The 144179-nt window shown below is 43.3% G+C and overlaps 1 protein-coding gene across 3 annotated transcripts; it reads left to right on the plus strand.

Annotated features, from left to right (window-relative positions):
* Window positions 1–32871: 32871 nt before the first annotated feature.
* Window positions 32872–119192, plus strand: LOC124720233 (poly [ADP-ribose] polymerase tankyrase-1-like). 3 transcript variants are annotated; one of them, XM_047245554.1, is made up of 5 exons: window positions 32872–32989; window positions 78644–79220; window positions 86779–86871; window positions 96768–96980; window positions 118617–119192. In XM_047245554.1, the coding sequence occupies exons 2-5, from the start codon at window positions 78655–78657 to the stop codon at window positions 119116–119118; spliced, it is 1374 nt and encodes a 457-aa protein (XP_047101510.1). In that variant the 5' UTR covers window positions 32872–32989; window positions 78644–78654; the 3' UTR covers window positions 119119–119192. The 3 variants fall into 3 exon arrangements, with proteins under 3 accessions (XP_047101510.1, XP_047101509.1, XP_047101511.1); XM_047245553.1 differs by lacking the exon at window positions 32872–32989 and adding an exon at window positions 61326–61407; XM_047245555.1 differs by lacking the exon at window positions 32872–32989 and adding an exon at window positions 61326–61407 and having other exon boundaries at window positions 96855–96980.
* Window positions 119193–144179: the final 24987 nt, after the last annotated feature.

Raw genomic sequence — 144179 nt, forward strand, 5'->3', positions numbered from 1 at the left:
TTAGAACACATCGCAGATTGAAAGTTAATTTTAAACTTTTTTGTGAGTACCAGATGGAAACAGACGGAAATGTTATGGAATTTCAGTTCCAGGCAGAAAACTATGGGGTTACAAATGAAGGCGAGCTAGCTTAAAAATTTAGGCTCGCTAGACGAAATGTCTTGTCAAAAATGGATAATTTTCAAGCTCGCGGATCGGGATGGTCACTAAACAGAATTATTGGACTTCAGTTAGGAATTAATAGATGTGTTCCATTGGGAGGATCATCCTACATCGAGTTACCAGATAAAATAAAAAATAAAAAAGCTTGCATCAACGTATAAAATAATGATCACGGGTGTTTTCTGGGGGCTATAAAATTTACGCTGTATCCTGTAAATAAAAATTCAGAAAGGGTAACCAAATATGAAAGTGTTGAACTTGATCTGGATCAGAAGCTTGAGAATGTTCAGTTTCCTGTACTGGTTGGTCATATTCCGGAAATGGCGAGCAGAATCGATGTATCCGTCAAGGTCTATTCGTTTGATGACAACTATCAAGTGTACCCACAGAAAATTACGAAAAGTAAGAGAGAGAAACATGTAAATCTGCTGTATTTGAAGGAAGGAAATAATGCACACTATTCTTACATACAGAATCTATCTCGGCTTGTCTCGAATCAAATCAATAAACATGAAGAAACAAAATTTATTTATGACATGTGCTTGCTTCAATTCAACAGCACGCAGAAGTTGGATGAACACACATCAAATTGTTTAGTTAACAAGCCACTAAAAGTGGAAATGCCGAAGAAGGGGTCATATGTTAGTTTTGAAAATTATCGAAATACACAGAAAGTCCCATTCGTAATTTATGCCGATTTTGGAAGCTTACTGTTGAAGATGGATAGTTGCCAGCCAAATCTAGAAAGTTCGTCTACGGTGAAATATCAAAAACATGAACCATGTGGATTCTGCTGCAACACCAGATATGTAAATGGACACTATAAAGACCCCGTCGTGTACAGAGGGCCGAACTGCCATAAAAAGTTTACAAAATGCATGAAGCAAGAGGTCGAAGAGATTGGAAGAATTTACTCTGAAGCTGAAGAAATGAGTACATTGACTGCTGAAGAACGAAGAAGACACAGTCACGTCCATTAAATATTTGGGCATAACATTGCAGAGCGATATGAAGTGGGACAAGCATGTATTGGCAGTTGTGGGGAAGGCGGATAGTCGTCTTCGGTTCATTGGTAGAATTTTGGGAAGATGTAGTTCATCTGTAAAGGAGACCGCTTATAAAACACTAATACGACCTATTCTTGAGTACTGCTCGAGCGTTTGGGATCCCTATCAGGTCTGATTGAGGGAGGACATAGAAGCAATTCAGAGGCGGGCTGCTAGATTTGTTACTGGTAGGTTTGACCATCACGCGAATGTTACGGAAATGCTTCAGGAACTCGGGTGGGAGTCTCCAGAGGAAAGGAGGCGTTCTTTTCGTGAATCGCTACTGAGGAAATTTAGAGAACCAGCATTTGAGGCTGACTGCAGTACAATTTTACTGCCGCCCAACTGAGATTTCGCCGGAAGACCACAATGATAAGAGAGATTAGGGCTCGTACAGAGGCATATAGGCAGTCATTTTTCCCTCGTTCTGTTTGGGAGTGGAACAGGGAGAGAAGATGCTAGTCGTGGTACGAGGTACCCTCCGCCTAGCACGGTATGGTGGATTGCGGAGTATGTATATAGATGTAGATGTAGATGTAGAATCTACAGCTTGTACACCGTGCGCACGCCACTACACGAGAAAAAATAAAAAAGGTCCGTCATCATGATCATTTGACTGGAAAATACTTTGGTCCATTGTGCAACAGTCGCAATCTTCAGCTGACACATCCGAAGTTTGTACAGATTTATTTGGATAACTTGTCCGGGTACAATTCGCATCTGTGAAAGAACTTGGGTATGATAAGAAAAAGATAGATTTAATACCCAACAATGAGGACAGATACATCAGTTTTGGGAAGAGAACAGCTAATTTGAAGATGAGATTTACAGACACATTTAAATTTATGGCTTTGTCACTTCACAAACTTTCATCGAATTTGACTACACAACAGCTGAAAAACATCAGAAAATTCTTCCCAGAAGAACTGAGCGATCAGAAAAGGTGTATAGCCATACGATTATATGGACTCTTGGAAGAAATTTGAAGAGACAAAATTACCACCAAAAGAAGAGCTTTACAACAAATTGAACGACTGTGAAATATGTGATGAAGATTAAAAACATGCAAAAATGGTCTGGGAAAAATTTAGCATGAAAAAGCTTGGCGAATATCATCATGATCTGTATGTGAAAACTGATGTGCTGTTACTGGCTGATGTCTTGTAGAATTTAAGGAAAGCCTGTATGACAGCCTATGATTTGGATCCATCTTGGTATTTTACAGCTTCTGGTGTGTCGTGGGATACTATGTTGGAAACGACCCAGCAGCCGCTTGACTTGCTACTTGACTATGACATGATTTTGATGGCCGAAAAGGACATAAGAGGAGGAACATCACAGTGTTGCAAAAGTATATGAAGGACTTTGATGCTGACAAGACATCAAATTATCTGACATATTTGGATGCAAACAGTCTGTATGGTTGGGCTATGAGTCAATATCTGCCTTATGGGGAATTCGAATGGGATGATCCAGAAAGCTTTGATTCTGCAAAAGAAGCGAGATGTCAAACACTTCTCAAGAGGGAAACATATTCGAAGTAGATCTTGAATATCTGAAGGAGCTGCACGATTTACATAAAGATTTACCACTCGCTCCTGAAAATAAAATTTTTCGTGGAACTAAAGAAAGCAAATTGTTGACTACACTGAATGACAAACAGAAATATGTGGTTCACTATAAAAAACTCAAACAGTGGCTGTCTCTGGGAATGAAATTCACGAAAATGGACAGAGTATGAAAATTTGAGCAGTCTGACTAGTTAAAGTAATGTATAAATCTGAATACACAGATGAGGACCGAGGCTACAGACGACTTCGAGAAAGACTTCTGTAAGCTGATGAATAACTCGGTCTTTGACAAGACGATGGAAAACGTAAGAAACAGAGTAGACATAAAATTTGTATCAGATGGAGAAAAATGTGATAAACTTGTAGCAAAGCTAAACTTTAAAGGAAGAGCTATATTTAATGAAAATCTTGTTTCTATCACATTTAATAAGCCTATGTTGGAATGACCATACTCGATCTGTCTAAAGAACTCATATATGACTTTCATTACAGTACAATGAAGCCAAAGGGTGGAGAAAATATTGAGCTGTGCTACCAAGACATGGACAGCTACATATACAACATTCAGACTGAAGACTTCTACGAGGACATCAAATCGATGGTTGATTACTTTGATATGAGTGATTATCCGGCAGATAACATTTATGGTATTCCACAAGTAAGCAAGAAAGTTTTAGGAAAAATGAAGGATGAGTGCAATGAAAAAGTAATGGAAATGTTCTGTGGCCTAGGGGCGAAGATGTACGCTTATGATGATTATAAAATAGAGTAAAAGTCTAAACGAGTCAAGAAATGTGTAGTCAAAAATAGAATCAGCTTGGTAGAGAAGGATTAACATGATTCGAAGTGAAAGACACAAAATCTACTCAGTTGAAGTAAACAAGAAGGCGCTGAGCCCACATGGCAACAGAAGACATGTCCTGGAAAATGGAGCAGATACACTGACGTACGGACACTACGCAGTCAGACTGGACGCATTACTGTCAGCTTCTTCATAATCAGTATAGTCAACATATTCATTATCATCGAATACATCTTCTGATCAAAAAATGACCATAATTCAGATCTGTTGCATATCATTTCGGCTAGCTCTTCAACAGTAAAAGTATTGTCATCTTCATGATCGACCTCTTCTTCAGGTCTGTTTTCTAGCTCTTCAACAGTGTCGTTGTTGCTGTTGTTTTCTGAGTCCATTTATAACATACAAAAATATTCTATATTGAAAAATTTTCTGCGTAAAATGGAGACTCTCATCAAGAAGCTCAACAATGCAAGCAGCACGAAAGAGATTAAAAAACTAAGTGAGCTACAGGTAGGCGTTCTGCATAACGTTACTGGATGTGAACATTTTAAACACTAGGTACAGAGAACGAACTTGTGTAGAGCTTAATAATGACTTTAAAATTATTTTGCCAAATAGATATGCTAAATTAATTACTGATTGGGACGTTGAATTTTTTGAAGCTGGACAGATGAAAATGAGATATAAGGTGACGAAGAGGCTTAAAATTAAAGACAATGAATTTCATGATTGGGAATTCAATATGTGAAACTTTTTCCTACTTCCGCCTCTGCGGCGAACCTTTCTGGGCTCTTCGAAAGTCTTTCTTGAATTTTCACTTTGCGGGTGGCTTGGGGTTGCTCGCGGAATCATCAACAGAAATTGTCCAAGAGTGCGCTCAACCTACCCACTTACTACTATAAAAATAGCCGATTTTTTAATAGCGTCATATTTCATATTCTCTTAAGCATAATAAAAGCGAATGTTAACATATGTTTCCTTTTCCAGAACAGGAGGAGAGACAAAAAATGTACTTCTGGTTTTACACTTCACATTTCTCCTCCATTCTATATTTATAAATGTGTACATAAAGCTATCAGATGTCCTGTTTTCATTACTATATACAATGTCCTTCTTGGTTGTGTGGCAGAATGGTATCCAGTAGATGTATTATTCTTTTTTGAACTATTTAATCCTTTGTAACATGTTGCTGCTTTATCACTGCGTAACACTGTGTAACACTGCCATCTGTCGGCCAACGGCTACACTGCGTCCTCCGTAGCTCCTTCTGCAGTTAACGTCTTCTGCAACACTATAGTTCAGTTCTTTTATCTTGGTGGCTCGCACATGCCCGCCCAGACGCGGGAATATGAAGCAATTGGTATAAAGAATGCTTTTTCCGAACTTTCTTTTATAGAAAGTCTGCTATCAAGACATTGCTTTTTTTCAATTATTTTATTTATGACTGAACGTTTCTAAAACTGAAGACACTCGTCTTTGCTCTGCACTGCAGTCGAGCTCTGGCAACGTCGTTCTCTGTTCATTGGCTGACTGTGTTTTGTGACGTCAGATGCGCAGAACGAATCTAAACTCGGCCGCCATCGTAAATGACGCGCACTTTAGCCGCCAACCGAATACGTCTTTTCACATGGCTGATTCTGCCCGAAGTCGCAGAACACTCGTACATCGATGTCTGCTGCTGTGGGCGAGGACGGAAAGCCATAGCCTATTAGCATGAAAGAAGGTAAAATAAAATAACTGTTATGGACAAGACAGCCTGGTCAGAGAGACAGGCGGCTGGGATTTCAAGTCGGCCTCCAAGCAGACCCAGACAGTATCGTACAACGCAGTCAGACTGCCTTCATTCTCGAGCGGAGCGTTGGCAAGTGCTTTGAAAGAAATATGTACTGAAAACATAAAGTAAGTGTATCTTTTGATATGCTTTGGAAAACATTTGATCTGAGCTTGCAACACTCCACGGGACATTTTGGTCTCAGAAGAAAAATAAATGATTTAACTATTCTTGTTCAAGCCAACTCCCAACGAAGTGTAACTTTCAGCAGTTTAATACGTTGTGCTACTTATTTTTTAGTACTTCTGAAAAACTACCATTCGTGGCATGGGCTAACAAGAGGCATAAGCATTTAGGCGCGACGCTGGAAGAGGCGATATCTATCTGAACGGAGAGAGACGCGAGTTGACAGTCGGGGGCGAGCTGCAGAGAAAGCGGTCGCGAGTTACGGGCTGGGAGCGACCGCCTGTCTGGCGCATCTCGAAGCGGAAACTCCGAACCGCGGAGGGCGGGCGAGCTGTGTTACGTAGGAGGAGGAGGAGGAGGAGCAGGAGGAGCAGGCGGTAACCTGTGGGCGGCGACGCGGCGCTCTGTGGAAAGAACTAAAACGGCGTGACCGACCTGTGGCCGGGACACGGTACTGGGCAGCATGCGCCAGACTCTGCTGCAGGTGCAGTTTCGGAAATTAGTTCGCTGCCTCAAGTAGGGAGGGATTCCTTCCTTCCTCTTTAACAGAACCACGGACTGACGTCTGTCTTTCTCGTAGAAGATGACGTTTTGAGTGCAAATCATTAAGACATAATACTTCTAGAGATGTACCTGGTAAAAGCGGCCCAAGTTTCAGAGGTATACGTAGTTTGCTTGACGCTAAGTGACTGCAGAAAGAGGAAGTACGGTAACTAACGAATACGTACCCGATATAAATTTAAAGTAAAATTGTTTATAATCATGCCGCTCGTACAGAAGTATTATACAAAGCGTTTAGTTTGATTATATCGATACGAAGATAAGATACTGACGTTTCAAATGTAAAATGTGGCGAAATGATTAAATGCAACGAAATACGTCTCCTCTGTGTGTAAACGCGCCTCAGCCGCTGTGGTCACCGTTAAGATTTCGTGAACGACTTCGCAGTCACTACAGCTCTGTGATGGAAGACATCCACAGCAAGTCTTGGTGTTTTGTGCTTTATTGTCGTTGTTGTTGTTGTCGTCTTCAGTCCTGAGACTGGTTTGATGCAGCTCTCCATGCTACTCTATCCTGTGCAAGCTTCTTCATCTCCCAGTACCTACTGCAGCCTACATCCTTCTGAATCTGCTAGGTGTATTCACCTCTTGGTCTCCCTCTACGATTTTTACCCTCCACGCTGCCCTCCAGTACTAAATTGGCGATCCCTTGATGCCTCAGAACATGTCCTACCAAACGATCCCTTCTTCTAGTCAAGTTGTGCCACAAATTCCTCTTCTCCCCACTTCTGTTCAGTACCTCCTCATTAGTTATATGATCTACCCATCTTATCTTCAGAATTCTCCTGAAGCACCACCTTTCGAAAGTTTCTATTCTCTTCCTGTTTAAACTATTTATCGTTCATGTTTCACTTCCATACATGGCTACACTCCATACAAATACTTTCAGGAAAGACTTGCTGACACTTAAATCTATTGGCGCCAAAACTGCAACATCTATTCACACTATGCGGTACGTAATTCGGCTCGCCCTTGTACCAGGTATTCCGTTTATAAGGTTACATACAAATTCCACGTAGAGATAATTACAAAATCATTCCTGTGTGGAAACAGGAAATGCTCTGGCTGGAGACACCGTGTCCTGGATGATTACATGCTGGATGCAGACCGCAATCTCGTGTCAGCATTTTGCCCTTTCTTTACCTAAGCACGATACTAGAAAATGGCTCTGAGCACTATACGACTTAGCTTCTGAGGTCATCAGTCGCCTAGAACTTAGAACTAATTAAACCTAACTAACCTAAGGACATCACACACATCCATGCCCGATGCAGGATGCATGATACTAGAGTAGTAATAGTAATAGTCGACTTCGACAGGAATTATAGCCGTAGTTAAGTGTAGTTCATAATGAATAGTCCAAGTCAGTTGTGTGTAAAATTAAATTTGGCGTGGACGATAACTTTAGTGAGCTGGTATGTGGACGGCGCTAAGTTAAATTCCGGGTTTGTGTATAGTTGTTAATTCAGTCCCACTAGGTAATTTATCGTTTCAAATCGCATTAAAGTACCAGAAACGTGCAGTTTCACTGCTAGCTGTCATGTGTGTTACTTCTTTACTTTTTTATTCATTTAATAGAATCCCAGTTACTCCGGCGAAAGTCTCTGTTTTACTGCCACCATTCCGTGGCGCCAGCAGCAACAGTCGACCGCTGATGCAGCGACAGAGCTCTATGGTCTGCAGCAGACGGAGAATAACGGAAAGATGGACTCAGCTCCTGCAATACTGCGACTTGCATTTGCGATTAATGTCTAAATGTGCTCACTACCAGCATAGTGTCACTATGCGAATGTGATGTTGGTTTCGCAATTTTGTATATCGCGTGCTGGCTTTCCAGTGACGTGGCGGAATGTAGGCGGATGACCGGGCTGGGAGTCAGTGACGTGTGTGTGTAACGTTCGTAGAAAAGTAACAGTTTATAACAGCGCTGGTTGTGCGAAGCTTGCCATACAGCATCGTTATAAGGGTGTTTTAACTTATGGCAGTAATGTGAAGGACACAGCGGCAGAATTCCGAGACTGGTCGAAGGTATGAAACATGGTGTGTGTCCAAAACTGTACATAAGCCAACAGGGCAGCGTATAACGCAGTCGTCCACCGTAAACTAAATCTTTGGTGGCCTCCGCTCCCGCGACCGGCTCTGCCCAGCAACACGACAACACAATATGGACGTCACCAATTTTTGTTTTAATTTTCTACCGCCTTACCAGTGAACTACTGTTTGACTTGAATGTGGTCTTTGTTCTCACATGTGCAGTGTATGAAGGTCCTCGATACATCCTTTTTTGCCTGTTGCCAATTACAAATGCAATCTGTCGAAACAGAGAAATAACTGCTGGAGACATTGCCACGAAATGAAACAGATACCCACACTGCGTTTCAATCCTGCATCGGTACAAAACAGATGATACTGCCAACTTTTTTTATTACATCTTCACAACCGATGCCTGCTGACAAAACATACGCTAATAATGTGTATATGGTTAAGATTTCGCCTTCACTCAAGATGAATCTCTCTAGCCGTTACGAATCTTCGTAACCGTGGAGCGTAAATAGTTACACCTCTCGCCACGCAACGCGTGTCATCCAGGTGAGCCTAGTAAAACAGTCTCACACGCGTTAACTGGCGCGTATAAAAATGTTTTGACGGTATTTTTTGACAGTTTCTATACGCGTTTTCTGAAAGATTTTCTCACATAATCTCCTCCTCCTCAGAAAGAACTTGCCCCCCTTCTAACAGCCGTGTACCGCAAGTCTCTAGAGGAACGGAGGGTTCCAAATGATTGGAAAAGAGCACAGATAGTCCCAGTCTTCAAGAAGGGTCGTCGAGCAGATGCGCAAAACTATAGACCTATATCTCTGACGTCGATCTGTTGTAGAATTTTAGAACATGTTTTTTGCTCGAGTATCATGTCGTTTTTGGAAACCCAGACTCTACTATGTAGGAATCAACATGGATTCCGGAAACAGCGATCGTGTGAGACCCAACTCGGTTTATTTGTTCATGAGACCCAGAAAATATTAGATACAGGCTCCCAGGTAGATGCTATTTTTCTTGACTTCCGGAAGGCGTTCGATACAGTTCCGCACTGTCGCCTGATAAACAAAGTAAGAGCCTACGGAATATCAGACCGGCTGTGTGGCTGGATTGAAGAGTTTTTAGCAAACAGAACACAGCATGTTGTTCTCAATGGGGAGACGTCTACAGACGTTAAAGTAACCTCTGGCGTGCCACAGGGGAGTGTTATGGGACCATTGCTTTTCACAATATATATAAATGACCTAGTAGATAGTGTCGGAAGTTCCATGCGGCTTTTCGCGGATGATGCTGTAGTATACAGAGAAGTTGCAGCATTAGAAAATTGTAGCGAAATGCAGGAAGATCTGCAGCGGATAGGCACTTGGTGCAGGGAGTGGCAACTGACCCTTAACATAGACAAATGTAATGTATTGCGAATACATAGAAAGGAGGATCCTTTATTGTATGATTATATGATAGCGGAACAAACACTGGTAGCAGTTACTTCTGTAAAATATCTGGGAGTATGCGTGCGGAACGATTTGAAGTGGAATGATCATATAAAATTAATTGTTGGTAAGGCGGGTACCAGGTTGAGATTCATTGGCAGAGTGCTTAGAAAATGTAGTCCATCAACAAAGGAGGTGGCTTACAAAACACTCGTTCGACCTACACTCGAGTATTGCTCATCAGTGTGGGATCCGTACCAGATCGGTCTGCCGGAGGAGATAGAGAAGATCCAAAGAAGAGCGGCGCGTTTCGTCACAGGGTTATTTGGTAACCGTGATAGCGTTACGGAGATGTTTAATAAACTCAAGTGGCAGACTCTGCAAGAGAGGCGCTCTGCATCGCGGTGTAGATTGCTCGCCAGGTTTCGAGAGGGTGCGTTTCTGGATGAGGTATCGAATATATTGCTTCCCCCTACTTATACCTCCCGAGGAGATCACGAATGTAAAATTAGAGAGATTAGAGCGCGCACGGAGGCTTTCAGACAGTCGTTCTTCCCGCCAACCATACGCGACTGGAACAGGAAAGGGAGGTAATGACAGTGGCACGTAAAGTGCCCTCCACCACACACCGTTGGGTGGCTTGCGGAGTAACAATGTAGATGTAGAAGTTTAGGGTAGCATGAGCTGGAGCCGGCTGTGACAGAAGCCCACCCACGAATGTGTGGAGTGCCAAATAGTAGTGTTCGGATGCATTAAAATGGTACAACTGGCCAGCGACTAGCAGTGTGATTCACATGTGGGAATGGATACGCATCCCGTAATTAGCAGGCGACCCGTCGTTCTGCTGTGAGCAGATTTAAAAAAAAAAATCCGTTTTCATTTACGTCAGAAAGCCGCCATTACTCGCGGGAGAGTTAAGCCCGCTTCCCACTAGGGCCGCCGAGAGGCAGGGAATCGGTTGCCATGGAAACGCCGGCTGCACGTCGCGGTTTGCCCACGTGGAACAACTGCCGCGCTGCAGGTCCGCGCCGCCAATCACAGAACGCGCTGAGCGTGACGTCAGCTACAGGACCCCCGGCTGTACGAATACGAACTTTCGACGAAGCGCTGTCGCGGGCGAGGGGGCAGCTATGAAATGCTGGTAATTTCCATGAATGTTTGCCTGTCGAAGCCGATGGGTTCAAACGACAGGTACCGAACGTGCGATTCTAAATCGATCACGCGACTGCTGGCGGGCGTTATGAGGATGTTTCTAGGGGTCACTACAGCAACGACAAAAGAGCGTTACTACAATAGTTGTAATTACAAAGGAAACGACTGACCTCACTCGTCGTCGACGTTTTCGTCATGAGAAAGTCCATTTGATGTGTATGCTTCGGGAAGCATTCCCTTTTTGCCTCACCTGGGTAGAGTTGCCATGTCACGCCAAAATACGGGTAGAGTGTCACATTTCCGACAAAAATTCAAACAATTTTCTATATTGTATAAGCATGGAATTAAATTCTTCCGCGTGAGGCAATCGCCCGAAGAAACGTCTACAATGCCGGACATCCCACTCACTACCGTCATAAATCGTTTGGGTTTTCCCAACATCTCACAAACAATTTATCATAACGCCCGCCACCACAGTCGCGTGATCGATTTAGATTCGCACATTCGACACATATCGTTTGCACACTGCGGCTTCGATAGACAAACATTCGCGGAATAGCATGTGAAATGAAAATTATAATGAAATGGGACATGTTAATATTTACAGTATGCTATATGGACCTACAGAAGTTAAGCCGAAACTAATTTGATGGCATGTCATAAGATGTAATTCGCCAAGTGTCTACAGCTATTGATTATTATTTCCTTTGGCAAGTAACAAACGCTTTTTTTCTTGCTGCAGTATACTTTATTTGTTCCAGACGCGTTTCGTAATTTACTTCAAGGCATCTTCGGTGGAATTTAGAATGATTCGATTTCGGTTTTATATGTGATACTTGCAGATTATAAAACATTTCACACCTTTTTTTACGTGAATAAGTGATTATTTACAGTTAATCGAGTTGTTGGCAGACACCTGAGTTTGCTCTCACCTGGACGCCTCGCTTTGACGTTCGCTCGTTTTTCGTCTGTCACTAGCTGTAGACATTTCACCGAAAACTGTCATTTAAAATCGTAACTGTAGTGTGTTCACTTCATGTCTCTTCCTGTTTGGTTTGTTTACTACATGTTTCCAACCTAACGAATTACATGCTGGAAACTAATGTTTGTTTATTTCTGTTCTGTATCAGAGTTATAGAAAGTTGAAAGTGAATACAATCGTTGTCAGAGAGTGGTTGAAACATTTGGTGTTCAGCTGATCTCAGTTTTGGTTTAAATGTTTTGTGGAGGAGTTCATGTAAGAGTAAACTCCCTGCTTACATTAACAGATAAAATAGTAGAAAAAACATTTCAAAGGATGATTATTAGCAGAATATTAGCACCCAACCCCTCTGTCCTTATTCTTACATGAAACCCTCCACAAAATATTGAAACTACAACTCGAAACAGCTGAAAACGAAAACTCTCTTCTACACTCTGGCAGATATTACATTCACATTCAGCTTTCTACAACTTGTGGTGTTATTTTATATTTATATTTTGATTAAATTATTATTCTGTTCCGAAGGTTTACAAATCTGTTATGAGCTTTGCACCACTTTTTGGCGGAAAGAGCAAAGACTTTTCAAAAACTTAAGTACTGTATATGATAGTTTATATGTCATCTGAAATCGTTTGCAGAAGGCGTAGCGTTCTCAAGATTAACAACAGAGTTCGCATTGCCACTTAATTTATTTGTGTCGTGATTATGTCCGATCACGACCAGATACGAGACATAGCAACTACGAACGGAGAAACTTAAGGGACCAGACAGAGCTGGAAATTCTTTCCTATACTACCCCACACGTTAAAAGAAATTGGATTTAAATCACAAACAAGGTAAATGATAAACAAGGTAAATAGCAATGAGCCTTCTGCCTTAACTACGACGTTTTGCCGACATGCGGTCGGTCCCTGGTAGCTGTATGAAAACTATAAAAACACAGTTATTTCTGTTGCCATTAATAGCAGATGGATAGCTTAGAAATACTTTAAGTACTAAGCAGGCACTACAGCATTTGAGAGCACAATAAGCAATCTAATTAACGTAGTCAGTACTGCTAACAATAGGTTCCGTACATTTCAATTTTATATCTTCCTGGCTGTTTCTTTAACTAAAGTCCTTTAGCATTTTCGACATTTCATCTTAGCTGCACACATAAACTCTCACAATAGTAATATTTTATAATAACTAATTAGTGAGTGCGGACCATGCCATATACGCGTCCGCCGTCTTTAAAAAATTTGTCAGGACTGTGGTAACAGGAGAGGATTACAATTCTTCAGCTGTCCAAAAATAAGAAACACGAAAGATCTCTATCGATAAAATTTATGAACAATTCGTATTCTGCGCCGTGGCGCGTAAGATATTCTTTGAAATATCAGGTGGTCGCTGCTCAGCGGCGATCTAAGAAAATTTTACACAAATTGTATGGCTTTTAAGAGCCTGCATGGTTACATTCTCGAATGTAAGTTTATTTAAGCTGTCGAAACAGATACTAATATTACACCGCCTCCCATGAGGAGGAGAGGAATACAGGAGGTATTGCTTCCGTCCTCATGTCACTCGTAATATTAGTGGCATTAAATACATGTCCATTGCTGCAATTGAGTAGTTATGTAGTGGTATACACTTGACGTTTCCTCAAGTTACCATAACAGAGAAAATATTCATTGTTAAGATCATTAGTGAAAAATGTCTCTGTGCAGTTCATCTGTATCTGAGTTTTGGTCACAGGGTTTCTTAACGCCTACGTCAACATGGAAAGTATTACTATTCACAATAAAGAGCTATATACATTAAGTGGACATTACAGGTACTGCCGCAGAGAAAAAAATACATATACGTAGAAGTACCTATATAATCCTAAAATGCTTACAAACTATGAAACTGACATGACATTTGCATTATTCTTTCACACGTTTTCCAAATTTTCAATGTCTCTACAAGCTCGATAGGCTCGTGTTTATTTCACCGTAATATTCTTTCTTATTTTACACACATTGTACATTGATTCGTGGATCACGCTGTGCCGTCGAATTGTTTGTCAAGAACCGCTCACTATGGGAGTCCCTTTTGTACCACTTCACTGAATGGAATCTGCCATTCTCCGTCAAGTCATGGAATCTGGAACATAAATAGAGAATACTCTGCATTTGTATTACTTAAAATTATCGGTTTAATTACAATGGGTTCAGGATGGGTTAAGGACCATTTCTTCTTTCTTTCATTTCGCACTGACCTCTGCTCTTGTTTATGACAGCGGTTAAGGCAAATATCAACCTCGTTCTGACCGTGACCGAAGTTTATTCTAGTCGTGACCATTTTATTCTTTGCTTAATACAAATCGTTCTCTTTCAGTCTCTAAAATATTATGTTTTCTACGTACATAGAGAACAATGTCCTCCAAATAGTATGAAGTCTCAGTTATTGCCAGAGCGAGCCACGCGGACCCGGCCATTACATCCACATCTACATCTACATCTACATCTACATGGATACTCTGCAAATCACATTTAAGTGCCTGGCAGAGGGTTCATCCAACCACCTTCACAATTGTCTATTATTCCAATATCTTATAGCGCGCGGTAAGAATGAGCACCTATATCTTTCCGTACGAGCTCTGTAAAGTTTCAAGTATCCATTAGTTCGTCATACGCCGCCGCGCGGCAATGTTGACAGACCAACACCGGCCAGAATTGCGCGCGCAATCGTAGAGTGGGTGTGTGTTGTGTTGTCCGCCAATAACGTGCTGCGTTTAAAGCACGTTGTTAGAGGATCGCTGCTGTTGCTTCGCCGACGAAGCCTGGACGAAGTCATCTAGTCGTACCACTCGTCAGCTGTCCGTGAAGGACTCACAGGTGAGCGAGCAGAAGTTATTCTGCTGGCTTGCGAGGGCTGCATGGCGAACCATACTTATTCACTGGCCGTTGCACACGTTAAAAATAAAACTGATACACACAAGGTGTGGTATAAAGAGTCGTCACACAGACTCGCTTTTCGACGCACAAAGTTATACTTTCACTTTGAAAGGCGTTCGTGAACTAAACGTCGTCCTTCATCTCACTTTCTCTTTGCAAAAATAACACTATCACAGAAGGATAACAAGATACCTTGACTAATAATATTTAAATAGTTTGCTTATATATACATATATATATTCTTAACCTAATGACCACGTCCGTTACAGAACTGCAGTCGATCATTTTCTTATGGCTCTCTCTTGCTTACCAGTTAAAATTTACGTCTTCCACTTAAGACTATTCTTCAGTCTCCTCTTGTAAACTCAGTTGCCAGTTTCATTTATTCTTTACTGTCAAATTCTTATTACATTTTTAATTGTCTCAAAGACAAACTAATTGTCTTCCTCTTTGAGAACACTCTTCTTTTTTCTCTCTTTTCATTTACATCTCCATTTAATTGTGTTTACTGCGTTATTTAAATTGAGGACAGCCTCCAGACATAGAGACTGCCTCCTTTTCCATGCTGAAAGCTATTCGCTTCAAAATATACGGGCGATGACTAACTAACCGCGCGTTACAAAGACCACAAACTCAATTGCATGCCAAACAAGTGGCTCGACTCTAGGTCACTTCAACAAGCAAAAATTTAACTCATCTCGTCGCGAAGCTACACGCTTTTCATGTGAGTTGCTTTGCCCGGACAGTACAAGTAAATGTCTACGAGCTGATCCTTGGAATATGATGTCTGAAGGATTATCAGGGGTCGGTATTTTGGATAAGATTTTATAAAGGAACACACAAATCAGCGTTTAAATAATCTGAACATTATAAAAATTATCATGCTAAACAAGAAACATTTACATGCGAGCACTTATGCTGCTGCAATTGCTTTTTGCGTGTCATTCACTTAGAAAATATAATTGATTCATTTACACGCCTCTATGCATGTGCTCGTTTGACCAATTGTTTACTTGGTTACTTGAGCCTGTGGCCTGCGGACTCCTGTTATTAATCGCTACATTTAGTCTTGCGGCTGGCGTTTCCTAAGTATAATATTTCCATGCAACTTATAATATAGCGTTATCTCTACCCCTTCTTTTACTTGCTACACCTTCGAATTTGCGTCAGCATAACTTATCTGCCATAGACTTTAAAACTCAGTTCCTAATGAAGTTTTCCACATACATTACTTCTTCTAAGCATCGGATCTTACACATGTTCTTTAGTATATTATAATTTACTCTTCTGTTTTTAGGTAATGTGTCGCTCTCATTACGATATCCTCTGTTATTCTTTGATTCTAGTCACGAAAAGCTATGACCCTTTATTTTACACAGGAGTACAACTTGTCCTCCGAGAGGCTTTCGTTTCTCAACAAGAAATAAATCCTTTATTATAAAACCTGAGAGAACGGCACTGTCCAGTCCTTCGTCTTGATTTATACATATCGGGGGCTGATTACCACACCAGCATGCATCATATACTTACATACTAACTTAAAACTAGTACTAAGTTATCTCTTTGCCATGTTCCTTTACCTGTATTCAGTTAACAGATCGGTACAAACTTTCCTCACACAGTCAGCACTGCACGATGGCCTCCAGACGTACTAACTGCTGGCTTGTCGTTTTTCTTGAGTTATCATTCGACGTCAACGACTTACCTTGTTCTCTGATGGTGCTTTGAAATTGCCTCGTACTACAAACACCTGCAAATTTCTTTCTTGTGTTACCACTGTGGAATTTTCTTAGGTCACTATGGTGGAACAGACATTTAATGGTGTCGGCTAGCAAGTAACTTCCTGTGTGCGGCTTCCTGACAATAGCGTATGGGCCTTCGTAAACGCGCTGCCACTTACGATGGTTTAAAGTGAGTCCTTAGTAAGATTCTCTCACCTTCTGTGTATTCAGTAACCTTATTTACCTTTTTGTCAAATGCTTTCTTTCAGTTAAGTCAACGCCTGCCTGATTTTGTTGCCAGCTTCTTGTGGAGGTTAAAAAATGCTGTTTCTAGTTTTCCTGATTGTGGTGGTTCTCCCTATCGGATATCGCCCTTAACGTCTCCTCCGTTTCGTGTTGGCGTTGTGACTGTGGCACGAAGGGTGGGGGGCAAGGTTCTCGTCCCGTTTTCGATCCACTTTACGCATAATAGATTCGTGCAGTGTTTTGCCGTTTCGGCTCCGGATTTCTTGCATAATCACTTGAGAGATCGGAAAAAAATTATATTTGTCGGAGGTCGAAATGTATTCTGGCCTATATGGTGTATTGTGTTGTCATTACTAGCAAAATGTTGTTGTCCTGCACTTGTCCCGTGCCATTTATTTGATTTCCACCCGCGCGTCCTGTTAAAGACTGGTCCGCTCTGATAATTTCCTTGCTGTGGTGGTTTGTTTCCGTACTGATTTTGTGGATAATTGTGTGTCGAGTTTCCGTACTGTGGCCGTTGTGTGCTACCCACTGTTTATTATTATCCTCCGGTCGACACCTGTTGGTTTCTGCAGCCGCCGGACGGTCGGCAGTGAGCGTCGCTTCCGCGCGCTCTTCCCTCACTGCCATTGTTGGCCGCGCAACCTCCACTGTTCCGCCTGCCCACTCCATTCCGACCGCCACCAGCATTTGCTACCGCGTCTTCGCGAATCAAATCCAATGAGTCCAATATGGAAGGAAATGCTTCGGTATCGTCCTCGGAAACGTTAACTAATTTCTCCCTTATAGAGATGGGCAACATAGTTTTCAAAATCATGATCGCGTCTTTATTTGTAATTGGCGAGTCTCACAATTTAATTTTTGTTAAATATTTTTCGAAATATCTTCTCAGACTGCCGTGTTTCGAACTGAACATTTCCGCATTCAACACCTTTTCTTAAGCGCTGCTGAACACCATCACTCCAAAATTTGTTCAGAAACATCCGTTCGAAATCATTATAGGTCCTGCACTTGTTTGTCATTTCCGTTCCCCATAAGGCGGTATTTCCTGTTATATACCCGTCACAAACTATATTCTTTGTTTGTCTGTCCAACTGTTCAGAAATACTCCAGAGAAGTTTCGCAAAAATACGTGGTCGGATAACGCTTCGGCGTGAGCCTTTACCGTAATTTTTACCCGCTCCTCTATGTCAAGTGATTCTACTTGTTTCGTCAAACCATCTATCTCCTCTCCCATATTAGTGACAACCAGTTTCACGGCGCTGACCTCCTTTGACGTCGTATCACAATTACCGTTTAATGCTACAGTTTCGCTATGGTATGCTTCTATCGTGGCATTAATTTCAGCCTTGGCTGCACCCTAGTGCTGCATCAAATTTACTACATCTCAATCTCAACCTGTTTACGGATCTCAGTTTTTACTGCTTCGATTTGCCCACTTATTTCCGACTTGACGTCGCCCAATTGGGTATTCAGATCAGTTTTCAAGTCGGTAGTTATTTTAGTTTATACCACTTCAAATTTTTCATTTACCACATCAAATTGTTTATTTCAATCGGTGAAATCTCGCATTAGTTCTTTTTTGTTTTGCTCCTCTCTTTCAGCTCTCTCTCTATCTTGCTATTCGTTCCTTTTCTAACCGCAATTGTTCCTTTTCCCTATCATTATTTGTCATCCAATCGTGGATCTGAAGGAGCATTGCATTCGTATCCACAGTCGGGTTGCTACCCGCGGGAATCGTTCGAGTTGTTTGGTCTGTGTCATTCATGTCACCGGCGTTAGCCTCCGCCTCCACTCGCATGCTAATAGCACGTGAGCGCAGCGAATATTGAGTGCTGTTCATATCGTCACTGCCACCTGCTGTCGGGATTCATTTCTGTTTTCCCTCCTCCATGTCGCGGTGTCTGTTTGTCAACAGTACTACGTCAGCTACACGTGGTCTGCAACGCTGTCCGTCTGTCCTTTGCTTGTGACGTCAGGTCACGTGCTGTCTGTCAAGTATGGGAGTTGCACTCGCCTAACAAACGCCTGTCAACTGAAGCGGAGAACACAAGACGGAAGACGGGCACACTACACAACTGAATTAGCACACAGCGCTACCATTTTACATGTAACACGACGCCATATTTACGCATTGAAATCAAGACTCAACAATGAGATTTAGACTCTACGTTGCAAATCCTACTAAATTCTGACTAAAAAAGAATTTTAAGCTGATTTTTTAAATGTGCAGATGGAAATAAAAGGAAGAATGGTAATGTAGCTGGAAAGACAACTGCACTACTGAAGCGTCTCAATTGCATATGAAAATTTTTTCGTAACTTACGTCTGATGTCTTGAAAGTTGGCAACTGGGTGTGAAATTTCTCCGTTTTCCGCCATCGGCTCGTCTTTCCTCTCTGAAATTTTCCTCCACAATTTTTTTAGGTGCGTAGCGTGCACATGAAAAATAAATCTATTGTTAAATACATCTATCTGTATTAGCAGCAAACACAAAAGGACTGATTTTCGTGATTTCAGTAGAGTCCTTGTTCGGGTGCCAAGTGTAGTGGCTTTTTTTTAGTGTATTTATATTTTGATTAAATTATTATTGTCTCGTGAAGATTCAGAAATCTGTTGTGAGTTTTGCACCACTTCTTGGCGGGAAGAGCAAAGACTTTTCAAAAACTTATGTGATAGTTTATGTGTCACCTGAAATCGTTTGCAGAAGGCGTAGCGTTCTAAAGATTAACAACAGAGTTTGCATTGCCACTTAATTTATTTGTGTCGTGATCATGTCCGATCACGACCAGATACGAGACATAGCAACTACGAACGGAGAAACTTAAGGGACCAGACAGAGCTGGAAATTCTTTCCTATACTACACCACACGTTAAAAGAAATTGGATTTAAATCACAAACAAGGTAAATGACAATGAGCCTTCTGCCTTAACTACGCCGTTTTGCCGACATGCGGTCAGTCCCTGGTAGCTGTATGAAAACTATAGAAACAGTTATTTTTGTTGTCATTAATAGGAGATGGATACCATAGAAATACTTTAAGTACTAAGCAGGCACTACAGCATTTGAGAGCACAATAACCAATCTAATTAACTTAGTCAGTATTTCTAACAACAGGCTCCGTACATTTCAATTTTATATCTTGCTGGCTGTTTCTTTACATAAAGTCCTTTAGCATTTTCGACACTTCATCTTAGCTGCACACACAAATTCTTACATAGCACTGCACAATAGTAATATTTTATAACAACTAATTAGTGATTGTGGACCACGCCATATACGCGTCCTCCGTCTTTAAAAAATATATCAGGACTGTGGTAACAGGAGAGGATTACAATTCTTCAGCTGTTAAAAAATAAGAAACACAAAAGATCTCTATCGATACAATTTATGAACAATTCGTATTCTGCGCCGTGGCGCGTAAGATATTCTTTCAAATATCGGGTGGTCTCTGCTCAGCGACGATCTAAGAAATTTTTACACAAATTGTATGGTTTTCATGAGCCTGTATTGTTAGATTATCGAATGTGAGTTTATTTAAGCTATCGAAACAGATACTAGTAATAAAAACTCACCCTGACTAACTAGACACACACATAAACAGATCTAAAGGGAACAGACTTTACTCTTCGGTATATACTTCGTTAGGCTGGCAACGTGTTGATAAAAAATGGTTCAAATCGCTCTTAGCACTATGGGACTCAACATCTGAGGTCATCAGTCCCCTAGAACTTAGAACTACTTAAACAACCTAAGTACATCACACACATCCATGCCCGAGGCAGGATTCGAACCTGCGCCGTAGCGGCCGCGCGGTTCCAGACTGAAGCGCCTAGAACCGCTCGATCAAACAGGCTGGCAGATAATGTTGTGTCCCTGTGTTTTATCACTGATTCCTCCAGAGCTTCAAAGAGCGTCTTTCAGTTAATATTGTCGAAACCTTTCTCTGAATATGGAAATGCTATGAACACAGGTTTTCCTTTCTCCAGTCTGTCCCTTCTTAGCTGAGTGGTAGGAACTGTATTGTCTCTCGTGTTCAGACATTTCACAGGAATCTAACCTTGTGGTCATGTTAGTTTGTATAGCCCCTCCCCCTCTCCTCTGTATATATCCCATCCACCTTCTAGTCTTCTCTTATTTGCTTGGTTCTGGCTTGCCAAATGAGCACTTGGTAGTTGCTTCTCCTTTGAGCAAGATCTTTTTTTTTATCTTTCTTATTTAATGTCGTCTCTTATGTTTTCCAAGTGTGAAATCGCTGTTGCCATTGTGGACTCTGTCAACGGCATTCTTAGACATCTCTCTTCGGCGTGGCCTAATTAATTTGCTGCGTTTTTATATTTTCCCCTGTCAATTAAATTGAACATATCATTGCAAGGATTTCTACTGCACCTTTTTACGATTTACATCCTCTGCTGCATTCGTCACTTTTCCTCTCAAAGATATCCGTTCTTATTGTAATGGGTTCCTTCCTCTGTTTCAGTCAGTCGTTGCCTTATGGTGCCTTTAAGATTGTCGACAAACTCTGGGTCGTAACTTACCGTTTACTGCCACTTTAGTTGCAAAATGCAGTTCCTAAACAAAATATTCTGTCTGCGTCTGCACCGGGAAATGGCTTACAGTTTAAAATCTGGTTTCGAAAACTCTGTTGCAAATATGTATTATTCTGATTCTTGAGCGAAGCGTTGGCGATGATTATGTTATCGTCTGTGCAACATTCTATGAGGTGGCTTCGCCTTTATTCCCTTCCCCCAAGCCTACATTTTGTTACTATTCTCTCTTCCTATACCGGCTACCATATTACAGTCTCTCGTCACATTTTAAGTTTTTGTCTCGCTTAACTATCTGAGTGATGTCTTTTATCGTCCATTCTTTCAGTCTGTTCATCACCTGTGGTGTAGGTACGCACGGAAACTTGTGTGACTGTAGTGTTAGCTTTAACGTCGTCTCTCTCCTGGTAGTGATAATGTGAATGGCAGTTTAGTGATGGAGCTGAGTGATGTGACACTACTTCACTGGTAGTTTCAATAGCTGACACTCGCAGGGTGGTTAAAATACATGATCTCAACATAGCAAATATTGAGGATCAACTGTCAGGCATTTTTACTTACAAATAATGACTATCAGATAAACACGTAATGTACTATCACTATAGTAAACTGCGTTTAGGTATTGCAATTTCGAGTACTGACAGCTGTTATTAAAGCAACAATAAGTTTGTGTTGTGGGGTGACCGCTTTTCTAAATGAGACAGCGGACAATCACGGACGGTGGTCATGGTGTCTGTTTCTGGTGGAATAAGAAAACACGAATAATGAAATGTGTGGAAGGGAGCACCGTAGTGAGAATAAAAAATTGCCATGTCTTGACCGAAGTTCGTCTTTCCTTCGTGTAGGTTGGCGGCTCAGTTAACGAGAGGCGCCGGCCGCTTCCAGGTGGGAACGCCGGTCCCGGCAGCCGCGGAGAAGCCTGCCGCTGCCGCTGCCTCGAGCCGAGCTGTGGTGGCGACCGGCCTTTATAAGCTGCCGACGTTTCGTCGCGCCTGCGGCAACAGTCAGTCGCTGAGGCGGAGAATTCACGGAGAAATAAATCCGGCTTATCTAGTTATAGTATTTACACTTGTATTTCAGACATAATTATTTACAGCACTGTTATCAACGCAAAACGATAAAGATTTCTTTGTATCATAAAACGGCGCTACGTTTTCTGTCATCAGAGAGGCCGCACAGATCAGATTTGGCAACAGTAATTTCAAACTGGACAGCGGCTGCTCTACACAGCAGAGCGTGGAATCATTTACGCCCCGAAGTGTGGACGCGGCGTCGCAGACATCGACGTGTTCCCTGGCAGCACGACGACAGTGATACACGGTCCTCGGAAAAAAGAGGCGATGGCCATTTTCAAAATAATCTCGAACTGTTAGTAAAGCTTAACTCGGCGAGAACGCGGACAGCGTCTGCTGCAAGAATGCCGTCGCGAGCAACTCCGTTCCCAGATGTAACGGAGTTTTCTGCCCACGGCTGTTTTCGCAGCAACGCGTCATCGTAATTGTGCGTTTATATGATACTGATTAATTGCGTTTACGATGGTGTGATGCAGGCCTTTTTAAAGCTGTAGATTAATGAAAGAACGTCACATTTCTTATCGTGTTTTCTGTGGATTAAGGGAGACAACACAATGCAGTTTCAGTCTATTCTCCTAAGCAATCAAAGAAAGAAGCCGGAAGATTTACCCCGCGTTCGTCAAATCACTTCATCGCCTCGCTAGTAATGGTGACCTCATTTCACAGCGTCTTTGGTTTGGAAACGGAGATTCAGCTGTGGGCAAAAGTTTGCTACCGTCACTAACTACGTACTCACGTCCCAAAAGAAGCAGGTTTCTAATATGGACTTTTCAGACAAGGTCACCAAGGCAACTTTCATACTGATTTGATGTGTGGCTTGAAAGTGTAAGAAATCACAGCAATACTTCGCAGAGGAGGACGCAAACTACAACGAAAACTCTTTGACAACAAACGTACCTTCCCGGGTTCGATTCCCGGCGGGGTCAGGGATTTTCTCTGCCTCGTGATGGCTGGGTGTTGTGTGCTGTACTTAGGTTAGTTAGGTTTAAGTAGTTCTAAGTTCTAGGGGACTTATGACCACAGCAGTTGAGTCCCATAGTGCTCAGAGCCATTTGAAACATTTTTTGAACAAAGGTACCACGATTCGATTGTCGATGCAGAAAACAAAGCGATGGAAATTTGTGCGTTTCTCAAATTAAACGCGCAGTGTTCCTAACGGTCGATTGAATGTACGCTCTTTGTACGTTTTGAGTGTATATTAAAGCTGTAGCAGAACAAATAGTACACCACTTGAATGCTAAAGCTTAATGACAGAAGAAATCTTTTGGAATACTAAACGTATCGTCTTAGTAAGAAGACAGTAAGTCCAAGCTGTGTCGATGGTAGGGGCTGCATTGCATGTGTGGCGCTGCAGAGTCGGTCGTAATAAACAGGGCGAGGGTCTCCATGTAGCGATGACACGGTCGTGTGTGTCGGAACGAGTCCTGACGCTATGGGTACGGAATATGCGTAAATTTACAAAAGTACGCGTCTACATCTTGATACCTGTTTCCAGGGCTGGGTTGACGGAGGTGAATTGTCGGCACTGCTTAAGATGCAAGTGTTTGCCGACCACCACAAGCACACGAGAAACAAGAGTCTTTACAGTTAGCCAGTAACAGAACAGTGAGGAATGTTTGTACTCTTTCTTTCAAAAATGAGAATTTTCAGCCAAATGACTGCACAAGCTATGCAGCGGACCTGTTTCAAAATCCTTGGATGAGTTGTGGAAGCTGCCAGTTAAATGATCTCCAGTCCAACAAGAAGAGGAATTCATAGAATGAGTGTAAGTCTGTCGTTCGTGGAAGTACGGAAGTGTCGGGACAGTGTTTCAACGTTTGCTGTCGTTCCACGTGGCCAGACGTAACAAGGATACTTATCGCAAGAGCAGTGCGAGCTTTGGGGAGATTAGGTTTATCTGAATTATTACTACGTGTGTGACACTAATACAACAGGGAGACCAGTTGTTGAAACCAGAGCTTGGTTCCAGCTACAGATACTGTAACTGTCTAATCCACTCGGTTTCGAACCTTAACACGGCAAGGGTAGAGGCCTGTGGCGTCTATGTGTGTATCGTCATGGTGTAAGGCAAGTTTGACATACGCCAAAGAGCAGTGGATGCAGCGGTCGAGCACCGTAAAATAAAGCTTTGCTGGGCTTTGTTCTCGCGATCGGCCGTAGCCAGCTACACGACAAAAAATATGGCTGACTTTTTTTTTTTTTTTTTTGCTCTTATCGCCTTTTCATTAAATTAGTTGTTAGCTGAATGCGGTCCTCTTCCTCAAGTGTGCAGTGTGTGAAGGCCACCGACAGATGTTTTTCCTTATCCGCTGCCAGGTAGGAATGCCATCCGTAGGAGCCGAAGGACAACAGCTGCACACACTGCCACGAAGTAAAACAGTTTCTCACCCTGCGATGATATTCCGTGTCGATGCAAAACACACGATGCAGTCAGCTTTTTTGTTACATTTTAACAATCGGTGGATGGTGTCAGCAGATCTGGTCATTCCACGTACGTGATTAAGATATCGCCTCGAGTCGAGAGGAATTTTTCTAGCCATTATACGTCTTCAAAGCCACGGAGTGTAAATGCATTCCACCCCTTACCACTACGCATATTACGCGTAACGCGTGTCATCCAGGTGAACATAATTAAACAGTATCTCGTGCCTTAACTGCCTCGGACAAGAACGTTTTGACCGTATGTTTTGACGTGTCTTCCGGAAGATTTTCTCCCACGGCCTCCCCCTTGTGAGGAGTGCAGGATGACGCCTGCTGGAGGCTTGTGTGGCAGAAGGCCGTGCAGGGACGTGCCGAGTGCAGAACAGCTCTGTCCGGATGCACTAAAATGGCGGAACTGGGCAGCGGCTGGGAGTGTGATCCACACGTGGGGGGGAACACGCGGCTGGCATCTCGCGGGACACGCGGCCTTCTGCTGTGGGTGGATTATAAAAATTAAGCCGTCGCGTCAAGTGGGAATTCACTCTCATTGCGACGATTAACTGTGGGATGTAAATTTCATTCACCTCAGAAAACCGCCACGACTCGCAGGAGCTTCAAACTGCCAACGTTCCGCGGCGCTATACTCTGTTCGTCGTAATAATAAACCTGATGTAAAGATTACGCCATCTATTCTCCAGCGTTTGCTCGGATCTCATTGGATTTCGTCTCACGTGGAGCGGAAGCCAAGCTGTGACCATTACAGTCGAGTACGATCACAAGCACACGTTTTGTGCTGTGTTGCACACACACACACACACACACACACACAGACTGAGCTATGACGCCGTACAACAGCTTCACCGGCGCATTAAACTCTGACAGCAGTGGCCAGCTAGCGGTCCAACTAACCTGCACAGCTGAGACCAGCTGCAGTTGAGACGCAGAAAGAGACGGGCAAAGAAACCATATAGCTTCAAATGTCACTTAATTTTTAAAACGAATGAAATAATATCTGGCAAAAGTCCGGCACTGCTGCGCGCTTCTTAGGCGGCGAGACGCAAAGCATAAAATGCTCTCGTTCTTACCTTACATAAGATTCCGATTACAAACTAGTGTGATGAAAATTCCCAACTTATGCGCAGGGTAATTTTTCTGAGCGAGCTGTGTATGACACAAAAGCCTACCGCAGGGATTTCACCGTAATGTTGACTACTGAAGCTAATGAAGGTATTGATTGCAGTCAGTCGTCAGGTAGACTCTTGGCTCCTTCCCCACCCGTATCCGAGAAATTCACTACTCTGACGACGAGTCGATCAACAACAGAATCCACGAAGCCAACCAGGCGCCACATTTCTCCTCTTCTTTTCTGCCGTCCTGGATCCCTCCAGCGTTCGGCACTGACATGTGAAAAAGCTGCGTTTGTTAGTTCCAGTACGTCTGGCAGATTAACAGTGTTTTGTTATTTCTCCGGACAGATCCCTTAACTTGGCTCCAGACCAGTTCTGTTGGGTTCATACTGTAATGGCACAGTGGAAAATGTTAAAAGGCACCATTTGTATGGTGTGCTCGATGCTGAGAAAGTGATTGTTTTCCATGTTCCTACGATACTTATCTACATCTGTGGTATAAAACAATCCGGATAGTCCAAATAAAGAGTATTTGGCGTTTCATTTTTGCCTTAAATATTACATTGTTATCATTTATTAACATTTATTAACAATGCTTCATAGAATATCGATAATTAATAATTTGTATTTGAAATGAAAACAGGAATTTCGTGTGTAATAATGTAATTAGAAAGAATAAGGCGTGCATTATTCATAAAAAATGATGATGAATTTTACAATTACGAGATATAGCTATTTCAAATTGAACGAGAAAAAAAAGTGACTTGGAAGAGGCTTGAACCCGTGGACCATGATATACAGAGAATAATAATTACTAATCTGCTAGGTTACCGATATTTTTTATCTCATTTTGATTTTTGTATTCGTTCGTGGCGGACGTTCCACGGCTCTTGTTCAAGTTCATCGTTTGTCCACTGACTCAGTTAATTTTATTATAGACGGCAGATATGACGCTGACCGAACACACTTTTTTTTTAATCTCATTTTGTTCGTTTTTGTTCGTTGTATCTGCTCGGGGCGTACGTCGCAAGACACCCGTTTAAGTTCGTCGTTGATCCATTGACTCAGTGTTTTTATTACAGGGGGCAGCTAACCCTTTGACCGAACACGCAGAGTTACTGTGCCGGCAACACACTGAGCTACCATGCCGACATAGACGTCGACAAGGAGTGTGGCTTTGAAACTGAACTGTATGTGTCTAACAGAGTCCCTTGGAAAACTTGGAAGACGATTGTTTCTGTAAATTTACGAAGATCATTGAGAACAGCCTATTTCTCGGCACTTTTTAACTGTGTTCCACACGCGTGTTTCACCACGGAACAGGAAGCAGCCTCGGCCACTAACAGCGCGGCAACCAGGGCTCACCAGTACAGAGGCAGTGACTGTACACGGCTTGTGGAGTAAAACCTACGTAGCTAACACATTGATGGCCGGTTAATGCAATTGAATATCTTGAAAGTTTGATTTAACGTAACTTGGTAATAAGATACCTGATACATAAGTAGGAGCTACTTCCAAGAGCGTAACAACACCAGTGTATGGGTGCTGCGGCTTCTGAACAGTCATCCCGTTTGTGTTTGTTTACATCAGGTTTATTCTTATGATGGGGTACAGCAGCAACAAAGCTCTGTGGGCTGCAGGAGAAGGAGAATTAACTGAAAGGAATTCAGCTTCTACAACTATGTGCAAATGTGGTCAACGTCTAAATGTCCTCAAAATTAGTACAGTGTAATTATGCGGGTATGACGCTGGTTTCGTGATTCTGAGCGTCGCGTGCTGGCGTTCCTGTGACGTGGCAGAATATAGTCGGCCGACCGGGTTGGGAGCCTTTCACTGACATACAGGATGAGTCAGGAGCAAAGGTACCTGCTTTGAGGGGTCATAGTATTAGTGATTCTGAATACTACTCCGAATGGTTTCCGAGGTAGAACACACTTATTTATTTTCTGTAGTACCATACATTGTCACTGTTCACAATGTGCCACAGTAGTGTGGAGCAAGCTGAGACGAACCGTTTGGTACGGGACACTCGTGGCCTATCAAGTCGGGAAACGGCCTCAAATTCGTCAACAAAAACTACATAAACTACAGCGCATGCGCGTCGAGCGAGTTTTCCTACCTTCTGGCGCTCTCTTCGCACAAACCATTAGTTCTAGACAAAAAATGAATAGGACCTGTTTTGTAGGAAATTCAATATAGCTTAATTTTGTACTGCGACACGTTTTCGCTGGAGGGTGCGGTTTTCGCGATATTCAGGAAAAGCGTACAAAAGTGATATTAAACGTGTTCTATCTCGGAAACCATTCGGAAAAGAGAGAATTCAGAATCACTAATACTGTCACACCTCAAAGCATGAACCTTTCCTCCTGACTCACCCTGTCTGTGTAGCGTACGTAAAAAATGAGTAATTTAAGCCCCGCTGGTTGAGCGAGGTTTGCAATCCAGCTTCGTTATACAGGTTGCGGAGAAGCAATTTGACCAAAAGTGTAGGGTGAAAAGGCAGCGTGAAACATAGGAATTTGAGTACAGCAACTAGGGGGTCGCAACTGCGTATTTTTCGACGCTACGGGGACGTAATTCAAATCTTACACACGGACGTCTTTGCTGTAAATGATCGGTAATTTGCAGAAAATGTCTGCGTAAACAGGTTGTTAGGACTGACCAACCGTCACGATGACAACAATATAAACTTACGGCATTATTCACACGTGTATCGTACTAAGCTGACGTAACATGCAGCACTTCTTTACAGACGAGGAGAATCAAATGTCCACGTTTCATGTTTGAACATGTCTTTGAAAGGTCAAATTGAGTGAAAAACGAGCCAACACTTGATTAACATAGGTATGTGTAGCAAATGTTCAGTATGACCACCGTTTTGATGTTGGCATAGCGCCCTAAATATCCAGCTGCCACCTCAACTCGCAATGCCGAAACCCCTTCACTTGATGCTCTCTTTCTGGCCTCCACTTTTGGTCGAGTTCTTTTTCCTCTTCCTGTATCTACCAGACGTGACACGACAGACTAATTGTCGAATTCTCAGAGGTGTAATACACTTCGTCTATGGTAGAAAGTGTCAAAAACAGCAAAGTGACAGAATGTGTTGGTAGAGATTTATAACGTTAAAGTTCCGTAGACGGTAACTATATAAAAGGAAATGCGATACATTTAACCAAGCCGCCACGAAGTAAGACGTAAAATACGTTTCTTGGTTACAAAAAGTCCTCTAGTAAAGAAGTGAGTGCCGTGACAAGGGCGTCGGTCCCGCTACGATGCGGCGACATCTGAGAGCCTACAGCATCGGTGTTAATGAGAGGAAAGACTGCGCACCTTTGGTCAACTGTCTAAGCAGTGAAAATGAAGCGAAACTTTCATTGGGTTGATCACATCGCTCTATAATTTTATAGCGTCTGCGATGTGGAAGTGATGTCTGAGAGACTGACGGCTAGGCTGATATTAGCTGCTCTTTGTATCTCGTCATATACCTACGACACAGTAACCTATGGAACCAAGTAGCCCTCATTTCTTCTCTTGACCGGAAGCAAACCACTTATTTACCTTTTGGCTGTAATGAAATAGTGACGCAAATTCCGGGAACCGTTTTTCTTTAAGTGATCTTGTTACATTAGTCGATTCCACTAGGGTCAACAGACGTCCCGAAGTCCATGATGTTGGCTCGCATGGTCTCTGCAGTGCAGCTGTGCTTGACGAAGTGAACTCGCCAGTCTTTATGTAACACGGAGAGGAGACACAGACACATATTGCAGAGCACGAATTCCTTACGGACGCCAGAGAAATCGTGAGTTGGGGGAGTGTGGGGAGGAGGCTGGCCGCAGAGGGACGTTCAAAAGTCTCGCGCACGACCTTTGGGCGTTCATAGCCGCTTTATTAAGCGACCGAGATTACGCTGGTTGTGGAAAGACGTGCTGGAAGCATATTTCACAGAAAAACTTTAGGCGTTTAGGGGTGGCGACCAAACTTCTCATCGAGTAAAGACACATTCCCACCTGAGTGCAGAATTGCCACTGGCAGATCGGTTTGCAGAGACTGCCCCCAGTAGTCCCACTACTTGACCTTCACAGAAACTGACTGAGGACCAAATATGCTTCCCTACGTACGTATATCACTGTAATCGGAAATTCGAATACTAGAGAACAATTGTATCATAGCAAATGTCTCGCAGATGTCTTTCACTCACACTGAGGAATGATATTCAGACAGTATGTAAACATACTTATCGCGCCGAATTGTGCAACAACTTTGTGAAGTATAGCACACTTTATAAGACGAAATAAAAATGGTTACTATCGTTTTTCGTGGTCATCAAACAAATTTCGGGATTGTTTTATTATATAGCAAAATGGTTCAAATGGCTCTGAGCACTATGGGACTCAACTGCTGAGGTCATTAGTCCCCTAGAACTTAGAACTAGTTAAACCTAACTAACCTAAGGACATCACAAACATCCATGCCCGAGGCAGGATTCGAACCTGCGACCGTAGCGGTCTTGCGGTTCCAGACTGCAGCGCCTTTAACCGCACGGCCACTTCGGCCGGCTTATTATATAGCAAGAATGTGAAACACACTACTGTAGAACTTCGAGATGGAAGACGCCACAGAAATATTATTAGCATGTTGTGAAAAGATGACACGTGATCCGTTTATCGAGGAGAAAAAAAAAATATAAAAATTCCAGGTTTCTTGTCTGATGCCCGGAGAGCTACACACGATCGGACAGGTATCGGCCATTTACACGCTTTCAAAGTGGATGAATAACTATACTGGAAAAAATGAGACGTATTAAATGGGAAAAAACTCTTCTCTAAGAGAAGCACGGATCTTTTTAGGGTACTTATATTCTAGTAAGAAGAATGTAAGGCCAGGTTTTCTCGATTACAGGGGTAGCATTTGTGGCAGTGCAGAGCCGTTCGCAATGAATGAGATGAGAGTGTCGACGTTACGACGTAATCATAGTGTAGCAGCAAGAGACGCCTGCCGTGATCTTTAGTTAATCAGGCACTGTCGCAAAGAGACTGCAGAAATACTAAGGTCTTGATAATACGAGATAAAATAACAAGTCTCATTTCCATTGTCAGCAAGACAATTATAACAGCCTATTAATATGTGGACGGAACATGTAAAGGGCGACAGAACCACTTGGCAATGGAAGATGCCGTAATAAGGAAAACATGCCAAGCAGTCAGCTTGTAAAACACAAACAAGGCGAAAAAAATTATATGTAAGCCGCACAGTTGCTAACGGTTATATATACACCATTGAGGTGATGTTACCCTCTTTGGCAGCACGGCTGTAGACAGCTGGTCGAGAAAGAGACGGCTGAGAGTTTCGTCCGGATCTTGATTCGTTATTCACGTTTAACGCGGCAAGAACGCCGAAAGCGTGCGTCACAAGAATGTCGCTGCGAAATATTCCTTTTGCAGTGTAACGGAATTTTGCGGCACAGTGCTGTTTTCACGGCGTTTTATAAACTGCACGTCTTATTAATTGTCCGTTTATGCATTGCTAGAGAACTGAAAGCCCTTGAACTGAACAAAAATGTAATTACAATGAAGAGCTGAGGAAACATTTAACTTTGCAGAGAGAAAAATTATTGCCGCTTACATCAGTAAGTATCATTTTCTAGTGACGAATAAGGCAGGTAGTTTCTACTGGAATGACCGACGACTTTTGCGATACGCTTTCCACGTCTGCATACGAGCTCTAGCCGCTGTTTCACAATAGTAAATCATTATCACGGCATGTGAACAAACCGCTGGTCGACGCTCAAGTAACACGTTTGAATGCTGACGTGATAATTAAGAAGCCAGGAGATGACAAGTTTTTATATCCCGTCCATGGCTACTGCGAAAATAATGAACTGTTTTTATAGGCCGACAGATTGCGCAATAGAGCACACAACTCTTTGCTGTAGGAAGGTGGGAGTGTTATGCAAACATGACGACACAAGTGGTTAGTGGAACTCAGTGTCGTTTGTCAGTAAAGTATACAATACGTAACCTCATTTGCGAAGAAAGATAACTTTTGCGAATTTGTCTGTGGAGCCATACCTCTAAATGTGTCCTTATGCAGCCTAATCACAATTTTGTGTGCCCCACCGACGTAATTTATCGTTTACAAGTTTACATGCTTATTACCGTGCTATATGTAAAGTCTCAATGCTGTTTGTACATATATTAACATTTTTTCACGTCTTCATTTACTTCATAAAACGGCCATTGATCGCGAGGAAGTTAAACTGCCGACATTCCGGAGCGCTAGCAGCAACAGTCAGTCGCTTGAGGCAGCGACAAAGCTCTGTGGGCTGCAGGGCAAGGAGAATTCGCGCAAAAATAAATTCGTAATCTTCGTTACTACGATGTGCTAGTTCAGTTAAATGTGCTGGAAATCAAAACAATGTCATTACGTTTGTAAGTCATTCAGTGGCGTATCTGCAACTTATATAACTTGAGCAGTGCTGGTTGAGCGAGGTTTTGTCATCCAGCACCGTTACACATGCCAGACGTGACGGGACAAAGGTGCTGACTGTATTCTCAGGAGTTACGTACTTAATCTCTGATAAAATGAATGTGCTTAAGACGGTAAAATGATGGAATGCCGTTGTATTGTTTTTTTACCTTAAAAACACAGTAGGAAATTCGGCATCGGTAAATCGCATTTCCAGAACTGATTTGATACTGCGTACAGGACGAACCAGAAGGGGTCCTGGCAGATGGGTTTATGAAGAGTGTGTTTATTAGCCGTATGTAGGACTATTAAAAGTAGGTTTCAAATTTCCTTTGGAGCAGTTAAAGTGGATATTAACGTATCGTTCGTTTCCAAGAATGGGATGACAGACAAAAGCTATTTTTACACTTCACATTTCTTCTCTATTCTATATTTATGATTTTATACGAAAACCTATCAGAAGTCCTGTCGCCGTTATAATGTACTTCATTGTTGTGTGACAATGGAGACGTATTACTCTGTTTATTCTTTTTAACGTCTCATTGTTACAGAAATTCCAGAGCCAGTACTGCGTGAGCAGACCAGAGACCTGTGGGGGGCTGGCTGCAGTTGGTACGTGCCGCCCTCTCAGCGGTTGGCAGCACTGCAGCGTGGCAGTCCCTGCGCCTTCTGTTGTCTGACGCATTTGTAGCGAGCTGTTTCTAGTGCGAAGAAGTGTGTCGGCATTTTGTGCAGCAGCTTCCGAGTTGATATCTACTTCTCCGTTAATAAGGTAAAGGTGACCATTTCCATTCGTTGCCGCTATGTTGAACTATTCACTTATTTGTTTTTGAAAGGCCGTGGTAGTTGTGCGGTCTCACTGTGTTCTCCATCGAGGCTATTGCGTATAAAGCAAACTATGAAGGTTACTATGCTCTCAAAGTGCTAGCGAATTTCGTATTAAAAATCTTGGTATTTTAAAGCGCTATAGAAATTCGGGTTAAATCTGCTGTTTTACAGACTATAGGCATGAATGAAAAGCACAGTCACGGCCGAGGTTTTTATCTCGTTTTCACGCCATTTTGTTGAATTGTTTTCTCGAAATATTGCGTTGTACTCGTTACGTCTGATGTATAAAAGAACTACCCTGCTTTTAGGTGGGAATAACATAACGGAATGGAGCTTGTTTCTCCCTGTCCTGCATTTGCAAACAGCAAGTTGATATTTTTACTTTTGTGGAGTAATGTTTTCGGCGACAATTCCGCCTGTTGGGTAATCAGATAAGGTTGTGCTCCATTTCGTGTTTAGTGTATTTGTGTAAATGCAGCAATCAATGAATTCTTACGCTGACCTCAAAATGTTCGCCGTTATGGGTTTAGTACTGTAGTCACGTAGATTAATTATCGTGTATCTTCAGACTGACTGTGGCTTATACTTATCAAACAGCACTCCTTTTTCTAATAAAGTAAGTATTTAAATGAGGGAAAAAATACCGCACATTAAGCACCAATATTAAAACTTTTTTTTGCTAAAACCAGTCGTCCTCAATGTCTTTATCATTGTTCATAGGGATATAGAAAAACGTGGTGTGACAATTAACAGATATTACTACAGTACACTATTATCCATATTCGTGATCGGGCAGTGCAGAGATGAACTATTGGTTCACAGTATGTCCGTTGGACCCACGAACTGGCAGTTCGCTCGTGGACTGATCGACAACAAAAGGTTGTGAAGTCTCTTCGGGAGGAGTATATTTATTTATTTATATTCTTCTCATTTGTTCGGAGTCTTCAAATAGACACGCGAGTGTAATTGTGTGGTCCAAGATGCAAAAATTGTTGAATGCATTATTAGCCTCGGCGTATTTGTACTTTTAAGAGCATGGACTCAAGTATTGAAATCATTCTGGACCCACGCAACATGTTCAGGCTGTGGTAGTCTAATCCTGGCTCTCGGCGTAAGCTGGAAAGTAAAATCTCAAAACTAGTCTTGCTCTCGTCTGCAGCTCATTGCTGTGAAAAAATGTCTGTTACATGTTAAAGCGGGCGATCTGAGCTTCCGCTGTCATTTTGCATTAAAGGGCGACGCGTAATGGGGTGTATTGAAGCAGAGGCCGCTAAAATTGTGGAGCCGTAAACGTCTTAAGGCGCGTTTACAGTGAGTTCGCAGCATTGTTCGTGGCTAGTAATGCACTACCGATGTTCGCAACATGTTGGCAACACAAAACCAGTGTTCCACGGCTATGTCGGTAGAGATCAAAGAAACATTATTGTTCGTGGCCTGCTACTACCAAATTCCGCTACGCAGTGCTAGCTAGTGTTCGTGTTCTGAGTGAGTGTTTTGGTGTTTGTTTTGCTGGAATGTAGTGGTGCGTTTGTTTTATGTCCCTTCATTTTTATTTAAAATGGAGTGGTCACGAGACAAAATTTCCCAGCTGAGACATCAGCTCTGTGAGGCAGCGGAGTGCCTGTGGAATGTACGTTCCGCAGGTTACAAAAATACTGAAATCGAACATGATTCATTACAAAAAGTTGCCGCTGCGCTTGGCACCTGCAGCAGTGACGTGGACGAAAAAAGTACATCTCCCTTGTCTCAGTACCGACGAGAGAAAAGAAAATTGAGGAAAGTAAAAAATCTGGGCCGGCCGGTGCGGCCAAGCGGTTCTAGGCGCTTCAGTCTGGAACCGCGCGACCGCTACGGTCGCAGGTTCGAATCTCGCCTCAGACATGGATGTGTGTGATGCTCTTAGGTTAGTTAGGTTTAAGTAGTTCTAAGTTCTAGGGGACTGATGACCTCAGATTTTAAGTCCCATAGTGCTCAGAGCCATTTGAACTATTTTAAAAAATCTGATGTAGTACTGACACATTTTACGAAATGAAGTGGTTTGTATTGAAATATCTGCGTTTCATGGATGATACGGAAGTATTTGAGATATGGCTGGCTTTGATAGGAGTCTCCTGATGTCAGAAGACGAAGAGTAACAGCAAGTCTTTGGTTCACAGGGATTGCTTTTCTGAAATTTGTGACTTTCTTTGAAACAACTGGTCCTATAACATTCAACATCATTTCAAAATCTGACGGCGACATCCTAGTGAAGTTGCGAAAGCCAGAACCGTCTTCCAAATTTATCTCACAAAGCATGTCATTCCCGCCACGTCTTCTACAGTATGTTTTGGTCCACCGACTACGACTACGTCATTTTCTTCGTCTATTTATTTCATTAAGTATTATTAATGCAGCACCAAATGTCATCAATTCTTCCTCTTCACTTGACATAGCGTATCTCTTGATGTGAATACACAAAGTAACTCATCAGTTCGCCGCAGCAGACTGCGAATACGTAGGAATGTTGGTCGCTAGTGTAAACGGGAATGCGAACAACGAACAATGTTGCCAACATGTTGAGGGAACAAGTTGCATACAATGTTCCGAACAAAAACATGTTCTGAGCTCAATGTAAAGGCGCCTTTAAGAAAAATTAATTCAATACAAGGAACATGAGGGCTCAGTGTACATAGAAATAACGCACATTTAAACTTTAACGTACAATATTAGCAACATCTAACTTACGTGGTACAGTAGGTCTTCTACCTATTACAACAATAATCAAGGAGCTTTATTCTCCCATATTAATTGCATAGAAGGAGTTTACTCCTTGATACGAAGATTAAATTTAATATTTACTATAAAATTTTACGCCGTCTTTGCGGTCGGTGATAAACGAGGTTCGTGTACATTTACTTCGACGCGAGATACATTTCTCGTTCCAAGTTTTTTAAATGTCCTTACGACACAATTGTCTATTGATAGAAACCGAGGATTCACATATATATTCTTGTTAAAGCCACAGGAGTTGTTGAGTAACACTTTATTAGCTTAAATAAAGGATTAATCAACTGCTGCTGCGGTTTTAACGAGAATACATTCTTATAGCTGTAGTTGCTTACAATGTAAAGTGTATTGCTATTACGTAGAGCAAGCAGTACAGTTTATATCACAGCAAGCTAATCTCTTGATACTAATACGCAAAGAGTAATTTAAACGTTTTTTGTTGAAGTAAACGAAAAAATAGGAATGCGAACAGACAAACGTTCAGGATCAAGGACTGATATAACGTCCTCTCTACGTCCATGAATCGCTGGTTACGCTGATACACAGATCTGTAGCATAAGGAGTAGGTCTAGGTTAGGTTGGAATAAGACGGTATGGTTGGAGACGGGTAATCCATTGGATGTGAATGGGCAACGGATTGCTATGCAGCATCGCCTGACGTCCACATTTGCGCTGTAATTAAGGCACTTTGCCACATACAGGGCGAGTGAGGAGGAAAGGTACATACTTTCAGATGCGATAGTATAAGTGATACTGAACAAACAACTTCATGTGGACATTTGCCATATTGCGAATGGTTTCCGAGATAGAATGTTTAATATTACTTCTGTATGGTTTTCTTTAATAACTCAAAAAGCGCACATTCCAAGGAAAACGTGTGTCAGTACACAAACCAAATTTGCTGCTAAAAGGTCCTATTTATTTTTTGTCTAGGACTAACAGTTTGCGCAGACACATCGCGAGAATATTGAAAATCTCGCGCGTGCGCTGTAGCTTTTTGTAGGCCAGTTTGAGGCAGTTTTCCTACTTGATAGACCGAAAGCGTCCTGTACCGAAATGCTCGTCTCCACTTCATATATGTTGGTGTGGTACATTGTAAAAAGACAATAATACAGAACGTAAATGGAAATGTACATTAAGTGTTCTATCTCGGAAACCATTAGGAATAGGCCATATATCCACATCAAGTTTTTTGTTCAGAATCACTAACGCCATCACCCGTCAAAACACGTACCTTTCCTCCTGACTCACCCTGTGTATCGTACCTTCCAAATTAAAACCTAAAATGCAAGGTAACTTCAGCAAACGTTAGAACGACAAAAGAATTCTCCCATGAGTGCCCTGCCGATGCCAGATATTTACTTTGGCCTGCGTGCACAGACAGAACACATTTATTTTCCTCCTACATTGTTGCTTGAAAGGCACAGTGTGCTGAAACTTTTAAGTACCTTAGACTGAAAGGGGAGTTTTACTTGGCAAAGCATGTGAATGTCTTGTAAGGGGACTAAATTAGGTTTTGTTGCTATAAGTATTTCACGCATACTGCATTTCGGGAGTGGCTTATCCGGCATTTTGGTGATCGGTCAAACTAGATGGCTAGTGGTACTAACAGGTACCATATTTTTGAATTGCTAGTATCGACACACCTTGTAGAGTACTGCTGGTACATTTTATTTCACGAAATTTGTGCACTTATAATCATGTGCAGTTTAATGTGCTTTCTGTCCAAGCCAGAGAACAGGATATTTACTACTCGTTTTTTGGATGTTTCTGACCGTATGATCTTGCGTCTGCAAATGTGTAGTGTTATATGGAGCCCAGAATTTAGAGGAGAACGTTCACTGATCAGTTTGTAGATGAATAGATGAGTAATAAATTTGTCGTCGGGATGGAAATTTCATTATTAGCTACATAATGCATTCGAAGCTGTACGGGGAATTTTCCCGTCATTAACAAATAGTGACGTTAGTGCCTGTTCACATGGCATCAGTTGTCCTGTGCTGTGATTGGCTGAAAACAGCAGTCGGAACAAAAATGGTTCAAATGGCTCTGAGCACTATGCGACTTAACTTCTGAGGTCATCAGTCGCCTATAACTTAGAACTAATTAAACCTAACTAACCTAAGGACATCACACACACATCCATGCCCGAGGCAGGATTCGAACCTGCGACCGTAGCGGTCGCTCGGCTCCAGACTGTAGCGCCTAGAACCGCATGGCTAATCCGGCCGGCCAGTCGGAACAGAAGCCAGATTATATTCAATTTTAGCGGAGTTTAGGTGGCATGTTTCGGAGCCATTGCTTATTAAATTGTACTCTACGAAATTAAGTTCGTGGTACGTTTTAATGGACATAGATACTGGAAAAAGGTAACCACTTTCTCTTCCATGTACTCCAGGCACGCAGTAGGAGCATAAGAAAGGGTTTCCAGTACGTGGAGCTGGAACAACGGTTCTGCTCACGTGGTCCGCTGTGTTGTGAAGAAGAAAAAAATTTAAAAAATGAAACCGCGGAGGAGCAGACTTGATGTGGCGTCAAGGCTGTTTAATATAACCACTCGCTCACTGGCGTACCAACCATTTCTTTGGGAGGGGGCGGGGGGTTTTATGGAAACTCATTTGCTGATTTCGTCTTTCAGCAAAACTGTTAAGAACACATAAATACCGACCGTCTGTGAAGGTGTGTTAGTTACGCAGCGCTGTTCTACAGAAACAACTCGTTAATAATATGGACCCAATTTTAAGGTTCGTCCTCTGCAAAATTGTCTCGTTGCTTCAATTTTTACAAAGACATTGGTCCTACTTTCTTTTTAGACCATTTACGAAAAGGAATCCTATTTACTATAGATTGTGGATAACAATCGGGTAGAGAAACCTTTTATTATTGTTATTATTTTATAAACATTGTGCATCACATCATAATGGAAAAAGAAAAACGTATTTTGAAATAGACATTTATTTTGTTTTTATTTAGACTAAAAAATTTTAGGTAAAATTTGCAAATGTAGTTTTCCTTTCCACGGTTCGGGAAACAAATTTTTTATGAAATCGATAAGATTAATTTTTCCAGCCGTGTCTTGATGAATATGGAAAAGGAGTAAAGGGGTGACTGGATTGAGTCATCGTTCATCTGAGGCAAGTTTTAAATCGTATCAAAGCGCCGAATGACCTCTGAGGATGGTGACGGGCAGAACCAGAATGATGAGGCAAATAAATTCCTGGAGGAGTTCTTTAACCCTAACTGGTTCAGCAGTAAGTTTTCTTCCAATAGAGGGTACGTTACATTGTTGTATACCAGTCGCAATGGTTCGCTTCATTTCGAGCTGTGCAGAAAGCCCGTCCAGTTTGAAGTCTGTTGTATTTACTCAAAGAAATTCTCCCAAACGTCGTGTAGATTGGGGACATCTTTGGGAGAACTTAATAACTATCGCTTCAAGATGGGATAGTCTCTCTAAATCCTCTTGGTTGCCCCTCGATAATTTTTTCAGAATGAGATCAAGAATTTCGAACGAATACTTTCTAAAATTTCGCTCTGAATACAATTTTTTGGGGACAGATGGTGTTTCTGTGTGTTGCAATTTCGCTGGAATTTTTCTTGGCTGTGAGATATTTGTGTGTTTCATATTTAGGTATTTAGAATAATTTTTGGATTTCTCTAACAGCATGTCATAGGGTTCTGCAGTTGGACTTGCAGGAGCCAGTTTCAGAACCTCTACAAAATGTTTCACTCTGGCTGCATTAAAATTTGTATTCCGTGGGGATCTGACCAGTTCTCACACAATCCAGGCGCTTCAGTTGCTACTGTTACACAGTGTGATCAAAAGTCCTTTGACACCTGCCTGAAAAGGACTTAAGTTTGTGGGGTCCTCCATCGGTAATGTTGGAATTCAGTGTAGTGTTGGTCCACCCTTAACCTTGATGACAGCTTCCACTCCCGTAGGCATAAGTTCGGTCAGCTGCTAGAAGGTTTCTTGGGGAATGGTTGCCCATTCTTCCCCGAGTGCTGCAGTGAGGAGAGGTATCGATGTCGGTCGGTGAGGCCTGGCACGAAGTCTGCGTTACAAAACGTCCCGGAGGTGTTCTGTAGGATTCAGGTCAGGACTCTGTGCAGGCCAGTCCATTACAGGGATGTTGTTGTCGTGTAACCACTCCGCCACCGGCCGTGTTCGATCCTGTTGAAAGATGCAATCGCCATCCCCGAATTGCCCTTCAATAGTGGGAAGCAAGAAGGTGGCCGGGTACTTTTGACCATTGTGTATATGAAAATAGTTTCAAACTCTTCGGGCCGCTTCACATAGCCCCGCAGGACTGATCTTTTGTCTCTAAAGTGAGCTCGGTACGTTCAGTGTTTCGGTTATAGTTTCCCCTCAAATATGTCAATAATTTCACTCTTACAGCCCATCGGGTGGGACACATCGGAATCAGACGTTCACAACATCTGCATACACGTCTTTCGGTTTTGCTGATTCTAGAATTATATGTGAAGCGTCTTTCACAGTTACCAGTACATGACACAATGACTTCTTGAAACAATGAATGCTGCAGTGGATATAACAACTCTTTGGCCGGTCTTGAAGGTTTTTCTTCACCCCTTGTTCCGGCCAGACATTAGCTGCACAATCGTAGCAGTGGGCGCGTAAAATCTCTATTTTAGTGACAGCCCTAGAAGGATGTCTTTAATCGTAGTTACCAGCGTTTAGCCTTGGAGACCGACGGACTGCGTAACCTCAGAAAAAGTTTTTATTTGAAGCGTCTCAGGGTCAACACTATGTACACGAAGAGTGCCAGCCAAGTTCGTCGTTGAATCTCTTCTAATTCTGCAAAAAGGTGAATTTTTTATTTGCTGCACATTTCCTCGCTGGATCGTGTGAGCCATAATTTCCACTACTTCGTTTTGTATCGCTGGCGGCAACCAAGGGTTATGGCGTTTTCAGCCATATCTTCAGTTCTGGCCCATCTTGCTTCCTATCAGCTGGAAGTGCCGTGAAGTTCCCCAGAGACTGTTTCAAGACCTCTGTGTGTTTCCCATTCGACCCAGGAACCTGAGTATGCTGATAATTACTAGCAGAGCGGTTCTAGCTTCATCCTGATCGGTCAGCAGACATCTGACACGACCAGCAACAGGTGTCCTGTTTTCATGTTGCCGAGTAATTGCTCGAGACCCTCGGTGGAAAAGACTCTTTTCGTGTATCTTTAATTTTTCTCCGGTTTTTTTCCAGTTACAGAAGACTAAGAAGTTCTTTAACAAAAGCTGTCTCTTGGGTCTTGTATTGTTCACTAAGTGGATGGACCGAATGCAGTCATAGCAGGCCACTCTTTTCTTTGTAATGTAGCCACGGATAAGCCACAGACCATTCCGATTTACGATATCGTTTATTCCTTCGTGGAAACTTACGCTTGTTTGCTGGATGAAATTTTGTTTCAAGAACAGGTATACTTGAAATAGAACCCACTGTTTCCATGTGAGAATGCATGTTTGGCAGTCCTGCGCCACAACTTATGTCCATCGCCTCTACCTGGTATGTGTCACAAGTAAGAGGAATCATTGTAAACGTTATTGAACATCTTCACTGGTGTCCAAAATCAAAGCAAGGAACGGAAATTTTTCAAGGTTGCGTTTATTTTGCCACAAAGTTGTGAAAAAAAGATAGTAATAGTTCAAAGAACGCAGGACGTAATCAACTGCAACACGCATAATAGACAGAAATGATTTTCGTTTTTTCCAACTTGACGGATTTGCTCACATTCTGACAACTGGTTAACGTGCTCAGTAGGGCGTGTGACCTCCTGTGGCACAAATACGGGCCTGAAGACGACGGACCGCTGTGAATGACGTCACCAATCTCGTGTTGAGGCGACAACGCCCTTTCCGCCCGCAGAGCTGCTCCCAAGTCTCCCAGAGTGGCCAGTGGATGCAGCCTGTTTCCTTACTGCGTCCCAGACTCGAGTCGGGAGAGCGAACTGGCCGCGGCACGCGTGCAGTATCTTCAGTTTCCGTAAGAAACACCAGCCACGTGTGCTCCGAGAGGCCGGCCATCATCGCTCGTCGAGACAGTCCGGGCACACCGCAGCTCGCAGCAGCCTCGCCTGACATTCCGAGCTCTCCTCACAGCAGCTACGCCGTGCTGGTTCAGCCGTACGAGTTCCTGAAGAGGTGTTCGAATGGTCGACACAGTCCCTGCCCACACCACCAGGGATCTCTTTCCACAAGGTTTGGAGCCCAGCACCGTGTTCCACGTGCCCCCCACATGCGAATCCGCCGAGAATCTCTCTCCACCAAGTCGGGACTCGTGTGTGGAAAGAACATTGGCCCACTGTTCTACGTCTAGGTGGCGTGTTGACGGCTCCACTCTAGACGTTCCCTTCTGTGAAGACACGCAGGAGGAAACTCACGTGGTAAATAAAATGTTTTCTGTGTGTTCAATGAGGAACTGCCGAGTAAAGCACTGTCTTTGTGTGTTTGACATTCAGCTTTCAGTTGTTAAATCAATTCAAGATAAACTGGACAGTGTTCGTACCGTTAAATGTAACATTTGTCATGAAACGTGCATGAAATTACAGAGAACTCAAATCTCGTCTAATATGTACGAATGCTTCCCAATGGCTGTTTAACGTGCAAGAATGAAGCCGCTTCGCAGTATGTTAGGACTTCTTGCCGGAAGCGACTGTATATTAATTGCTTCTGTTTTTGCGGCAAGTTTTATTCTAAACATTCACTGTACTTTCCTTTCATAAGCTAACGATTGGCATTAATATACGGCGCGTATCAAAAAGAATCGTCCAATTTAAAAAATCATAGCCATTATGTTATTTGAGATGTGTGTGTGAACAACGTACTGTTGCAGAGAGAAAACAGTTTTACATGGTTCCCACCAGGTGGTAGTAGTGCGCGCCGAGTTCAGTTCAAATAAAAATGGTGTCCTGATAGCAGAAAGCGTTTCGTGTTCTGCGTTTTGCACAGTGCGGGTCAGTAATACGGGTTCAGCGTGTCTTCCGTACTAGCAATGTCGTGGATCCTCCTACAGCACAGAGCGTTAGACGATGGCGTGAACAATTCCGAGGAACAGGTTGTTTGTGTCGCAGCAAATCGCCGGATCGTCCCCGAATGTCTTTGACAAGGACGTCGAACGCATCCGCCATAGCTTCACAAAGAGTCCGCAGAAATCCGTTCGCCGTGCAGCTCGACAGCTAAACTTGGCCCCGATGTACGTCTGGCGTTTGTTGCGCCGACGTCTACGCATGAAACCGCACAAAAGTCGGCTGCTGCAAGCTCTTCGTGGAGGTGATTTCTAAATCTGAGGTTCACTGACCGATGGATTCGCTCCCACTGGACCACATGATTCAGCCTTGCTTCACTGGCCTCCAACGTCACCGGACCTGACCGTATGTGATAATTTCTTTTTTTTTGGGGGGGGGGGGGGAACTTACAAAAGACTTCTTTATGTGCCTCCGTTACCAATAACAATGAAAGAAGTGAGACATTGCATAACAGCAGCTGTGGAAGCGGCAACTCGAGACATTGTCGCTGCAGTGTGGGAACAATTTGAATAGCGCATTGATGTATGACGTGCATCTCAGGAAGGCACATTGAACACCTATGGAAAGGTATGAAAAAACTTTTCGAGTTTCCCGTTCACCAGGAAACTAAATTCGTTGTATGTGTCCAACAGTTTCAGAAATATAGACATGGCACATACGATGATTGTTTTCGGTACACCCTGTAAACTTCGAGCCTGTGTACTTCCACATTATGGTAGATAAAAACATCTCAGTATTTTTTGTACAGAGCACTACTCATCTCTTTGCGTGCAATTTGCTGAACGTTACCTATAATGCCTTAAGGGGACCACGCCCTGCCTATCTAACCCATGTTAATTTAGGCAAGTATTTGACTCATTTCTGAAAAAAAAATTATTTGATGCATCACCGTAATATTTTTACTGTATGTTACGTGATGCTAATAGAGCCAACTGTACTAAAATCTACTTGATCCATTTTACATTTTCTAAGAAATACTTTTTTAAATTTATTAACAAAAATATTACCTTTTTCTGCAGAAAATATTTTTGTGAACTTCCTAATGGAGTATTAATGAATGTAGTACCAGAGGTGGCCTTTTATGTTACGCAGAGTCTCTGGGAACGTCATTCATTTATCTACGATAGTTTGATATAATGGGGCATGTGTACTGAAAATTTTATTTTGAGGGAAATTGACTTTAAAGAAAAGCCCTTTGAAATTTGTTACTTACAGTCAATTAAAACTGTGCTGCTGCATATGATGGCCCTTCTTTGGCCTCTAGCAGGTCTTCCAGCTTCTCTTTCACCTTCCTGCATGTTTGTCTTGCTTTCTTGGCCATTTTGGATGCAGACCTGTCTGCATCGGCTATCCTCGCTTTATTGCAATGTTGCAGCCCAGTGATCATACTTTCACCAGGGTTAATTCCCAGCTTTTTCAGTACGCAAAACTTTCCAGTATTACCACAATTGAATGTAATAACAGCATCATGGTCTCCTAGTTTCATTGTGTGCATGCCTACAAATACAGTTTTAGGAAGGCGGTTCCAAATTATGCTGTTGAAACATTCATTTGGGTTCTGTGTCTGCCCACGCAGACATTTCCTCAGAAGTTCAGCATCAGCCAATTCTCTGAAAATAGGTTTAATTGCTGTAATAAGAGCAGCAGGAAGAGAATGCTGGCGAGAATAAGATTCTCCAGTTGCCTAAACCCTATTGTATTTGCGCCACGAATTTTCTCCTGATGGACACAATCCATGACATGGCTTATTGTCAGTAGAGGACATCTCTCTTCATTGCCTCCAGATTTCCTTTATTTGTCCTAATTGCCTGCCTTAGTATACCTGCAAGTTTTCTATTTCAGTTTTAGTTAATCGACCCTGTCCGGTCAACAGTTTTCCATCTTCTAATTTTTTCCACTCGTATCAACAGTTTTCTCAACCTTGTTCCCAAACGTTTTTGAACATGGCCTACACATTTTGCATCTCCAAATGACCTAGTTGACAGTGGGTGACAAAAGTGGGCGTGGCACATAAACACACGTGGTAGGAAAATGCTCTTTCAGGATGTATACAGCCCGGGACAACCGGGAGATCCGGGAATTTTTTAGAATTCCGGGAATTTTTCATTGTTCCAGTTTTCAGTTAAATTTTTGTAATTTTGACTGGTAAGAACCGATACTCTGACAAAGGATATTACTGGGGATATTACTGTATCCCGCTACTGCAGATTAATACTTCAACAATGAAACATAAACGAGAGAAGAAAGACGAAAATTCAGGTTAAGTTGCAAAGGACAAACCAGTGCTCATACAAGCGTCTGTCAACAGTAAAACGTGTCTAAGGCTTCAGGAAGACCGTGCAATGCTTCAGAACAACAAATTGCCTCCGATGAGCGTGAATCTCAACTATTTACATTACATTAGTTGCAGCAATTACGAGCGGGCTCATGCGCATGCGCAGTTCAGTCGGGTTTGAGTAGAGATTCTCCCGATTCTGGCTACAGGAATGTGGCTGTTGGCTGTGCAAGCACTCGCAGCAAGCAGCTGGATGCTACCGGAAAAAGGGGGCGCCATATTCATACTCTTGAGCCAGAAAAACTTTTCACAAAACGCCTATCTTCCAGCTCTCGTTGGTCTCTAGATTACTCATATGATTTTGAAACGCGTCCCTGCTGTCTTGAAACATTTTTGAACGCATTTTAAATTGATTTATGAATGAGTCACAAGTTGATTTTTGAATGTGTGCATAGTGTACGTGATGTCTCTGCCAGGAGAATCCTCGTCGCATCTAGAAATAAACTTTCCGCAGACAACAGGGGATGGGGCTATACGAGCTGAACGGAGTAAAGCGGAACGGATGAATGCCAATCGCTGTCTGATTATGTGGTTAATTGGGTTTGCGAAAGATCAGCGTTGTTACAATTACTAGCGAAATCCATAGATTCAGAGTACCAGAATGGAAATAAACGACTGACAGGAATAACAGATGAGAAATATTACGTATTATCTTCTCGGTGTATCCAAGAAAATGAAATTTGGACAAATTTTTTGGCCAGATCGCTATACCAGTAAGGACCGTTGTACAGTCCCCGGCTAGCAGCCCACTTAAGTTCTATTCTGGAAGTAACGCAGAAAACGTAAAACGCCTGACTGGAAAATAATCGCGGGATAACTAAACCTGTGATTCTGGCAGGGTTAGTGGAGTTAATCGGCGAACAAATTTTGACAGTGGCAGAAATAGCTACAGAATTGGTGACAGGATTGTTTGTTAGAACGTGGAAGGAGAAGAAACGGGGACACCACACAATTTTAGAAGAATAAGACAAATCCAAATTTATATAAGAACTTCGTAATACTACTTTTCGATCTCGTGCTTGAGAATCCGGTGCGTATAAATAAAATGTGAAACTGTTTCCTAACAAAGCTTTTTGCTTGTACTAGGCATAATAGGCATATGATATTGTTACTTATTGGATTATATTCTGTCGTGTTATAAAAATGGCCATTTGTGCCTAAAGTGCCTCCTATATTTGGTGCGTTACAAAATTGCTACCATATTAGAAAGGCTTGTTTTGTTTTATCCAGCAGACAGTGACAAACTAGATGTAATCAGATCGAGAAACCACACCAGTATTGGGTATTATTTGTGGTAAAAGCTTTTTCAGTATTAGCTAACGACATTCCAGTTTTTCATGTAGCAAAACGTTTGACGAACTTTGAGGTAAGAGATTCTTCCGCAGAAAGGAAAGCACGCCACGTAAAGCTATAGCAAGATTAGAGAGAAAAAATGCTACGAGCTAAGGATTGAAGAAATGTGTAATTTCTTGCTATCTCTTGTTTATTCGTTTTATGTATCCTACATTTAATTTTATGTCACACAAAACAGCAAGTTATTAGCTAATAGGCAATAAAGAGTGCAAATTTTCTGGAGAGTTCTTGTTCTCCCTATTACAAATAATCCCATCCTCTATTAATTACGAGATTTTTTTAAATAGGGGCAGGCTGTCAAACCGACCGACTGGGAGCAGAAGAGGCACCAGAGGTTTCAGCTTCCACTGTCCTGAATATAGTTTGGTGGCATCCATTACAAAATGTACACGTTTCAATTCCACAGAGCGAAATACAGTGACGAGTAGCATGGAGAGCTGCATCAAACCAGTCTCAGAACTGAAGACCACAACAACAACAGCGGTTGAAGAATGCTTTAGGAAGAGGCGTGGCACTGCACTCTGGCACACTTCACACCAAATAATATGTCTTACATTTCCTCGAACACATATGTTGTATGTTTCAGACTTTTCAGAAAGACGTGCGCTACAAGACGAACATATTTTTGGAAAATTGGATTTTTTTAGAATTATCGTAGATCCGGTGCTGATGCGCAGAGCAGTCTCAAGGTGGGCAGTCTCCACGTGACCCGTGTTTACATTTACTGATTTTGCTGTTTCCCCTGTGTTTACCCTCACGGAAAATGAAAACAAATCAGATGTCTATGGCCGGGAGCTCTCAAGTGAATTAAAATACATTCACATAATTACGGAAGGCAAAAATGTCATCAGTTTGAGATTTTATTTTATTTCCATCTTTCTGACAGTCAAGCATTATTCGCCTTGCGGAACAATGAAGTTATTTTAGAAGAAATAAGCCCTCGGTCACAAATATTAAGTCAAAATTGACCAGGTTTCGGCGCTACTATGAGCGTCGTCTTCAGAATTAAACTGTTCTAAAACATAACAGGTATATAAGACATTAATAAACTAAAGTTTGTACTGACTGGAAGGAGATGCAGTACTTACAAGTCACATTCTAAAATAATCTAAGCCGGAAAGGCGACGTCATGAAAAGTTGTAAATAAGACAAGATGGCGAGCCGCTAAGGGCTGCTCGTACCTGAGTGAGTGAACACGGGTTGCAACCAAACTGAGGAGCCCACGTTAGAAAGTGTGGGCAAGTAAACACGGGGTTGCTACGAGCGCCACCTAGTAGCCGCAGAAACTACGCTACTGTACATTCAAAATTAGACAAATGAAATTGTAACGAAGCTGATTCAGGCATAACGTAAGCTCTAATAATAATAAGATGAAGTTACATATTTATCTGCTTTAAACATACATTTTGTAACGTAAAAAAAACCGTCAGTTATGACATACAAGAAAACAGCAAAGACGTAACAGGAAAATAACATTTCGGCAAACTGCATGAGGAAATCTGAATCGAAGATCAAGCAACGGCTTTATACAGTGGAAAAAGTTTTTATTTTGTAGCTGCAGCTGTTCGCTGCAAATGACGCCATCATGACGAGATAGAAGTTTGAAAATCTCCAATTCCTCTGAAACATCTAACCTACGCCCCTTCTTTTCGGTATGCAAAATATTGTTATCGCCAATGGCTTTAGGCCCGTGTCCAGTAATTAAGAGATGATCGGCAAAGGATGAATTTAGGGGACTGGTGCCGTTTTTCTCAAAAGATGTTCTTTATATCTGATGGTGAAAGCACGTCCAGTTTGCCCTATATAATAGGAGGAGCACGTATCACAGATGATCTTATAAACGCCAGAACTTTCTGTAGGGGAGCGAATGGCTTTCAAATTATGAATGAAGTCTGTCGTCAGATTGTTATTAGTAGAGAAGGCAACATTGCAGTTCTATTTGTTGCGAAGCATGCGCCGAATCTGATAGGAAATGGGTCCTACGAAAGGAATAGAACAATGTTTAGTTGGGTTACATGTGTACATGTTAAGGTCTGAAGGGGATTTGCTATCGCAGTTACGCAGATACGATGATAGGAAAACAGCCGGTAGTTTCCGATTTACTCAGCACAGTCGCTATTTCTCTGCAGTTAGAGGAAGAGTAAACTACTTTTGTCTAATATTTCTGCTTGTCTTTCACTGTACAGAATGCCTCTCCGTCCATATTAGTCTAAAACTTTTAAAAACGAGTTCAAACCTGGCAGCCCAAGCATTTTTAAAACAGATTGCGTTTACGTGGGAGTGAAAATTGATTGCGCAGTTCGGAAAATGGGCAACTGGACGCGGATTTCCAGAACAGATTTACGTGACTACCCAGAAGCGGTATTCGGAAATGTGATTACGATATCTGGTGTTGGGAGTCCCGTGTAAACCATGACAGGGTTTGTTCAAATGGTTCAAATGGCTCTGAGCACTATGGGACTCAACTGCTGAGGTCATTAGTCCCCTAGAAGTTAGAACTAGTTAAACCCAACTAACATCCATGCCCGAGGCAGGATTCGAACCTGCGACCGTAGCGGTCTTGCGGTTCCAGACTGCAGCGCCTGTAACCGCACGGCCACTTCGGCCGGCCTGACGGGGTTCGTGTTGCCAGCTGTATACGGCAGTGCGAGACAAACCGGTGTGGGTGGAGGCAGGCGGTCCGGTCCGGTCCGGCAGTGCGGACACCGACGTAGACGCCTCGCCGGCTCTGCCGCAGCCGCTCCCTCGCCAGCCGAGGGCCGACCTGGCAACGCCGCAGTCGTGACGTCAGCCGCGCGGTTTGCGCGGGTCAGTCGTGGAGTGGGGGAGGGGCCAGGCGGCCAGTGTCAGCAGGTCCTCAGGGCATCTCTTCTGCGCGGGAGTACAGGGGGAGGCGGGCAGCTGGCCCCGACTGCAGTTTCCGGAAGCCGCGGCTGTTACGCCGTTCTGCACGATTTGTGTCGTCCGTCGCGTTAACTCACGAGAGAGCAACGTCAGAAAACTGCTCCTCTCTAATACATTGTCTTACTTTGAAAACAGAAAATAGCGTCGCTACGAATGGCGAATAGTCTGTTAAATTACAGTGCCCAGTGTTTAATAATTTTTTGCCCGTCACTTCCTGTCTTTCTAGTCATTTAATCGCTGTCAGTCTAGATTCCCTCAGAATTCTCGTACCACGCACACTTCAAGTGAAAACGACGCGTTAGTATGTCACAGTGCATCGAAATAAGACACGGTAGTAGGACAGAAGTTTGCGAAAACTATCAAGTGCAGCACTTAGGACTAAGAGTTAGTCCGGCACGGCGTCTTCTGCGTCAGATTCCTCCAGCCGTAGCCCTCCCTGTTACGGAACCTCCAGCAGAAATTTAGTTTTCAATGTTTCGTGTAAATTGACCGAATTTAAACATGTAAAATGCTGTCGTAATCTGGTCATTTAGAAGCATAAGCGTCTGTCTCGAGGAAACCTAACTCAAGGCGCTGAAATACCCGGACACGCGTCACCCAGTATTTGAGAATGACAGCTTAGCCGTTTGTGATAAACTCTGCAAACTTCCCCCCCTCGGCCCTACAAACAACACCCGACGCGAACTTCGACACTTTCCATCATTTTCATCTGCATCTCCTTGTATTGGCCGTGTTGGCAGTTAAAACTTTTTGGATGTGAGGTCCGCCAGTTAAGCAAAACATCGTTTTTCTCGGTACCCAAACATGTTTCGGCACCACTGTGCCATCATCAGTGGGTTTTGGTTTTTATTTATTCTGAAACGTGAACATTTTTGTTTAATGATTATAAAATTATGTGCATTTTTAGTCCAAACAACAGATCATTTATTTTTGTAGATACCTTTACATTTGGTGTGCACGAATTGTCTGTATCACATTTGTGTTAATTACTACATTACATCTGCAACCAAACGATGTTGACGAGAAAGGTTAACTCTCAGCAAAAAACTTTCTCATCAACTACTTTGCCTCTCGTTATATTGTTACATTCAATCCTGCTTTTTCCATTGTTTGACTGAATAAAACTGTGACTGTTTAAGGGGGGAGGGGGGGGGGACAGGACGTCAAACGGGCCGATTTGGAATACGAGAGGCACCGCAGGACATTTTAATTTCCACTGCCTTTACTTTTACAAATTTATGAAACTTTCTCAGCATCGTTCTAGGCGCGCAGTCCGGAACCGCGCGACTGCTACGGTCGCAGGTTCGAATCCTGCCTCGGGCATGGATGTGTGTGATGTACTTAGGTTAGTTAGGTTTAAGTAGTTCTAAGTTCTAGGGGACTGATGACCTCAGCTGTTAAGTCCCATAGTGCTCAGAGCGATCTGAACCATTTTCTCAGCATCACCAGGAAGGATTCAGGATTCACACTTATAGCAGTGGAAGTTCAAAAACATAACAAAACAATTTTTATATGTGAAATTTTATCGTTTTTTCACTTACTATTGGTTGCGTTTGTTGCTATAGGCAAACTCTGCTTCATAAGACACACTCTTTGATGAATTTTGCACAGCATACAAACCATACTCAATGGTGTATGAAACTATAGAATTTTCCAGATCTACCAAAAACTGTGGTAAAAATTGAGGTAATGAACTATACTGCAGCAATGTGTGAATGCTCACAATCTTGATAACCCACTGAATGTGCTATTCCAACTTTAGCCAAAGATTCAAATCCCGCTGGAAAAGTATACATCAACTCAGATGGTCTTTTTCCTCCTCTACTGTCATTGAAAACGATGACAACGAAATTAAGTACAGGAATCCAGCGAAACCCTCGAGTTCATGCTGCGGTGCTGTGCAAATGAAAAAATTAGTTTTCCACAATTATCAGATGCCAGATGGAGTTTGTCGGATTCCAGTAATTATGACTGGTTCACAGGCGCTTTTCTGATGCTTACTGTAACAATTTTTCCCGGCGGGGTCAGGGATTTTCTCTGCCTCGTGATGGCTGGGTGTTGTGTGCTGTGCTTAGGTTAGTTAAGTTTAAGTAGTTCTAAGTTCTAGGGGACTTATGACCACAGCAGTTGAGTCCCATAGTGCTCAGAGCCATTTTGTAACAATTTTTTGAATGTAAGCGCTGGAGGAATAGAAAAATCAGATTTTCGCCGTTCGGAATATTCGAATTCACCTCGAGTCTTCACGTTTGGAGCAACGGCAGAATATCCGTGTAAGGAGAGGCGGCGACATAGAAGCCACGTCGCGCCTGCCTTATGGCGGCTTCGGTAACAGTGTTGTACAGCGAAGACACGTTGCCAACTGAACCGCTGCAGAAGCTCCAAGGTTGTGAATCGCGTCTGGTGAACACGCGTTCAAGGTTTCGGTCCGATTAAGGCAGTAAAACACAAATAATTGTCGCAGTTATTAATCTAAGACGTTTCCTTCGCACTCGGTGCATCGATGTATTGCAAGTAATTACACTCCAGCTCCTAAACCTAGCTTGAGAAGTGCGAATAAGGCATCTAATGAGGATATTCCGGCCCTTGCCACCCACAACTTCGAGACGAAGCTGTAGTCACTTCACTCCCAGAACACGTCAGCTGGTATCCTTCCTGGAACTTGGCAACAACGCAGAATGGTTGGCAACTCTGTGACCGGCGAGTTACTTCCTTGACGCCACAGAACTATGCTGCCACATTCACTCCATGTATTCGTGTCGTGTTTCAGTTGAATAATGCGAGTGATTTTCTCTTGAGGTGTGATATAAGGATATCAGTTAATGCTTTGGAGTCCACGAGAGTCGTTCCACACGGGAGATAACGCCTACCCACCCACGCCTCTTAACGCAGCGATTTCCTGTCACAGCGGGCACTGGGCCGGTAAGTAAGGCACACACGCTGCATCCCTGAGGTAGCGTGCGCGCCTGCCAGGTGCAAAGCTGCATTCGTTAGCCACTCGAGAATCGCTGAAAGCCACATTTGTAATTCTTTTGTGGCGGAGCTGCAAGCAGGCAGTCGGAAACTCAATAAGGCAATCTTAAGACAACGCTCGACCAAAATTCGTTTCGCTACTTTCCGTACCCCACAGTGTCAGAGCGAAAACCTTAACGGTACTGAGCAATTCATAACGCCACTTTTCTGCCGACGTATTCTTTGTTGTGCATACATAATTTCGTCTATGAACTGCCACATCCTCGTAATACTTGAGTATGATACAGGACATGAAGTAAATACAGACTAATTCGCGTTAAAATAGGCGTAATCGTCTTACAGACACTTGATGCTTCATTAAAGGCCGGTTCCCACTAGGGCTGCCGCGCGTCAAAACGGCGCGTCAGCGGCGTGGTTGCCATGGAAATGGCGTCAGCGGCAAGGCGCGGCGGGCTCTGCGTCGCGGTTTGACCATGTCGAACCGCTTCCGCTGCCGCGTGCTGCGCTCCAGGTGCGCGCCGCCAATCACAGAACGCGCTGAGCGTGACGTCAGGTACGGACTCCCGGGCCACACGAACTTTCGCCGAACCGCTGGCGCGGACGCGGCGGCAGCTATGAAATACTTATCATCCGATTCCAAGGAAACTATTCGGTAGAATTCTTGGTCATGTTACAGCCTGATATATTCTCTCGATAAAGGACCGAATTTCTTTTCGTTATTCGTCGTGGTTACTTGCTGTATCGCATTTACGTAAACCTTTACACGAAATTTGAATGAGTGTGCAGAGGTAAAAACGCATTGCGTGGACTTTGCGTACAGTTCATTTTAGGTTATACATTATTGCGTATGAAATTTAGTCAACATATCGAAATTGTTTTTAAAGCTGAGAGCAGATCGATAGCTATCACCGTTCTCGAGATATTGACTGATATGTCGGCGGACGGGCTATGCCGTGACCGCGCGCGGGTTGCTCGGCGACGCGACCAGTACTTCGTCCTGCTCGTCGTAAACCATGTGGTTGTATCAACCGCAAATTTCGTAAACGGTTCAAGAAATCGAAATGTGTTTTTTTGCAAACGATAACTTGTGAAAAGTCATGTATTTCGTCGCATGATAAATATCCTAAATCTGTTTATCTACCGAGATATGAAAGTAACTACAGTTTTTCAGAAGGGATAGATGAATTTTTTTAAATGGCATTAATAGCATGTCGAATGAGAAGTTAAACCGAAACTAATTTGCAGGTATGTCATATGATGTAATTTACTAAATATGTAGAGCTATTGATTATTTCCTTTCTTTTTTCTTTATCCAGTGTACTTTACTGATTCAAGACGCGTTTCGCCTTTTACTTTAAGGCATCTTCAGTGGAATCTAGAATGAGTCAGTTTTGTTTTGATCTGTGATACTTGCAGATTATAAAACAGTTCACATCTTTTTTTACGTGAATGACTGATTACTTACAGTGAATTGAGTTTTTGGCGGACATATACGTTTCCCGTCACCTGGTCACAAGCTGGAGGTTGAACTAAAACTTGGATAATGGAACATAAGCACATTTTCATGTTCGCTCTTTTTTCTTCTGTCACTAGCAGTAGACGTTTTACCGAAAACTCTGATTTAAAGTCGTAACTACAGTGTGTACACCTCATGTCCCTTCCTGTCTGGTTTGTTTATGTACATGTTGCCAACCTGCAGAATTATATGCTGAAAACTAATGTTTGTTTATTTTTGTTCTCCTTATATCTGTATGTGTGTGTGGCTAGCCAGTGATAGTTATAGAAAGTTGAAAGTGAATCCAGTAGTTGCCAGACAGTGGTTGAAAGATTTGGTGTTCAGCTGATTTCAGTTTTGGTTTAAATGTTTTAAGGAGTGCATGGAAGAGTAAATTCACTGCTTACATTAATAGATAAAATAGTAGAATAGTATTTCAACAGATGATTATTATCAGAATACTATCACCCAACCCCTTTGTCCTCACTCTTTGACGCCCCACAATACGTCCTTTCAACTAACCCCTATTGTTGTCAAAGTTGTGCCGTAATTTCCTCTTCCTCCTCTATTTAATTCCGTACCTCTTCTTTAGTCACACGATCCTCGTATCTAATGTTCAGCATTCTTACGAATCACCACGTTTTGAAAGCGTCCATTGTCTTCTTGAGAGAACTGTTCATCGTCCACGTTTCACTTACATACAAGTCTGCACTCCACACAAATACCTTTGTAAAATAGTATCCAACCATTAGCATTTATATTCGGTGTGAACAAATTTTCTTTTTCAGAACGCTTTTCTTGCTATTGACAGGTTTGCGTCTGCACCAGGAAATGCCTTACAATTTAAAATCTGGTTTCGAAAACTGTTCCAAATATGTATTAATCTTTCGTGATTCTTAAGCAAGGTGCTGGCGATGATTACATTATGCTCTGTGGGAAATTCTATCAGGTGGCTTCCACTTTCATCCCTTCCACCTAGCCTTTGTGTTCTTACTGTTTTCGTGTACCTGCTACCGTACCACATTTTAAATTTTTGTCTCGCTTAACTATCTGAATAATCTCTCTTGTTGTACATTGTTTCACTGTGTTAGGAGATAGTGAACAATCGTGAACGGTAGTCATGAAATCTGTTTATGGTGAAATGAGAAAACATGAATAACGAAATATGTGAAAGAGCACATTGTACAGAAAATGAAAAATTGGTATGTCTTCACCCAACTTCGTCTTTCCCTCGTGTAGGTGTAAGATATAGTTAATCAAACGCACCGCGCGTTTCAGTGGGTCCTGCCCCGTACCTCAGTGGCTGTCCGTCATTGGCTACCGCTAACGTCTGCCGCTTCCAGATGGGAACGCCAATTCCGCGAGCCGCCGCGTCAACGCGGAAAATGCTTGCCGCTGCCGCACGCCGCGCTGCCGCGCTGCCGCGCTCTAGTGGGAACCGGCCTTAAGATAGACTACAGCCGTGATGTTTCTGGTAGCAAGTTCAACTTAATTTGTATTAGTACAGTCAGTATTTTAATTGCGTTTTCCATTCGTTTATTGAACACAAGACTAATCGGTAAGAGAAATTAATCAGCAACAGTATATTCTTTCACAATATCTAAAACAATCTGACGATGCTAAAGTAGTTTACAAATTGTACGCCTGCAGAAATCTACTGGTCCTAACGATGTCATTAAACCAGTGTAGGTTGAAGAGCATTTTCGTCCAGAAATGAATTACCTTGACGGTTGATCGATCAAGAGCGGGAAACGGTAAAAGTTTACGCGTATACTATGAGGGACAGGCGCCTGAGAGATGACTTCCCTATCAATCTCCTGGATAGTTTTGTTCCTCACATCAACAGAATGCGTTATCATGTAGCAGCACGCGTGATGTAGTTTTGTCGGTCGACTTTCTTACACGGCGACCGAAAGGTGTCTCAATTCTTGGCAACAAATTCCAGCTGTGATGGACACACCCTTGGGGGAAGAATTCGTAGTGCAAAACACACTGTTGGAGTTATCAGATGGAAAATATTATGTTCACACTACCCTTTGCTCGAGTTTACGCCGTTTAGTAGGGCTCAGCCCTTCATTTCTTCATAGGAAGTTAACGTTAAAGGAATCGTAACTCGTTACCAGGAGTATTGCTTAGGAATGCTCATTGAACGACCTGATGATGTTGAAGCAAAACTGCAATAATAGTTACTGTGTTGATTTTTGTTGTTTTTCGAATTAGAGCATGCAGTACCCCTACACGAGAGTTGTGAACTTTGCCTGTTGAATGGAAACGTCGAATGACGGTTATATAGTAATCAGTCACATCAGTATTCGAGACTTGCTTGATTTGGAAAATCATTCATGTCAGAACGATCTTTGTTGTAACAAGAAAATATTATTCTGCCGTATTTTGCCGGCCGGGGTGGCCGTGCGGTTCTAGGCGCTACAGTCTGGAGCCCAGCGAACGCTACGGTCGCAGGTTCGAATCCTGTCTCGGGCATGGATGTGTGTGATGTCCTTAGGTTAGTTAGGTTTAAGTAGTTCTAAGTTCTAGGCGACTGATGACCTCAGACGTTAAGTCCCATTGTGATCAGGGCCATATGAACCATTTTTTTCTGGCGTATTTTCCCTCATAAACACTCTCTCCACATACAGTTCAAATCTTTCGAGTTGCCTCCCCTGCATTCACCCATCTATTATACCAAAAGTAAACATCTTTTTCCACTTCCGACCCAATTGTACAATGGACGCGAACACGGGCCTATTAAGTTCAGAATACATGAGGATTACACCTAGCCCACGGGCTCACACAACACACGGAAGCAGACAACACTTCCTGCTGAGACAGTGTTAACAGATTGTGCAGATCGCTAAACTTCGCGTTCTTAGGGACGGTCGGTTTTATTGGTCACCTTAAGTGAGAGAGACTGACTTCGTCTTAGATTTTATGTCCAAGACTGTGTACGTACATGCAACCGAACGCAATTTCGCATCTGATTGTCGTATACGTAGACTAAGACACACGCGCCCTTAATAGGTTGCAGGCAAGTGTTCGAATTGTGAAATTAGGCTAAATCTAGAAGTTCATTCTGTGGAGACTCCAGTACTACTAAAAGCCAATAATGACTTTATTCTTCCTGCAAAATAATGCTGAAAAACTGATCGATGTTATTGTCCAGTGTCGTCGTCGTCGTCGTTGTTGTTGTTGTTGTTGTTGTTGTTGTTGTCTTCAGTCCAGAGACTTGTTTTATGCAGCTCTCCATGCTACTCTGTCCTGTGCAAGCTTCAACTGCAGTGCCTACTGCAACCTACATCCTTCTGAATCTACTTAATGTATTCATCTCTTGGTCTCCCTCTACGATTTTTACCCTCCACGCCGCCCTCCAATAGTAAATTACTGATACATTGATGTCTCTGAACGTATCCTACCAACCGATCCCTTCTTCTAGTCACGTTGTGCCACAAATTCCTCATCTTCCCAATTCTGTTCAATACCTCCTCATTAGTTATGTGATCTACCCATCTATTCTTAACCATTATTCTGTAGCACTACATATCGAAAGCTTTTGTTCTATTCTTGTCTAAACTATTTATCGTCAGTTTCACTTCCATACATGGCTAAACTCCGTGCAAATACTTCCAGAACAGACTTCCTGACCCATATATTCTCGATGTTAACGAATTTCTCTTCTCCAGAAACGCTTTCCTTGCCATTGCCAGTCTACATTTTATATCATCTCTACTTCGACCATCAGTTATTTTGCTCCCCAGATAGCAAAACTCCTTCACTACTTTAAGTGTCTCATTTCCTGATCTGTAATTCCCTCAGCACCACCTGATTTAATTCGACTACATTCCATTATCTTCTTTTTGCTTTTGTTGATGTTCATCTTATATTCTCCTTTTAAGACACTGTCCATTCCATTCAACTGCTCTTCCAGGTCCTTTGCTGTCTCTGACAGAATTACAATGTCATCAGCAAACCTCAAAGTTTTCATTTTTGCTCCATGGATTTTAATCCCTACACCAAATTTTTCTTTTGTTTCCTTTTCTGTAAGCTCAGTATACAGATTAACATAACCCTGTCTCACTCCTTTCACAACGACTGCTTCCCTTTCATGACGCTCAACTCTTACAACTGCCATCTGGTTTCTGTACAAATTGTGAATTGCCTTTCGCTCCCTGAATTTGACTCCTGCCACATTGAGAATTTGAGAAGGAGTATGCCAGTCAACATTGTGAAAAGCTTTCTCTAAGTCTACAAATGCTAGAAACACAGGTTTGCCTTTCCTTAATCTAAGATAATTCGTAGGGTCAGTATTGCCTCACGTGTTCCAGCATTTCTACGGAAACTAAACGGGTCTTTCCCAATGTCGGCATGTACCAGTTTTTTCTTTCGTCTGTAAAGAATTCGTGTCAGGATATTGCAGCTGTGACTTAGCTAATAATTCCGTAATTTTCGCACCTGTCAACACCTGCTTTCTTTGGGATTGGAATTATTATATTCTTCTTGAAGTCTTGGCGGTATTTAGCCCGTCTCTTAAATCTTGCTCACTAGATGGTTTTCTCAGGGCTGGTTCTCCCAAGGTTATCAGTAGTTCTAATGGAATGTTATCTGCTGCCCCGGCCTTGTTTCGAAGTAGGCGTTTCAGTGCTCTGTCAAACTCTTCATGCAGTATCGCATCTCCCATTTCGTCTTCACCTGCGTCCTCTTCCATTTCTATAATATTGCTCTCGAGTACGTCGTCGTTGTATAGACCCTCTACATACTCCTGCCACCTTTCTGCTTTCCCTTCTTTGTTTAGAACTTGTTTTCGACCTGAGCTCTTAATATTCCTACAAGTGGTTCTGTTTCCGCCAAAGATCTCTCTTAATTTTCCTGTAGGCGGTATCTTACCCCTAGTGAAATATGCCTCTACATCCTTACTTTTTTCTCCTCTAGTGATCCCTGGTTAGCCATTTGGACTTCCTGTCAATCTCATTTTTGAGACGTTGGTATTCCTTTTTGCCTGCTTCATTTATTGCATTTTTATATTTTCTCTCATCAATTAAATTCAATATCTGTTCTGTTACCCAAGGATTTCTCAGCATATTACTAATAATGTTAATGCTCTGAAAACTCAAATACCCTGCAGTCTAATTTTTTTCTGTTGGCTATACACTACTAGCCATTAAAATTGCTACACCACGAAGATGACGTGCTTCAGACGCGAAATTTGACAGGAAGCAGATGCTGTGATATGCAAATGATTAGCTTTTCAGAGCATACACGCAAGGTTGGCGCCGGTAGCGGCACCTACAACGTGCTGACATGAGGAAAGTTTCCAACGGATTTCTCATACACAAATAGCAGTTGACCGGCGTTGCCTGGTGAAACGTTGTTGTGATGCCTCGTGTAAGGAGGGGAAATACGTACTATCACGTTTCTGACTTTGATAAAGGGCGGATTGTAGCCTATCGCGATTGCGGTTTATCGTATCGCGACATTGCTGCTCGTGTTGGTCGAGATCCAATGACTGTTGGCGGAATATGGAATCGGTGGGTTCAGGAGGGTAATACGGAACGCCGTGCTGGATCCCAACGGCCTCGTATCACTAGGGGTCGAGATGACAGGCATCTTATCCGCATGGATGTAACGGATCGTGGAGCCACATCTCGATCCCTGAGTCAACAGATGGGGACGTTTGCAAGACGACAACCATCTGCACGAACAGTTAGACGACGTTTGCAGCAGCATGGACTATCAGCTCGGAGACCGTGGCTGTGGTTACCCTTGGCGCTGCATCAAAGACAGAAGCGCCTGCTGTGGTGTACTCAACGACGAACCTGGGTGCACGAATGGCAAAACGTCATTTTTTTTTTTTCAGATGAATCTAGGTTCTGTTTACAGGATCGTGATGGTCGCATCCGTGTTTGGTGACATCGCGGTGAACGCACATCGGAAGCGTGTATTCGTCATCGCCATATTGGCGTATCACCAATTGAAAACGCCTGGTCAATGGTGGCCGAGCAACTGGCTCGTCACAATACGCCAGTCACTACTCTTGACGAACTGTGGTATCGTGTTGAAGCTGCATGGGCAGCTGTACCTGTTCACGCCAACCTAGCTCTCTTTGACTGAATGCCCTGGCGTATCAAGGGCGTTATTACGGCCAGAGGTGGTTGTTCTGGGTACTGGTTTCTCAGGATGTATGCACCCAAATTGCGTGAGAACGTAATCAGATGTTAGTTCTAGTATAATGTATTTGCCCAATGAATACCCGTTTATCATCTGCATTTCTTCTTGGTGTAGCAGTTTTAATGGCCGGTACTGTTTTTTATGATGTAATAAGACATTAAAAACTTTATTAAACATTAAAAAACTACACTACTAATTTTCAGGTTTTAATTTTCTTCTCAGAGGTTTCCTGTGCACTAGCTGGAATTTTTTCGGAGAAATCTAGCTAGATTGACTTCTTGCAGCAATGGCAAAGATAAGAAGTCTTTCTCTTCTTTTTTGGGTGACAGATGGAGCGTGTTTTGCTTTTCTCCAATCGTTGTACCACTACTTGTACGTCCGGTTCTGGTAGGCGCAATACAAGATGAATCGACACACGAAGTTCGCGGTCTATGCGGTAATGGTTGACTCGCTCTTTATTGTGCCGTGAGCAACGAGTTTGCAGGATTCATCAAAAAATCAAAGCGCCTCATCTGAGTATAGTTTCTGTAGGAATTGTGAAGGACAAACGCGTTCACACCACTTACGCCCAACACGCGGAAAAGTATTATCGTCTGCCATCGCTGGAAGAGGCTTCGGTCACCTCCGACATTTGTTTCAATGAAACGTATATCTAGCAGGACCTTAAGCTAAAGATGGGGCTCTACAATTGTCTTTACCACTTCGATAACTGTCATCATTTAAGGATGTCCCAGGTGGCGAAACAAATTCGCCTGCGCTGTTCCTGTAGCGAAATATATCTTCCCTTTCAACTTCGTTGTGACTATTTAATCAAACACGATAAAACAGTATTCTCAAAGTGAAGGAGCGTAACACGGACAGCAGAGGGAGACTCGGCTACTGAATCCGTAGCGCAGAGTCCACAGAGGGGGGCCTCGGAGAGCGCTGGCACGAAAGCAGCATTGGTGGTGTAGCTTCAGGCCAGACTGCAGAGAACAGCCCCGCCCGTACGCATCAGCAGCAGAGTGGCAGCAAACGCTGGGTCGTTACGGCGTAGCTGTCAAAATGGCGCTGAGAGGGGCTGAGCGGACGTACAGGGAGTTGGTTTATTCGGAATGCAGTGTTCTGTCGCGGGAAGCGTGGAGACTGCTCCGTTCTCGGAGAGAGAGAGAGAGAGAGAATAATAGTGCACGAGGCGCGGACGTGACGGCTCGCTGCGTCAGCTGCTGGTGTTGGGGGGGGGGGGGGGGGAAGGGGTCACGTGACGTTGCAGCCGCCGCCCCTCCTCTTCTAGAACAGTCTCTTGCGAAGCTGCGCTCAGTCGCTTTCGTACAGCAGGGCAGGCGTGTTCGTGGACGCAACAGGTAGGACTAGTTACGTAAACATCGATAAAGTAACGATCAATTATTAGCCTCTGCACTATCGTCATTATCGGGTCGTTTATAATGAAATCGTCTTCCATAGACTCGTGAATGTTTTGGGATGTTGTTTTACTGGATTCCTATATTCACGGTACACTCGTGAAATTGTCGTTCGGGGAAAACCCCACTTGATCGCTACCTCGGAGATGTTTTGTCCCATGGCTAGTCCGCCGACTGTCACACCACGTTCCAACTTACTTCACTGTTGTTAACCTGCCGTTGTAGCAGCAGTAACCGATGTGAGGCTAAGCGCAAATTGACTTCCTTTTTTTTCACTCCAGTCACTAATTTTTTAAGAGTTATCGACAGCCATAGTGCGCGTCATTTATGACGACGGCCGGGTTTAGGTTCGTTCCGCGCATCTGACGTCACAAAACACAGTCAGCCAATGAACAGAGAACGACGGTGCCGGAGCTCGACTGCAGTGCAGAGCACGGACGAGTGTCTTCAGTTTTACAAACGTTCAGTTATAAATAAAGTAACTGAACAAAAGCAATGTCATGATAGCAGACTTTTATAGAATGTTTGCAAAAAGCATTCTTTATACCAATTGCTTCATATTCTATTAATTAAACCAAACAAGCAATAATCCTACTAATTCAGGCGATATCAAGGAAAGGCGTTTGTATCATTATCGCGAACCGCTTTTTTCGCAATAAAGAACAGCGGTAATTGTCTATTTCCTATTGTACTTCGACGAAACGTGAGTAATTCATAGTCATACCAACAGCGTTTGTCGGTATTTTGCGTCCTTTTTAGAATCCTCCCGGAGTTCTGTTCACCGACGAGCTGCGTTGCCATAATGGTTAAGGTGCATAGGGGCTACGCAAAAGGTGCCGAGTTCAAACCTTCATGCCGGCACGGTTAACTCGGCGTGTTCGGTCAGAGGGTTATCTGCCCTCTGTAATAAAAAAGAAAAAAACTGAGTTAATTGATCAACGACGAACCGAAACGGGTGTCTTGCGACGTCCGCCACGAGCAGATGAAACGAACAAACACGAACAAAATGAGATTAAAAAAACCTTGTTCGGAGCTTGATATTTTCTTTAATTATAAACAATATCAAAGTGTCCAACTGCATGAATTTGAATGTAATTTTTTGAAATTTCTAGTGCTTTGTCTCTTCATTATAATAACAATAAGTTCTCGGTTTTTCTAATTTCGTCCTCCAGTATTTCTTTTCACAGCAATTAAAAACAGCGAAAAGTCACACAAACATCATTCATGTTATCTGTTTTGTTTGTATATCTTCTCTTCTGCAGTCGCTGTTCTACTATTCATATTGAGATATATTCTTTCGCGACAGTATTAAAAGTATTATTGAGGGCAGAATTTCGGCTCGTACGTTGCCGAGCTACTTGATTGTCTCACGCAATTGTTTGCTTGGCTGCTTTGGCAACGTCATATTCAATGTTTTCGTCGACTGATCTATGTTTTGGCAAGTATTTGCTATCCGTTGTGACAAATACAAATTGTTTGCGCACTGTGCCTCACTCACAATATATTTTAGTTTCTATGTTTTATTACGTCCAGAATTCAGTTTTGTGTAGTTCGCCAACTTTGTTTTAATCAGAACGTTTTGGAAAAAAGCGAAATGACTGTGGTAGAAATAAAAGTTTTATTACAGTCGCGAAAGACTCAATATTTCTCAATATTACATACGTCACCTATCGGGTACTTAAATGAGATATTGTTATACAGTAAATTTTATATGAAATTTAGATATCTTGTCCACATTTCATTCTCAACTTTGTGGCAACTAAAATCGACCATACGGAAAGTATACGCTATGTTTGCGAACTATACTATACTATGGCGTTGCTTCTCTTACATCTACATCTACATGATCACTCTGCAATTCACATTTAAGTGCTTGGCAGAGGGTTCATCGAACCACAATTATACTCTCCACCATTCCACTCCCGAACAGCGCGCAGGAAAAACGAACACCTAAACCATTCTGTTCGAGCTCTGATTTCTCTTATTTTATTTTGATGATCATTCCTACCTATGTAGGTTGGGCTATACAAAATATTTTCGCATTTGGAAGAGAAAGTTGGTAACTGAAATTTCGTAAATAGATCTCGCATCGACGAAAAACGCCTTTGCTTTAATGACTTCCATTCTAACTCGCGTATCATATCTGCCACACTCTCTCCCCTATTACGTGATAATGCAAAACGAGCTGCCCCTTTTTGCACCCTTTCGATGACCTCCGTCAATCCCACCTGGGCCGCCGCGGTGGCCGTGCGGTTCTAGGCGCTACAGTCTGGAACCGCGCGACTGCTATGGTCGCAGGTTCGAATCCTGCCTCGGGCATGGATGTGTGGGGTGTCCTTAGGTTAGTTAAGTTTAAGTAGTTGTAAGTTCTAGGGGACTGATGACCTCAGATGTTAAGTCCCATAGTGCTCACAGCCATTTGAACCAATCCCACCTGGTAAGGATCCCACACCGCGCAGCAATATTCTAACAGAGGACGAACGAGTGTAGTGTAAGCTGTCTCTTTAGACAGCTTGTTGCATCTTCTAAGTGTCCTGCCAATGAAACGCAACCTTTGGCTCGCCTTCCTCGCAATATTATCTGTGTGTTCTTTCGAACTGAAGTTGTTCGTAATTTTAACACCAAGGTACTTAGTTGAATTGACAACCTTGAGAATTGTACTATTTATCGAGTAATCGAATTCCAACGGATTTCTTTTGGAACTCGTGTGGATCACCTCACACTTTTCGTTATTTAGCGTCAACTGCCACCTGCCACACCATACAGCAATCTTTTCTGAATCGCTTTGCAACTGATACTGGTCTTCGGATGACCTTACTAGACGGTAAATTGCAGCATCATCTGCGAACAACCTAAGAGAACTGCTCAGATTGTCACCTAGGTCATTTATATAGATCAGGAACAGCAGAGGTCCCAGGACGCTTCCCTGGGGAACACCTCATATCACTTCAGTTTTGCTCGACGATTTGCCGTCTATTACTACGAACTGCGACCTTCCTGACGGGAAGTCACGAATCCAGTAGCACAACTGATTACGTATCAATAGATCGTTCCGTTCGAGGTTATTCATAATGTTTGAGTACAGTATATGCTCCAAAAACCTACTGCAAACCGACGTCAATGATATAGGTCTGTAGTTCGATGGATTACTCCTACCACCCTTCTTGAACACTGGTGCGACCTGCGCAATTTTCCACCTGTAGGTACAGATCTGTCGGTGAGCGAGCGGTTGTATATGCTTGCTAAGTAGGGAGCTATTGTATCAGCGTAATCTGAAAGGAACCTAATCGGTATACAATCTGGACCTGAAGACTTGCCCGTATCAAGCGATTTGAGTTGCTTGGCAACCCCTAAGGTATCTACTTCTAAGAAACTCATGCTAGCAGCTGTTCGTGTTTCGAATTGTGGAATATTCCATTCGTCTTCCCTGGTGAAGGAATTTCGGAAAACTGCGTTCAATAACTCCGCTTTAGCGGCACAGTGGTCGGTAACAGTACCATCGGCACTGCGCAGCGAAGGTATTGACTGCGTCTTGCCGCTTGTGTACTTTCCATACGACCAGAAGTTCTTCGGATTTCCTAGCGCGTGTGTCGTTTGCAACTGGCAACGCAGCAATCTCCCGCGTCTGGGCGGGCATGCGCGAGCCGCCGAGATAAAAGAATTGATATAGTGAAACAAGGGTTCCCTAGTATAAAAATAAACGTCAAATTTCTTCTCTTATGTTACTCCAAAGTTTCGTAAGCTATTGAGGTCTTTGTTGCCAATTACTTGTTGAATGAGGGACTCTGTTTCAGAATTCTGTCGCAGTAGCTGCTGAGATGAGTTTGTGCTAATTACGCTGTGTTTTGACAATGGAAGTACTATTAAACCTGTCAACAAGAGAAATGTGGACGTTACTCATAAATGGTGATGTTTCTTCGAATCAGAAAACTTCAACAACTCACACAAAGACTGCCAATTCTGTTGGAATTTTGGTTGAATCCCCATAACCCATCGGTATTTTTGACACTGAGCGACAGGAATGGAAACTTGCCCAAGGATTTTATTCCTTCTCTTGATCTGAGCATGATTTAAATTAATGACGAGCGCTCTTTCAGGCGGAATGATAGGAACACGCCAGATGCTGGTTACTCACATACGGCTTGCAAAACTCACAATGTGCAGTTCGCGAATAAAATAGTTCTTACTGAGAAAAATAAAAAAAATGATCTGTCGCACAACACAGTGGTCAGTGCATTGTCAGCAGCTGAGCATAATGCGCACGAAAGTAATGCGGAAGGTAGCCATTTGTGCCTCGTGAGCGATAGTTCGAAAAACATTGTCATGAAAGTAGAGGTGCCTTTGTCAGCAATACATTTCAACAAATTAAATATATTTAATTACCACACTCTTTCAGGAAACTCCTACTTTCGTAATAATACCGACATTTTTTTATTTGTGTAGCCTGTTGCATAATTCGTTTATTAATGCTCACACTGTGTATGCAACAATTGAAATCGTTTCTCTCAACATGGCGAGCCAATTAAAAGATGATTATTTGTGACTGTTTTCGACTGTTTCTAGCTTGCCGTGGAAATGTGATGTCCACATGTACATAGTATAATGTCTCTCATTACATCAATATCCAAATAACGATAGTGGAACATGCGTACTACATTCCTTTGGACGATTTTTTCCAGATGCACAAAGGGGTCATATCTGTGGAAATTACACGTTTTCGACTTTTTGCAACAGATCGTAGAGATACGTCAGCGTAACAGGCAACAAGTAGATAACCGTGTTTTACTTTCCTGCCTTGCCTCTAAATCACGTGATTTTATAATATTCCTTACTTCCTTAATCACTTCCTTCACGTCTGTCCGTTCTTCCGATCTGAAAACATTCTGGAGGCAGAAAATATAATCCGCGTTGCTAATGGCTCACCAGTTATTGAACCGTGCATTGTTCTTGACAAAAGAATAAACAAAACGAAAGAACTGTACAGATGTATGTAACTGAAAACTATTATGTACTAACGAAAATAGATGGAGCGCTTAAACGGCGCAAAACGAAACATACCTCAGTGACAGTAAAATACAGTATACAGCAAGGCCGTATTTTTCGGATGGGCAGTACTTTCACTGGCCATATGCGCCATGCCAAGTGGACATACGGCAGGACTGCCTCCCCGCCCCATCCCTGCCTCAGGGCTCGCGCGGCGCGAGAAACTGTGCCGCAACCGGAGCGCCGCGCGACCTGGCGCAGACGCGCGTCGCGTCCCAGTCGCGTCGCGTCGCAGTTCGAGCGGTCCCATTTGAACCTGTGATGTTGCAAAAACGCGCGCTGCACTGGGTCGCGCTATACGCGTCTTAATTTGCGTCTAGCTTAACAACTGCGCCACTTTTGTGTTACACAGGCGTTGCCGACCGCAGCGCCATATTCTGCATGTTTATATCTGTGTTTGAATACGTATACCTATACCAGTTTCTTTGGCGCGTATCAATAGTTTTGAAGAACACCGTCAATAGTGTGTCGGCTATCGATGCTTAAGTAACACTAAGTAGTGGCCTTCCTCTGTTGCGGGGGCGTGAGGCCGTGGGGCGGCACGCGGGGGAGCGCTGTGGCCGGCCCGCCTCCCCTACCTACGCCCCCGCCGCCCACAAAGCGGCAGGGCGGCGCGCCTCCCACGCTGGCCTTCTGCCCTAGTGTGAACCAGTGCAGACGTGACCGCGTGCGTGAATTACGTCACCCGGTCACGACTGACGTGAGGTGGCCATTCTGTGCCGCCACAGAGGCGAGGACGACTTTTCCGCTACTGGAGACCTGCCAGTTTAGCAGTGCGGAAGTACACTTCTCGGCCAGTTGCTCTGACGAATTCTTCGGAGAAAGGTTGCCAGAAGACGTCGTACAAGTGTTGCCGGAACATCGCTCCGAGACGAACGCATTACTCGGGGGCTTCGACTTCGAGAAACCGTGGGTGTCTGTTCCTTAGTTTAGCTGTTAAGTCCCATAGTGCTCAAAGCCATTTGTTCCTTAGTTTCTGTTGCCTAGTGTAAAGTACCTTTTCGGCTCGCTAGATGGCGGTGCCATAGGTCCAACGGATATCAACTGCGTTTTTTTAAATAGGAACACTCATTTAGCCAGATGGCGCTACGGTTGGCCCACTAGATGGCGCTGCCATAGGTCAAAGGGATATAGACTGCGTTTTTTTAAAAATAGGAACCCCCCCTTTTTTATTACATATTCGTGTAGTACGTAGAGAAATTTGAATGTTTTAGGTGGGCCACTTTTTCCGCTTTGTGATTCATGGCGCTATAATGGTCACAAACGTATAAGTGGTATCACGTAACATTCCGCCAGTGCGGACGGTATTCGCTTCGTGATACATTACCCGTGTTAAAATGGACCGTTTACTAATTGCGGAAAAGGTCGATGTTGTGTTGTATGGATACTGTGATCAAAATGCCCAACGGGCGTGTCTTAAGTATGCTGCTCGGTATCCTGGACATCATCCAAGTGTCGGGACCGTTCGCCGGATAGTTACGTTATTTAAGGAAACAGGAAGTGTCCAGCCACATGTGAAACGTCAACCACAACTTCCAACAAATGATGATGCCCAAGTAGGCGTTTTAGCTGCTGTCGCGGCTAATCCGCACATCAGTAGCAGACAAATTGCGCGGGAATCGGGAATCTCAAAAACGTCGGTGTTGAAAATGCTACATCAACATCGATTGCACCCGTACCACATTTCTGCGCACCGGGAATTGCATGGCGACGACTTTGAGCGTCATGTACAGTTCTGCCACTGGGCACAAGAGAAATTACGGGACGATGACAGATTTTTTGCACGCGTTCTACTTAGCGTCATTCACCGACAGCGGTAACGTAAACCGGCATAATATGCACTATTGGGCAACGGAAAATCCACGATGGCTGCTACAAGTGGAACATGAGCAACCTTGGCGGGTTAATGTACGGTGCGGCATTATGGGAGGAAGGATAATTGGCCCTCATTTTATCGATGGGAATCTAAATGGTGTAATGTATGCTGATTTCCCATGTAATGTTTTACCGATGTTTCTAGAAGATATTTCACTGCATGACAGAATGGCGATGTACTTCCAACTCGATGGATGTCCGGCACATAGCTCGCGAGCGGTTGAAGCGCTATTGAGTAGCATATTTCATGACAGGTGGATTGGTCGTCGAAGCACATTCACCGGATGTGACGTCCCCGGATTTCTTTCTATGGTGAAAGTTGAATGATATTTTCTATGGTGATCTACCGACAACGCCTGACAACTTGCGTCAACGCATTGTCAATGCACGTGCGAACATTACGGAAGGCGAACTACTCGCTGTTACGAGGAATGTCGTTACACGTATTGCCAAATGCATTCAGGTTGACGGACATCATTCTGAGCATTTATTGCATTAATGTGATATTTACAGGTAATCACGCTGTAACAGCATGCATTCTCAGAAATGATAAGATCACAAAGGTACATGTATTACATTAGAACAACCGAAATAAAATGTTCAAACGTACCTACGCTCTGTATTTTAATTTTAAAATCGTACCTGTTGCGAACTGTTCGCCTCAAATTGTGAGCCATATGCTTATGACTATTACAGCGCCACCTATCACACAGCGAAAAAAGTGGTCCAACTGAAACATTCATCTCTTTACGTACTACACAATATGTAATAAGAATGGGGGTTCCTATTAAAAGAAAAAAAAAACGTTGATATCCGTTTGACCTGTGGCAGCGCCATCTGTTTTCCTCCTTCAAGCTAGACAAGTTTCGTTCTTTGTCGTTTTTTGGTTTGACGCTTATTTCGTGAGATATTTGGCCGGGTCTCGATCAATAGACCACTCTGTGTGTGTGTGTGTGTGTGTGTGTGTGTGTGTGACAATGATAGTTACCTTTTATTATTTTCCTTAGTTGTTCTTCACATTTTCGTAGTACATGCAACGTAATTCGTGGAATTTGGGTCTAGGAATGTAGGCGCCGTCTGACGTACGTCATGCGCACCTTAGGCCGTAAAATGCTGCGTAATGTGCCGCCGAGGTGTCGAAATCTTTCTTAAAGCTGGAGATACCGTCGTGTTGTATTTACAGTCTAGTCTAAACGTGCTCGGAGCTGCAGACGCGGCGTGATCGTATGCTTAAGGGTGTATGAAGAGCCGAAAACTGTCGGATTGAAACGAAGCAGGTACAAGCACGTCGTTATTGATCAGTGAAAATGAGAATGCAATAAAGAAACACAGGTTTGCTCCGTGAATAAACACGTTTGAGCATTCAGAAGTACAGATAGGCAATGTAAGACGCAAAATCAGTATTCGTCTGCAGTACTGTAAATCACACTTTGAACATAGAATGTTGTTAGTAGGGCGTGCTTTCCTCCTATAATCGCTGGCATTCTTTCTTGGAGTGGATTTCACCAGAGATTGTGTTGTTTGCACTGTAATTTTACGGCATTCCTCTTGGAGAGCGGTCTGTCGATCAATTCTATTGGATGTCTGACGTGATGCTTTGGTCGAGCAAATGCCACAAATTGTCGATAGGATTAGTGCCTGGGGTGTCTGCATCCAGTGGGGCCTGTTATACAACAGCGACAGTTCGAGCAGCACGTTTTGAATTAATGTCTTGTGTGAAAATATAATACCCATATGATTCACAGTACTGTTTTTAGGGTATTTATGGTGCATATTGTGGTCCATAATGCCATCAATGAGCACCCTCACACATGTACTGAAACCATGTGTAACTGGGGCTGTTAAATTTCTCTCTTCAAATTCAGAATACTTTTTTCTCCACGCTGTTACGAGCCCTTTACACGTAAACAGCTCAAATCCTTTCTCGTCAGTAAATACAACCTTCCTGCAGAAACCAAACGCACCTGATTTATGTTCCCTTTGAAATGCAACTCGCTTTCTTCTATTCACTTTACTGACGTACGGTTTTCTGCGGGCTGTTCGTGCAGAAACAGGCCTTCCTGTACGCACACGAAAACCAGTAGCGAGGTGTGGGGCGCTGAGTTTCGAATTTTTGATGACTTCTTCTCGAAGTAGCTGTCGTTTCTCCATCTCGGACAGAACTGCAGCACGACCGCTTCGCGATTTGTTTTCGTAGTTTCTGCTCCGATTGAACCTGTGTGTAATACTCGTAGCTGTACTGCTGTGTGTACCGTCGGTTTCTCCAAAACATTTTCCTCGTCGAAACAACCTGAGGCACGTATCTCTTCGTTTATAGTTTCGCAACGCTCTCGACCTAGATGGCGTGAGTATGAGTGAACGGAGAGGCAGCTGTTCGGTGGGCTGGGTGGAACGCGAACGAACGCGAGAGGCCGTGTGTCGCCGCGGCTGTTGCCCAGTGGGGCAGGACCCGTTTGGCGGTCTTACGTAGCGTGTGTTTGGTCACAAATATAGGTGAAGACCGGTTTATTGCCAAGTGTCGAAATCAACCGATCTAAGGAAATAGTTGCTATTCGTTTCGCAGCGATATTTGTATGACTGTGTTATAGTCTATGCGCCACGGCCGGTCGAACAGTTTGTGGAGTGACTGTACTTGTGGTCACAACACGCTCCAAGAACGACGCCCTGTTCTCCGAACTGTCGTAGCTTTGTTCACAAAAAAGTACTGGAACTTTTGCCGGTAGCAATACGTCAAATTCAGTGTAAAGAGCGGCGAGGTGCATGCTGTTCTAATTACCAATAATGTGCTCAGTTTACTCTGAAAAAAAGTTGCTCTAGTGACCCGAAGAGGCGGCAACGTGTATCTCACACTGTTACTCGGGCTATGCAGGCAGAATAGATCCAGCTTGCTACTAAATGGCCGAATAGAAATGAAAGAAAATTAACAGTTCGCTCAGAAATGCTCAGTTACGAAACAAATGTTACTCCTGTTTAGAAGTGAAACCGTGAAAGTACACCCGAAGAAGTAGGTAGCATACTTCGGACTTGGTCTTCTTCTCAATAAAATTGCCTCGTGTTCAATGTACGGAGCCCTGGAATGCAACCGATGTGATACTGTCGTAATTGCCGACGGATAGTACCACGGAGGGCATTAGTATCGACTAAAATACTATTATGCTCAACACGATGTTTCGGCTCTTATGCAGTTTATATTGTCCATGCGCTGATTACGAGAAAAGTGCCTTTTTTTGAAGGGAACGCGTATTTCTGAAGATATAAGCATATATATGCACGGAATACCAAAAAAGTACTTATTTTCATACGGATGCAAAAAAAGATCAATTAACTGTCTGCTTCGACCAACTTGCCAATATGCTGCAGACTCTTTAAGTATATTTCTTCAGTCTTTACTCGTAGGTAAAGCTTACAGTTTCATACATCCTAACCATGATAGCTATAGTTGGCTTTGCATATTGTTGCATATGGTATATGTCCCTGTTGCTCACAGTTATATATCTTGATCAGTGCGCCCAACAACCTATATTTTTCTGTGAGGCTGTCTGTTTTGAAGTATCGTGTATTACTGTCTGTGCCAAAATGGCGAGAAATTTTCGAGATGTAAGTGACTTTCTAATGGAAGATTTATACCATGTCACGGAGAACACCCAAAGTTCTATACAATGGGCTAGGCAACAAGGTCCTTTGAAGAACGATAAGGTGTGTGAAAATGGGAATTGTGTTGGATACACAGGAGAAAACTACAGGGAAAGATGGCGAAATTTGGCGCTGCTCCGTTGGCAGGGCCTGCAGAATGAAATGTTCGGTCAGGAAAATGTCATTTTTTGCTGGCAGTCATTCGGACATTTCTAAAATTTTGCGACTGTCTTACATGTGGGCTTTCGAACTCAATAAGCAAAAGTTTTTAATGAGGGAGCTCAAAATTGGCAGTGAGCAGACTGTGGTCGATTGGTGCCAATTTTGTAGGGATATCTGCCATGAATATTTCGTAATTGAGCCAATAGTTTTGTGCGGCCCTGGCCATACTGTTGAAATAGACGAGAGCTGCTTCTTCAGGAGAAAGTAAAGGTCATAGTGTGCGGCAGCAATGGGTCCTGACGTTGAGACAAAGCAAAGCTTCATGGTTGCTGTGCCACGTCGTGATGCTACGCATTTGCTGCAGCAGTATGTTTTGCCTGGAACCACAGTAGTTTCCGAGTTTTGGCAAGCTTACACCACCATAGGTAACATGGGCTGCAATCATCTGTCAGTCATTCGCTTTATTTTGTCGATCCCTTTAGAAACGATACCACAAATCACGTGGAGTCAGTCTGGCAAAAAGCTGAAGAAAAAAATAAAAGGCGTTTCGGAACTCACCGTGCTCTGCGGAATTTCTCTGGCGTCAGCGTTTTTGGGAAAAGCCATTCCACAGTCTCATTGAGCGTGTTCGAAAAATCAATCGCAATGCCGCAAATTAACTTGAGGTAGCTGTTTTTATCTAATCTGTGATTCGAGCTTTAATGTATATCTGTGCAAAATAAACAAATACGATTTTTTGAGAAAATTTTGTTATTAATTCCATCTTTTTTGCAAAAAAAAAAAAGGTTTTGAAATTCCGTGCATACATATGCAATACGTCATTTCTGATAAAAAAAATTTTTTGAGGGAGTTAATTGATCTATTTTTTTTTTCATCCGTACGAAACGCATCAGATATGATTGTAACACACAATTTTTGAAATAAAAAACGTTTTGGTATTCCGTGCATATATGTGCTTATATGTTCAGAAATACGCGTTTCCTCGAAAAAATAGGTACTTTCCTCGTGATCAGCGCATGTACCCCCTAAACTGCAGAAGTGCCGATTTTTCTTCATAATACTACCCGCTTATGCCTGTTCCGCTCGCGAATGGCGAATGGGTAAGGTGGTGGTCTGTAAGCGTCTGTATTGGCTGCAGTTTCCGGATTTCGCCCTCGTGCTCATTTCGCTGCAAGGCCGTGAGTCTGGAGGAGGCGCGCTGGCGCTGCCAAACAGCAGTCTGGCCGCAGGAAGCGAGCGTCCGCGCACCGCAGGTCAGATAACTGCGTGTCGGCAGCGCAGGGTCGGCCGGTGACGTCAGCGGCCGCGCCGGCAGGGAAGTGCGCAGCGGCGAGGCCGAGAGTGCGCACAGTACCCTCCTCCACATACCGCAACGTGATGCAGGCGGTTACTCAGTCTTACTGCACTCCGCATCACAGTATTAATTCGGTACCACTTCCCGTTTAGATTTGGCTGTTGCACGAGAGATGTGTTGCAATAGAGCAATTAACGAATTAGGATTGCGCGGATGAGAGCACACTGTTGGATTCACAATGGTAGATTAAGTACGCTTCATATCTTCGAGAGCGATGTTTCACACTTGTGCGTAAAACACCGGGCCATAAAAAATGTGTAGGCCACATGAAGTTTTCAGGTGGAAGAATGTTTCCTTCAGCTTATATGAAAGATGTGATTGTTCGTATGTTGGCATAGTTTGACAACACAAATTGTATCGTTTATCGTTCCGGTTATAAAAGTGGTTGGTCGACTGTGAGTCAGCCTCTCCTCTCCTCTCCTCTCCTCTCCTCTCCCTCCCCCTCTCCCTCTCCCTCCCCCTCTCCCTCCCCCTCTCCCTCTCCCTCTCCCTCTCCCTCTCCCTCTCCTCTCTCAGTTCACGACGCTCCCAGTAGAGTCCCCCAGCCACCAGGAAGAGCTGCCTCAGCAGTCGGGCAGAGGTGAAGATTAGCTGAGGTGACGGGCGCCAGCCGAGAGACTCGGCCGGGAATCGAACCCGGCTACGCTGACCGCGAGAGCACGGGCTGGTGCGCGCTGCTCACTGCTGGTCCCTGCGCTCCTTCCCCCCCCCCCCCCCCCCCCCTGCTCCACGTACTCACCCACCCGGGATTCTTCAGTTCGTTGCTCATGCAGCGATGTCTGGACGAACGCCGGACATTTGCCACGCCGCACATTTGCCACGCCTGCCCCTTCGCCAGGTAGCTATCCCTCAGGTAAGGGACGCCCTTCCCCGTACTTCTTCTGTGCGCTTTCAAACCGCCGTCTCCACATCTTACTCGATTCACCCAGTACGTAAGGGATCTTCTTCCTCGACATCTTGGCCAAATACAGAGCTTTTTTTCCGAAATCGAAATATTTATAACTTTTGGGAAACGAAAGCAATACCGACGCTTATGTTAGTATGTAATTAGTTCTGCCAAGTATAAATACAGATTCCTGTGTCTGTACGGTAGCTTCCTTTCACGCTTAGCGATTGCGATGGAAACAGTCCGTCGCCATGGGAGCAACAAGAAAGGAACGACGTAATGTAAGGTCAGTATTGTCTCACGTGTTCCAAAATTTCTACGGAAATACTACTAGACACGTAGTAACTAAAGCTATAACAAACTTCCCGCAGTTCAGCTGCCTATCTATCTCCTCAACGCAATGTTCGGCCAAGAACTTGAGAAGGATGTGAAACGAATGCCCCGCTGTCGGACAGCAGTTTCGACCCCGCGGCTGTGCGCCCTGTACACGCCGCAGTCAGGTCTCGCCGCCCGTCGGCAGCTCAGCGTTACACTACGTGGCGTGCGACGGACTCCTGGGAAACATCCCTGACGTAACCGCTGCCAAGAACGGACGACGTGTCCGGTCAGCGGTCTGGAATGGCGATTTGGTAACTGGCGTTTCTGTCCGGTAACACCTCGACACGTGTACATCAGTATACTTTCACAGGAGAACATGTAATACACAGCCTTTACGTGATGAAATCGCGCAGTGCTTATAACTTGCTGAAACACTTCATTACAGTGCCAAGTACAGCTTTTGTCTGGCGAAATCTCTGGTCCAGGCGTAAAAGAACCTCCCCTCATGTCCTCCCAGTTAATCGTTTTGTGCGGCAACCGCATCTCGAACACCGTGTGGTTGGTGGCAGCTGCAAAAACTAAAGTCGGAAGTTTGCCAGCAGTAACTGATACTTCCAGAGGTAACGCTCTCGTATGCCGCCATGACATTTTGCGCCATTACATTACAGCAAATCGAACAGAAAAGAGCGACTTTTTCACGAATGTTTCAAATCCGACACAGCTTGTTCAGGAAGGTGAGATTAAACGCCGTCCACTCCTGTTTCCTCTCTGTTAAGCCAGCCGAGCTGACTGCCACTTGGCAGAAACCATTACAGGTTCGTGCCATTGAGGAACGAGACCTGTGGTAAAGCCGCGACAGAGCAGCTGTTTCGACCCCCTCGGCACGGCTGGAAACCCGCAGCGCTGGCCGCGCCACGAGGGAACCGACCCAGAATTCAGAGCGCTGTCAGCAGCGGGCAGCAGGCGCTCCGAGCCACCGCTACATAGGGATCCGTTACGGTACTCAGCTGCATAGATGTTTGCAAGGTTTTAATTCGAGTTAAAAGTACTTGTGGAAGGAAATCCAAATCCTTTAACGATACCTTCTAATACCAAGATGTTATCGAACACGACAGCCCTATTCCGTCTTCGTGTGTGATGTTAGACAGAAATTTTTATATGGAAGAAAAAGGAGAGGTAAATATTACATCCTTCCCCTCGAAGTGCAAGGCGGCTGTCAAGAATTGCGGTCAGCGATTCGCGACGTGGTTTACTTGCCGGGGGGGGGGGGGGGGGGGGGGGTCAAAGTGCTGGGAGGAGGAGGATCGCGTGACGTCAGAGCCGCGTCCGGTTCTGGAACAGTGGCTGGATCATGGAGGCGGAATGAGGGGAGACGGACGGCGCTACAGACTGACGCTGTAAATTGTTCGAAGTCAGTGGGCGGGGCTGCCGCCATCTTGGATCCCACGAAACATTAGCAGACGAGTGTTCACAATTGCTTCTTGATCGTCATTTCTGTCTTGTACACGCGATATTTATTTTGTGCAGTAAATGTTACACTGTTTTAGTGAACAACACAGCATAAGAAACGCAACTTTGAACGTTTTTCTGGTCTTAAATGCGTATTCGATACAGTAATACGACAAGAAAATATTACGCTTCTGGCCCCAGTAGTGTAATTCCTTTTTGTTTATACACTTCGAATTACCGAGAAGACAAGTATGTGCTCTGAAAACCGTGCTTTCGTAATCCATTTGTCTTCACTTTGTGTTCGTGTCGATAACTGATAAAACCAGAACTGCAAAAGCAATGATTGATAGTTTAGAGGCACCGATTTGTATTCGTTGCATTTTCAAGTCAGATGCAAATTTTAAATGTTAAAGTTTGCAAGAAACTTACTTTATTTCCTTTGGTGTCCCATAGCTGTATGCAAGGATGATTTACACCAAAACCGAAACATACATTGCGTGTCAAAACACGAGTCAACTGATAAACTATAAGCATTTTCTGTTGGTCATACAGAGGACGAACGCGTGTGTATAACCCAAATGAGTCTCAAGGTCCAGGTGTTGAGTCCACAGTACTTACATGTCGAGTAGGACAACTGAGTTTCAGCGGTCCACGCACAAACGAACCGCTCGAGTTGGGTGGTGTTGTGAGCTGAGGTGCAGCAGCCGTGTGCTTTGTATGCTGCGGCTGACGTCACGAAGCCCGACACACGTCGCCCCCTGCCAGCCAGTGATGGCTCGAGCGCACCGAGAATATCTCGAGCCTCTAGTTCTCGAGCAGTTCTCGAGAAAATCACGAGAAATGGCTCGGCGGCGTGCGCCGCTGCGCGCCAATTGGCTGCGACGACATACGCCGCGCCGCTGTTTTATGAATTGAATGCCGCCGCTAGACTCCGTTTCTTTGGCAACGTGTGGATATACAAACCAATTTAAAAGAGACAAATTGAACACACAACAGTGACGACACTAGATCAGTTTTTACCAAAATATGCGTAGCTGTTGGCACAAGAATAATTGTGCTGTACACCAATTAGCGCAAAGAACATTAAAATTGTGAAGTAAAAAGTTTCTAACGTGAAAATGTGCTTATGTCTTGCGATTTTATAGTGCGATCTGCAGCCCGCGACCAAGTGAGAGGAAACGCAAATGCCAGCCAAACATTCGAATAATTAAGTGGCCACTTGTTCAGGCAAAAAAAGATGATGATCTGTTTCATAACCTACAATTGTGAGTAGGCGAAAAGCGTCATGGACAAATAAAATAAATCACAGAACGAAAATGGCGTTTGTTATTTACAAAATGAATATTTCTGTGCTTGCTGCAAGTGATGACCACGTTAACAAACTACTTGTTAATTATTTCGTTTTGCCTTAAGACATTTTATTTGCAACGTTTAGAATTTGTAATTACCTATAATAACACCAGATTGCCAATTACTCTTTCCAGCATCGCTAAAATTGTCTTAACAGGCAGGCTGTATACCCTGTAATAAGTCGATTTCTTTTACCGAAAGATTTTACATCCCTGATCGAATCTTTGTGTCAAACACCTTGGGACAAAGTACCAAATACACTACTGGCCATTAAAAGTGCTACGCCAAGAAGAAATGCAGATGATAAATGGATATTCATTGGACAAATATATTATGCTAGAACTGACATGTGAGTATATTTTCACGCAGTTTGGGTGCATAGATCCCGAGAGATCAGTACCCACAACAACCACCTCTGGCCGTAATAACGGCCTTGATACGCCTGGGCATTGAGTCAAACAGAGCTCGGATGGCGTGTACAGGTACAGCTGCCCATGCAGCTTCAACACGATACCACAGTTCATCAAGAGTAGTGACTGGCGTATTGTGACGAGCCAGTTGTTCGGCCACCATTGACCAGACGTTTTCAACTGGAGAGTGATCTGGAGAATGTACTGGCCAGGGCAGCAGTCTATCATTTTCTGTATCCAGAAAGGCCCGTACAGGACCTGCAACATGCGGTCGTGCATTATCCTACTGAAATGTAGGGTTCTGCAAGGATCGAATGGAGGGTAGAGCCACGGGTCGTAACACATCTGAAATGTAACGTCCACTGTTCAAAGTGACATCAATGCGAACAAGAGGTGACCAAGACGTGTAACCAATGGCACCCCAAACCGTCACGCCGGGTGATACGCCAGTATGGCGATGACGAATACACGCTTTCAATGTGCGTTCACCGCGATGTTGCCAAACACGGATGCGACCATCACGATGCTGTAAACAGAACCTGGATTCATCCGTAAAAATGAGCTGTCCACCAGTGGCAGGTATCTCGGTGTCGTAATTGACACGCACGGACAGGTTTCGCGAACTGTCGACCGACGCAGGTACACTTGTCGACGGTGCTGCGTAACGATAAAGAGCTGCCCCGTAACGCCGTGTTTCAGAATCGACTACGATGGCGGCCGGCAACGAAGCTCAGCACAGCACACCGGTGTACCTGGGCGCCCTGCTGGATGACGGGGAGGGCGCCACCGTGACTCTGGCGGCGGGGGAGACGCGGCTGGTGGTGCACAGGGCGGTCCTCGTGGCCGGGAGCCCCGTGTTCGAAGCAATGTTCCGCCACGACACGGCGGAGTCGCGCGGCGGCCTCGTCGACGTCGCAGACGTGGACGGGCCGGTGCTGAGGGAGCTGGTGACGTACCTGTACACCCTCCGCGCCCCGCAGCTGGCGAGCCTGGCCCCCCGCCTGCTCGTCGCCGCCGACAAGTACGGCGTGGCGAGCCTGAAGGCCCAGTGTGAGCAGCAGCTGGCCGCTGGGCTGACGGTGGACAACGCGGCGGCCACAGCTGTTCTCGCGGTGCGACACTGCTGCCCCGGCCTCCAGCAGACGGCCGTCTCCTACATAAAGGGCCACACACACCGAGTGATGGCGACGCAGGGCTGGGCTGACGCAGTGCGCACCCAGCCAGAAGACGTCGTCGAACTCAGCAGGTTGCTGGCGGAGACGCCACCGGAATCCAGGTGAGCACGGGGTGATCACCGTTGATCCACTGTGTGTGAAACTTCCTGGCAGATTAAAACTGGGTGCCGGACTGAGACTCGAAATCAGGACTTTTGCATAGGTCCCGAGTTCGAGTGTCGGTCCGGCACGCAATTTTAATCTGCCAGGAAGTTTCGTATCAGCACACACTCTGCTGCAGAGTGAAAGTCTCGTTCTGGAAACTCGTGTGTGTGTGTGTGTGTGTGTGTGTGTGTGTGTGTGTGTGTGTGTGTACAGGTATTACTTTATTATAATTTGAAGAACATGAAATAGTTTACTTTGCAGAACAATGAATTTATTGTTGTCAGTTTGCTAAAGATATTTGGCTTCATTAATCTTTCCCACTGAGGCAGTCAATTTATTTGAAACAAAGTGTTTCATTCCACAGTTGTTCGTTGAAGAATAAAGTGCATGTTTCCATCTTATGCCATGTGTGAGATTATGTGATAATGAAGAACCAGACATGAGATAGTACAGTACAGTACAGTACTGATACTCCAGGATAATTTACGTCCCAAAAACCGTACTGAAAATCTTAATGTCAGGTGGGACATACTTCATTGTATGTCTGCACAAACCAATGTGCACTTCAGGCCGAATTATGCATTTTAGTATAGTTTACATAATTCCTATGCTCACGGAGTATCCTCTCGTGTCCTGTTTCTTTTATGCCGTAATCTAAGCTCTCTTTATGCTTTATACACACAAACATGCGGCCTTTCTACATCACTGCAGCTGCGCACGCACAGTAATGCCTGTTTTGTGGAACTCTGGCTACTGCTAAGCTGAAGATATTTCTGACAGTCTCAGGGTAGTACTGCGAATGGTGGTTTGAAAAGTGTTACTTTCAAAGTAAATTTGCTTCTACGCAAGATGAATTGTTACGTGTGAGAAAGTGGGTTGAATTTTTTAAATAACAGTGTTTGACTCTCGTTTAAAAGTGAACACTTTCAGGACCAGCCACATAGAATAATTTCTAGCCCAGAAAATGAGACATTCACGTCAATATTTTAAATTTACTGGCACATTTGTGTGAAGTACCTTAAGTGTAACACACGCAAAAAAGATCAATGTTAGATGTGAAAGCTTAGCTTCCCTTGTATGTTATTAATCTCAGGGACCAATATTATATGTGAAAGGTTAGCTTTTTTGTTGCGACGCTATGCATATTAATGTAAACCATTAACTTTTGCTCTTTGTGTCCATGCGCTATGTAAGTAATGTTGCTATTGGCTTACCACATCACGTGTCCTATGCTCTGAATATCTGCTGCCATCGGCTGGCGAGATCACGTGACAAGAGATAAGATTGGCTGACAAAAGGGGATCGAAATCTCGATTTCGAAGCTCCAGAAACTGGGGTGCTGTGTGTGTTCGGTGCAATTCGAATTTACACTTTCGTAATACGAAAATATGCAGCGTATATGTTGCTGACATCAAAGGTCTTTCCAAAACTTCTCTCCCTTGTTCCTTTTTTTTCCGCGAACTTCTGTGCCAGTGTACAAAACGTTAACCGTTCGAAGCATTGATAAGTTTTACACTTGGGAGGGAAAATCTATGGATGTCACTTAGCACGGAAAAAGTGTATTTTCGCCCGGGTAAGAGTGCATTTTTTGAGCTGGATATCTGGGAAAAATCCGGGAATTTTTCCTTGTCTGTTTACACCCTGATTTCAGGAATTGTGACTGCCTCACTGCAAGTACATTCTACAATGCGGCGTTTTGCAGACATTTTATTTATTCTAGTACATTTTGGGACTCGGAAAATAATTTATGTATTAGCTGTGAGACATGTGACTGACTCCACACTTGTCGTACATTTATGGTATTACTAAGAAGCCAAAAGTTTGTTTTATTGGTACTACTTTACATTTATGTAAGGGTTGTGCCATCTGCAATGGTTCACTTGGGTTGCAGTCATTAAAGATGTTCAGTGACACATCCTGCACATGGCATGTACTGTTGTGTAATTGATGTACAACTACGTACAAACAGCGTGTATCTCTCTGTGCGGCCCTTTGACAGCCATTAATTTTGTTTACTCTGGCCGGTGGTCATCGGCATTTCTTCGCCGTTATGTGCACTGTAGTACTGTCAAAATCTCAGTGAAGCACATACGAATAAACCGTATCCCTGTTTACATTGCGGGTGACTGGACATCTGGATGTTTCCCAGGCCGCGTACTAACACTGTACACAGCAGTACGTAAATTCAGCGTTTGTTGTATCGTAGTAAGTCAATCACATTGCAATTTCGAGCAGCGTGCAGGTCAGTCCTGTATCGCAAAAAGTACAATAATGTCGTGTTCCACCCATTTCACGTGCCAAATTCGTGTATGAATTTCTCGGGATGTAACTGACATATTGCGATGCAATCAGTCCCATTACTACGAGTATTATGATTTCTCATGTTACTGTGTATGGAATAATATGGTGTGTCCATCTTGAAAAAGCTTAAGATCGTGCTGAAACCAGTATTTGCACACGGTTCAGAATGTCTCGCAGTACTGGCTTCCGTGAGCCCCTGCCGTACATTCGTACCCGTGAAAGCTGTGAGTCAGTATCTGTTGGTGGTTCCAGAGATTTTGACGGTGAAAAGTTGTAGGTGGGACACCCGTTATCAGTAGAATTCTGCAAGTCATCAACATTTTGACAGTTCACTTGTATACTTCGACACACAAAAATGTTGTTAGAAATAATTTACAGAATCTGCAGTTTTCCAGGTAAAAGTTTTTAAGTCATTTTACGTTCTTTTCAACATGTGAAAACCCTCCCGAGGCCATTTTTGCCTCTGTAGTACCACTTCGCTTGTATTTGTATACACGGGAAGTGCCTGTTATACAAAGGTAGCGCCTCATAGAGTTTTATTCATGGAAAAATGCTGGCTAAAAGCGACGTTTGGTGATTTGAGAACCTATGCAATGGCCCGAAAACCCTTGGCATGTTTTTATTACGTCAGTTACAACTATATTAATACTTTGCCTGCATGTACAGGGTGTAAATTTCAAGTTGACAAAGCAGCATAACTCTAAACATAAGCTTCACATGAAATAATGTGTAAAATGCAAAGTTGATTATTTTTGAGGGGGATATTTGATGGTGCTAAAATTAGCCCGCCACCCCCGCCCCCCGTGGGTGGGGCGTAAGGCAACTTTAAAATTTCAAATGGGAACCATTTTTTACTGCAGAACCAGATTCTACATAAAGAAACTACGTACATTTTGTTTTAAACATGTGTTTTGATTCTTGGTAGTGGGCACTGCAATTCAAGAAAATCCATGTTCTCATGTTTGCATGGAAAATGGTTATGGATAAATAAAAAGTAGGATGTTTGGTTAGTTAGTTAGTTAGTTAGTTGATTTGTTTGATAATTAAAAGTTGTGTGGCATCATGACCACGAAACAAACAAAACTTACCAGAATCTGCAGAAGAAATTAATACAGTATTTGGGTCAACATTTCCTCTCTCAAACCCCACCCTATGGGGAGAGAGGGAGAGTTTTAGGTTCAGTGAATAAAAATTTATGAAGTAAATAAGTGTTTTTTATTTATCCGTAACCATTATCCATGCAAAAATGAGAATATGGAATTTCTTGATTTACTGCGACAACTAATAAGAATCAAAACAAATGTTCAAGAAAAATGTACATAGTTATTATGTAGAATCTGAAACTTATTTTTCGAGTTATTGTGGTTTGCCAACTAAAAAGTTACACCCTGTATATGCCAAACGTGAACTTTCGGCCATCATAACTGATGATATCGAAAAAAAAAAAAAAAAAAAGAAATTCAGAGTTACGGACGAATGTAGTCTTAAGAAGACATGGCAAAGACGATGTCATGAGTAGAAATGACCGTCCGCACTTGGCCTACCTAAAAATAGTTTTTTCCTTGGCTTTCACAGGAACTGCCCATGAACAAATAGTACTTTTATAAGCCGCCTAAGGTGCTGCGTTGGCCACACCTTACGCGAAAGAACCAGCTGATTTGCTCAGTTTGCCTGGGCTGTAGGAAGTGTGAGGTGTTCAAGCTTTGACCGTGTACTGAAGGATAGCTACAGTAAGACATCTCTCGCGACAGGTGTACAGAGGGTCTTGAGGCTAAGGGCAATCCGAGGCACTAGACGCCTTGTCTCTGCCACCAGCAGAACGCAGTTTGTGACCCCCCTGAAAAACTGCATTTGTGGGCGCAGTGTAACGGTACCTTGCAGTGTGGTGCACGGGCCAACTGAATCACAGTGTCCTATAAGCGTAAGTCGCTAGCTCAGAAGTGTGATACGTCAGTGAGACCATCTGGCGTTCCGTACGCTCTTGCCACCGAATGCTTCTGCCGCAGTGCAGACAGTACCGGGTGATCAAAAAGTCAGTATAAATTTGAAAACTTAATAAACAACGGAATAATGTAGATAGAGAGGTAAAAATTGACACACGTGCTTGGAATGACATGGGGTTTTATTAGAACCACCCCATATTCCTAGAGGCTTGAAAGATCTCTTGCGCGCGTCGTTTGATGATGATCGTGTGCTCAGACGCCACTTTCGTCGTGCTTCGCCTCCCGGGTCCCCAGACCTCAGTCCGTGCGATTATTGGCTTTGGGGTTACCTGAAGTCGCAAATGTATTGTGATCGACCAACATCTGTAGGGATGCTGAAAGACAACATCCGACACCAATGCCTCACCATAACTCCGGACATGCTTTACAGTGCTGTTCACAGCGTTACTCCTCGACTACAGCTATGATATGAATGATGGTGGACATATTGAGCATTTCCTGTAAAGAACATCATCTTTGCTTTGTCTTACTTTGTTATGCTAATTATTGCTATTCCTATCAGATGAAGCGCCATCTGTCGGACATTTTTTGAACGCTTGTATTTTTTTGGTTCTGATAAAACCCCATGTCATTCCAAACATGTGTGTCAATTTGTACCTCTGTCTGCATTATTCCGTGATTTATTTAGTTCTCAAATTTATACTGACTTTTTGATCACCTGGTACTTTGTGTAACTTGCTTTAATTTCCTTGGCACTTGTATCCATTATGCCAGCAGTTTCTGTAGCCAACGTATTTTATTACCCCCAAGCCATGGGGGGGGGGGGGGGGGAGGGAGGAGAATGTGGTGTAATTTTATATGATATGGCACATCAAATAAAAAATAGTTTCTTGTACTATGTATAATTAAATATAATAAAGTTTGAAACAGCAGCACAATAAATCTCGTTACTCTGATATTCCGTACATGTAAATATAGTTCTGATTGCCGTTCAGCAATTAGCTTCCTAAACTCCTCAACGCCAGAAGTCACAGCCAGCTGATGTTACAACTAGTTCCTTCTTTATTTTAGGTAAGATTTTTGGAAATCAGCGATATTTCAGTTAAGAAAATTTGCAAAAAACAGTGTCGATCACTCATGTGTATATTAAAGATATGACCATTTTCCAACTCTAGAAGTAGGCCATTTCCACATAATGCTGTGTAGAGGTAAGTACTAAAAATTCTAGAATGAGATTTTCACTCTGCAGCGGAGTGTGCGCTGATATGAAACTTCCTGGCAGATTAAAACTGTGTGTCCGACCGAGACAAGAACTCGGGACCTTTGCCTTTTGTGGGCAAGTGCTCTACCGTCTGAGCTACCGAAGCACGACTCACGCCCGGTCCTCACAACTTCACTTCTGCCAGTATCTCGTCTCCTACCTTCCAATCTACAGGGAAGTCGGCGAACATGGAGCAGAGTGTGTGTTCAAACCACATACCGTTAAACCGCGTGGCTGTCAGGGAGGTCGCTGGCAACAGCTGTGCTCGCCTCAGCTGAGGAGCTACAGCCGCGCGTCAGACAGCGTGCGAGAGGGCGCGTCACGCCAGTGTTAAGTCAGTGGCAAGCGACTCACGTTTACAGACCTGAAACTCTGTTTTTGAAAGTTTAACCCAAAACAGGGCTTCCTACACCCTACGCATATCGTGTATCTGAAAAACAGTTTTGTAAAACAAATAGTAAGCGAACATAATAGGTTGAACTGTAACCCAGAACCCCATTTTTAGGCGACGCCTTTCCCGTAGCAACTAACTTATCTCTCATATTCGTAATAGCTCAGTGGCCTGGAGACTCAGGGGGCCACCGGCGACGAAGTTCATCCGCTCTCCCAACCCAGCACCTCAGGCCCGAAACTTTGACTCTCGTGTCTGTGCGGTTACGTGAAACGTGGCGCTCGTACCCCGCCTGTGCCTGACACTCTTCAAAGTCTGCGACACTGCGCTGTTGGAGCTGCGAATTCTGTAACGAGACACCAGATGCTTTGTGTGTGGCAGGAAATGAGCCAGTGGTTTGGCACTTTTCGTGTAACACACGGTGCTCACACTGAATGCACAAAAATTGCTGTTTAAACCATCACGTTGGCTTGTTATTGTTTTATAAACTTTTTAACATACACGATATCCGTAGGGTATAGAAATACCTGTTTTTTTGTGTTTACAGTGTAATTGTTGTACATTTGTAAAAATGGACATTCAGATCGCTTCTCGGTGGCTGACACTGGCGTGACGCGCCCTGTTCCACGGTGTCTGACGCGCAGCTGACGCGAGTGTCCTCCCTGCCAGCCCCGTGGTTAACGATACGTGGTTTCAACGCACACTCTACTTAATGTTAGCTGACTTCCCTGTGCAAATGAGAATTTTTAGTGTTTACCTCTACACAGCGTTATGTGAAAATTATCAAACACCACAGGCAGAAACCATTCGTATCTTCAATAAATAAACATGCACTTGAGGCCGTTGTTTACTAATTTTACTTCCACTGTGCAATCGTTATTCCTCGAGCCGTCACAGAAATCCATTTTCTTAGATTCTATTTAAAGTGAATACAATCATAAATTCAAACTTTTAATTCTGATACAGTGGCAGCCTCTTACCATATGTCAGGCAGTAACATATCTACCTTGTCATTATGTACACCAATTAGGCTTTGTAGTTGGATTGTGTTTAGGATGGGCCTACCTAAGTGTGTCATTAACTCGTGTGTATTGACCATATTTAGTGGACAACATTTAGATGTTATGATATTTTCAATGACTGTAAACGTTTCCACTGGCCTAGCTCCATTGTCTCATGTATTGCAGTCTTTCTGCACTGCTGCCTCCTCTGAGGTACCTTCCCTGCAAAGTTAATAATCTAGTTTCTTAATGTTTATTGCCTGTGCCTGTTACAGTCAAGTCCCTGATAAATGAGCTAGTGGTTTATTTGCAGTGTCTTGTTCAACAACCCTCCTATCCGTCCAGCTGTGCTGAGCCCTTACATTCATCTTCGGTTTGGTACACTCAGCTGCTGTTACGGAGAAACTTGGGAGAACCGACCTGTAAACTGATGGAACGGTGAGTCGTCGAACTCGGGAGACCCACCAGTGTGACAGGCAGTGTGTGTTGCGTAAGCGGCCCCCCACCCCCAGCACTGTGCACACGCCCGCCCACGCAGCGCCTCTTGTTTGCAGCGCCTCTTGTTTGCAGCGCCTCTTGTTTGCAGCGCCTCTTGTTTGCAGCGCCTCTTGTTTGCAGCCCCGGCCCCAGCGCCGCCACTCAGCCTGCCAGCGGCGCGGCTGCCCGCCACACTCCGCCGCCTCCTGACGACGCGGCCGTCTCTCGCCTGCGGTGAGTGCTGCCGCTGCACGCGCGCGACTTGCTCACCCACAGTAATGCTCAGTGCCTCGCCGCGTCAACGCTAAAAAGATCTAATTTGAATTTTTCTGAAATTTTCGATAAAGCTGAGCTTACAGGTATCAGGAAAAATTATTTCTACACTTAATTGGTGTGTTCAATGTAACTGTTGCTCTAGATGTTCCTTGCAAATATTAGAAATTAGTTCTGAAGGAAGTGGGTATAAAGCCAGCCTGTCGGTGCACTGTCATTCGACGAAACCTACGTGTCACGGCAATGACAGTAGAGCTGTTTGGAAGTACTCACGAGGAACCTCTTGAGTGTGAGATCACAAATTGTCTTTTGCTCATTTGAAAGTGTTAACGTTTCTAACAGGGAAAATATCAGCTGCTAATGACTCACCATCTCGAACAGGAGGGCGACAGAAAATGAGTGTCCGCAAGGTATCGAGACACACCTCTTATGGGACACACGTAACACACTTAACAAAATAGACATTATCCACATTTCAGAAATGTTCAGGACAGATCACCAACTTGAACCGCGAGCACAAAATGCAAAATCCTGAGTCACAGTGGTCGCAAAGGTGCGCACCCTCGAGATCGAAGCAAAGACCTTGGGAGCTACAAACCGTTCAGAACGTTCGGCTAACTATCCACTCTTTTAGATGACGCATACACGTGCAATGGTGTGAGGGCAACTGCTGGAATGCGATGGCGCACGCCAAACGAATGCGAAACTGTGTGTCATGGTGTTCTTTTACTCTTTCCCCTACAACTGCTTTTTTGTCCCCCCTCGACTATTAGATATTTATCTCCCTTTACGTACTGGATTAAGTGTTGAGTATCATATAGTTTTTCTACATCTTCATTGTCAACTTGTGATGTCGGCATGTATACCTGAACTCTCGTTGCTTGTGCTGGTGTTGGTTTCCTGTCGATTCTGTTGAGAAGAACCCTGTCACCGAACTGTTCACAATAGCTCGCTCTCTGCCCTAGCTTCCTACTCATAATGAATCCTACTCCTGTTCCGCCATTTTCTGCTGCTGTTGATATTACCCCATTCTCTTCTGGCCAGAAGTCGTTGCCTTCTTTCCATTTCACTTCAGTGACCACCACCACATCCAGATCGAGCTTTAGCATTTCCCTTTTGTTATTGTCTGGCTTTCCTATTGCATTCAAACTCCTTACGTTCCACGTCTTGACTCGTATAATGTCATCCTTTTGTTGGTCATTCAATCTTTTTCTCGTGGTCACGGCAGTCTCCCCAGGTATCCAAATAGGCACTAGTCAGGAATCTCTTGCCAAGATCATCATGATACTTTTGTCAGTTACCGGCCACATCTCCTGTTGATGCACTTCATGTGTCTAATGCAGTGGTTTCCATTGTCTTCCCTCATTCCTTTTGTCATTGCTGATTCATCTGCCTTAAGTGGAAGCTTCCAAACCCAATGGCAAGAGTGTCCTGAACCTGTCTGCTGCTCCACCCACTTTTGACAAAGCTGTTGACTGGGGGTCTCAAGATTCTTTCATGAGTACTTGCTTGGTGAACACGGGGTGCCAAGCTAGTGCAGTCTTTCTTCTTTCCAGGGCTGCATTTCCTTGCCCTTCCCCTCCTTTCCTCTCCTTGCTCCTTTGCCCCCTCCTCTGCCTCTCTTGGTGTCCTTGCTTATGTTGGCCCCGCTATCCTCCTGGTTATGTTGGTTTTGTAATTTGGCTTTGTTGCGTAATCACCTCATCCTTTTGGCATTCCCTGGGGATTGGCCTCCATTACTAAATTTCTATTGCGTCGTGTGAGCCATTTGGGTAAGAGCACCTTACCTAGTGTCTCCGACGTTTGCCCTCCTAGTTCATTCAACCTGTTCTTTCACGTTGTCGTCTGATGCTAGGGTGCATAACCTGCTCAGTAGCCAGCCTGTGTGGTGGGGTCGCTAGTACCCTTTTGGTTGAGCCCCCTGAACACACAGGGATCACACTTCTGATATCTGTGCTGTGACCACCTCAGGTAAGGCTAGCAGTGGTAGCTTGTCATCCTGGTGCATTCGATCTCCCGGCAATGGCTGCTGTGCCAGACGGCCCTTGCTATGGCTGGGTGGCGCACGTGAGGAGAGCCCCTGATTGGAGTGGGTGATATCAGGGCGGACACTGCATACGGATCCAGAACTCAGGCCGTTCTTTTGCGGCCGTCTCTCCCCATGGAACTGATTCTTTTAGTGCTGCTTCTCCTGCACCTTCGGCCTTCCCTCCCGTGGCTACACCCTTGGAGGAGCGTCAGGCCCATCGGCTAGGGGTGAAACCTTTTCCCCGCTATCTGGTTTGCACCAGGACTGACGAGGATACTTTCAGCAATGCCAAACCTTTATTTTTGTGGAACACATTGAAGATAAGTTTGGGGAAGTGGACTCCCTGAACAAGGTGCGGTCGGGTTTGTTGCTGATCAAAACCACATCAGCTGCCCAGTTTGCAGCCCTTCGTGCCTGTAACCATCTTGGCACAATTCCTGTGTCCATTACCCCCCCCACCACCAGTCTCTAAATATGGTACAAGGTGTGATTTTTCGCAGGGACTTCATCCTTCAAACTGATGAGGAACTTCGGAACAATCTTGAACGACGGGGTGTTCACTTTGTTCGGCATGTTCAGAAGGGTCCGAAGGACAATCACATTGATACTGGTGCCTTTGTCCTGGCCTTTGAAGGGGATACCCTCCCTGAGAAAGTAAAGATTATTGGTTATTGATGTGGCATAAAGATTATTCTTTATTGATTTGGCGTGAAGCCGTACATACCACCTCCTACGAGGTGTTTTAAGTACTTGTGTTTTAAGTACTTGTGTTTTGGACAAGTCTTCCTGCTGTTTGCAGGCCCCTCTCTGTGGTGACTGAATGTCCGCTCCATGAGGGGAGTTCATGTGTTCCCCCTCCTGTGTGTACAGCCATGGCAATCATTTGCCACGTTCACCAGATTGCCCAGTATATAAGAAGGAAAAGAAGATATAAGAGTATAAGTTCGTTGATCGTTTAACTGACACTGAGGCTCGTAAGAAGTAAGCATGTCTTCACCCAGTGCCCATGACGCTAGTTCTGCTTTAGTTCCATTTTCACCCCGTCCTCACCCGTCCTCACCCGTCCTCACCCGTCCTCACCCGTCCTCACCCGTCCTCACCCGTCCTCACCCTTCCTCATCCTTCCTTACCCCAGTCCTGAATCCCTCTCCCCCCCCCCCCCTTCCCTTGTGGCTCCCACACCTCTGTGCACTGTTCCCCTCTCTCCAGCTAGAGAAGTGTCCCACTTCTTCGGTGTCTGCTGCTCAAGGGCGCCCCTCCTGGGATATCCCTTCCAGGCCAAAATTATGCTGCCACGCAACCAATGCTGCCACGCGATGACTGCGAGAACCACAGTCTGTGGGGCCCCCAGGTTGCCCGATCTCTTTCTGTTCCCGATCTTGCTGCAGCTGGCTCCTTTATGCCACTCAGCTCTCCTCGGTCGCAAACAGAAAAGAAGAAGAAACATAAGTCCCGGGACAAGGAGCCTCTAGTGTCTCCAGAGGTCCCATCCTTGGCTTCGCAACCCGATTCTGACTTGTTGTTCATGGATGTCACCCCCTCCTTGTCGGTGACAGTTTGTGACTGGCTTTAGCCTGTTCAACCCCCATTTGAATCGTTGTTCTATGGTTATCCAATGGAATTGTAATGGGTATTACAATTACTTACTGGAGTGGAAATCCGTTATTTCGTCTTACTCTGCAGCTTGTTTCGTTCTACAGGAATATAATTTTACTGATGATCACTCACAAACCCTCTCTGGGTTCCGTGTTTTCTGTCGAAATTGGGTTGGCCCCGTGCGGGCCACTGGTGGCATTTGTACGTTGGGCCGTACAGACGTTGCTAGCACGTGGATTCCTCTTCAAACTACATTGGAAGCGGTTGCTGTTAAAGTCCACCTGGACGGTTTGCAATCTTTATCCCCCCCCCTGACAGAACACCTACACCTGCTGGCATAACAGCCCTTCTTCTGCAACTTGTTCCTCCCTTCCTCCTTCTCGGGGATTTTAATGCTCACCATCCCTTTGGGGCAGTGCATTTCCATCTAGACGAGGTCTTCTCATAGACTAGTTTCTTGCAGACCACGACTTGTGCCTTCTTAATGATGGCTCCCCTATTCATTTCAGTGCCAGTCATGGTACCTTTTCTGCCATCGATCTTTCTCTTTCTTCTCCCTCCCTCTTCCCTTCATTACACTGGTCGCCACACGACGACCTTTGTGATTGTGAGCATTTCCCATTGATTCTTTCACTCCCTTCCCGCACACCGATGGGCAGGCTACCTCATTGGTCTTTCCAACGCGCCTTTTGGCATCTATACACTGCACAGGTTGTGTTTTCTCCCTCTTTGTCAGGTTGTACTGATGACGTCCTACATGAAGAGTGACGCGATTGTTTGCGCTGCTAGTTTTGCTGTACCTCGCTCATCTGGACCATTTCACCGCCAGCAAGTCCCGTGGTGAAGTACGGCCATTGCCATTGCCATTCGTGATTGGTGTCGAGCTTTGCAACACCTTAAGAGGCACCCTTCAGTTGCCAACCTTATTACCTTCAAACGCCTTCGTGCTAAAGCTCGTTACTTAATCAAACAGAGCAAACGGATGTGTTGGGAATGCTTTGTTTCTTCCCTCGCTCCTACTGTCCCTACGTCACGGGTATGGGCTACACTTCGCTCTCTCCAAGGTTGCCACTGGCAGACCACCCTCACAGGTGGTCCCGGATGGTCTTCGTACGGACCCGCTGATTCTCGCGGAACATCTTGCGACCCATTTTGCAACAGCATCATCATCATCAACCTCCTAACCGGCATCTTTCCTTCACCAGAAACAGTGGTCCTAAGCTTCCACCTTAATTTTCTTCTTCTCATGATACAGCTCCTGGCTCAGACCCCATTCATAACCAACTGCTTCAACATCTCAGTGCTCCACAACGGCAACATCTTGTCCGGTTTTTAACCGTATTTGGCTCCAGGGTGACTTTCCTTCGCAGTGGAGGGATAGCATCATGGTTTTGTTTGTCGTAAGCTATCGGCCAATTATTCTGACAAATGTTGTTTGCACGTTATTTGAACTGATTGTAGCCCGTCGGCTCAATTGGGTCCTCGAATCTCGGAATCTATTGTCACGTTACCAGTGTGGCTTCTGAGAGGGACGGTCTCCGATCGATCATTTACTTATTAAGCTTGGAATCCCCAGTTCGACAGTCTTTTTCCCAGCACTGCCATTTGGTTGCAGTATTTTTTGACCTTCGCAAGGCATATGACACGGCTTGATACCATTACGTCTTCCTTACACTTAATCAGTGGGGTCCACCCTCCGATTTTTATCCGCCAGTTCCCGTTCTACTGGTCGTTCAGGGTTCGGGTTGGTACTGTTCTTAATTCTCCATGGACCCAGGAGACTGGCATCCCACAGGGTTCTGTATTGAGTGTACTTCTTTTCCTCATTGCTATCAATGGACTTGTGGCCTCTGTCAGTCCTTAGGTCGCCCTTGCTCTGTATGTGGATGATTTCTGCATTTGGGTTAGTTCCTCTTCGGTGGCCTCTGCAGAGCAGCAGTTCCAGGGAGCTGTACGGCATGCCTCTGCATGGACCCTCTCACATGGGTTTCAATTCTCTCCTTTAAAATTGTGAGTGGTACACTTCTGTCGCCGTAGTACGATCCACCCTGATCCAGAGCTCTATCTCGATGCACAACAATTACCTGAGGTCCAACAGTTTCGTTTCCCAGGTCATCTTTTCAACAACTAGCTCACTTGGCTGCCTCATATCAGACTTCTGAAGGATGTTTCCGTTAACTCAGTCCTTCACCTTCACTTCCTTGCCCACAACTCTTGGGGTGCAGACAGCTCCATCCTTATCCGCCTTTATCGTGCTTTAGTGCTGTCTCGCTTGGATTATGTCGTCAAGTTGGGCTGTCTCGCTTGGACTGTGTCGTCAAGTTTATGGTTTGGCTGCTCCTTCCACACTGCACCTGCAGTATCCGGTCCACCATTGCAGTATCCGTGTGGCCACTGTTGCCTTCCCTACTAGCCCTGTTGATAGTCTCCTGGTTGAAGCTGGGATCCCCCCCCCCCCCCCCCTCTCTGTTTGGTGGTCCCAGCTTCTGGTTTCTTATGCAATCGCCGTCTGTTCCTCTCCCACTCATCCTTCCTTTTCTATCCTGTTCCCAGACCATGGATGTCGCCCATCTGATTCCCGCCCTGGGGCAGGTTTACCGGTTGGGATCCCCCTTGCGTCTCTTCACCGTGATTTTCAGCTTCCTTCTTTGTCCTGTTTTCCATGCTCCCTTCCCACCACCCCCTCTTGGTTATTTCTTCTGGCCCGAATTTGGATGGATCTCTGCTGAGGTCCAAAAGAGTCCATCCCCCCATGGTGTTCCGTTGGTTTTTCCGCCAAATTTTATGGGAGTTTCGGGATGTTGTTTTTTACACCGATGGCTCTAAATTTGTTGACCGTGTGGGATATGCTTTCATGTCCTCTGTTCGCACGGAAAATCATATGCTGCCACCTACATGTGGGGTGTTTACTGTGAAATTGATGGCAATTTCCCAGGCCCTTACCTTTATTAAACAGTTCCAACACAACCGCATTTTGTTATGTACGGTCTCAACGAGTGGCCTTGTGGCTGTTGACCAGAGTTTTTCCCGCCATCCCTTGGTCTCGGCCATCCATGACCATCTCGCTGATCTTCACTGTGCTGCTTGTTCCGTTGACTTCCTTTGGGTCCCTGGTGATGTGGGTATCCCAGGTAATGAGCTTGCTGATTGTTTGGCTGGGGAAGCAGTCCCCCCCCCCAATTCTCTGTAACTCCTCCTGCAGTGGATTTACGGTTTCACATCAAATCAAACTTCGCACAATCATGGGCCAACTCTTGGGTGGCTACCTCCCTTTCTAATAAACCTCGTGTGATTAAGGTGACACCTGGCCCGTGGTGTTCTTCCTTCCACCTCTCTCGAAAGGACTCAACCAAACTGTGTTGTCTCCGCATTGGCCATACCAGACTGACCCACAGTTTTCTTTTGCGTAATGAGCCACCTTCACTTTGTGGTCGTGGAGCCTTCCACTGAGTAATCCACATTTTGGTGGAATACCCCCTTCTTTTGGCTCTGCATACTAAGTACAGATTTCCCCATGCTTTACCTTTAACGTTGGATGAGGATTTCTGGATAGTCGAACTGGTTATCAGTTTCCGCCGGTAAAGTGGTTTTTATTCTCAATTTTAAGGTTTTTAATCTCACTTTGGTGTTGGGGCATGGCAGTGAGGGTTGGGCAATCTCCCACTGTAAGCTGTGTTTGGAGATTCCCGACTCCCCTCCTTGGCCAAGATCCTCTTTTCTTCCCCCTTTTACTCTGTTGTTATCACTTTTTAGAATTTGTTAGTCTCCTTTTGCCATATACACTTCTACATTCTAGCGGTTGAACGCTTTCAAATAGCAGGTAGTCTTGCCCCTGCTGCTTCAGACGTGGGATACTTCCTGCCTCTAGCATAGCCATGGGGTCGCTCTCTTGCTGACAGCACTCATTTTAATTTTACTATTGACGACACGACTGCTGTTTTACGTTTTTAGCCTTTTCCCTTTTATCGTTCTGACTGTCATGAGATGTCAAACTGTCTGAATGGACCACATTTGAAACAAGGGACTGATGACCTTGCTGTTTGGTCCCTTCAACCCCAATCAACCAATAACCATCCAGTCAGATATCCAGTACAGAAGATGTGAGCGGAGACAGTAATTAAGTCAGCTCAGTACCGTGGTCACACACAATGCTGTGCCTTACAATCACATTCTCGTCTCTGTTCGGCGATCACCCAGATAATGTGCCATGGTTTCCTTTCTACGAAACACACAGGTATGGTGTGCTCTAGTTACCTCACTGTACTTGAGGCTGGAGGGGCAGGTGTCAAATGTCTACCCCTTTGCCAGGGCTGCAATTCTCTCCGGCATTACCGGAGACCACTCCAGTGAATCACATCAGTTTCCTTGCACTAGGGTGCGGCAGATTATATTTCCTATCTGTCTATTTGAGTCTCCAGCATGTTCCACACCGTCAGTATTGGTGTGACGATTAGCTCCAAGTATTATTTGTTACCCTCTGTCTCTCAGATTCATGTGCTTCATATTAAGACTTCCTTTTCTTTTTGGAGTTTCTTGAATGTGTTACATTACTGGTAACTCAACAATTTATAAACATTGTTCGTGAAACAATATTGCCTAGCCTGTGTAATCCATTTTTTCTTTTAGCGGTAGCCTGTACTGGAATCTTCTGTCTGTTTTGTCCAGCTTAATTTAACATGAAAATTGATGTTTGAGGAAGAAGTACATCACCTCTGCTATCAAGAGACATTACATGCATATATGGTTCTGTTTGCTTTACTCAGAAGCAAATTTTGAAACAACTCTTTTGTAAGTTTTACAGTATAGCTGTTGTAATTCCTGGCCATCTCCTTCATTCTCTCAGGCATCAAAAAATACTGTATGTTAGTTATCCACTGTTAATCTAAATGGCAGTTTATCAAACAACGCCTGTGTATCTGTGACAAGCTTCATGTGTTTTTCATTGTACGAGGGTCGTTCAATAAGTAATGCCTTAAATTTTTAAAAATGCCATTAATATACATAGACAGATGTCCTTGTTGGTGCCTCCTATTTCATGGTTTTTGTGTGCCATTGCAGTTTCGAACTGTTTTGGCAGATGGCAGATCAGTAGTACAGCGTCAAAATGGCGTCTGCATATGAGTTCCACTACAAGCAGCATGCTGTTATTGAGTTTTTGTGCACAAGAAGAGAAAACGTGGTGAACATCCATAAACGTTTGTGTGCAGTGCGTGGCAATGCTGCAATTGATAGCACAGTTGGGCAACGGGTGGTGAAAGTTGCACGTTCAGGAAATGCAGAAACAAGCTCCACGACCAGCCACACTTGGGACGTCCTGCCACAGCGGCTGCTCCAGACATGCTGAATCGTGCAGATGCCATTATTCGTGCCGACCGGTGCATCAAAACTTGACAGTTGGCTCTACAGTTGTCGGTCAGCATTGGAAGTGCGTCTGCAATGATCAGGACTCTCGGCTATTCAGATAGCGGTGCTCCCGATGGATTCGATTAACGCTCACAGCGGGTTACACGATTAAAAGAAGGGCCATTTCATCTGAACTATTAGAGCGTTTTGAGACAGATGGAGACGCCTTTCTCTAACGGATTGTTACGGGGGACGAAAGCTGGGAGCACCACTTTGTGGTAGAAACAAAAAGGCAGTCCATGCAGTGGTGTCAACCTTATTCGTCACAAAACAAGACATTACAGACAAACCCCTCTGCCAGAAAAGTCACAGTGACAGTCTTCTGGGATTGTGATGGCGTCATTTCTGTGGGTGTGATGGCAAGAGGGTCAACCATCAATTCAGGGCCATATGAGAAGACTCGAACACGAGAACCGTTACCGACGTGTTCAATCGGACAAGAATCCAGCAGAAATCTTGCTCTAATATGATAATGCACGCTACAGTCCGGACCTGGCACCCTCGCACTTCCATCTCTTTGGGTCGCTTAAAGATTTTCTATGGGAACAGACTTTGACGAGGACGAGTGTGTCAGTCTTTCAGTGGACACGAGCAAGACGTGTCGATGTATATCACCAAATTCTGACTCTTAACAATAAATACATTATGGGGAAAAAAGTGGGGCATTACTTAATGAACGATCCTCGTAAGTTCACAGAACTTGTCCGATTGTTTCCCTTATTTCCCCATCCCCACCCCCGTTAGTGATATTCAGCTTCCATACATTATGTTCCAAATAACCTCACAAGCAAGTCACAGCTTGAACTGCTTCCAAAACTCTGCCCGGCAGTCGTGCTGTCAGTGCAGCACAGTCGCTGTCCCCTATGTTCGGGCTGTGGTTTGCGCCCCACTCTGAACAGCCGCCCCCTGTTTGCAGTGCGGGCCGTGGCTCCAGCAGGCCCAGCCCTGCCACTCGGCCACTCGGCGACCCCGGACGCTCTCCTGCCGCGGCTGCCCGCCACACTCCGCCGCCACCAGACGACGCGGCCGTCTCTCGCCTGCAGTGAGTGCTGCCGACTTGTACACTCGGTGCCGCATCAACCAAATGTTACACTAAAAAGATCTAATTTAAGCATTTTTGAAATTTCCGATAAAGCTGAGCTTACAGTTGTCACGAAAAATTATTTCTTCATTTAATAGGTGTGTTTAATGTAACTGCTGCTGTTGATGGTGTTTACATATCTTAGAAATTAGTTCCGAAGGAAGTGGGCTAGGAGCCACTGTGTCAGTGCACTGTTATTCAATGAAACCTACATGTCACGTGAGTGAGTATACAACTGTTTTGAAGTTCTCACAGGGAACCTCTTGAGTGCGAGATCACAAATTCAGTCTTCAGTGAGGCTCATTGGGTAGTATTAACAGTTGTGATGGGGAAAAATATTAGCTGCTAATGTTTCACCATCTTCATGAGGAGGGCTACAGAAAGTGAGTGTCTGTGATGTACAGAGATAAACCTCCTATGAGACACACGTATTACACATAACAAAATAGACATCATCGACGTTAGAGAAATGTTCAGGACAGATAATTAACTTGAACTACAAGCACCAAATGAAAAACAGCGCGTCCCAGTGGTCACAAAGGTTTGCACCATCGAGATCGGAGGTGAACACTGTCGTGGACCTTAAGCCATGGAACTGGTCTTCCTTCGAGGTGCACGTTCAGATAATGCGATAATACGTTTTATAGGCACAGAAAAAACAAAACATCTAGAGGCAAAATCTTCCAATGATACTAATTACAATATCGCACTCCTTTCAGGAGGGATAGTTTGCTCTGAGGGAATATGATTTTTATACGCAGACCAGGAACGACCAAAAGAAACTTGCTTTAACCAGCCATTGGTGAGAAGCAGTGCTTATAGTACAGCTGTAGTTCTCTTATGCCTATTTTCCTGCTCTCGTTTGCTTTGAGGTAACTGTTACCTACTGCCCTTCCAAGATGGCGCACACGAGAAACAATCGTAGGGGGCAGAGCACCTCCAGCTTGTCGCAGCACAACAAATAGATTTCCAATAAATTTACCAACTAGATTAACATTCGACATGGTTGTGTACTGCTGCGTTAAGGCATTGATCTTACGAGAGTGAGATTTTCACTCTGCAGAGGAGTGTGCAGAATTTGGAAGGTAGGAGACGAGGTAATGGCGAAAGTAAAGCTGTGAGGACAGGGTGCGAGTATTTGAAATTTCGTTACCTGATTTTTTTTTTTTTTTTTTTTTTTCAGTTTTATAGCACTGTTTCAAACTATGCCAGTAGTATAGGCTTTGATATGGGACACCACATGTTTTTGACTTGAAAATATTTCGACGCGTTTTTTTCTGAAAAATATTTCGACGCGTTTTTTTCTGAAAAATATTTCGACGCGTTTTTTTCTGAAAAATATTTCGACGCGTTTTTTTCTGAAAAATATTTCGACGCGTTTTTTTCTGAAAAATATTTCGACGCGTTTTTTTCTGAAAAATATTTCGACGTGTTTTTTTCTGAAAAATATTTCGACGTGTTTTTTTCTGAAAAATATTTCGACGTGTTTTTTTCTGAAAAAATATTTCGACGTGTTTTTTTCTGAAAAAATATTTCGACGTGTTTTTTTCTGAAAAATATTTCGACGTGTTTTTTTCTGAAAAATATTTCGACGTGTTTTTTTCTGAAAAATATTTCGACGTGTTTTTTTCTGAAAAATATTTCGACGTGTTTTTTTCTGAAAAATATTTCGACGTGTTTTTTTCTGAAAAATATTTCGACGTGTTTTTTTCTGAAAAATATTTCGACGTGTTTTTTTCTGAAAAATATTTCGACGTGTTTTTTTCTGAAAAATATTTCGACGTGTTTTTTTCTGAAAAATATTTCCACAAAGGTTTTTTCTGAAAAATATTTCCACAAAGGTTTTTTCTGAAAAAATAATTCCACAAAGGTTTTTTTCTGGAAAAACGTTTCCACATATATTTTGTAAAAAATATTTTTGTCTTATAAAATTTCCACTTGAATATTCTGTTACATATTTCCAATTTCCTTTTTAAAAATTCGCCGTTCGTCTTGAGAAAACTGTATCGACAAGACTGTTTTCATGATTTCCACATGTTTTCCATGTAAAAATATTTACATAGTTTCCGCATAAAAAATTTCCACATCTTCCCACTGCAAATTTTAAAACATTTTGTATAAAAGTGTGGTCCTCTCTTTAAACTCACATCTTTTTGCGCAAAAGATGGCAGCCACTTTTTAGCAGTCACTTTTTTGCGAAATTGTGGCGATTTTAAGTAAGGGCAGCGGTATGGCACGAACCCGCATTTTTTAGACGAAAAGACGACAGCCACCTTTCTGCAACGACTTTTCGCATCCACTCTTTTGTGGCCACTTTCTTGAAATTTCCAAGGAGCGTTCCAGTCGTCACTCGGCAGGCACTTTTTCGTGGTCGCTGTTTAGCTACCAGTTTCTTGCGAGCGCATTTTTGCAACGACTATCTGAAACAACACTCGAAAATTTTAAATGGTGTCCACCCTTTAAAATCAGACAGTTGTGTTGTGCTTACAAGTCACCTCAATTATTTACTGGTTGATAGGTGTCTCTTCAGTTATATCTATTTTACCATCCAGCAACAATCCGTAGCAACAATCTGTACCAACAACCATTATCATCAATGCATTCTGTAATCTCGCGGAAAGCATAGCTGTATTCTATTTATACAAGTGGATTTTATTTCATTATTAATTGCTAACCCCCCAGGGAAGTGTATCGATTATTCTGTATTCTCTTCTAAAGCCATAAGCTTATTGTAGTTACAGTTAAATTCCTTACCTGTAACTGTACTTACAAAGTTCTTTGTTTCTTGTGTGTTGTTATATCGTTGATTACTATGACTTTGTCTTGTGAACCATGTACCAGCTCGGCCATTGTTCCCATATTCAAAACCTTTATCACTACGGTAGTTAAGAGTGAAGCTTTGTAATTTTGGTAGTCTGTTTACCTCTGTACGTTTTGTATGCACAACCTTTTGGTCCTGTTCCTGTCCATTGAATACTGTAATCATCTTTACCAAATTCGTCAGTCGATTCACAAAGCGTGCAACCTGTTTCTACAGTATTCGTACCATCGTCAATATAAACAAGAGTGTCGGAGTCGTAGGACACAATTTCATCACCTAATCTATCGAGCATATCGTACGGCCTCATTCTAGTATTGGAAGTGGTGAAAGTGGACACAAACAGGTTGGTACGATCTTAGACATAGTACTGATATGTAACTTGGATTACACAGGTCTGCGACATAAAAATCGTTCCAAATTTATCAAGTGGTTTTCATAGTGTTTTCAACACTGATTTCAGGGAAATTGGTGAAAAAATTCCATCACGTACAGTTATTTCACAAACGTCTTCTCTAGTTTTAGCTTTTTTCGATATTTCAGCACTCTAGTGAGTTTGAATTTTGGTTTTTAGGGTCTCCGTTAGCTGTTACTTAGCCATTTTTATGCTAGATGTACGCAAAATAAGAGTAATCCGGAGAAACCAGCAGTATTTTCAGGTCAGTGCCTGTCTGCCGTGCTGCCCCTTCCCCGCCATTACCGAGCAGTGAGCTTCTGCTGTTGTCCTCCAGTTCACAGTACCTCTTCACTCTGTGCTGTTCACGTGATGTTGTTGTTGTTGTTGTTGCTTTAAACTAGTGACTGTTTCCTTGTGCTGTGAAGTTGTTCTATGGACAATGGCTACCAGAGGATATATAAATTCGCCACATCGCTTGTGCTACATTTGTGGTAACTATACCGTTAAAAAGCAACAAAGAAACATTTCCGATTTTGTTGAAAAGGTATAGTTCGCCTATTTTTGTATAAAGTTAGGTGATCAAGATAAGCCTTGGACCCCACACAAAGTTTGTTCAGTGTGTGTTGAAGAACTGAGGCAGTGGTTTCAGCGTTAAAAAGCAGTCCGTACATTTTGGAATACCAATGGTTTGGAGGAGCCCAAAACTCAGTGATGACTGCTATTTTTGTTCTTGCAGTGCAAGAAGACAGAGATTGCTACGATTCTGGCACAACCGATCCCATTCTGTTCTCACAAACTGAACTGAACGATTTAGACCTAGGCCTTTCTAAAGAATCGGCAGACTTTTTAGGATCTAGATTGAAAGAGAAACATATATTGGCTCCAGGTAGATCCTTTTCTTGGTATCGATCGAGGGAAAAGGAGTTTGTATCTTTCTTCCCTCAAGGAGGTGACATGGTGTTTTGCAGTGATGTTCCCCCCTGGACTTATGGCACGTTTCAAAATAGAATATGCTCCTGATGAGTGGAGACTTTTTATTGATTCTTCAAAACAAAAAAGGCCTTAAAGCAGTACTTCCACACAACGGCAATAAGTACGCTGCTATACCAGTTGGACACTCGGTTTATTTAAAACAATGTTACGCAGGCATTGAACTGGCTTCAAGCAAACACTGCTATTCAGACCACAAATGGACATTACGTGGTGATTTAAAAGTGATTTCAATGCCGTTTGGTCAGCAAAGGGCTATACAAAGTTCCCTTGCTTTCTCTGTGAATAGGAAAGTAGAGATAGAAAGCAACACTACATTAAAAAAGGTATGCCCTTCAGAAAAACATTACAAGTAAGGGTTCAGAACGCTGATAGGAAAAGCCTTGTGGATAACAAAAAGGTGTTACTTCCACCACTTCACATTAAGTTGGGACTGATGAAATAATTTAAGACATTGCCAAAAGAAGGGGAATGCTTCAGATAGCTTTGTGGAGTTTCCTGGTTCATCCGAGGCAAAGCTAAAGGAAGGAATCTCTGTCGGACCAGACATTAGGAAACTAATGACAGATCCCAAGTTTGTGGACAAAATGGAAACATAAGAAAAAACAGCATGGACATCTTTTAAATTAGGTGTTACAGGTTTCCTATGAAACTCGAGAGATCCAAACTAAAAGACAATAGTCGCAGACATGCTCGACAACTTTAAGAAACTGGGCTGTAATGTGAGCATTAAAGTTCATTTTCTCCACTCGCATCTTGACTGCTTCACTGAAAACCTTGGTGATGTAAGTGAAGAGCAGGGCGAAGGTTCCACCAAGACACCCAAAAAATGGAAAGAATAGATCAAGGAAGATTGAACATCAACACGATAGCGGACTACTACTGGATGATAAAATGTGGTGATCCTCAACGAGCCCACAGCTGGAGAAGCAATAAGAGGAGCTTCGACAGAAAGCGAAAGCGTTATTATAATGACTTATGAGCTTAAAGAGAAGTGGAAGTCTGTGGGAAATCTAGTTTAGAACTTACTTTTAAATAAAATAAAATTTTATTGTTACTATACCCAGAAATACTCCTTTTTTTTGAGAAAACCTGATGTTACAGAAAAAAATTGGATTGCATTTTTGAAATTGGCGTTGAAAAGTACATCAGTTATCAAATTTCAAAAAATATTTTTTTCGGACCTGTTATTTCTTCGTTGATCAGTATGACGTTAATTGCCTCTCATTTATTTCGAGTAAGAGCTCGTACCATTGCTCAATGTTGTCTATAAATTCTGTTTGTGACTAGTTCTGTTCCTGGCCGAATTTTCTCCAGAGGGGATTGCATATTTTGGACACAGCCCGCTTGCCAGCGTTCGGTTCAGTATTGTTAATGTCGTGCGTGATGTCTTGCTTTCCCTCGATAATTCGACCGTATTCTTCGTTAGACTTCTGATTACCTTCCCAAGGACTAGTTTGACCTTCATGAAGGTCACTTACTTTCCCATTCAAAGTGCCACACCTCGTAAATTTCCTGTACTGTGCAGCCTTCTCGATGGCTTTGTTGAGCTCTATAGTTTCCAGAGTTCGTACAAATGCTCACTCATCGTCACTATGGTTGCAACTACTATCAGTCTTTTCTTCTACACTTTTCGAATGTAGAGCAAACGAAAGCTTTTCCTGCTTAACTGGAAGCACAGAGTGGTACAAGCCGTGAAGCACATGCACTTTGCACTTAACGAAACGAAATCATTCGTCGTCATATTTTCTTGGCCTCAGTATCTGTACGGGATGACCAACAGATAATCGTCGTAAACATCCCTGTTGGTTATAGCCTGCCCGTGTCTATATCGCAGCTTCTTGCCTGAAACCTTGAATTTAGCAGCGTTTGTTCTTGTGCCGAAAAAGACATCTCTAGGATTCAGGGGTTATATGACATTTACGTTCTCTTTTGAATTATTCCACTTACAGCTCCATATTTCAGTACAGTTACAACCGGCGTACCCCAACTCTTGTGTAAGTTCTAAGAGATCCATGGTTTCATTGTTGACCGTTGTCGATAGTATCGGGCGAATAACACACTGGACAGCCGTGCCAGAAGCAATTGTGATACTGGTAAACTGTTTTTGTGTTTGCGTTCTAGCTGTCAACATTTGCGCCACATTTTGTAACTTCTCCAACGTTCAATGCATTTTGTACATTAGGAAACGAATTTAACCACACAATTTACTCTTCGCTGAACATTTCCTTCTTTTGATGTATGACTACAGCAATTGGGTTCAATGTATTCTGACCTGTAAATAGCCATACAAACACTAAAAATTATGTACTGGAAAGGATCAATGTTTCTAATATCCAGGAAATATCTCCTAAATTCAAGGCAGCTGCGGCGCAATATGTCGTCAGAACGAAATACTCTGAAAATTCCTTCTGGAAGTCAAACCCGTAATTTTCACCCACTTCCTGAGCGTGCCATTCTAAGAATGCTTTTCTAGCCTTACATATCACAATGTCAACACCATAGTACTTGTTTGCTGGAAGTCGCCCTACGTAATTTTGATTTGCTTATTGAAGAAGTGTGGAAAGTAACCTTTTTTCAGCTCTTTCAGACTGATTGTCTTGGAAAACCTCGCGAGATTTCCTAGGATACCATATTTACTGGGATCTAAGCCGTACTTCCGGTTTTTGTAATTCAGAAAACCGCCTGCGGCCTAGAATCGAGTGCAAAGTAAGCGGAACTTCTGAGAAATGTTGGTAGGTGCCGCCACAACTAACTTCTGCCGTCAAATATATGTAGCGCTACACAGGCATGCTTTGCAGGCAGAAAAGATAAATACTGGCGCCAAAACCTCTGCATCCGTAAATAAATTAAAAGAAAAGGTAGAAGAATGTAAACATTATGCCATGTATTCATTTGTGTTTGCTGCTGTCTCACTGAACTTCTGTCTGCCTAATAAACTACGAAGCTAGAGTGAGACAACAGCAAATGCGGAAGAATATACATATCATGTCATGTTTATATTCGTATTATTCTTATGCTGAATTGTGATAGACAGAAATGAACCTCAGCAACTGACTAGATTTTTAAATCTAAGATGACGTTGATTTCTGTGCAGAATGCAATGCACTAAAGAGGCGTCTGCAAAGATTTTCAAACGGAGAAAATTTTTCGCTAAACTCCAGTTCACAACATCTTCTCTCATACGCTGTCTATTATTTGGTTCTTGTTGGTCATTTCCAAACAAAGCAGCAGTGTAAGTAACAACAAATGGCAGTCCCTTGCCATTGTTTCCCATATGAGACAATTTCTCTTTTTCTTTTTTATTGTAAGCCACGGAAGCACGCACAAAAGCAAGCCATGCCGCAAGCGGGGACAGGTTGTAAACACTCATTGTCAGTATGCGACAAACAGTGCATGACACAGTACAATAATGCATTTTCAGCTTAGAGTGACTTAAACACCTATAACAAAGAGAACAGCACTAAACAGAGCAAAGCAAAATAAGCAATCTGTTCAAATCAGACGAAGCACGTGAAAAAGGAAGGGTACCTGTATAATGCCTGACACACAGCAATGAATGTTCAGACAACATTATTGCGTGGAGATAGCAGCGATTGCTTGTACATGATTACTTACTGATACTATAACTTTACAGTGGAGATTGCCCTGAAGATGACCCCATGTCAGGTTGAAACCGGTTGGCGACAAAATAATGTGGCTGTGAGTGTCGCTTTGATTAATTGACGTAGCAATGGCTACTTGATAAAGCTTAACTGTTAAGCCTACGACTCGGACCACACTACTGTAGCTGTATCGTCATCTATTCGGGTTCAATTGTGTCTCACGTTAGGGTGGTCAAAAACTTTTCTCTCCCCTTGAATTTAGAACCCCAAATTTCAGGTGCAGCTTAGATTCGGAATTTTTTTTTTTCATTGATTTAGTCTCATTCTTCGAGTGCGGCTTAGATTAGATTTGAGTGAATACGGTAAGGTTACTCTGAGCCTTAGGGAAGGTATTTTTAGCACTATAATCTTCAGTCCTTGGTAAATGATTTTGATCTTCATTCAGTTATTTACACAATACTGTAAAATAAAGTACACATCATAAGTCTTTGTATTGTGTGCTATACACGTATAGCCCCTGTTACTGTGTGACAGCAACCATTCGCAAAATTCATTGTTTTCTAAATTCGTATGTGTTTCCTTTGAAGTCGTGCACGGCCACAAAGTTTGGCGTGTGTATGCCTGTATCTTGTTCTGCTTCGAAATCGGAAAAGTAGTACCTCTCTTTGTAAGAGCATTTTTAAAATTTTTAGTGCCACTCCCATTGCGAGTATATTTATTATTGCAGTAACCACCACGTCTTTTTCTCCTTTGCATGTAGCATTTGTTTTCACTTACCTTCACACACCCCCCCTTGCCGTTGGTGGGGAGGCTTGCATGCCTCAGCGATACAGATAGCCGTACCGTAGGTGCAACCACAACGGAGGGGTATCTGTTGAGAGGCCAGACAAACGTGTGGTTCCTGAAGAGGGGCAGCAGCCTTTTCAGTAGTTGCAAGGGCAACAGTCTGGATGATTGACTGATCTGGCCTTGTAACAATAACCAAAACGGCCTTGCTGTGCTGGTACTGCGAACGGCTGAAAGCAAGGGGAAACTACAGCCGTAATTTTTCCCGAGGACATGCAGCTTTACTGTATGATTACATGATGATGGCGTCCTCTTGGGTAAAATATTCCGGAGGTAAAATAGTCCCCCATTCGGATCTCCGGGCGGGGACTACTCAAGAGGATGTCGTTATCAGGAGAAAGAAAACTGGCGTTCTACGGATCGGAGCGTGGAATGTCAGATCCCTTAATCGGGCAGGTAGGTTAGAAAATTTAAAAAGGGAAATGGATAGGTTGAAGTTAGATATAGTGGGAATTAGTGAAGTTCGGTGGCAGGAGGAACAAGACTTCTGATCAGGTGACTACAGGGTTATAAACACAAAATCAAATAGGGGTAATGCAGGAGTAGGTTCAATAATGAATAGGAAAATAGGAATGCGGGTAAGCTACTACAAACAGCATAGTGAACGCATTATTGTGGCCAAAATAGATACGAAGCCCACGCCTACTACAGTAGTACAAGTTTATATGCCAACTAGCTCTGCAGATGACGAAGAAATTGAAGAAATGTATGTTGAAATAAAAGAAATTATTCAGATTGTGAAGGGAGACGAAAATTTAATAGTCATGGGTGACTGGAATTCGAGTATAGGAAAAGGGAGAGAAGGAAACATAGTAGGTGAATATGGATTGGGGGACAGAAATGAAAGAGGAAGCCGCCTGGTAGAATTTTGCACAGAGCACAACATAATCATAACTAACACTTGGTTTAAGAATCATGAAAGAAGGTTGTATACATGGAAGAACCCTGGAGATACTAAAAGGTATCAGATAGATTATATAATGGTAAGACAGAGATTTAGGAACCAGGTTTTAAATTGTAAGACATTTCCAGGGGCAGATGTGGACTCTGACCACAATCTATTGGTTATGACCTGTAGATTAAAACTGAAGAAACTGCAAAAAGGTGGGAATTTAAGGAGATGGGACCTGGATAAACTAAAAGAACCAGAGGTTGTACAGAGATTCAGGGAGAGCATAAGGGAGCAATTGACAGGAATGGGGGAATTAAATACAGTAGAAGAAGAATGGGTAGCTTTGAGGGGTGAAGTAGTGACAGCAGCAGAGGATCAAGTAGGTAAAAAGACGAGGGCTAGTAGAAATCCTTGGGTAACAGAAGAAATATTGAATTTAATTGATGAAAGGAGAAAATATAAAAATGCAGTAAGTGAAACAGGCAAAAAGGAATACAAACGTCTCAAAAATGAGATCGACAGGAAGTGCAAAATGGCTAAGCAGGGATGGCTAGAGGACAAATGTAAGGATGTAGAGGCCTATCTCACTAGGGGTAAGATAGATACCGCCTACAGGAAAATTAAAGAGACCTTTGGAGATAAGAGAATGACTTGTATGAATATCAAGAGCTCAGATGGAAACCCAGTTCTAAGCAAAGAAGGGAAAGCAGAAAGGTGGAAGGAGTATATAGAGGGTCTATACAAGGGCGATGTTTTTGAAGACAATATTATGGAAATGGAAGAGGATGTAGATGAAGATGAAATGGGAGATATGATACTGCGTGAAGAGTTTGACAGAGCACTGAAAGACCTGAGTCGAAACAAGGCCCCCGGAGTAGACAATATTCCATTGGAACTACTGACGGCCGTGGGAGAGCCAGTCCAGACAAAACTCTACCATCTGGTGAGCAAGATGTATGAAACAGGCAAAATACCCTCAGACTTCAAAAAGAATATAATAATTCCAATCCCAAAGAAAGCAGGTGTTGACAGATGTGAGAATTACCGAACAATCAGTTTAATAAGCCACAGCTGCAAAATACTAACACGAATTCTTTAGAGACGAATGGAAAAACTAGTAGAAGCCGACCTCGGGGAAGATCAGTTTGGATTCAGTAGAAATACTGGAACACGTGAGGCAATACTGACCTTACGACTTATCTTAGAAGAAAGATTAAGGAAAGGCAAACCTACATTTCTAGCATTTGTAGACTTAGAGAAAGCTTTTGACAATGTTGACTGGAATACTCTCTTTCAAATTCTAAAGGTGGCAGGGGTAAAATACAGGGAGCGAAAGGCTATTTACAATTTGTATAGAAACCAGATGGCAGTTATAAGAGTCAAGGGACATGAAAGGGAAGCAGTGGTTGGGAAGGGAGTAAGACAGGGTTGTAGCCTCTCCCCGATGTTATTCAATCTGTATATTCAGCAAGCAGTAAAGGAAACAAAAGAAAAATTCAGAGTAGGTATTAAAATCCATGGAGAAGAAATAAAAACTTTGAGGTTCGCAGATGACATTGTAATTCTGTCAGAGACAGCAAAGGACTTGGAAGAGCAGTTGAACGGAATGGACGGTGTCTTGAAGGGAGGATATAAGATGAACATCAACAAAAGCAAAACGAGTATAATGGAATGTAGTCGAATTACGTCAGGTGATGTTGAGGGAATTAGATTAGGAAATGAGACACTTAAAGTAGTAGAGGAGTTTTGCTATTTGGGGAGCAAAATAACTGATGATGATCGAAGTAGAGAGGATATAAAATGTAGACTGGCAATGGCAAGGAAAGCGTTTCTCAAGAAGAGAAATTTGTTAACATCGAGTATAGATTTCAGTGTCAGGAAGTCATTTCTGAAAGTATTTGTATGGAGTGTAGCCATGTATGGAAGTGAAACATGGACGGTAAATAGTTTGGACAAGAAGAGAATAGAAGCTTTCGAAATGTGGTGCTACAGAAGAATGCTGAAGATTAGATGGGTAGATCACATAACTAATGAGGAGGTACTGAATAGGATTGAGGAGAAGAGGATTTTGTGGCACAACTTGACCAGAAGAAGGGATCGGTTGGTAGGACATGTTCTGAGGCATCAAGGGATCACCAATTTAGTATTGGAGGGCAGCGTGGAGGGTAAAAATCGTAGAGGGAGACCAAGAGATGAATACACTAAGCAGATTCAGAAGGATGTAGGTTGCAGTAGGTACTGGGAGATGAAAAAGCTTGCACAGGATAAAGTAGCATGGAGAGCTGCATCAAACAAGTCTCAGGACTGAAGACCACAACAACAACAACAACCTTCACACACTCATCAGCGCAATTTTGGCAATCAGAGAAGCCAGGGTTGTCTGCCGAGGCTGCTTCTGCGTTATTTTTTACACTTTTCGCACTTGAAAATCTTTTCACACAAATCTTTTCACACGCTCACTTGTGATTACCCATGCATTTTTTACCAAAACAGTACTGTAGTCTCGATAGTCAGTTCCCAATAATCCGAGCCCCTTTAATAAAAAAGAAAAAAATAGAGGTTGCAATGATCTACTTTCTTTTTTTCACAGACATGATAAATAATGAAAGGGAGAGTACAGCTCAGCACAAAGCAGACAACAATGCAGTCAACACCGACGGTTAGCTCGCTGCCCTGTTGCACGAACATCTGTCGTCAGTATGGCACGAAATACCCCGACTGCTGCCAGCTGCTACCGATCAAAACTGGGGAGTTCATACGATGCTGTAGTTCCCAGCACCTGTACTGTACAGTGCTGTGTCGTTTTGTTTGTTGACTGTGTGTTCTATTATTGTAGAATTTAAAAAAATCATAAGTGACGAAAATTTGTCTAATGAACAAATATATAACTGTGACGAAACTGGGCTAAATTTTAAAATGTTACCAGCGAGAACACTTGCTTCTTGAGAAGAAAAAAGTGCTCCTGGGCACAAAAAGAAAAGGAAAGAGGGGCTCACAGTTATGGCAGCTTCAAGTGCAACTGGAAACCACAAACTAGAACTAGTTGTGATTGGAAGTTTGCCAAGCCAAGAGGAGTCAAGAATGTATCCATCTCAGCTCTTCCGGTTGTCTATACACATCAGAATAATAATGCCTGGATGAATCAGGAAATCTTCAAGAACTGGTTTTTAACTCATTTGTACGTGACTGCACGAATTTTTTAAAAGGAAGGGGACTGCCATACAAAGCAATTTTGCTCACGGATAATGTGTCCTCATATCCGAGTACAGGAGAACTGCAGTGTGACGGTATCCGCGCCTTGTTTTTCCCACCAAACGTCACCTGTCTCATTCAGCCCACGGATCAGGGCGTTCTGGAATGTCCAAAACAAGTATCGACGGCGATTGCGATTGCTACAGTCAATGCTGCATTCCGAAGACAACGAAAGCATTGTAGGAGCTTTGAAGAAAGTGACTTTGAAGGACGTCATGTACTGGATTAGTGAATCTTGGAGCGAAATAGTCAGACACAATTTCTAAGTCGTGGAGGAAAATTCTACAGGAAAGTATGCCGGACACAGAAACTGAAAATTCAGCAGATGAGGACGATCAGCCACTGTGTAATTTAATCAGTGGATTGCCAGGGTGTGAAGAGGTGGCAGGAGGCGAGTGGAGGTGGTTAAGTCCGGACCAACAGTTGGAAGTGACAGACTCTTCTGTAATTGACACGGCTGACATTCCACGGCAGTGTGAGGGTGACGAGGCAGCGGCTGCACCGGTGATGAGTCACACGGATGGCTGCGCTGGCCTCGAGGCCGCGGTATGCTCCGTGGGACAGCAGCCTGAGGCGACACTGCCGCGAGCAAACGTCGCACACACTTCACTATTACTTGGCTAAATAAATAATTATTGTTGTTCTGCTAATGCAAATGCGTGTGTAAATACTTTCATTTTAATAAAGTTCAAATTTGAGTTGTATTACTTACAATATCATATTACAATATTTCTTTTTCCCATGTAAATTTCGATCGTCCGAGTTTTTGACAGTTCGAGGTGGTTCCGGTCCCATTTACCTCGAACTATCGAGACTCTACTGTGTGTCTTGCACTTTCTGCATTAAATCCTTAGCTGTTTACCTTTATGCTTTGGTCTTAAACACAAGGTGCACATTTTTCCTGTATCTTTTTTGCAGAAGTATTTGTCCTTGTGATTGCAGGATTCGTCACACATCTTGCAATAGACATTCTGCCTAAAAGAAACTCTTCATATTGTTGAAGCCATTGTGGTGGTCATTATTTAAGTACAAATAGTGTTGTTCCCTTTTCGCCGCCAGAGGAATGCATAACTGTGTTAAAATTAACAGCGGAAACAACTTTAATCTGAACATTCAAAAAAAGCTGCTGCATTGTCGATATCATCCAGACTGAAACCTTCTTCACAGTTCTATGAGTCTCGCTCACAACTCTTTTGCTAATCCTTCCTGCGGAGCTCTCCCTTTCCTAGTGTAGAGAGCGTCATTATCTGTCAGTTCATCGCACAAGTATGTTTCTAGTGATCATTGCTCGAGGACCGCACAGGCTATCGTTGTTGTTTATTTTGTTTATACTTCTCTTGCCAATTATATCTTTCGTAATATTTACTATTTTTGTTTCACTTTGAACCTCTACCTCCACCTATTTTGTAGACCTCAAAGTAAAATTTGGTGGTGTTTGTGTTTATATTTTCATTGGATCATTGGACGTTACTATTCTTTCAATCTGATCAAGTAGGTGTGAATCGTTGAATTTAAATTCCTTTTCGATGAAATTGATTGATTAAAATAGTTTTCAGCAACTATTTTCGTTTCATCTCATTGCTTGAAATCGGGCAGTTTTCTTACTGCATTTGTATAGCCTTTCTAACAGCTTTCATTAGTTACTCGGGATTACCTTTCTTAGAGTCTTTGATTGTAACGATATTAGCTGTCTGCCAAACGTTATTTCCTTAACAATACTGTACGATCACAGGATTGGGTCTCGAGCGGTAGCTTCTTTTCTTTCACTGAAGTGAACAGTTCTTTTTTGAACAGAAATATTTGGCCTAGTTTTCCTGTTTTCGTGGAGCCGCACCGTTATTTTTCTTCGAAAACCTCTGTAGAGAATTGAATGTGCCGAATTGCTTCCAAACGTTCCTTTTCTGAGTTCACCAAGTCCAGTAGGCCTTTCTTTGTATGTACTACAGAGTAACCTTTGACCCTACTTTTCCTTGCTATTTTTTTCAGTTCACGAGAAGTTTTCAGAGAAAAGTCTCCGTAGTTAAACAAACCACTATCATTTGCTGCTGAGGAAACTCATTCTATAGGTTCAACAAGTGCTGCTTTCTTCATTTTGTACAAACCTTTGATTGTGAAGTCTTATGCAAGGGCTCTTAATTCCTTAAGTTTTATTTTCTTTAACCTTCAAATTTTTTCTTCATTTGGCTCATCTAAGGACCACGCACCAGTTTCAGTGCCTCCTTCTTTGTTGTTCTTTCTTTTTCCTTTAGTATTCTTTCATCTTTTCACTACATATGCTTTTTCTATCCTGGGACCATTTTGACATGTCTTTTTCTCCCTCTTGCCTTGGAATCCTTCAATTTTTTACGCTTCCCTATTGAAAATCTCTTTATGTTTCATCTTTCTCACTCATGTTGTTTCTTTCCATATCTTTCCTAACTTCCTGAGTCCAGGCTATTGTTGACTTCTTGTCCCAAAGATATCTAAAAATCTGTTTGGTTAACCTCTTGCTGTTAATTTTGTGTGAGTGTCCAAAAAATAGCAATTGCCTCTTTTGTAGTGTTCCATTTTTTCAATGCTACGATAAACTTCTTCATTGCTTCTTGATTTCCATACCTCTGTATTTTTTGGTGGCCCAAATATTTTTCGAATTTCTTTCTAGGACTTCAGTTTTGTATAACTCGTAGTTCAGTACTAAACATTAATTTCCATAAAGAAACTCTGGTTTTTCTACTGTGTTGTAGTGCTGTGTCTTCAAATTTTTAGACAGGCATCTTTTGTTGCAGATATTCCTTGTTATTTCACAAGTGCAAATATTTAAATTTATTTACCATCTTTATCTGGCCAATATCTGTTGCTATGGATTCCAGAGCATTTTTTATATTTGTCATAAATTTTATTTGTCTAAGATATTCAACCTGCTTTGTTGGCTATTTCTTCTAAGAGACTGATTTGTATTCCAGCATTTGTTAGATTTTCAGAAAGAATGGCAAAATCATTCGCAAATGCTAAACAGTGAATTTCAATACCTTTGTTTTTAGTTCCCAGTCTGACTGGTGATAGCTTCTGCTCTTTCAGTTTTTGTTTCCACTCTCTTACTAGTTTTACTCTTTTCTCTAGTGCACAGTTAAGAGGAGTGGAGACAAGCCATTACCTTTCCTTCCACCTGTTTTTATGCCGAATGCCTTCGATATAGCACCCCGAAAATTTACTTTTGATGTGGTGTTTGCAAACGTTTCAACGAATAAGGTTTGCTAATTTAGGTTTGATGCCAGATTCTCTGTTCATTTATCAAGTGTTTCGCTATAAACCGAGTGAAATGCATTTTTAAAATACATAAATATTACAACTATATCTTTGGACTTTGTAAATCTATGACGAATTATGGACTGTAGGTTGAAAATCTGTTCTCAGCAAAATCTGCAGTTTCTAAAACTAGTCATACTCTACCAAATGGTTACCAAGTGTTGCTCCTTCCATGTTTAATAGTATTGTTGAAAATTTTGCTACACGTTATATATTTTTTTAATCCGTGTTTCTGCTAATTCAGTTTTCGTGACACTGTTTGTGTGCACGAACCGCTGCGAAGCATTCCCTGTTGTAATCTGTGGCACACTAAGAGAAGCAGGATGTGGCGGCGTTGTCAGCAGCTGCTCTCTTCCGTCAACAGATGTCGCCGAGGTTTGCGCCGTGTAAATTACTGCAGTACGTGTTCTGCTTTACTCATTACGGAAATGCATTGCGAGTGTAAGATTCTTTTACCACATTGATACAACAATGTGCCGAATTACGAGGACTATGAAACGCTGAAAGGCACACTTTAAAGGTTACAAGAATGTCAATGGCTGTGACGTTGACAATATCGAATTCTGTTAAATTCTTAAGGTTTATCGACGATAAAAATCACAGTAAACGTGAGACTTTAAAATTTATCCTTAAATATATTTGCAAAGTACGATTAAAAGCTTGTTAAACAAGCGAAGAAAACAGGACGTTTGAACAGCTGAAAAGTTAGTTCAACGAGTGGAAGACGAATCCGATATTAGAATACGAGGAGTATAAGAAAGGCGTCCAGCCTGTGACGGATAAACTGAATGCTTTAGAGAAAGAAGTTACTGGTGCTATAGCGAAAAATCGAGAGGTTGAAAGAGCTAGTTCCCTAGGAAGGGAATTATGACAATGTGTGTCCTATTCCGCCTACAACTGAGGAATAACCTTTTGAAAGTTTATTTGTGGATGATGATCCGATCACGCGAAAGACACGTAAGAGGCTTGAGCCCTCGTTGTAGCAAATTGAGGAAGAAGACCGGGAGGACATGAAGGCTGTTAGAAACTAAACAACACATTATGTTGGGCTGAAAGTACCAAAATGCTTGGGTGGTGTCGTCGTACAGTATTTGGCTTAAGATTTGACAGTCGAAAGCACTACATGGGCGGTTCCGAACTAACGTTTAACAATGACACTATTTCTGTCAAAGGTAGCAGTTTTCAGTGCCAGCAATGAATTCATGAAACTGCTAACCCGAAAAAAAGTAGCATTCGAAGACTACACACCTGATGACCGTGAAGCATATAAAACTATGCTGAAGGAAACTAATGCAATATTTCACCACTATGATCCAAATACGAATAAACTCAAGTCAAACCGCAGTGAAAAGTACATCATCATTATTCCGATGTAGCAGTCGTTTGTCTTGTGTAGTAATTCTAAATCAGTGGCCAGTCACCAGTCAATAGCAAAAGAACCTGTTGAGTATATAGAATTCATTCTAGAAACATCCCCCAGGCTGTGGCTAAGCCATGTCTCCGCAATATCCTTCTGCAAGGTTCGAAGGAGAGCTTCTGTGAAGTTTGGAAGGCAGGAGACGAGGTACTGGCGGAATTAAAGCTGTGGGGGTGGGTCGTGAGTCGTGCTTGGGTAGCTCAGTCGGTAGAGCACTTGCCCGCGAAAGGCATAGGTCCCGAGTTCGAGTCTCGGTCCGGCACACAATTTTAATCTGCCAGCAACTTTCTGTTGAGTATGTTTGGATGAATGACCTCAGATCTAATCGACTAGGTGATGGTGGTTCACGGTGAAGAGAACGCAGCTGGTAGGTCGCTGGGGTTTGCAGAAATGAAAGAACAGGGAAGCGGGCATGAAGTGTTCCGGATAAACCCGCAGTGTGACTAAACACCACGATGGACCCATCACATGCCTTTCATTGTGCCACCTGCGTGCAGGTACCGTTTTTAGCAAAGTGTTTATCGGTATGCCTGAACGTCCAACGTTTTATTTTAAAGTCTCGCTGTAAGGGGGATAGGCAGGCTGCTAGCTCAGGGTGTATACGACCCGGGAGATCCGCGAAAAACCCGGGAATTTTTTGATCTGTGAGGAAAGCGGGAATTGTTTAGAATTGCGGGAAGTTTTCGTTGTTTTAGTTTTCAGTTAAATTTTTGTCATTTTGATTGGTGAGAAACAATTCTCTCATCCTGCTACTGCAGACTAATACTGCAGCAACAAAACATGAACGACAGAAAAGAAACGAAAATAAAAGTTTAGTTGCGAAGGAAATGCGCCACATACAACAACAAAACACAGTGCTCATACAAGCTTCTGCCAACAGCAAAGTATGTCGAAGGCTTTAGGAACACTGTGCAGTGATCGATAACAGCAAATTGCCTCCGATGGGCGTGACGTGACGACTGTTTGAATTGGATTGCTTTGAGGAGTTGCGGGCTGCCTTTCGCGCATGCGCAGTTGAGTGGCGTGTGAGCGGTCCCAGCTCCCTGTTGTGGTTACAGAAGTGTGGCTGGGAGCCGCCCTTGGGAAATGCGGTGGATCCGGGGCTGGTGCAGAGAGCAGCCCGAGCTGTGGTGGGCGGGTGGGTCGCCTCCACGTGGCCTGTGTATACCTTCAGCGGTTTTGCTGTCTCCTCCTCGTTTATTGCTCTCACGTTAAATTAAAGCAAAACGGATTTTTGTGACAGGGAGCTATCAACTGAGTTAAAATACGTTCGCATAATCAAGGAAGGCTGTATGTTAAGAGTTTCAGATTTTATTTCCACCTCTCTGACAGTCAAGAAGTAATCGCTTTGCAGAAGAATCAAGTTATTTTTCAAGGTTCGCTAAAGAGATTGGGCTTTTAATAATCTTTTCCGCTCAGGCAGTCAATTTATTTGAAACAAAGTGTTTAATTTCACACTATTGCCTAGTTTCAACTGTTCGCTGCGCATCAAGTGCACTTATGGCATCATAAAGAACTAAACATGATGTAATGCAGTACTGGTGCTGCAAAAAAATTAACATCGGAATCTCGACTTGGGAATGTGCGCTTTAAGGCGAATTGTGCATTTGAGTGTGGTGCACGAAATCCCGATGCTCTTGTTCCTTTCGTGACATAATGTAAGATCTGTCCGAGTTTTTTACACGTACGAACATGAGGGCCTCCTGCGTCATCCCGTAGCTGGGCAAGCGCGGTGACTCCTTCCACCTGGCGCTCTCTGTCAGCTGCTGACACGAACCTCATATTTCTAACAGGTCGCGGGAAAATACTGAGAATGGTGGTTTCAAAAACGTACAGCGTGAATTTCCTTTTACGCAAGATGAACTATGTGCGAGAATGTACGATGAATTTATTGAATCAAAGAGCGTTTGACTCTCATTTAAAAATCAACTCTTCGGTGACGAGCTATTTAGAGGAATTTAGAGTCCAGAAGATGAGACATTTGGGTCGTTACTAAAAGTTTTACAATCACGTTAGTGTGACGTGTATTAAAGTGTAAAACGCGCACAGATCATCAATATTGTATGTGCAGCCTTAGCTTCTCTTGCAGCTTATTAATCTTTGAGACCAATATTGTATGTGAACGCTGTGTATATTAATTTAAACCATGAGCTTTTATTATTTGTGTGTTGGCGCTACTTACGAGTGATGTTGCTGTTGGCTGACTACATCGCGTGTCGTGTGCTGTCATCAGCTGGCGAGATCACGTGACATGAGCTATGGCTGGCTTACAAAAGCTCTTCGCAATCTCGATTTCAATGCATCGGAAAGTAAGATGCGGTGTTTGAGGGAATCCGAATGTATACCCCCATAATAGGAACATATGCACGACATCAAAGGTCTTGGAAAACGTTTTTTTTCCGCTGAATTTAGTTTCCTAAAGTGCCGGGAATTCTACGTCGGTACAACAATCAAAGAAGTGATGAGTTTTACAGTGGGGAGGAAGAGCATATTGTCGCTTAACACGGAAAAAGTGTATTTTGGCCCGGGAGAAAGTCTATTTTTAACCGAGAAGCCGAGGAAAAATGCGTGAATTTTTTTTCCTTGTCCATGTACACGCCCTGTTAGGTTGTTGATGTACAGAAGATGTAATAATAAGTCGATAGTTCTACAACTCTACAACCAGCAGTATATTTATAATGTGCAGCTATTTTTATACGCAGGAGTGTCGCGATATTTTGTCCACCGACACACATTTTTTTTTCAAGATGTCGAGAGTCGGTATCAACATTTTAGTAAATATCGATCTATTGGATGCCACATTATTAAAAATATTCTGGTGTAGCGCCGACTACCTTCCCGCAGCCGAAGTGTGTCGATTGCGGGCGTGCGGCCATCAGAGAAGACGGCGGCAGCCCTTGCAGGCGAGCCAGCCGAGTACAGGGGGCAGCCCGGCCGACGCTCGGCCCTCCCTGCAGCTCGCGTGCGCCACGCCGCAGCCGCCTGCGTCTGCAGACACGGCTTCCGTCGGCTCAGCCTAACATTCGACCTGGTCTCTGCTCGAAGGCACGCGGTTGCTTCCTGACGGTGAAACACCTGGTCTCAGGTCGAAATTACAAACTACTCGCAATTGTACGTAGACGGAATACACTTTATTTAAATGCTTTGAGCACATACTGAAATGTGTCGGACATTCGCTGACAGGTGGTAGGGGGCGTCGCTTGTGAGGGTCGCCTGCCCTGGCCGCCCTCTGCCCTGGACGCGGTACAGTGTGTCCGTCAAGTCGTGCGCCCTCTCCGCTCCACAGTGCTGTCCCGGCGACCCAGTCTGGCCACACAGCCTGGCGCCGCTCACTCCCACCTCAGCGACTGCCCTGTCCAGAAAAACACGACATTACGGAGTAAATTGCATAAACACGGAAACAGGAATCAAATGTCAGCGTTCCCGTATCTCTTAGAAGTATAAAAGCGGGTGCCTGTTCGTGTGAATGCGTGTTCGTGTACAACTTCATCCACAATTGGCGCATACATTCCGTCCGATACGGTTTTTAAACAACACATACTGCAGCTGTACTGGACAATTTAAGCCTTTCCTTCGATGTGGTCTGGCCTGTGTTGCGATCTACGTTTTGTTAACAGACGAGGAAGCTGTATTTCTGTACTCAGAGATGCCATTAGTTGCCTGTGTTTTCTTCCCGATTGTCGGGAGGGATTGCTCCACACACAAGTAACCGTTAGAGGTGTGTTTCTCTGAAGCTCAAAGATCGGTTACCAGCAGGATGCTGAGGTGACAGGAGGTGACTCCTCGGAGTGAATTAGGAGAAAAAGTTGAAACAGCTGGTAATGAGATGCAGTGCACAAATTTTTTAACGGGAAGCGGCTGCAGATTTCGATAGTGGGATACTGGTATGTGTCTGTCATACGCTGGTTGATCTGTATCGTAGAGGGAAGATTTCTACATTTGTAACTCATGGCTAGGCAGAAGTGTATTGAGGGCTGCTGGAAGTTTCGCGTCTGTGACGGTTTCTTTCATTCGGTGTGTGTGTGTGTGTGTGTGTGTGTGTGTGTGTGTGTGTGTGTGTGTAGTAGAGTGAGAGAGTGTCGATGTTTTGTGCAGGAGCCTCTCTCAACAGGAGAGAGGGAGGAGGCTGATAGAGGCGGCCGAGCAGGGCGCGGTGGAGCAGCTGCGCGAGTTACTGGCGGCGGGGGCGGACGTGGGGGCGAGGCGGGAGCGGGTGTTTGGGGGCAGCCGGACCGCCCTGCACGTGGCAGCAGGCGGGGGTCACGTGGCGGCGGCCAGCTGCCTCGTCGGCGCCGGCGCGGAGGTCGACGCCAGGACCAGCCTGGAGCAGCAGACGCCCCTGCACTGGGCTGCACGGGGTGGCCACGCTGGTGTGGTGCGGCTGCTGGTCGGCGCCTCTGCTGACCTCAACGCCAGGGATTGGTGGGGGCGGACGCCGCTGCACTCGGCGGCAGAGAGGGGTCACGCAGGGGCGGCGGCTGAGCTCCTCCTGGCGGGGGCGGACAGGGGGGCCCGGGATGGGGGTGGCAGGACCCCCCTGGACGTCGCCAGGCAGAACAGAAAGCAGGAGCTGGTGGATATGCTGACACAACGCTGACATACGGCATTCAGGAAGCACAAGCAGTTACACCATATGCGTTGGCCTTTCAAATAAAGAATACAAAAAAACAATCCTTTGTTCATTTATTTGTACATACCATTTTGTGCTGCATATGACAACTCTGGTAACACCGGGACAACGACGAGAGATACCTGTAAACTAACGTGAGGAGCCCTTCAGTCTGTAAAATACTTCACAATCAGTTTTTGCAAAAGCTGAGTAACAACTGATAAACACTGCACTATTACTAAGCACCACCTGTCTCTCTCAAGATAACGTCAGCACTCAATCTCTTTGAAGACACGAATGGCGCAATACTGTTGGTTGCCTACCACATCACGCAGCTGCACTAACGTTCATTGTTCGGACCAGACCGCTACATTACCTGATTACTGGAAACTATATGCTGCTAGCGTGCGTGGTGCTATGTTACACCAGCATAAACTGCACCATACTCAGATTACTGGCACACAAGTCGTTCAGTCAGAATGTGTCTTCTGTTGCGATCTCACGCCGAGTTCACTTATGTATCTGCAGTAGGCAAATACTTGCCGCCTTTAATTCCAGCCTCACATTGGTAGCAAGAGTTACACCACATACCAGGCAACACTGCACACGGAATGAGTCACGCATCAGGCAGATTCGTAGAGGTGACACTATGACGAAAAGTAAAACAAATAAAATTCTCTACTTTGGCCCACTAATCGAGCAAGTGCTTCCAGCTGCTAGTGAGATTCTAATGAGCGACTTGCTGTTACGTTAATTCAAATGTAGATCTGACTCTCGGTGTAAATTACACACTTTCCTACAGTGTCGCCATCTGTACATGAGCGTGTCGTTATTTCCTAACTTTCGTCACCTGAGTCTACGACATTTAATAAAAATGATGGAACGAGCAGCGGGGATTTCAAAAACGAAACGCACTACGACAACTAACTTTTAAAACACGGTTCCTCTGACAACAGTGCTGCACTGAAGCGAATACCTGGTGGTTACAGAGATGGAAGAGATACATGTCCAGTGTGCACAGAGGGGGTTCTTATAAAGTGCCAAGCGATGTGAAAGACTCATAAAATGTTGACGTCGAAAGGGAACTGGCTGGATTGAGCGTGTGAGGTTCCTTTCCCTATCGACAGCAACTTATTTTTCCAGGTTTCAGTGTGACGCTGCAGCTAGGGGAACAGTGCAGAATACAGCAGCAGTGGCGGCGGGGAGCGGGAAGGCGTTCTCCGCGCATGCGCCGGCAGCGGATTCGCCGCGCGGCGTGACGGTGAGTGGCTGGGGTGAGGGCTCGCGAGCCAGCCGTGGGGCCGCGACAGAGACTCGCGCCCGCCAGCCTCCAGTACTCGGCTGCGAGGCGGACCTGCAACTTCCCCTCAGTCAGCATCGGCCGCCAGGGCCCACCTGTGGCGCAGCAGGCGGTCACGTGTGTAACCGCTACACGGCGAAACAAACAACTTAGACCCACACATTCACACCAGGCTATGATCGGAAACAGGAAACACACTAAATTTTCTGAATATCGCCGTCCGAAAGAGAAACGCCACACCATGGCTTCACAATAGTCGGGAAACCGACAGCCACGAAGCATCGCCGTTCACAAACCGCCGAATCACCCGGTGCCGCACAAGCTTCAGATTTGGACTCTACAGACTGAACAGAACATCCGTAAGCAAACACCATCACACAAAGCAGCTACACACAATAAAACATATACCAGAGGAAAATAGTGGCAAGTCCCATATGATCCAGAAATTAAACCAACAAATTAGTAGAGAGAAAAGAAACAGGCCCACACACACAGAGACAGAGAGAGACCGATAGTGTAAACAAAATTCAAATTCGTCGCCAAATACTCTCGAGAAGAGTTGAACGCTAACGGCTTTAGCAAACACAACGTGTGTTTGTGTGTGCAGTGCCCTCAGAACGCAAAAAGAATGATGTCGCAAAAAAATTGAGCAATAACATGTATACGCTAAATGTTTTGACGCCAAAATTACGTCGCTGAATAATCAAGAGGTGTGCAGTGCAGGACACCATACAGATAGTCCTGCTAAACTGCGTAATGTAAAAATCACGGTAAGAAGAAAAAAAAAATTTCTTTAGGCCTGTCTTTGTTAGATCAATTAAAACACAAAATATGTTCACTTTCTACAGCTTACAATAATCAGATGTCCACTGGGTATGGCACAGAGGTGCCTAAACATGTTTGGGTAACAAGAGAAATTACTCTTTCTGCATAAAAGGGGAACCTGTTTTCAATAATGTATGTAGATATTCGCCATTTACTGTAAGAGTTATTTTCATAACTCGTGTCGCCTTTGGGCTCTGAACAAGATTTCATCTCAGCACATGTCAGACTTCAAACTCCTCCGACACACACACACACACACACACACACACACACACACACACACACACACACACACACACACGTCCCGATTTTTGTAACTTCATGTGGTGAACCGTTTCACCTATTTAAATGCTAACTGTTTTACTGCATTTTAAAATAAATGTACTGTGATGGCGTCTTGGAATTTACTTCAAATGGTTTAGCTACTCTCACCACCAAATTGGACACACAGATCGCCTGCTTGCATCTAAATAGCTATCCGTTCTGCTGCAAGAACTGCCCAAGTGGCCATATCAGCAAGAGACGTACGAAGAACAAGCAGGAGGGATTGCCGTGCGTCGGCTCACTAACATCGTACAGGAAATAGTTAAGTGCAGCAGTCTCGGGTGGGAAGTTACGGGGTGTTTATTGCTTTCTTCGGAGTCGTGGCTACATTCAGAAACATGTACGGAGATTTCGTACCAAATGGGGGTCTTGCGCGTAAAAAAGCGTTCGGAAGAAAAGTAACGAGTAACTATTTGTACAAAGAACGGGTGTTCAAAAATTACAGGTTGTATACGACTGAGGACAACCGGAAATCTGGGAAGAACCCGTGAATTTTTTCATTGTTTTAGTTTTCAGATAATTTTTTGTAATTTTGGCTGGTGGGAACTGATTCTGTGGCAAATTGTATCCCGCTACTGTAGAATAACACTGCAGCAATGAAACATGAACGGGAGGGAAAAAAATAAATCTTTAGTTGCAAAGGAAATGCGCCATTTACGACAAGAAAACACAGCTAAAAATATGTCAAAGGCCTTGGGGCGAAGACGATGTGATACTTTGTAACAATAAACTCCTTTCTGTGAGCGTGACGTCACAGCTGCTTACGTCAGGTCCATCTGGGCAGTCGCCAGCGGGCTGATGCGCATGCGCAGTTGACTCGCCTGCGAGCAGTACCTTCCCCCGCCCCCCCTTCGCTGCTCTGACTGCTCAGGGCCGTTAGCTGTACTGCGCGCCCTGGCTGCCGCATTCGCGCATGCGCAGAGTTATCTGAGATGCAGTGAAAAGGGGGGGGTAGTGTCCACGTGACCCGTGTTTGCGTTCAGTGATTTGGCTGCTTCCTCTTCATATACAGCTCCCACGTCTAATGAACACAAAACGTTTTTCTGTGGCCAGGAGCTATCTAGCGACTTAAAATACATTAACATATTTATTGAAGGCAAAAATATATTATTAGTTTCACTTTTCTGGATTTTATTTCAAAGTTTTTGGCAGTCAAGCATTAATTGCTTTGCAGAACTATGAAGTTATTGTTGTCAGTTTGCTACACAAATCTGGCGTTACTATTCTCGCTGAGGAAGTCAATTTATTTGAAACGAAGTGTTTCATTCCACAGCTGTTCGTTGAATGGAAAGTGCACGTTTTCATGTTCTGCCATGTATGGCATTATGTCATAATGAAGAGAAAAAAAAAACATGAGATGCTACAGTACTGCTACTGAAAGAAAACTTACGTCCCAAAAACCACACCGAAAAGCTTAATGTCAGGTGGGACCTACTTAACTGTGAATCTGGAGAATGTGCACTTCAGACCGAAGTATTCACGTTAGTATAGTTTACGAAATTCTGATGCACTCCGAGTATCCTCTGACGTCCTGTTTCTTTTATGGCGTAATGTAACACCTCTTTGTGCTTTATACACACAAACACGCGGCCTTCCTACGTCACTGCAGCTGCGCACGCGCAGTAATGCCTGTTTTCTGGCGCTCTCTGGCTACTGCTAAGCCGAAGGTATTTGAGACCGTCTCGGGATAGTTTTGTGAATGGTGGTTTGAAAAGTGTTACTTTCAAAGTAAATATGCTTCTACGCAGGATGAATTACGTTACGTGTGAGGAAGTGGGATGAATGTCTTAAAAAAACAGAGCGTTCGACTCTCGTTTCGAGCCCTGAAGACCAGACATTTACGTCAGTATTTTAAATTTACTGGCAAATTTGTGCGACGTACCTCAAAGTACAACACACGCAATAAACGTCGTTATTGTATGTGAAAGCTTGGCTTTTCTTGTTGCTACACTACATATTTTAATGTAAACCCCTAACTTTTCCTATTTGTGTGTTCGCGCTACGTAGGTGATTGCTATTGGCTTAATACAGCGCGTGTCCTATGCTCTGAATGTCTGCTGTCATCGGCTGGCCAAGTCACGTGCCATGACGTCGCAATCTCGATTTCAAAGCTCCGGAAACTAGGGTGCCGTGTTTGGTGCAATTCAAATTTATAGTTTCGTAATACGAAAATATGCAGCGTAGGCCTATATGTTGCTGCAAATGAAAGGCCGTTCAAAAACTTCTCTCCCCGTTCCATTTTTTCCAGGAAGTTCCACGCCAGTGTATAAACCGTAAACTATTCTAAGGATTGATAAGTTTTACAGTTCCGAGGGAAAATTTACTGGAAACCTACCGTCACTTAGCACGGAAAAAGTGTATTTTCACCCGGGGAAAAGCATATTTTTACACCCTGAATTACCAGTAAAAGAATCAACCAAAAAAGAGGTGAGAATCCTGGAGGCCAAAGAAAATGCGTGACCTTTAAGAAGCAGCAAATACACTTTCCCACAACGTAAGTAAGACATCGGGTAAAAATTATTCTCTGTATCAGGAACCTGACTTGGGCACGCTCTGCCCCTAAAATCTCGGGTAAATTACTCTAAAAGCTGACTGATACTGTCGTGTTGGTTCCACTAGCGATGGGAACTACAGGAAGTGCCGAGAATAAGTACCATTCATTTCGTTTACCACTATTATTCATGTGCAACAGGTGTATTTACCGGTTTCCGCTACTTGCAGAAGACTCCAAAGGTTGGAAGGCTTCGCCGTAAAACTCGTAACGTGGTAATTGATGTACTCGAAGTCCCCGCTCTGCGACTCGTATTTGTTACATTAGAGGGTGCTGTGGCGTGGCTGGAGGATGCGACATCTTTCATTTAGATAACTCTGCTCAGATGACGGCAGACGAACCCGTTAAATACTTCGGAGCAGACTGCGAATATCGTAAAGAATAAACGTAGGTGACTGGACGATTAGTCGGAAAACAGACTGCGCGCTGCTAAACAGAAAGGTGGCAGCTGAAGGGCGTGTTGCGCGATGCCACGGAAGTAGCAGCAGGCAGGAGGCAACATTCTTTCTGAGAGTGTGGCTCATGTCCAGTGTGAGAGGGGCCGTGCAGATCCTGATCTACATCTACGTGATTACTCTGCAATTCACACTTAGGTGCCTGGCGGAGGGTTGATCGAACCACCTTTAAGCTACTCCCCTACTGTTCCACTCTCGAACAGTTGCGGGAGAAACAAACACTTAAAAAAGTATTATCGTACTCTGAGGAGAAAGCTGGCGATTGAAATTGCATGGGAAGGTCCTGCCGTAGCAAGAAACGGCTTCGCTTTGACGGCTGCCACGTTAATTGCTGTATCATATCCGTAGCGCTGTCTCGCCCATTTCGCGGTAATACAAGACGACCTGCCCTTCTTTGAACTTTTTCGATCGCTTCTGTGAATCCTGTCTGAGGCGGGTCCCACACTGCGCAGCAGTACTCGAGAAGGGGGCGTGCAAGTGTCTCTTTAGTGTACCTGTCACGTTTTCTACTTCTTCTGTCAGTAAATCGTAGTCTCTAGCTTGCTATCTGCACAACATTATCCATGTCATCGTTGCAGTTTTAGGTATAAACAACTTAAACTCTAAGTATTTAGCTGAATTTATATCCCTCAGATTTTTGTGATTTATCGTCTTAGTGGTTTCTTTGTCGTGCTCATGTGGACGACTTCACACTTTCCATGATTTGTAGTCAATTACCACTCCTTGCACCATTCTGATACCTTGTCTAAGTCATTTTGCAATTCGTTTTGGTCATCTGATGACATTACATGACTGTAAGTGGCTGCACCAGCTAGACACTGTCTAAGAGCACTGCTCAGATTGTCTCGTAAGTGGTGTACGGAGACCAGCAATAGCAGAGGGCCTCTTAACTCTTACTTTGGAGAACGCCAGGCGTTACTTCTGTTTTACTCGATGACTTTCCGTCAGTTACTAAGAACTGTGACTTTTCCAACGTGAAATCACGAATCCAGTCACACAACTCCACAGGTGCGCAATTTAACCAGAAGGGACGGTGTCAAAAGCGATATGGAAACCTAAAAACTACGTAGTCAAATTGACGTCCCTTGTCAATAGCAGTCATTAGTTCGTGGTAATAAAGAGCTAGTTGTGTTTCACAAGAGCAGGACGCCAGTTACCGACTTCGAGTATCATCTGAAGAGGAGGCGACACAGCTAGCGTTTCCACTAGGTTTGTAACGTCTAATGGTCATATTCTTTTTTATTCCTTTTTTTTCTCTAAAAGATCTATGATGTAGTGGCAAAGCGCCCGCTTCGTGATCCAGAGAGAGCGGGATCAAATCCCGTTCAGACCACAACTGCTTTCAATGTGATTTCTAACCGAGTAGTCTCTTCCTGAGACGTTGGAGTGGCCACGAAAGACACGTGGCTGGGACTCCACGTCAAACCGCAGGTGTCCACTTTGCGATCAGGCGACAGGGGAGGGCCAGGGACGCGCCAGCAGCTGCAGTGCGGCCGCCAGGGAGACCTGCAAGAGGCCTGCCGGGCGGGTTCTCTGCCGCTCGCGCTCGTCAGCCCGTCTGCCGCTGTGGAAACCTGCCTTGAACTGTGCAGACAACTGTCTGAATAACTTCATACCGGCTGTTGCACTCTTGCACGTGTATCAGTGGCTAGCAGAGAGAATAAAATCATGGCAGTGTCTGATGTGGCAGGCGACTTCCATCAGTGAGGATTTGTAACTTGTTGAACTGAAATCTGTCTTGCATTACCACATTTTATAACATTTCCTGTAGGCCATTCCTTGCAATGATGATCGAATGTTGTACATTTGACTATCAGTGAAACAGTTGTTTGTTTATTCTGTGTAGTCGTGACAAAAATGCAAAGTGTGACTTGAATGTCAGAAACAAACCGGACAAAGGAAATGTTGATGCAGCGACCACTAGTTTTATTTAGACCGGACTGGGATGGAGTCGGAAGTGGTCCCGGCCATTGTTCTGCATATTGCGCTTCATTCCAGGCGTGACTGACGTAATTCGTAAAGTGTGGCCAAGAGAACTGGCGATGGACAAATGGCGGTAGCTTAAGAATACTCTTCCGCTGATAAACCAGAAACGAGAGAGAGGTATCGGAAATGATGTTCTCTGGTAATTTCCTCAAAAAATGGTTTCCACTGTCCAAAACATTCTTTATCGAGAGGTCGAATCGCACTAGCGATTCCAGGCGGAATCCACATTACATCCACACATTTTTCGTCACCGTCCACAAAAACAGAGGCGTCGTTATGTGCAGAACATGAGTGCAACGAAAGCAATGCATTGGTTTCTGCAGCTGGTAGGAATACTTCTCGAACGAAATGGTGGAAATTATTCTTTCCCATTGTCACAGATTTTGATACATTGATCACAAAATCTTTGCACTTAGACAGTCCATTTTCTAGTTTTGGTCCCTACTTTGTGTTGCGGTTCTCGCAGACAGATGTACAGCTGCAGAAACAGTAAACCGCCCACACTTCCTACCGGCATTATGGTACAAGAATGTGTCGTTGCATTCACTGGGTGGGCAGCCGACTCCGCCCCTTTTCCACCCCGACACGATAAAGAGCGGGCCGCACGCAGTTCTCTCACCAAACCCGACTGATCGGCGCTGTAAACGCCAGTTGCGGCGACGGCGGCAGGTTTCGCCCCTGAGTCAGCCGCGAATTCCCGTGCAGCACTGCCCGCCACCGGCAGCTGCTCCACAGGGTCACGTGACGTAAACCCGGCGGTTCTGCGGCCTCCTGCTCTGTGCGACTCCTGGAAGCCGCGCAGCCGGCCGGCCAGAGGCCCAGAGCCGGCAGTGGCCGCCTCCAGCCGGCTGCAGCCCCGCACACCTCCGCCGCTGACGGCGCACAGCCTCTCCATCCAGCCAGTCCCCCATCTTCCCCCGACAGTTTTTCCACTCAGGTGGTTTGGGGCCTCCGTTTGGCGCACATTCCTCACTTCCTCTAATTCCTTCTTCCACTTCCACAGTTCACGCCCAGATTGTACGAAACGGAAACGCCTTCGCACACTGCGTAACTTCGAGCGTTTTCCCGTCCTTCGTCTGACCGATACTTCGCTGCCTTCTCTTTGTCGCTGAAAGCTGTTGCAGTACGTGTGTTGTTTCCAGACTTGGGAGGATTCTCCTTCACAACTGTTACTGGCACTGCAGACGCCGTCCCAACCACAGTTCACGGAATCGCCACCGTTATTTCGTATTTCTTCTCACGTATCCACAGTTTCAAACGAAATGTCGACATCATTCGAATGAATGTCAAGGAAATCAACTAACAAATGACAAATATGTACGTCCTCAGGAGAAGTAGGTGATTTCGGCTGGAAGCCACGTTGTCCATATTTCATCGTTGCTAAATTGAGAACGTTAATTCGAATCCACATTATTGTGAAACAAGAACAAAAAAAAATCTTCTGTTAGTAGGCGTGCCTTCCCGAACCTCACTAAATATTAACTCAGCTCTATCTTTATTCTCAGTAGCTCCCAATACTGCAAAATACAACTGATAATTTGTAATACATGTTTCTTGACTGGCTAATTCCAGAGAATAGTAACATTGTACTATAGTGTCCGAGAAACTATCAAGGAAAGGTTACCTGAGACGTCCTTTACAAACTACAGTTGGGGTTGTGTCGTGTTTCCTGTTTATAAATGCACCACCGATGTCGGCTGTGTTGCGCATGCGCAGCTGCTACAGCACCAGTAGGGGTGTACATATCTACCACCGCCTGGCGCGCAACGCATTTGGCAATTTTCAACTTTTTTCCTTTTTTTTTTTTTTGGTAGTGTCTCTTACCAGCTAATATTTTGACAGTGCATTTCTTTCGTTGCCTTCTTCCTGTGAAAAAAATTAGAGGGCTATGTTTCGACTTGTCTTATTGGACCATTACCTTGTTAGTTTTCTTCATCACTATGTGAAACGAATAAAAAATTGTAATCCTTATCTCCTCTTCTAAACTTAGCCATCCGCCTTATTTAACTACTGGACATCATAAAGTTGTTCCATAAATCTGCGCGATTCGAATGTCTATGCCTTCTTCCAAAATCATTGCCCACTGTGGGACAAAAGCATCTACTTTTCATCCAAATTTATTCGTTGTCTTGCGAAAGGCATTCCATACAGTTTCGCACGCCCGCCTGATCAACAAAATAAGGAGCGTAAGGAATATGAGACCAGCTGTGTGACTGGACAGAAGAGCGCCCAGCAAACGGAACACAGCGTATCATCCTGAACGGAGAGGAGTCTTCGGACGTAAGAGTAACTTAAGCGGGCATTACACGAGGATTCGCCGCGAATGGTACTGGTCTAGCGCGACAGCCATCTGGCGGTAGAACGGGTGAAACTACGAAATTTAGCGGACACATTACCCGCAGTGCGTACTGCTTATTGTTTGGTTGCTGCTAGGTGTCTAGCGGCTAAATTCAGATTTTCGTGTTGGGAAGTTTTCGCGTTGGGGATCTTACACATTTTATTTTTCAGTAAGCAGGTTTCATAAATGCAGTAGACTCTTTCATACTAGCCGTTTGAGAAAGGATTTTTCTATTGATAGCTTCGTATTCTAGAAATGAAATGCAGCAAAGAGGCGTTAAGCGTCTTAAATTAGGTATACAGCGAGGAAGGCCATTTATGACCCACTCTATCATATTAAGCTACATCGTAAGTCGTTTCTTTCCGAGTAATATGCATATAACGTTATACGGCGATTCACGATTTGTATCGTAATTTCCTAGTTTACGAAAGTTCCGGTTTGATTTGATAGCGTCTCTTGCTCTATTTCAGCATGCGAGAAAACAGAAACTGGAATTGAAAGGGAGAAAGTCGTTGCATTTTGGCACAGTGCGACAGACGAGGACTGCAAAACTCTGAGTAGACCATATATATATAGAGGGGACCAGAAAAAGTATCCACTGTTTAAAAGTCCATAACTTGCAAACTAATTGACGGAGTTTTCTCATTTTTGGTGAAAGAGTAGCGTAAAGTCCATCTTAAAGATATCACTGTAGGTGTTCGGAATGGTCACCATTAACATCCACACACAAACGATGCCGCCGAACTGCAGCACCAACTACCGACTGCAACGTGTTCAGTTGGATATTTGCACACGAATGTACGATGGATCCTCAAAGCTCATCCAATGTGCGAGGCCTTTGTCGATAAACGACGTCCTTTAGTGTTCGCCACAGGTAAAAGTCCAGAGGAGTTAGGTCTGGGGAATGTGGTGGGTACTCCACAGCACCTCTACGGCCTATCCATCTTCCTGGCAGATTTTCGACGACATACGCCCTAACACGATTTTGGTAATGGGCTGGGGCACCATCTTGTTGAAAGCAAACTCTTCTGTATCCATACAAGTCTCGGATGGCAGGTAAAATGGATGTCTGAAGCTTCTGAAGGCACACCTCGCCGTCAAAGAAGAATGGCCCAATCGAGCCCTGGTAAGACAACCCACACCACACATTTACTCCTGGCAAATTCACGGCTTTGTCTACGGGGACGTCTCATATTTTCGGCGGTCCAGTAGATGCAATTGTGTCGATTTACTGTGCCATTGAGTTTGAACTGTGCCTCATCAGACCACACAATCATCTCTGCAAACTCTTCATCCCTGCACACGATGTTAGTAAACCACTCGCAGTACTCCATTCTACGGTCTGGGTCGTCCTCTTTCATTCCGTGTAGCTTCCACTCTGCTGTATTCAAAATTCGCCAAACACTCGAGCGACTCACTCCAGTTCCACGGGCACGCTACCTCAGAGACCTCTGTGGTGAGCGAGTGAACTGTTGTATCACGCGGCGGGAGTTAGCCGGACTTGTTACTGTTACAGGTCGTCCAGATCGTTGTTTGTGTACATGTGTAACGCAGCCCTCGGCTTCACATTTGTCTCGAATGCGTCGAATCGTTAAACGTGTCGGTGGGTCTGTTTGCTACTCATTTCGCCATTGCTGTTGGACCTCATTAATGTTTTGGTACTTGAAATACCTCTTCAAAACTGACTTCCTTTCATCGAATGTAAGCCTTGCGCCAGCCATGTTTACTCGAGTAACTAGGTGCAGCTAACAACAAAACACTGACTATCTGTCGACTGCCATCTGACAAAACAAAACAACGCAATACAACGCTTGTGTGGCGATTGCCGGAACTACAATCTATTACACTACCAAAGATGAGACAACTCTCTCAATTAGTTTGCCGATTATGGACTTTTAAACAGTGGATACATTTTTGGACCCCTCTGTGTATATATATATTCCAAACTTGGAAAATTAACACAAGTACAACTTTAAGTTGTGCTGCAAATTGCAGAGCATACATCGACAACAAGTTTTGAAATGATGGGCTGTGCTATCATGTGGTTAACAGCCAGACTCATGAAAGATAGCCCAGTCAGCAGGAAACGTAGTGTTACATCCAGCCTGCATCGTAGCAGTGCATTTATCGGTATTTTATTGGTGATGCAGGCTGGTATAACCACCAAATGTATAAACATATGTTTTTATTCTTAGTTTCAAGAATGTGAGATAGCCTCCCTTATGATTGTGTCACACTTGTTAATTCCATCTTCTATCATAGACAGCAGCTTCTCGAAACAGGCCATGTCCATCCTCACGAAGGTCCGAAATTCGTGCGTATACTTCGAGCCTCAGTTCTTTCGTAAGCAGTGAATTTAATCCCATGCATTTGTCACTTCTTTTCAACCAGGATCGAACTCACCAACAACATCTGGCTTTCTGTTTCCGTCGCCGTTCTGCCCCAGTCCGAAGATTTACCGTCACTGCCAGGGCAACAGCTGCAAAAACAAGTGGGTCCTCCATGTGCAGAATGCTGTATGAACACATATAGCTGTGTAACCAAGTGTCGTAATGTAAAACTAAGTGTTGAGTCTGTAATTCAGAACAGTAGTAACCTACATAAGAAATTAACAACTACTTGATAAATAATGATACACAGTTTCTTATGAAAGAGGAACCTTGAGTGACACGAATAATTAGAACGGATGACGTTCCAATACGTCACACGGTCCCCCTCGTGTTTCACGTGGAAGAACGAACGACTCGACAACAGATCAGACAGTCGTGTTTGCGTTTCGCGCGTTGTCACTGTCTGCTGCGCATGCGCGCCAGGTATGTCCCGCGTGGATGGCGTAACAGCTCTACGTGAACCAGCCTGTAGTTACGGATATGCACCGTTGGGGCGCTGGTGCATAGGTCTACGGTTTAGGGGCATAAGTATTCAAAAATGGTTCAAATGGCTCTGAGCGCTATGGGACAACATCTGAGATCATCAGTCGCCTAGAACTTAGAACTACTTAAACCTATCTAAGCTAAGGACATCACACACATCCATGCCTGAGGTGGGATTTGAATCTGCGACCGTAGCGATCGCGCGGTGCCAGACTGAAGCGCCTTTAACCGCTCGGCCACCACGGCCGGCGGCATAAGTGTAATATTGGCTTCTAGGGTGTGCCCCCAAGGGAGTGCTACAGGACCGTTACTTTTCGCTATATATGTATGACGTAGTAGATGACGTCAGGAGTTACGTCAGGCTTCCGCTGCTGCACACGGAGGAGTCGCGGCGGTGGGAAACTGCAGCGGAGTACAGGAGGACCTGCAGGGGGTGCAGGCTTTGGTGCAGGGAGTCGCAGCGGACCCTCAACACGAACAGGCGTAACGTAGTGCGAGTACGTACACAGGGAGACCAGTCACTGTAAGATTACAAAATTACAGAACAACCACTGGACAAATGGTTGCAGTAAGTATCAGCTCTTACGTTCTCGAATTTTCTCGCTGTGGCCATTTCGCGAGAACTGTGTGTGAGGGGGGAGAGGCAGTGTGTAGTGCGAGTCTTAGCGGAAAATGCTCTCTCGCAATGTCAGCAGCAGACCTCTCCCTGATGTACAACGCCTCTCCTGCAGCGTCTGCCGCTCGACTTTGTTGGCCGTCTCTGTGACGCTCTCTCTCGCGCAGACCAAAAGGCCCCGTGACGAAACGCGCCGCTCTTCTTTGGACCTCCCCTGTCTCTTCCTCCAGTCCCACCTGGTGAGCGTCCCACACTGACGAACAGTACTCAAGAATCGGTCGCACAAGCCCTTGTGAGGCATGTGTCTCGTGGATGGTTTGCGTTTCCTTCAGATTCTCCCTACGAATGTGTCTGGCATCCCCTTTTGCTGCTAATTGGTTTCCATCCTCATTCCACATAGGTTCGCTGTGGATAGGTACTCATAGATTTACGATAGGTAACTTACTGCTTCCAGAAATTTGTCATCAGGTATGTAGTTTTAGAGCAGTGGATTTCTTTTCCTGTGTTTGAGCAATGTGTTAAATAGATTTACGTTCAGCGTCAACTGGCAGAGCCTCCAATGTTCATTAATCCTCTGCAGGTGATTCAGCAAATCTGCACCGCCTTCTGGCGTCGCTCCTTCCTTACAGACGACCGCGTCATCCACCAACAGCGTCAGAGACCTTCCAACTGTAACACTGTCACAGCAGGGCCACAGAACCACTTGTTCAGAATGTAGTCTGCCACTACTAGCCACACATCCACAGACTGGGATGCCAAGTCTAACTCTACGACAGCAGACAGGGGAATGAACGTTGGAAATGTCGTCTGCCAGAATACGTACACGGGGACGCACACTGATGCTACGAGTGATTTAGATGTGCAAGTCCAGTGCGTCCACCGCACACTTCTCGTAACTTATTTTTAGTGTTTTCTCATTACCTGCCACCTCACAGCTGTTGCCCCAATAAGTTTCTTCTCCGGCGTTCGCGAGCTGTAACGCATGTACCGTAAACACTGCTCAATAGTGGGATGACTATGTACGTTTTAAAGCTCAGCATAACAAGAACCGTAAGATGCTAGGATCCCACCTAATTTTGTTGTATTTCACCAATCACAAAATCAGTAAGACGATTTCTACAGCCAGTCTATTGTTGATATTCATAACAAGATTCCCAGCCACTATTCAGTAGTTCCAGAGGAGAGCAGCGCGTTTCGTCACAGGTTCGTTTAGCGAACGCCAAAGCGCCTCCTTCTGCTGGAAAAGTTATGGCTATGGTATTTCTCGATTCCAAAGGACTCTTGCTTGTGGACATCATGCCAAGTGGAACCACCATAAATTTTGGTGTATATGTGATGACACTGAAGAAACTTCAAGCTCGATTGGGTCATGTTTGACCACATCGGCAAAAGCGGCATGTTTTGCTGTTGCACGAGAATGCACGGCCACGTCAGACAAAAAACCGTGGAAGCGATCACAAACCTGGGAGGGACAACACTGAAACACCCGCCTTACAGTCCTGACCGGGCTCCATGTGACTATCATCTCTTTGGGAAACTGGAAGGCTCTCTTCGTGGAACAAGGTTTGAAGATGATGACTCCCTCGTGCACGCTGCCAAACAGTGGCTCTAACAGGTGGGTCCAGAATTTAACTGTGCGGGTATACAGGCGCTGGTTCCAAGCTGGTGCAAGGCAGTTGAGAGGGATGGAAATTATGTGGAGAAAAGAAAATGTTCTTCCTAAAGGACGTATCTACACAGTGTACAACTTTCAAACATGTAGAATAAAAGATGGATATTAAAAAAATGGTGTGCATTTCTTTTGGAGTGACCCCCGCATAGCAGCTTTGAGTTAAGTTTCCTGTATCAGCATCATAAGTTAACTTTTGTCACTGGCCTCACTATATTATCTCAGTATGTCTGACCTGGAGTAGTGTGCAAAGTATGCACTGTGGCCACATGCTTAAGCAATAACTACGAGTTACAAACAGTACAGTCATGTTTGTGCATTAAAAATGTTGCCGTCAGTGATATTAGTGATTCATGTTTTCCTTTCGAATATTTCAGTTGCTACTTCTTGCAAAACATCTTGTTCCCTGCAAATAACATACTCAAAATTGCACAAAAGGAGAGATGTGAGAAATTGTTTTACTGTCTGCGATTCTCTCTCAGTGCTGGCTACTGGATCACACGTGTCACTGAGCAGTGAGAGGCCATGAGTGTGAGAGGCCCACCTGTTATTAAGTGCACCCCTATAGAACTTGTTACAGTGGTTTAGCCAAGTATACAACATCAGCACATCTCGTAATCAGAAAGCCTTGTCTTCTCAAGGCAAGGCAAGGCAAGGCAAAGCATACAGTATCAAAGGGAGAGCCACCCGAGAAACGACACACGTCATATACCAGCTGTTAAGTAAACAATGTCTTCTACATCGGCAAGACTACCACCAAATTATCAATTACGATGAATGGGAGTAGGTGTATACTGGCAACTCACAATATCCTGTTGCAGAGCATGCTCTACTACATGACATTCGTGACCTGGGGACCTGGTTCACCACACGCATCATCTGAATTCTTCCTCCAGACACCAATTTCTCAGACCTCCGCAGATGTCCTTGGTTCTCATCACCTGCCTGGCCTTAATTTATGTTAATTTCTTCTGTCTCAGCATTTGTTCACTGTAACTACTCTTTGCTTCACTCCATTTTGGTTTTCTACATCTTTCGTTGTCTGACCTGTCAATTTTTCACTGCCCTCTCCACCTCTGTTATGTACAATGCACTTGGCTTTTTAGTCTTATTAACTCCTGGATGATGATTAAGCAGTAATCTGTCTGCATATTACCCTGTCTTCCATCTTCAAGCTCTCCGGTTTTCGAATCTTGTCCGTTGCAGTCCCCAACAATAAGTATTTCCTTTTCATCCTGTCCAATGTATCTCCCCTCACCTTGGGTACTGGGTGACTTTTCTGAACTATACCCCTTCTATAAACCTCTCCAGTACTTTTCCTTCACCCTTCTTCCTTCCCCTTCAACCCTTCTGCCTGAAGAAGGAGCCACTGGCTCCAAAGGCTTGTAAAAGTAAATCCTTTGTGTGTGTGTGTTCCCCTGCCACTGCTTGGTGAGTCAATTTTTTATCTATCTGTTTATACTATAATTGTATTTCTGCATTTGTCATCCTCATAAGACTTTCAAACCAACATTTTTCTTTGAAAACCCTAGATTCAAACAAGAACAAAGAACTGTTTAAGTTTGTAGGACTTTGGTTCCACCTTGCCAACTTACAGAATTGAACATTATTTTTGTTGGTTGAAGTGTATCAATCCTGAAAGAGTTTTTAACCTTATATTTTGATATCAGTATAACATGTGTTAATCAAGAAAGCCACAAGTTTTATTATCACAGCCAAGTGCACTTCCAAACAAAAAGGGGAGACATGAAAATAATTTCTGTGTATCATTTGGACAGTGAAGCACTTAAATTAAGTATAATTGGCTCTAATGTATTACTCAACAAAGCAAACCATGGACCTGGGCATAGCTGGAACTGGAACACTTACCCTGTGATGACAGTGTCATTAAATTTGTTGGTAAGAGGAAGTCACAACTGACAAAATGTGAATAAAAGAAAGTAAAGAAAACAAAATTGAGCAAATATGTTTCTAGGTACCAATTTTTTTATGATTACTTGTGCTTCCATTCTGTGCACCATATTTCATTGATAGACCCAGCTGTCTTTCAGGTGCTCAGAGTTTTGCTGTTGTGTGCTCACTGCTTGGACCAGACTGAAGTATTGTTTAGTCTCTCACTTACTTGTAGCTGAGTTACATTCCTGAACTGTACTATACCATTTGATGGATATGTCCTTTTTCTTTTTTTTTTTTAAGAGCTAGCATTGATCCTGTCAACTGCAAATTCAGAATTTCTAACTCTGGAAAATGTTATGGGCACTGATTGCCATATACCAAGCATTATTTAAATTGATCCTCCTGTCTAGTGTAACAGGTTCCCTGATGTCTTTATTTCAATATAAAAACTATGCTGTTCCGGTGACTGTTCCCACCACCATACTAGTTTCATATTTCGTTTCACAATTATATTCGAGGCTCTGCTTGGTGACAGCTGCTTTGCTCTGTTTTAGTCAGTCACTGGTGTTCCTTGCACCTTTCTTTACCTGTTCAGGCAGTCTGCCACAGCTAACAGATGCAACATTCACATGGAATATAATATGCATCCAGATTTTGGAGACCTAGGTCATCAATATTACAAAGGATAGCTTCTACCTTACGAGGAGAACATAGCAAGTGCCACACCCTGATTTCCCAGAAACTTCATTCAGTTTAAGAGTGGTCAAAATAAGCGAACACTTTACTTACCTGTGTAGACACTCTACTGTTTTGAGTAAATGACAGTCAAAGTTTCAGGAACTTTATGTACCTTTTAGTGCATAAGTAATACATGAAGTGGTGGCAGAGTGGCAAGCATCACAGCTTCACATTTTGTGCCCTGTGTTTGAAACCCCACTTACTTGTATTTTTGTTTTTCTACCCTGACCCACATAAGTTTACTACACAAATATATTCCACTGCATACTGAAACAGCATTGGCCATGTTTGCTGCTGAATAAATTTGATGAAGAAGAATAAATCAATAAGAAAATTGTTTGAAACTTTTCAGTGAAAATCATGTTGTGTATCTTTACCAAAAATGATTAACAAGTGGATGTTTCTAGAAAAGTGATGATCCATTACACATGGTTTGCAAGTCAATTTATTGCCCATGTGTGAAATCTTCAATCTTAATTCTGTTTCGTAAGTGAAATTCATATGGAGAAATGTCACTGGCAAACCTGCATTCTTGCAATGCTCATGGTATTCAAAATGTGTTTCAAATTTTTCTGTGGTCAGCATCATTCAAGGGAGTGCTCCAAGTCTTTCTGAAGACTAGACACGAGAATAAAACATCTCATTCTTATATTATGAGACTAAAAGGATTGTAACACCTTCAAATACTGTGCAAACATTTAACTGGTTGTTACTGACAGTTATGATAAGTCTTAGTTTGCTACACAGTCATGGTGGCACATCAAGTAGTCCCTCGTTCATTATGTCTGAGGAATAAAATTCTGCTAAGGGGTTTACCAATTAAAAGTTAATCTAGGCCTGTGCTACCCCCACAGCAACTAGTTGGGGCCTTATGATTCATTGAACACCCAAGGGCCACTGAGTACCATGTTATAAATTGTGACTATACACATTTTTATCCCTTCAATTATATCACCATCAGCGACAAAATGAAGAAATTGCTTGAGATAAAATGTATGCAGATTTTGCTTTAGAATCTTAATCTGAAATATTCAGTGGGAACTGCAGATCATTGCAAAGTAGGTCCCTGCCACCCACACACAAAAGGGGGCGGATCGAGTGGGGTATTGTTGGATGTTCACTCTTAAACAAACTGGAATTGTAACTTTTTTGATCTAATGTGTAGTTTGAGATATTTCAATGTCATCACTTAAAATGAACACCCTGTATAATAAATGTGTGACGCAAATCCAGTTGTAACTTTACAATTAATGTAACTCTTTTACTACTCAAATGGTTATCACATTTGGGAATACCTCATGGAAAAAGAAGAAGTAAAGAAAAAAATCTGGTTTTGATCACAGGGTGGAAAACAGGCTGCAATACTTGCTACTGTGTTACTATTTTGGCTGAGATTAGTGTGCTTTACGACACGTAAATTTCATCTACAACTGTTTTTTACTCAGCTACTTTCAGGTATCTACACATAAGCCAACATTCTTTCCCTTATTTTGCTCTTCTTACACCAAGAAAAGTTTCTGGGAAATATAATTAGGACACTTGCACTTCCTCAATCTCTGTCTCTTCTTTCTCAAGCATTCTTGCCTTTGACTGTATTGCCTGTTCAATAGTTCAGTCTTGTTGGATTTCAGGTGGCCAGTACACAAAACAGCCAAACTCCCAGAAACCTGAAGATAGTTATGCCATCAAAGTATTGTGCACAAAAATCAAAGCAACATCTCTGCCAAATATTAGGTTGTACACTATTAACTCCATTGAGTAAATGAGATTACAGTTTCTATGCAGTTAGAAACAATAGAAATCAATAACTCTACAGTTTTTCATAAATACTTACAGGCTAGTGAGAATACAATAAAATTGTTTATATGGGATTTGATCTTTGAATATGCCAGGTAAATGAGTTGTGCAAACAAGATGACAGCTTCAAGAATAACATCCACCAAAATTTATGTGAAAGTAACCATATTTAAGGGATCCATGATGTGGGAAACTGACCAACTTAATTTACTCATCATTTTTAGTTACACTCCAGAATATGTGAATGTCTATTCTTTGACCTCTGCTTTGCAAGATGGCCAGCCTGGTGCTAAGTGAGTGTATGCAATGGCTGAGCGTCATTACAGCACTGTTTTCATTTTACTCTTTGTGATTGGAAATAGGGTAGCACCCATTTCACAAGAATTTCTGCAAGTATGACATCACACTCAACATTGACAACTGCAGGAGCTATGATCTACTCTGTAACTAGGAACAATACAAATTTTATTGTTGTTTCTTTCACTCACAGTAACTTAAACTGCCCTCAGGTTTCTGCCTAGCCCCATACTCTGAATTTACCAAAAATTTATTTCATTATCTGTTTTCAAATCAGATGGAAACATAAATAACATTTAATATTGCAGAACAAACTTCATTACATTCCTAATAAAGTACCAGAATGTGTTAACACTAAGAACAAAATATTTTCATGTAGCAGGAAAATAACCTATGTCAACTGCATAAACTACGACATTATCCATTATGTTAGCACCTCATCATGTGAATTAGTGTCCTGTGTCATGATAGCACCTTTTGGAAGATTAAATTGATGCAATGTTAATGACATTTAGCAGTAATCATGACATGTCAGAAATTTTCAGTGCACTGTTATCTTGAAACAGGGTACTGCAAGTTTTAATACAAATATGTTCCATGCTTAGCTACCAATCAATTGTACCAAGGATGGAGTGTTTTTATAACTTATACACATGAATGAAGTCTTGTGAGGCCCATATCTCATGCTAATTAAAGTTTATGGCAGTTCCTGCTGCTGTTAATAGAGGATCTCTGTCATTCTCTCTGTCCAGAGGCGCCAAGTTGCCACGTATTGGAGAACTAGTGTACCTGCCAATGAATATAGACACAACCATCCCCCCCCCCCCCCCCCCCCTCAATGTCAATAGCAAATGTTATAAAATCTGTCTATAGATACTTAGCTAACAAAAACTTGCTTGATAACAGTAAGTGAGGGAGAACTCATTCCCAGTGAAAGTTTCAATAATTGTCTGTGGGAATGCATGCCTGTAATAGTAGGATAAATCTTGCAATTCACAACCATATTACCCAAAATCTGAATAATTTCCATGTGAATTATGCATTCCCTTTTTAGGGGTTCATAATGGAAATTTTTATACTTAGGCACACGTCACATGCTGCTAATAGAAATTGTAAGAGTAAGGTGAGACAATCTTACCGGTTTTATAGCATTTGTGATGCCAGTTTAATTTTTCCTTTTCAGATTTTGTCAACAACACATGCACATTATTTACAGGAAATTTCTTGTTTTAATCAATTCAATGCACTGGCACAATGCCATTTGAATACCTTTTTGTACTTGTGCTTAAATAGTTATAAAACACTAAAATTTTTATCTAGCATTACACTAACACCATCACTACATGCTCCACTTGTCATTCAAATACCTTGAAGAAAAACCATACTTAGAAATTTTGAAAGTTCGAGGTCTATTGTTTCTGCATATATTTTCTGAAGTTCAGTGAACTACATATATCATCACATACTGGAATTCTTTGATATTGTGAACGGAGCTTGTCTCTCAGTTTCTGCAATGCAGTTATTGTGTAGTAATCTGTTGAGCCAACAATGCTTTGCCCATGTGGAGGCTGTTTTCATTTTGCAAATCTACAAGGTTTTGGAAGACCAAATATGGTTAAGCTGTAGCTACAAAATATACTGTGTGAAACATATCTTGCACTTTTAAAAAATTTCTTTCCCTTGTTCTGCTACAAGGTCCTTTGCAACATTCTTTTTTCTTTGTCTGTATGAAATTAAATAAACTTTGGAATTCCTATGTTTATGTATTTTAATCAGTGGTGTTAACTGAGCTTGTTTACTTCCACAGATTGGACCAACCCAAATACACTACTCTTTAGACATGGACACTCTCTATGATTTACTCATTCTTACATTCTACACTTCTTTCCACAATGAGCCACCCATCTTGTTTCCCTTACACACCCACTCATATTTTGTCACAAATTATGTGTGTACTGTTGTTGAAACGAGTGAGATATGTAGATATTTTGAGACTCCAAATATGAAGGAATTACTTCATATGATTAGCCTGTATCTTCAACACCACCTGTTCGAGTGGTACTGTTTGTATATGGTGCAGGTGTACTGTTACCAGTTACACACCCTTAGAACTGCGCAGTCAGTTTTCTGCAGCTGAGACTCTGGAACTCACTGAAATAATTTGCTATACTGTTTCAAACTGAAAAAATGACACCTTTCAATTATGAGAACATTTTATACACTTATCACTTAGAAATGTAATAAATCAGGAGTGGAAACAGGGAATTTACACACAGAATCACAGAAGTAAATGGAACTGTTTGCTTCTGTGACTACCTCTTTGCTGACAAGAAAATTGAAACAATACCCATCCCATCCTTCCACGTTGTGACTAATGATTAAAGCTGTTAATCAGACTGTAAATACACAAATGGAAGACACAGTGACTGAAAATAAATAGCTCTACTACTTACTGCAATAAATCATAGTAGATGATTAACATCTGACATTAAATGTTCCATAATTAAGGATGTAATATCAGTGTAAGGAAGCAGGAAATGTTTTTATTTTACCAATGCCTTCTTATAGCTTAAATTTCAGATAAGAGTGAAGTTAGATTACAGCATTAAAGAATGCAACACCAGTGCCAGAAAGCACTAAGAAGTGAGTTGTCATGAATTTTCATTGATCATGTTACATACTGGCTTTTGTGCAGTATTCATTCCATTCACTTGCTTGAACACTGTTCCATAAATCCCATCATAAAACAGAGCCTTATATTTTCCCTCTCTTCTTTCATATTAAGATGTTCCGATTTTAATCTAAAATGTGGTTGGGATTGTTGGCGAAAAAAGTAAAGGATATTTATTACAATGTTGGCATCACATATATTCTGCACAGTCACAAATACAGTTTACATTTATGCTAATGGTAATCAAGGTTGCTATGGAGGCACAAGTATTAGTAAAAATGGACAGAGTTTTGCTTGTAATGGTTTAATTACATTAGCAAAACTTGCCACTCGCTAGAAGATATCAGAAGTAGCCCGAAACTTTTACTGTTCTTACCAATTAAATTAGTTGTTGTGAAGAGAGGCAACCTATGTAGAGTAAAGATTTGTACTCATGAAAAATAAGTTTATTCATAGCAAGATGGCATTTGATGTTAAGTATTTCCGTGACAGAAATAAATTCAATTGTGATCTCACAGACATTGTGAAATAAACCAAAGTCTTGTTCCTTACTGCAGTTAAATATGTCCATGCAAGCCCATAAAAATTCAGATAAAATGAACTTTGCAAATATTAATGCTTGAAAATTATAAATATGCAAAGTATTTATAATGTTAATTTGAGGGTGAAGCCAATATTTAATATGTAATTAAATATTTTGTAGTGGCTGATTGTGCACCATTACAACAAAAGCCAGATGGCCAACCTTCTACAGACTGCACTTTAAATTATTTTTCACTTAAACGTTTCCCCAGAGAGGAAGAGATTTTGAGTAGGAACAGGAGAAATTCACTTTTAACCATATATTACAAAAGAAAATACGTATGTCAAATACTTAGCATGTCAGAATACCAAAGCGATTTAATTCTTAAACATCACAGACAAAAGTAGTAGTCAGTCTTTGAAACAGCTGCTTTTTTTTAATTTTAATGAGATTTGATAATAAAATACATTTTGTTTACATTTTTAACACAAATATCACTGAGTTGCAGGTTTTATAATTACTTGTTGTATTAGCTATGGTTTTCATCACAGAAATACAGTTTTGTGCTTTCTTTACACTGGACATTTAGACATGTGGTATATGTTTAGCTTCATTTTTATAGGGCTTTCCAGGAGAAGTCACACCCTTCAGCAAGTGTGCAAAGTGTAGTAGTCACTAACAGGCAAAAGCCACCATTCCAAGCAGTTTTTTTATAAATACACTAAACACAAACTGATTAGTCTAAGGATAACTTTAAAAATTAACAGTGGACTTCAAAAAACAACTCATACAGATTCAGATTCAGCAAATATTTGAGAAAATATGTGATACATTACACAGGACACTATCATCTGTCAACCTACTGGAAAACTCAAAACTACTCTGTGTTAAACATTACAGGTAAGGGGAATTTACATCCTTAAGTTTGTGTTCTGGAAAAATATACAAAAAGAGTCTAGTAAGATAATTTCTGAAAATTCATGGGTACTGCAGAATGTTTCTGCTTCATGTTGTAATATTCCTAACTTTTCACATTTTGTAGTTCGTGTTGTCAGTCTTGAAAAGATGTTTGTTCACCATCCAGTGGTGTATTACAAGTTCACTTTCATTCATCAGTGCTCTAATCCTAAGATTGGATTGTGTAGAGTACTTTCCAGATAAAATACCACAGGTCAACACTTCACATAATCTGAGAGGCTTAACACAGCTTTTAAAGTGTTAACACAGGCATTATAAGGCGTAGTGAATACCAGCTTCACACTCTCTGAAAACTACATGTTTACAATTTTATTCTGGGGCACTGATGAGTTACATGAAGAAACAGATTGTGCATAAGTTCATTGCTAGGCCCCAACTCTGATAGATTTGTACGTCAACAACTGTGTGATGACTTATGCTTTGTGCATGATCCCTATTTATAGGTGCAAGAATTACAAAAATTATACATACACAAAATACTCATCTATTACATTTTAGCTGTTAATTAGAAGATAGCAAACTTAGAGGGTCCAAAGGTGCTGTTGTTGTTGTGGTCTTCAGTCCTGAGACTGGTTTGATGCAGCTCTCCATGCTACTCTATCCTGTGCAAGCTTCTTCATCTCCCAGTACCTACTGCAAACTACATCCTTCTGAATCTGCTTAGTGTATTCATCTCTTGGTCTCCCCCTACGATTTTTACCCTCCACGCTGCCCTCCAATACTAAATTGGTGATCCCTTGATGCCTCAGAACATGTCCCACCAACCGATCCCTTCTTCTGGTCAAGTTGTGCCACAAACTCCTCTTCTCCTCAATCCTATTCAGTACCTCCTCATTAGTTATGTGATCTACCCATCTAATCTTCAGCATTCTTCTGTAGCACCACATTTCGAAAGCTTCTATTCTCTTCTTGTCCAAACTATTTACCATCCATGTTTCACTTCCATACATGGCTACACTCCATACAAATACTTTGAGAAACGACTTCCTGACACTGAAATCTATACTGGATGTTAACAAATTTCTCTTCTTCAGAAACGCTTTCCTTGCCATTGCCAGCCTACATTTTATATCCTCTCTACTTCGACCATCATCAGTTATTTTGCTCCCCAAATAGCAAAACTCCTTTACTACTTTAAGTGCCTCATTTCCTAATCTAATTCCCTCAGCATCACCCGACTTAATTAGACTACATTCCATTATCCTTGTTTTG

This window comes from Schistocerca piceifrons, chromosome 11 (assembly GCF_021461385.2).
Source record: "Schistocerca piceifrons isolate TAMUIC-IGC-003096 chromosome 11, iqSchPice1.1, whole genome shotgun sequence".
Lineage (NCBI taxonomy): Eukaryota > Metazoa > Arthropoda > Insecta > Orthoptera > Acrididae > Schistocerca > Schistocerca piceifrons.

Coding starts and splice junctions, on each gene's coding strand:
- LOC124720233 (XM_047245554.1), top strand. CDS start 78,655: ATGGCGGCCGGCAACGAAGCTCAGCACAGCACACCGGTGTACCTGGGC. Junction 79,221..86,778: donor GAGACGCCACCGGAATCCAG/GTGAGCACGGGG, acceptor TCTTGTTTGCAG/CCCCGGCCCCAGCGCCGCCA. Junction 86,872..96,767: donor GCGGCCGTCTCTCGCCTGCG/GTGAGTGCTGCC, acceptor TCTGCCCGGCAG/TCGTGCTGTCAGTGCAGCAC.